Source organism: Eumetopias jubatus, unplaced genomic scaffold (genome assembly GCF_037043125.1).
Source record: "Eumetopias jubatus isolate StellerSeaLion01/CBP00866 unplaced genomic scaffold, mEumJub1_p1.0 scaffold_10, whole genome shotgun sequence".
Taxonomy (NCBI): Eukaryota; Metazoa; Chordata; class Mammalia; order Carnivora; family Otariidae; genus Eumetopias; species Eumetopias jubatus.
In genome coordinates this window covers 59,232,960-59,357,748 of record NW_028274816.1, presented here as the reverse complement: position 1 = coordinate 59,357,748, position 124,789 = coordinate 59,232,960, and the positions used below count along the sequence as shown (strand labels likewise).

General features: G+C 47.5%; 7 protein-coding genes and 1 pseudogene across 16 annotated transcripts; 5 read left to right on the top strand and 3 right to left on the bottom strand.

The window, feature by feature from the left end:
- The first annotated feature begins 28,352 nt into the window (after positions 1–28,352).
- On the top strand, positions 28,353–44,537 carry LOC148163259 (sialic acid-binding Ig-like lectin 14). 5 transcript variants are annotated; one of them, XM_088027812.1, is made up of 7 exons: positions 28,353–28,453; positions 28,536–28,907; positions 29,133–29,411; positions 29,594–29,641; positions 32,048–32,305; positions 32,415–32,568; positions 44,450–44,537. In XM_088027812.1, the coding sequence occupies exons 1-7, from the start codon at positions 28,417–28,419 to the stop codon at positions 44,484–44,486; spliced, it is 1,185 nt and encodes a 394-aa protein (XP_087883938.1). In that variant the 5' UTR covers positions 28,353–28,416; the 3' UTR covers positions 44,487–44,537. The 5 variants fall into 5 exon arrangements, with proteins under 5 accessions (XP_087883938.1, XP_027947279.2, XP_087883937.1 ...); XM_028091478.2 differs by lacking the exon at positions 44,450–44,537 and adding an exon at positions 32,706–33,881 and having other exon boundaries at positions 32,433–32,568; XM_088027811.1 differs by lacking the exon at positions 44,450–44,537 and adding an exon at positions 32,706–33,881.
- LOC148163260 (syntaxin-12 pseudogene) lies at positions 43,619–44,453 on the bottom strand (annotated as a pseudogene).
- SIGLEC5 (sialic acid binding Ig like lectin 5) lies at positions 44,490–57,761 on the top strand. Of its 2 annotated transcripts, none has more exons than XM_088027803.1 (10): positions 44,490–44,585; positions 44,737–44,813; positions 44,896–45,267; positions 45,493–45,771; positions 45,969–46,016; positions 46,564–46,824; positions 46,907–47,191; positions 47,413–47,512; positions 48,519–48,600; positions 54,834–55,003. In XM_088027803.1, exons 1-10 carry the CDS (start codon positions 44,494–44,496, stop codon positions 54,879–54,881), a joined length of 1,644 nt encoding a protein of 547 aa, XP_087883929.1. In that variant the 5' UTR covers positions 44,490–44,493; the 3' UTR covers positions 54,882–55,003. The 2 variants fall into 2 exon arrangements, with proteins under 2 accessions (XP_087883929.1, XP_027947278.2); XM_028091477.2 differs by lacking the exon at positions 54,834–55,003 and adding an exon at positions 56,326–57,761 and having other exon boundaries at positions 44,492–44,585.
- Positions 57,762–64,682: 6,921 nt separating this feature from the next.
- Positions 64,683–70,217, bottom strand: LOC114199567 (cytoplasmic tRNA 2-thiolation protein 1). Of its 2 annotated transcripts, none has more exons than XM_028091521.2 (3): positions 70,157–70,217; positions 68,212–68,756; positions 64,683–66,549 (listed from the first exon to the last, which is right to left on the bottom strand). In XM_028091521.2, exons 2-3 carry the CDS (start codon positions 68,717–68,719, stop codon positions 65,984–65,986), a joined length of 1,074 nt encoding a protein of 357 aa, XP_027947322.1. In that variant the 5' UTR covers positions 68,720–68,756; positions 70,157–70,217; the 3' UTR covers positions 64,683–65,983. The 2 variants fall into 2 exon arrangements, with proteins under 2 accessions (XP_027947322.1, XP_027947324.1); XM_028091523.2 differs by lacking the exon at positions 70,157–70,217 and adding an exon at positions 70,062–70,140.
- Positions 70,218–79,501: 9,284 nt separating this feature from the next.
- LOC114199572 (beta-1,4-galactosyltransferase 3-like) lies at positions 79,502–84,731 on the top strand. The gene is made up of 6 exons (XM_088027816.1): positions 79,502–79,782; positions 81,029–81,264; positions 82,920–83,107; positions 83,656–83,778; positions 83,930–84,031; positions 84,112–84,731. Exons 1-6 carry the CDS (start codon positions 79,503–79,505, stop codon positions 84,251–84,253), a joined length of 1,071 nt encoding a protein of 356 aa, XP_087883942.1. The 5' UTR covers position 79,502; the 3' UTR covers positions 84,254–84,731.
- Positions 84,732–85,160: 429 nt separating this feature from the next.
- On the bottom strand, positions 85,161–99,671 carry ZNF175 (zinc finger protein 175). The gene is made up of 5 exons (XM_028091486.2): positions 99,539–99,671; positions 97,110–97,301; positions 92,133–92,259; positions 91,775–91,870; positions 85,161–88,393 (listed from the first exon to the last, which is right to left on the bottom strand). The coding sequence occupies exons 2-5, from the start codon at positions 97,257–97,259 to the stop codon at positions 86,592–86,594; spliced, it is 2,175 nt and encodes a 724-aa protein (XP_027947287.1). The 5' UTR covers positions 97,260–97,301; positions 99,539–99,671; the 3' UTR covers positions 85,161–86,591.
- Positions 99,672–99,797: 126 nt separating this feature from the next.
- On the top strand, positions 99,798–115,539 carry LOC114199557 (sialic acid-binding Ig-like lectin 6). 4 transcript variants are annotated; one of them, XM_088027781.1, is made up of 11 exons: positions 99,798–99,940; positions 106,407–106,579; positions 108,383–108,510; positions 108,591–108,950; positions 109,102–109,380; positions 109,576–109,623; positions 110,094–110,354; positions 110,437–110,721; positions 111,496–111,589; positions 111,927–112,005; positions 114,662–115,539. In XM_088027781.1, the coding sequence occupies exons 3-11, from the start codon at positions 108,480–108,482 to the stop codon at positions 114,839–114,841; spliced, it is 1,617 nt and encodes a 538-aa protein (XP_087883907.1). In that variant the 5' UTR covers positions 99,798–99,940; positions 106,407–106,579; positions 108,383–108,479; the 3' UTR covers positions 114,842–115,539. The 4 variants fall into 4 exon arrangements, with proteins under 4 accessions (XP_087883907.1, XP_027947303.1, XP_027947299.1 ...); XM_028091502.2 differs by having other exon boundaries at positions 99,798–100,065; positions 108,591–108,881; XM_028091498.2 differs by having other exon boundaries at positions 99,798–100,065.
- Positions 115,540–115,643: 104 nt separating this feature from the next.
- LOC114199578 (sialic acid-binding Ig-like lectin 13) lies at positions 115,644–124,339 on the top strand. Its single transcript, XM_088026957.1, is given in 8 exon segments — positions 115,644–118,253; positions 118,565–118,816; positions 118,818–119,076; positions 119,267–119,647; positions 119,749–119,796; positions 120,966–121,027; positions 121,125–121,315; positions 121,444–124,339. Coding segments are annotated over 8 exon segments (1,260 nt in total). The 5' UTR covers positions 115,644–118,229; the 3' UTR covers positions 121,487–124,339.
- Positions 124,340–124,789: the final 450 nt, after the last annotated feature.

The window sequence follows — 124,789 nt, the reverse complement described above, 5'->3', positions numbered from 1 at the left end:
AACCACTGTCTCCATCATTCTCTGATATACAGAGTTCACAAATCCCTTGGCAACTAAGACTCAGCTGATGCAATTCCCATCAGTCGCTGAGACTCAGGACCTACTGTTGCCCTCAGCACCCCCACCCCGGACTTGGGACCCATCAACCCTGGAGGCACAAGGGCCCTATTCTCATCAGACATTGGCACACAAGTACCGTCATTCTTTTTTTTTCTTTTAAGATTTTATTTATTTATTCATGAGAGACAGAGAGAGAGAGAGAAGCAGAGGGAGAAGCAGGCTCCCAAGGAGCAGGGAGCCCGATACGGGACTCGATCCCGGGACCCTGGGATCATGACCCCAGCCGAAGGCAGATGCTCAACTATCTGAGCCACCCAGGCGCCCGTACCGTCATTCTTATTAATCCCCGATACGGAACATCCATAATTCCTATACCCCTAAAATACAGGGACCACCATTCCCATCAACTCCTGAGATACAAGTTTTGCCATTCTTATTATCCCTTGGAACAGTGTGCCCGTGGAAATAGAAACATCCCACCCATCATCACAAAATCCATCCCCAAGTTCCCAGAACAGGAACTGTTAGCCAGGAAGATACCTGCCTTGAAGTAGGTCTGAGTCAAGGACTCACTGATTATTACTATAGAAAGAAGGCCTCGGGTCATGAAGAACATCAAAGTAGCAGAGAATCCTTCCACATGAAGGATCAATCCCAAACCCGAGATAATCCTGCAGTACCACCAGAAAATCCTTCCACATGGGGGTTAAACTCCAAACTCAAGATAATCCTAGAGTGCCACTTAATCTCCACAGGTGCAATAATCCTCAGACTGGCAGAACATCCAAAATACCAGATGATCCAAATGTAACACATGTTCCCAATGCACCAGTAAATAATCCTAGATGGGCACTTGCCCCTTGTAGGAATTGGGGACAGGGGACCTTTACTGTGTGTGTGTGTGTGTGTGTGTGTGTGTGTGTGTGTGGTGGGTGTGGAGAAGACAAAGCTTGGTCCCTTTATTAACCCTTTCCTGGACGGGGGGGGGGTAGGAAAAATGGGTGTGAATTTTGGGGAGAGTTTCATCTGAATAGTGAAGGGCTCTCAGCTGCTCTGCTCTTTGCATTTCTGCAAAAGGTAGGGAAGGTGGTTCTGAGGCTCAAGGAGACAAGTGGATGGGTAGTTTTTTCAAGCCCCTCAGCTGCCATCCACTTCCCCTTCCTCAGGTAATAGAGCCTCTTTCCTGTGAGAAATCCACTCTCCATGACTCTAGTAAGAATGTTCTAGCACTGAGGGCGCCTGGGTGGCTCAGGTCATGATCCCAGGGTCCTATGACTGTGACTGAGCCCCGCATTCGGCTGCCTGCTCAGCGGGAAGCCTGCTTCTCCCTCTCCCTCTCCCCCTGCTTGTGTTCCTTCTCTTGCTGTGTCTCTTTCTGTCAAATAAATAAAATCTTAAAAAAAAAAAAAAGAAAAGAAAAAAATGTTCTAGCACTAATGCTTCCTCCCTCAAAACATGTGGTCTGGGCATGTGACCCAACACAGGCCAATCAGAACATTCATTCGTTTGTGGCCCCCATCCCCCCAACAGAACTGATTAAAATCCAAGATTTTACATTTTTATCCTTTTTAAGATTTTATTTTTAAGTAATCTCTACACCCAACGTGGGGCTCAAACTCACAACGCTGAGATCAAGTCTCACACCCCACTGACTGAGCCAGCCAGGCGCTCCTTTACTTTTTTATCTTGACACCTTATTTTTTTTAAAAATTGTTTATTGTTATGTTAATCACCATACATTACATCATTAGTTTTTAATGTAGTGTTCCATGATTCATTGTCTGTGCATAACACCCAGTGCTCCATGCAGAACGTGCCCTCCTCAATACCCATCACCGGGCTAACCCATCCCCCCACCCCCCTCCCCCCTCCCCTCTAGAACCCTCAGTTTGTTTTCCAGAGTCCATCATCTCTCATGGTTCCTCTCCCCCTCTGATTTACCACCCTCCATTCTTCCCCTCCTGCTATCTTCTTCTTCTTCTTTTTTTTCCTTAACATATATTGCCTTATTTTGACACCTTATTTTATGTCTCCTAAAATATACAAGCATTTGTACACACATATAGTGTTTTTGTTTTCCAAGAACAGAATTATACTGTGTATAGCAAGGTGTTTAAGAGCAGATTCTGAAGCCAGGTGCCTGGGCTTGAACCCTGGCTCAGCCATTTTTCTAGCTGTGTCTCTTTATGCCTCAATTTTGTCAAAACCCTGAAATGGGTATGATAATTAATAGTACCTACATCACAGGGTATATGAAGATTAAAGGAGTTAATATATACAAAGTGCTTAAGACAGTGTCTGGCACATAGTAAGCCCATAGAAGAATTATCTGTTGTTATCCCTACAAAAAAAATAGCTAGCTCTGTAATTTCTGCATACACATGCACAGCAGTTTACAGAAACAGAACAATTTATACTAATGGAAATATTTTTACTACATTCTTCCTCCTCCCCTCCCCTTTCTTTCTTCTTTGCTTGCCTTTTCTTGACTTTTCCCTTCTGGTCCACTCCCCAGTGCCTCTCCACTCTGCATCCCGAATGGTATGGTATCTGTTGTAGATTGAATTATGCGCCCACCTACATCTGTTGAAGTCCTAATGCCCAGTACCTGTGAATGTGACCTTATCTGGGAGTTTTTACAGATGCAATCAAATTAAGATGTGGTCATACTGGAATAGGGTGGGCCTTAAATCCAATGGCTGGTATCCCTGTAAGGAGAAGAAGGTTTGAAGATACAAAGGACGTACAGGGAAGAAGGCCATATGATGAGGGAGGCAGAGATCAGGAAGATACATCTGCAAGCCAAGGAATGCCAAGGATTGCTGGCAACCACGGGAAGCCGGAAGAGGTCAGGAAGGAGCCTTCAAGGGCGCCTGGGTGGCTCAGTCAGTTAAGCATCTGCCTTCAGCTCAGGTCATGATCTCAGGGTCCTGGGATTGAGCCCCATGTTGGGCTCCCCGCTCAGCGGGGAGTCTGCTTCTCCCTCTCCCTCTAACCCCCACTTGTGCTCTGCCTCTCTCTCCAATACATAAATAAAATCTTTAAAAATAAATAAATAAAATAAAATTCTACCTCATTTATTAAAAAAAAAAGGACAGAGCCTTCAGAGGGAGCTGACACCTGATATCCAACTTCCGACCTCCACAACCACGAGAGAGTAAATTTCCGTTGTTTTAAGCCACCCAGTTTGAGGTAATTTGTTATGGAAATCCTAGGAAAGCAAATCATATCCATGTTAATCTGTCTTTCCATACTAGGTGCTTAAGTAAACACACACGTGCCCACGCATGTGCATATACGTGTATGTATATATTTGGTTTGTGTTAAAATTCCACTCTGGCCTCTGCATTTGTTCAAGTTTTTCTATTTGACTTCAGCCTTCCTTCAGTCTTTTGAAGGTTGAAGCACTGAATGCCAGATTGAAGGTTATGCCTGGTGTCTCTGAACTTGTGTGCATGGATTCTCTGAACTCATGGATTCCATGAGTATGTGATCAGTTGGGTTACCATCACATCTAACCAGCATAATAGCATGAGGGATATTGAACAAGCCAGGTGGTTCCTGTCTAATTTAAGATCTTAAGAGTCACTTTCAAATTTGAGCATCCTGGTGTAACGTGGAGTGAAAATCTTGTGTGTGCATTCAAGGTTAAAATTTTATCAGTCAGCTGAAGTGTGTGTGTGTGTGTGTGTGTGTGTGTGTGTGTGTGTGTGTGTGAGTAATTACATAATTACAGGAGTAAGACGCTGAAATAATTAATGATGATTGTGAAAGCCTGTAGGCTGTAGGTTGGGTTTTCAGGAAAAGGACTCTGAAAAAGAAATTAGGGTTTAGGATATTAACTGGGACTGCTCTCAGGTTCAACAGCCTGAAGGGGGTAGGGGGAGGGAGAAGCTGAACTATGATACTTCAGCGGGTCCCATAGGCAGTGCTAGAGCTGAATGCCCCCAGGCACTGTCTCAAACTTGGGGCAAGGGGACCAGGCCTTTATATTACACATCAACCAGGTGATGGATGTGGGCTGCCCCCAGGAAGGGGTTGTGACTGTGGGTGAGGCAGCTCCTTTTCCCTGAGGACAATCTCCTGGTGGGGGGCGGCGGGGAGAGCAGGAGGACACACTCCGCTTCAAGACCTCAGCACCCCCAGCAGCATCCTGAGACGGGAAATCTGTCCATTACACCATGCCTTTTACATGCCCAAAACAAATCCTGCGAATTTCCGTGTAATTATACAAATCAGGAAATAGAGCGAGTGTGTTGGTGTGAATATTAAAGGTGTTTTATTTAGATACCATTAGGAAGACAATTTTCTCCTCTTGGGATTGACAAATCTAAAACGTAAATAATAATAGAGGCAAAACGGCAAAGATCAGATTGGAAATTCAGAGACTTTTTTTTTTTTTTATGGCAGGCAGCCTTCTTTGTAGAATTGTTTTGTATTCTACCATTCATACTATTAAAAAAATCTTTAGTAACTATAGTTGATTTTTCTAGATTTGTATTTTAAAAAAATATACTTAACACTCGTGAAGATGAATTTTGAAGATTTTATTTATTTATTTATTTATTTATTTATTTATTTGACAGAGAGAACTTGAGGAACAGAGGAGGAGGGAGACAGACAGACAAGCGGACTGCATGCTGAGACTGTCACAGGGGCTCCATCTCAGGACCCTGAGATATTGACCCTGAGATCTTGACCTGAGCTGAAACCAAGAGCAGAGGCTTAACCGACTGAGCCACCCAGGCACCCGATGAAGATGAATTTTAAAGTTTGAAACTTTGCTGAGTTAAATTTCTTGAGGTAGAAATAAAACTCCAAAACCATGTATAACAACTTTTATGATAAAACATCTTTGAACCAGACATAATAATGAATGCAAAGAGCACTGGAAAGATAGGAAAGTGTTAGAAATAAGATGCCTGAAATACATGTTGTTCTCACTAATCAAACTTCAAAACAACATATTTTATAAGAATAGTTTTGAAAGATTTTGTATAGGTATATTCCAAGCTGCTTTTGACCAGTGAGCATTTGCTTACTCTAATTAGGAAAACAGGCTCCTGGAATGAAGGGAACATAAACAAAGTGGTACTGCGTTAGTGCCAGGGCAAGTGGAAAAGCAAACCTAGACCCCCTCTGGAGGAAGGTACTTAAATCCCAAAAGGAAAATGATCCCAGAGCAAGAACATGGTAAAGGTATAGATGTATCAGTCAGAATCTCAGTAGGAAACTGATGCACTGTTAGGGGCCCAATTAAACATAAACTAATAAAGGTATAACTAGTTACAGAGGTGTGGCAGGATTAAGAGGTCCAGTAAGGAATGATGAGAGATCCTGTACAAGCAATAGTGGGGAGCTATTACCACCCCCAGACCACTTTAAATTAATTAACACATAAATATTTTGAAATTTTCTCCATTTTAATTTCTATTTATTTACTTATTTTCTGAGAGAGAGAGAATGCAAGTGGGGGTGGGGAGGGGCAGAGGTAGAGGGAGAGAGAGAATGCTAAGCAGCCTTCACACTCAGCGTGGAGCCAGCCACAGGGCTCTATCTCATGACTCTGAGATCATGACATAAGCCAAAATCAGGAGTGGGACACTGAACTGACTGAGCCACCTCTAGTAAGGCAAGTATTCATAGATACAACCTGCATAAGCAAGAGCTCTTGGGGTTCGCAATACTTCTTTTTTCATAGTGTAAAGGAGTCCTGAAACTAAAAACTCTGGGAACTGCTTCCCTACAGATACTTTGCACAGTTACACCAGATGTACATGTGAGAATGTTCACAGCAGGGCGCCTGGGTGGCTCAGTTGGTTGGGCGACTACCTTCGGCTCAGGTCATGATCCTGGAGTCCCGGGATCGAGTCCCGCATCGGGCTCCCCGCTCGGCGGGGAGTCTGCTTCTCCCTCTGACCCTCTTCCCTCTCGTGCTATCTATCTCTCATTCTCTCTCTCTCAAATAAATAAATAAAATCTTTAAAAAAAAAAAAAGAATGTTCACAGCAGCTTCATTTGTCATGGTACCAATCTGGAAGCAATCCAAATGTCCACTTAGAATCAGATGGATAAGCAAGTGCAGCTAGGAAAAGAAATGAACTACATAGACAACTCTCACACACAAAATGTTGGAGAAAATAAGATATAAAAAATATATATAGTCTTGTTTCATATAAATAAATATCTATACTTGAAAACGAGCAAAGAAACCTACATAAGGGTGCCATTAAAAAGAAGAGTGAGGTCAAGATTATAAAAAAGTTAGAATGTTGCCAACTTCTGGAGGGATGGAGGACTTATCATTGAGGAAAACACATGGAGGAGATTCTGAAATATTGTGTATATTTCATTTCTTGACCTATGTGAGAATAGGAATGTTTATTTTAAAATTACTCATGATATGTGTATGAATACATTTGTTTCATGCATTTTTAGGTTATACTTCACCAAAAATATAGCTGAGAGCAACCATCTTAAGTCTGCATCTGAAACTGTTGAGAAAGCAGCAAAGACTCAGCTTGTGGTTCACCTTTAATGAAATTACATCATCGCTTTTGACCAAATTTTCCTGAACAGGAAGTAATCGTTTATTTTAATCACTTTCTCTTAGTGAGGAAGGAAAGCTTAATAACCTGGTGGGGAGATCACCATCACGGGGATCCTTTACTGGCAAAGTGAGCATTTATTTAGTATCAGAACTGGGCAGTATGGTGAACAGAGAAAAAAGAAATAACAGCTAAAAATGCCGAGAAATCATTGTTCCCATGCTTTAATGTTAAAATGTTAAAGTTAGACCACCATGCAGTTTTAATTTTAACTCTTTATGTTGAACTACTTTTAGTGTTTTGAAAAGTTGTAAAAATAGTACCGAGAATTCCCACATACTCCTCTTACTTTCCCTAAAGTTGACTTCTTATATAACTGGTGCCAAGAATGCACAATGGAGAAAGAATAATCCCTTAAAAATGGTGTTGGGAAAATTGAATATCCACATGTAAAATAATGAAATTGGACACTTATCTCATGCCCCACACAAAAATCACTTCAAAATGGGTTGAAGACTTAAGCATAAGACCTGAAACTATAAAGCTCCTAGAAGAGAACATGGGGAAAAGCTTCATGACATTGGCCTTGGCAATCATTTCATGGATATGACCCCAAAATTAAAAGTAGAATTATCTATTATCCAGCAATCTCACTTCTAGACATTTATCTAAAAATACTGAATTGGGATCTTGAAGAGTTATTTACTCTCATGTTCCCTGCAGCATTATTAACTATAGCCAAAATGTGGAAACAACCTAAATATTCATTGACAGGTGAATGGATAAAGAAAAAAGCCTGTGGTATATACATATGATGGGATATTATTCAGCTTTAAAGAAAGGAAATCCTGCAATATGCAACTAAGTGGATGAACCTTGAGGACATGATGCTAACTGAAATAAGCCAGTCACAGAAAGACAAATACTGGATGATTCCACTTACATGAGGTATCTGAAATAGTCAAATTCATAAAATCAAACAGTGGAATGATGGTTGCCAGGAGATGAGGAAGGAGGAAATGGAAAGCTATCAACTGACATAAAGTTCAGTTAAGCAAGATGAATGAGTTCTGGAGATCTGTGGTACAACCAACCCTACCTACAGTCAACACCACCTACAGTCAACACCACCTACAGTCAACACCACTGTATTGCACACTTAAAAATTAGTTAAGAGGGTAGATCTCATGTTCAGTTTATTGCAATAAAATAAAAAAATCTCAAAACTCAGGAAATTAACACTGGTTCAGTACTATCAACATTACTATAGACTTTTATACAATAAATTTATTTTTTTCTTTTTTAAAGATTTAATTATTTATTTGAAAGAGAGAGTGTGCAAGTGGCGGGGGGAGGGGCCGAGGGAGAAGGAGAGAGAGAATCTCAAGCAGACTCCCCACTGAGTGCAGAGCTGAGGCAGTTTGATATCACAACTGTGAGGTCATAACCAGAGCCAAAACCAAGTCAGACGCATAACCAACTGCACCCGTCCAGGCCCCTCTCTAATTCTTTTTATTTTTAATTAAAATAAATGTTTTATGGGTCGCCTGTGTGGCTCAGTCGTTAAGTGTCTGCCTTCGGCTCAGGTCATGATCTCAGGGTCCTGGGATCGAGCCCCGCATCGGGCTCCCTGCTCGGCGGGAAGCTTGCTTCTCCCTCTCCCACTCCCCCTGGTTGTGTTCCCTCTCTCTCTGTGTCTCTCTCTGTCAAATAAATAAATAAAATCTTTTAAAAAACTAAATTAGAAAATGTTTTATTCTCTTTCAGAGGGAGGAGGGGCAGATGGAGAAGGAGAATGTTAAACAGGCCCCATGGGGCTCAATCTCAGGATCCTGAGATCATGAATTGAGCTGAAATCAAGCGTCGGATGCTCAACCACTCAACCGACTGAGCCGCCCAGGTGCCCCTCTAATTCTTTTTCTAATTAGGTTTGTAGTTTCTTTATAATCCTCATCCAATGAGAATCATTGTCAAAACATTAATTTACTTAAAATAACAACGATAAATCCATACATGTTAAAACAGTTAATATATTTAATGAAAAACACATATTTTCAAAAACAAAAATCAGTGTAAATAGATATTGTTTTACATTTTTGCGAGTCTCTTTAATACTTGACTTAATGGGAGATAACTGAATTCTCATACCTGCTTCTTTTTTTAAAAAAATATTTTATTTATTTATTTGAGAGAGAGAGAGTGAGAGAGCATGAGAGGAGAGAGGGTCAGAGGGAGAAGCAGACTCCCCGCTGAGCGGGGAGCCCGATGTGGGACTCGATCCCGGGACTCCAGGATCATGACCTGAGCCAAAGGCAGTCACTTAACGAGCTGAGCCACCCAGGCGCCCTCTCATACCTTCTTCTTTACTCAATTTGTTGTGATATGCTTTTTTTTATTTGCCTTGTATTCGGTGGTGTTAGTGTATCAGAGTTTATTCAGCCATTATTCAGTTGATGAACATTCAGTTTGTTTCCAGTTTTGTGGGTTTGGTTTGGTTTTGTTTGCTACCGTAAATAATGCTACCATAAACATCCTTGTATGCTCATCCTTATGTGTTCCTACTTCTGTCTCAGTGGGATCGATTCTCTGGATTGGGTTGGTTGAGATTAAGTGAAGGTGTAGATGTAATGCTAATGGATGATTCTGTATTGTTTCCACACATAAGGATAGTTTTTCCTCACCTTCACACCAGCTGAGGGTGTTCCATTCCTTGTATTTTGCCGTCTAACGTGACATCTTGTTTTTACTCAGATATGCACTTTTCAAACTTCTGATTAATTTGAGCATTTGTTTCATATTTAGCTTTTTGGATTTGCTTTTCTATGAATTCTCTATTCTCATTCTTTGCCCATTTTCTATTGGCTTATCTTTTTTTTTTCATCTTGTAGGAATATAGATCTTGATTTTTTTATCAGCCATCAGTATTGAAAAATTTACTATCCATGACCCTTAATACACTGATTATGGTTTTGGTACATTTTACCATTCAAAAGGTTTTATTTTTTTTTAAGTCTTAAGTTTTATTTCATTTCATTTCATTTTTTTTAAAGATTTTATTTATTTATTTGACAGAGAGAGACACAGCGAGAGAGGGAACACAAGCCGGGGTGGTGGGGGGGGCGTGGGAGAGGGAGAAGCAGGCTTCCTGGGATCATGACCTGAGCCGAAGGCAGACACTTAACGACTGAGCCACCCAGGCGCCCCTCATTTTATTTTTTTAAAGTTTTTATTTAAATGCCAGTTAGTTAACATACAGTGTAATATTAGTTTCAGGTGTAGAATTTAGTGATTCAACACTTCCATACAACACCTGGGGCTCATCACAATAAGTGCACTCCTTAATCCCCATCCCTTATTTAGCCCCTGCCCCCCAACCCCTTCCCCCTGGTAACCATCAGTTTGTTGTCTATAGTTAAGAGTCTGTTTCTTGGCAAAAGTTTGTATACCCATATAGCCACATGACTATCTCCCCACCCCCCAGAGCTTTTGGGTTTCCTGCTTAAGAAAGTTACCTCCACAGCTCCATAATTGCCTTGATTTTCTTCTAATACTTTCATGACTTTTAAAAAATGTTTAATTCTGGCATGCCTCTTTGTATGTGGTATGAGCTAAGATGGGAGTCCAGCTTTATTATATTTTCAGATAGGTCTGTTTAGCCGAGGCATGTTTGTTAAATAAACTCTTCTTTCTCATTTGAATAGGACTATCATAATTGTCATAGTTAAAATTATCATGCAGACTTGAATCTACTGTGGATTCTTTACTGTGTCCTTTGATCAACTTTTCTATTCTTATTCCAATAGTATACTAATTTGATAACATTAGACTTATAGTATATTCTTATGCCATGTGAAAACAAACAAATAAGCAAACACCCTTCATTACTTTTCTAAGAGATTTGGTAAATGATCCAAAGAGAAAGGATCCTACTTGCTCTGTCATCGTAGATTGTAGGAACCATATATGCCTGGACCAGCCTGTGTCCACCCTCCTGAGCTTCAGGGGAAGAAACTGTCTCTAAATAATAAATTGAGGATCATTTAAATAAATGTGGAGAACGAGCTTCTTGCCATTCCAGTCTCTACAGCAGGAGGTGTGAACAGTTAAGGGGGCAGAGAACAGCTGTGGGGCAACCAGCCCACGGTACCAGCCCCACTATAAATGATGAACTTCAACCCGGTAAACATTAATCTACTTACCTGTTGGACTCAGAGTAAGACAATGATGGGGATTGTTGTCACAGAACAAAAGTATTATAAGTCATTCGCCTTTAAGAATAATATACTGACAAAAATTGGGAAGAATGAAAGACGAAAAGTGGTAGAAGAACATAGATCTCCTAAGTTTTTACAGGTGGAGTAAAATGAAACATTAAAGTAGATCAAACAATAGGAGGATGAATATTTGAAGATATAAAAGTAAAACCCAGAAGAACTAAGAAAAACAGCAAAATCAACTAAAATTGGGTATGGAGGGGATAAGAGGAAGTGGAAAGATTCTAATTTGTCATTGCTCACAGTGAAGAAAGACCACACACACACACACACACACACACACACACACACACACACACACCAGTGCAAACAAAACACGGACCATATTGTGAAATATAATTTCAAAAGAAGCAATAAAAACAGAAAGCATAACATTAAAATGCTGATAAAACTAAGGTCAAGGGGCGCCTGGGTGGCTCAGTCATTAGGTGTCTGCCTTTGGCTCAGGTCATGATCCCAGGGTCCTGGGATCGAGCCCCGCGTCGGGCTCCCTGCTCCGCGGGAAGCCCGCTTCTCCCTCTCCCACTCCCCCTGCTTGTGTTCCGTCTCTCGCTGTGTCTCTGTCAAATAAATAATAAAATCTAAAAAAAAAAAAAACTAAGGTCAAATATATCTGTCATTGGAATGAATTTAAATGTGCTTATTCTACATATTAAAAAAAGCAATTATCACATCAGATCACACAGTAAAACCCAACTATTTTCTGGGAATATAAGAGACATGTTAAAACGAATTGACTCAGAAAGTTTGCAAATGAAAAGATGGGCCAAGGCGAATGAGACCAATGGAAAGAAAAACAAAGCAGGGCTTCAATTTTAATATACAGCCAAGTTGAATTTAGGACAAAAAGCCATAAACAGGTTAAAGAGAGATACTTTATAAGGATAAAAAAATGTATTACACAAGAATAATCTAAGAGCCACAATATTCTACATATCATATAGTATCGCATCACAATTTAAACAGCAAAAAACACAGAACATGAGGAGAAATACACAAATATTGACCTATACTAAGAGATTTTAATTCACCTGTCTCGGCCAGGGTAGAGTCAATGCATAAAAATATGTAAAATTTTAGAGCTGTCCTGTCTAATGTGGTAGTCAGTAGCCACATTCGGCTATGTACATTTAAAATAATTAAAGTGAGGGGCGCCTGACAGGTTCAGTCGGTAGAGCATGAAACTCTTGATTTCGGGGTTGTAAGTTTGAGCCCCATGTTGGGTGTAGGGATTACTTAAAAATAAAAAAAAAATTTTAATTAATTTTAAAGTGACATAAAATTGAATATTCAGTGAGTCACAACTAACCATATTTCAAGTGCTGGAGAGCCACACAGAGGATCTATTTCATATAATTAATGAGTCATTGTATCCACCACAAAATGGTAAAAATCACACATACACACAGCAAAAATGGAAGAAAAACATTCTCTGACAGTAGGCCAAAGAGAAAAGTCAAAATCGCTATTTCAGAATATCTAGAAAAGAATTATATCAAATCCAGCAGAGTGCAGCCATCCCAAGTGCTAAAGAAACTCGAGTCATTAATGATAATGGTGAAATTCTAAAGTCTTCCCATTTATGCCAGGAACAAAGGCAGTCTCACTATTAACACAATCATAATTGCTTCTGAAGTGCTAGGAAAGGCAGCTAGACAGGAAATTGAAATAAAGTGTAAATATGAGAAATGAAAAGACAAGATGGTTATCTTTTGCAAATGATAGGATTTACCTAGAAAACCCAAGAGAATTTACAGAGAAAGAGAACTCATTAACAAGTTCTTTGACTTGGCAAGATATAAGATAAATATACTAATCAAGATCTTATGAAGAATCAACAGGTAAAATTAGATCTATATCTCACACCATACACAATGTCATTCCAGCTGGATTTAATATGATTTTAAGGTAACTTATGTATGAACAAAAAGTATTTTCCCATTATAATTTTTGATTGGTTGTTTTTTAATATAAGAAAGGTACTGATTTTTATAAATTAATCGTACAACCCAATCCAAGTGGGGACAATTTTGCTCTCCCACCTGGGGATATCTGGCAAGGACTGGAGACATTTGTTTGTCCTGAGTTGGGGAGAGGTGTGCTACTGGCATCTAGTGAGTGGAAGACAGAGATCTGCTAAGCATGCTGCAGGGTGTCTTCTCTCTCCCTACAACAAGGGATTATCCAGTTCCAAATATAAATAATGCTGAAATTGAAAAGCTGTGGTGTAACTTGACACCTTGATTGAGTTATCATGTCGGTTCTAATAGTTTCTCCAGTTAATTTTGGATTTCCCAGGTACACAACCACACTAATTGCAAGAAATAAGGATGTATCCTTTCCAGTTCTTATACCTGTTGTTTGGTTCTGTTTTGTAACTACATTTGGCTCTCACCGTCAGACCCATGTTTGCACTGAGCAGCTGAACTCTATCTCTCTGTTTGGGAATTCCACCATTGTGAGGTCCCACTTCCTACCATTAAGGACCTAAAGGCCAGATAGTTGCTTTCCCTGAAACCTAGTGGTCAGCATGCAGGTGTTTAACTGAACTCACACTGAGACTTTATATAAAGACATTAAGAATGGGTCAGAGCTCATTTGGATGGCCTTGGCACTGAACCAGTCCGTTCCTAGGCAAACTTGGTGACCATTCTCCTTTCATCGTTTCCTTGGGTTCTGACCCATTTTAACTTGCTACTTTAGCTTTCTCATCCAAACTATCAGCTGCCCCATGTCCTATGAATGAATTCCTTTTGTTTTCTTTTTAGTTAACCCAAATTGGTTTCCTTTGCAACCAAGAACCCAACTATTAGAATGTTAAATAATAATTTTTTTAAAAAAGATTTTATTTATTTGACAGAGAGAGAGAGACACAGCGAGAGAGGGAACACAAGCAGGGGGAGTGGGAGAGGGAGAAGCAGGCTTCCTGCTGAGCAGGGAGCCCAATGCGGGACTCGATCCCAGGACCCTGGGATCATGACCTGAGCCAAAGGCAGATGCCTAACGACTGAGCCACCCAGGCGCCCCTAGAATGTTAAATAATAATTGTGATAGCAGATGACATTGTCTTTTTCTTGATTTTGTTGGAAATAGCCTTTTGTCTGCACACATGCACACATTCATTAATTCATTTACAAAATAAATATTGAAATCCATGTGTTCAGTCCTTCACCTCCAGTTCCAATCCAATACCACATGGGTCATTCTAGTTTCTGCTTTCCTGTATGTGTAAATCCCTTCTCTGAAAATGAGAAATCTGTTTCCCATTACCCAAAACATATTTACTTATTTCATCAGACCCCCTGAGTGGAACTAGCTCTCCCTCTCAGCCACCATTCCTCCCCAGTGTGGTTGCTCTCCTTATCCCTCTTGGCTCTGCTTTCCCTGCTGGAATGTTCCCACCTGCTCTACCTAGGACTCCCTCGTCATCCTGCTGAGTCATTTCAGAGAGCAAACACATGTAAATGCCCTCCTCATCTTGCTCAGGTTCTGACATCCCTCTATGACATTCTTGAGTAGACACCCTCCTCATTGTATTTGAGACTGCTCCATTCCCGGCCACCTCTCTGCACAGGTATCCATGTAGCTCTGTCATACCTGAGCCCTATTGCTCAGAAGGGAAACAGAAAAGAAGAGAAGGGAAGGAGAGAAGAAAAAAGGAGATGATGAATTCTCGATATATTTTGAATGCAGAGCTGAAGGTATTTCCAACAGGATGTAGGGTGAATGAGAAGGAGGGGAGACAGGGATGACTCTGAGGTCTTTGACCTGTGCTCCTGCAAAGCAGAGTTAACTTCTTCTGAGAGGTGGAAGACTGTGGGAAGAGCAGGCATGGAGCGGAAATCTCGAGTAAGTCTTGGGCATGGTGAGTTTAAGGTGCATATTAGATACCCGAGCAGGCAATTAAATTGATGAATCTGGAGCTTTGGGGAGCTGACCAGAAAGAGGATACACATTTGGGAGTTATCGATATTTGATAGTATTTAAAAACTTCGGACTGGAAGAAATTGCTTTGGGAATAAGTAAAGATGGCAGAGAGAAGTGGTCCAAGTGATGTGATTTTATGTGGTATCTGGGAGTGAATGGTCAAGAAAGAATTCTCGAGACATTTTGGTACAAAAAAAAGGTGGTTTTATTAAAGCATGGGGACAGGGCCCGTGGGCAGATAGAGCTGCACCAGGGTTGTAAGGAGTGACTGATTATATACTTTTTTTAAAGATTTTGTTTTTATTTTATTTTGAGAGAGAGAGAGAAAGAGAGCACGTGAGCAGGGCAGGGGCAGAGGGAGAGAGAATCTCAAGCAGGCTCCACACCTAGTGTGGAGCCTTATGCAGGGCTCGATTTCACGACCTTGAGATCATGACCTGAGCTGAAATCAAGAGTCATATGCCCAGGGGCGCCTGGGTGGCTCAGTTGTTAAGCGTCTGCCTTTGGCTTGGGTCATGATCCCAGGGTCCTGGGATCGAGCCCCACATCGGGCTCTCTGCTCGGCGGAAAGCCTGCTTCTCCCTCTCCCACTCCCCCTGCTTGTGTTCCCTCTCTCGCTGTGTCTCTCTCTGTCAAATAAATAAATAAAATTTTAAAAAAAGAAAAAAGAGTCATATGCCCAACCAACTGAGCCACCCAGGTGCCCCGATCATATACTTTTAAGTTGGAAGGGGGGGAGATAAAGCAAGTTTCCAAAAGGATTTTCATATGTTAAAGACTTACAGGATCCCAGAGGCCTAGCTATTGTCAAGCCAAGGTGGGTTTTTTTTTTTGTTTGTTTCTAGCAAAGTATTAACATTAAGACAGTTGGGAGTTCCTGGAGGAATGTCATACTCTGCCTGCCTCAAGTGTTTGTCAACGGGCTGCAAGTTATTTATTTTTTTTAAGATTTTATTTATTTATTTTAGAGAGAGAGAGAGAGAGAGAGAGTGAGCATGAGTGGGAGGGGCAGAGAGAGAGAGAGAGAGAGAATCTCAAGCAGACTCCACGCTGAGCATGGAGCCCGACACAGGGCTCCATCCCAAGACCCTGAGATCATGACCTGAGCAGAAGGCAAACGCTTAACTGACTGAGCCGCCCACGCGCCCCTCTACATTTCCTTCTGCCTTTGTTCTCCTCACCTACAGGAGTAGCCTTGGGATAGGCCAATGCAGTGTTTTGTAAGGAAGCAATTAACTTGTTTTCCTTTTTATGTGACCTGACAGATAGGTAGGTAAATAGAATTCTAAAGATTTTTTTTAAGTTACTTGTTATTTTTAGTCATCTCTACACCCAACGTGGGGCTTGAACCCATGACCCTGAGATTAAGTCATGTGCTCTTCCCTCTGAGCCAGCCAAGTAGATTTCTAAATTAAGGAAATAATCTCATATAAGGGGATTTTTGTTGGGAAATGTACCTGAATTTTAGGTGATCCCTTTGGCCATGGTGTGTATATATATGTATTTTTTAAATGTACTGGAGGTTTCTACACTAGTTATCTATCTGGAATTTTTCCATCAATATTCATTAGGGAGATTTGTCTGCAGTTTTCCCTTTTTGTCTTACCATATTAGATTTATAGTGCTGGCTCTATACATATAATTGGGAAGTTTTAATTTTTATCTTTAGTTTACATCAAGTCAGAATCGCCTATCTGTTGATAGTTTAAAATAATTTAGTATGGGGCACCTGGCTGGCTCAGTTGGAAGAGTGAGCAACTCTTGATCTTGGGGTCGTGGGTTTGAGCCCCACATTGGGTGTAGAGATTATTTAAAAATAAAATAAAATAAGTTAATCTGATTCTGTCCGTTTAATTTCATAGTTACCAATCTATTTAACAAGTTCATCTCTTCCTAAGAAGAGTTTTTGCAACCTATGTTTCTGAAAAATCATTCATTTATCCCAAGTTTTTTTAGTTGTTAGCAAGGAGTTGAACAAAGAATTCTCTAAGTAGCATGGTTCTTCCAGAACTCTCACTTTCCCTTTCATTATTTTCACCTTTTGGTTCTTTCCTTGGCATCCTGTGAAATTTTCCTGAACTTAGAATCTATGCCACTAGTTTTTACTTTCTGTGTGCCAAGTATCGTACTTTCTGTGTGCCAAGTATTGTACTTTCTGCTTCTAAGTCCCGTTTTAATTTTTCATTGTCATCGTTTTCCGTTTAATAATTTCCCCTAGATTTACTAGCTCCATTTGTATTGTTTTCTTATCATTGCTTATATAAGTTTTCTTTAATTTCCTTACAAGTGGGAAGCTGCCATAGCCTACGATTTTTTTTTGCTTCATGCAGTTAATAAATTAAAATACCCTTTAAAAAATATTTTAAGTAATTTCTACACCCAACGAGAAGCTCAAACACACAACTCCAAGATCAAGAGTCGCATGCTCCACCGACTGAGCCAGCTGGGAACCTCTCTATAATTTTTTCATGCTCTTTTCTTTTTCTCCTTTATTACTTGTCAAAATTGTGTTGGAAGAGAGAGCTGGAGCATTATTAGGCATCTAAATTGGGAATCCTGTTCACTCCGTGAAGTGCTGAGCGCACTTTTTCCAGCAGGGGGCGCACTTGGACTTTGATTGCCTCCCTGCCTCCGGTTGAACAGGATCCACTCCCCGGTTGAGAAGTAAAGAGTAAACCTCTGGCTAGAGGAATTTTTTGCTTGATGGGAAGGTGCATCTATTTTCCCAGCAGATGCTAAATCAAACCCCTACAACAGAAAGGCAGGTATAGAAAATGAGCTAGGAGACGTGGGGTAAAGGACAATAATGGGGCAAGTATACTGAAAAACGGTACATGGCTTTGGCCTGAATTCCGGAGAGACTGCAGCACTTGCTGGGAGAATGCCCCACAATAAAGCCGCGCAGATCCTGCTCAGCCCCAGCTGGTTTCTGTCATATGGGAATGCCAGATCATCAACATTTTCAAGAGACGGTGGACATTCCGATTATTGTGAGAGATCTCCAAATGTTAAACTGTGACCAGTGAGTTAAAACTGTTTTAGAAACCTGTGTGTAAACTAAATGCAAACTATCATCTAGAATGTTTTGGTGAGTGGCACAGGATTCACTGTACTTACGCGGAACTGGCTTCAGTTACGCTGAATAGTGAAATATTGAATTCTGTTCCCCTAAGGTCAAGAAGGAGACGAGGATGTCTATTTTCACCACTTCTTCCTCTTCTCCTCCTCTTCCTTCTTCTTCTTTAAAATATATTTTAAAAAAATTAAAAGTAATCTCCACACCTAACATGAGACTTGAACTCACATCCCCAAGATCAAGAGTTGCACGCTCTTCTGACTGAGTCCGTGATGAAATGACTGGAGGCTTCAATGAAGCAGGGGGAAAAGGCAATGTAACTGGAAAGGAAGAAGTAACATCATTGTTTCCAATGACAAGATCATTTACACAGAAAATCCAAAACAGACAAGCAAACTACTGGAATCAATATGTAATTCGGTAGAGTTACTGTATCCAAAGCCGACATATAGAAATGATTTCTATATCTGTATTAGCAAATATCAGAAAATTAAATCAAAAATAAAATATCGTTTTATTTTTTTAATTTTTTTCCAATATCATTTTAAAAAGCACCCCAAATCACAATATTCTTAAAAGTAGAACTAACAAAATCGTTTCAAGACCTCTACACCCAAAACTGAAAATGTTGCTGGAGAAATTAAAGAAGTCCTCAGTAAGAGATATGTCATGCTCATGAATTTGAATATTCAATATTTTAAGGATATCAATACTTCCTCAAACCAGGACCACAGATGCCGAGGGCTTTTCCCCAAAATCAAATCCCTACGCAGACAAGGCAGTATGGTCAACGAGTGGAGCAGACTAGCATAAGCAAAGTACCTGACAAATGGTACCTGGAGTTGGTAAGGGTCTGATAAACGTACCTGGATTTGGCTTTAGTGGAGGGACGCAATAGAGCATGGTGGGGAGTGCAATGGTATAAAGGCAGTCAATTCCTGTGCAGTCCCAGCTGATTGCTACCATGTGAGAATACCAGATCTTTTAATTTTTCGAGAAATATCTTGAGGGGCACCTGGGTGGCTCAGATGGTCAAGCGGCTCTTTGATCTTGGCTCAGGTCTCCATCTCAGGGTCATTCATTCAAGCCCCACGTTGGAAACCATGCTGGGCGTGGAGCCTACTTAAAAAAAAAAAAAATCTTGAAATATCTCCCAATATTTAAATGTTGTAAGTTTATTTGTTAAAATATTTCCAAACCAGTCCAACCAAACAAAATACAAATACGACTTAGACCTAGCCTGTTTGTTGGAAACCAAGTCAAGGGGAGAGAGGTTCTTCCCAGGTACCTGGTTTTACCTTTAGTCCTGGAACCACTGCTGGTCAAATGTGGGCTCTGTCCTTCCTGTGTTTGACACTTGTGCTAGGTGGAACCTCACAAAATTTTCTTCCTGTACCTCAACTTCATTGCATTGGACCACGTCCTAATGCAGGGGTTACACCTTTGTTCTCAGCTCCTTCTGTCACCTTCAATTATGTCCAAGTTTTGTACACCAGATTGATATCTTCAGGGATTTTAGCCATCGTGCATCCCCCAAATCCTGCAGCCCCCCAGGATTTTAATATCTAGAGAATTTAACTGGAGCCCCCATGCCACAAAAGTACAGTATATACAAAATTGTGCACTCTGCATATTATTTAGGAGGATTACTGGGAATGATGCCATTCTCCTACTTGTCATACACATTGGGATGTCCTTTCCCCCAACATGGTAACAAAACAAAACAAAACAAAACTTCTTTCTTGCATTGTCCAGCACTTTAATCCAATGATATTATGTGTAACATATGAAATGTTCAGGGACAGCAGTGGGGAACAGCCCCACAGGAAAGGAAGCACCCTAAATGGGACATTAATCCGCACTGTCCCTCTCTACCCCATGGGGCCTCATAGCAGCTGCATCTCCTATCACATCTCTCATAAGATGTCCAGCTTCCGTCCCCACCATCTCCACTGCCACTGAGACCCAAGCTGCCCTCAATCTTTCTCTCAGCCAGTCTTGGGATTCATATGATTTTATCAGGCGGAGACATACTAGCCTACTCTTTAGCCCAAGCTCCAGGCAAATCCTGGGCTTTCTGTTTAAACACCCAAAAAAGGTCATTGATTTGTTTTGAAAAGTAAGTATGTACGTCTTTTCCCTGAGAAGAATTTTGTGGTCCTCTGTGAATGACGACATTGCTTCACTATAGGGTGAGAGACTGAATATGCAAATGGAGGAAACTCAGACCATATGTAAAAATAGAACTCTGACCCACAATCAGCAGCCACCAGCCCAGGAAGCCAGCCTACTATCCACAAATCAGACTTGGGCGAAGTCAGACTGTATCTCTGATAACGGATTCAGGATGCCAAACACTAACCCCTGTAGCAAGCAGCCCCAAGTGTCCAGGACTCAATCAATAACGGACAGCTTCCCTGGTTTTTGTCCCGGTTTCCAATTTAGGACCAAACAGAGAAAGCCAATGTGTACCCCTAACCAGTCACTTAGGGTGCCTCACTTCAATTAACCCTCCTCCAGCTTCCCCAGGTCAACGGCCTCCAACCAGGACACACCTGAAGCCTTCTCTTTTCTCCTCAGTGAAGCTTTCCCAGTGCTCTGCCTGCCTTTGAGGCTCTGCCCAAGTGCAAGTGATGGTGGCCAACTCCCTTACCATAGCAAGCTCTGAATAAATAGCTTCTACCGGCTCTCATTTGGTTGGTTATTATGGACTAAATGTTTGTGTCCCCCCCACCCCCATCCTAAATTCATATGTTGAAGCCCTAACCCCCCAATGTGATCAAATTTGGAGGTGGAGCCTCTAGGAAGTGATTAAGTTTAGATGAGGTCATGAGGGTGGAGCCCCCATGATGGGATTAATGTTCTTACAAGAGGAAAAACAAGAGAGTGGTGTGCATGCTCACGGGGCGGGGGCAATTTGGGCTTGCTCCCTGGCTGCCTGTCTCTCCCTCCCCCCTCCCCCTTCCCTCCTTCCATTTTGTGTAAGTGGCCAGTCTGTGGTATTTTGTTATGGAAGTGCAAGCTAAGATTGGTCTTTATTTCTACAACTGGTTTTGGTCATGTTCTTCTTATACTGATGGGCATCAGAGATGGGCTTATTAAAAAGCATGACCGTATGTCAGTGTCTTTCCCGAAAGTCCATGGATGGCTTATGAGCTGTGAAATTGAGTTTCACAGGGAGGTTTGGGCAGCTTCAGGGGCTGAGGCAGAGTAGGTAAGGGGGTGTGGGCATGGTGGTTGGGGGGAGGTTGTGTTAGAACTTTTTCAGGTACATGTAACATCAGTCCAGTTCAAACTTGCCTAATGGAGGGGAAAAAGTATTAATTCACTACAATTCTACTCCCAATTTCCAACATGTAGGTGGTCTTCTCTTTATACACTCAGGAAATTCTCTGACACTAGCTAGGTGTCCTGCAATTCAGACACTAGCTACCTGGGGATAGCCTCAGATCCCACAGGTTAAGGGCTCAGTCCCACAAGACTGCCCCCTTCCCCTACTTCAGATGCCAGTCATAGGTCTCAGGTGGTCACCTGCACTTCCGAGCCACTGGTTCTAGATCAGAGGCTCCCAGGAGCCCCTCCTTGGGTTTAGTTAATTTGCTAGAGCAGCTCACATATTCAGGAAACCTGTTTACTCACTAGATTACCAATATATTACAAAAGATATCGAAGGATACAAATCAACAGCTGGATCAAAGGTACATAGGGTGAGGTCCTGAACACAGGAGCTTTTCTGTCCCTGTGGAGTTTGGGGCCCCGTATGGTGGCACGTGGACGTGTTCTGGTTCACTCATCAGAAAGCTCTCTCTGGACCTCGTCCTTTTGGGTTTATATGGAGGCTTCATGATATAGGCTTGAGTGCTTAAATCATTGGCCATTGGCATTTGAACTCAACCTCCAGCTCCTCTCCCCTCCCTGAAGTCAGGGGTTAGGACTCAAAGTCCCAACATTCTAATTGCACGGTTAGTTCCCCTGGCAACCATGCCCTAACCTGAGGTGCTTTCCAAGTCACCCTGTTAGCAGAGCAAAAGGCACCTTTATCCTCTCTCATCGCTTAGGAAATTCCAAGGGTCTTAGGATGTCGTGCCAGGAACTGGGACAATGACCAAATGTATATTTCTTATTATAAAATCACAGTATCATACTCTGTTAGCTGAAAAGTTTTGAAATATGCTGGCTTCTGGCACAGAGGGTTCTAGGGTTTGGTCAATGTCACTGAAATCCTTTTTAAAAATTTGCTACCCCTGTAGCTCTGCTTTCCTCTGTGGGCTTTGTTCTCAGGCAGGCTCGAGCCCAGTATTTGGCTCTGATAGCTCCAGGCTTGAATCTTCCCCATTCAGAGACCCCAGGGGAAAGAGAACAGCTATTTTTCCTAAACGTATAGCAAAAGTCCTGGAAACTCTTTAGACGAAAATGGATATAGGCTCATCCATGTGTTGATGAATTGACCACAGGTGTTATCAGTGATGAAATATGCCAACGGGTCAGTGTTGGTTCACAGATTCACCCCTGGAGTACGGAACGGGCTTGATGGTGGGAGGATGGCTGTCCTCCAAGGTAGAGGTCAGTGTTCCAACAGTCTTATATAACACCCAGTGCTCATTACATATCATGCCCTCCTTAATGTCCATCATCCAGTTACCCCACCCCCTCACCCACCTCCCCTCCAGCAGCCCTCAGTTTGCTTCCCATGATTAAGAGTCTCTTATGGTTTGTCTCCCTCTCTGATTTCTTCTTCTTTTATTTTTTCCTCCCTTCCCCTATGATCCTCTGTTTTGTTTCTTAAATTCTACATATCAGCAAGATCATATGATAATTGTCTTTCTCTGATTGACTTACTTCACTTAGCATAACACCCTCTAGTTCTATCCACGTCATTGCAAATGGCAAGATTTCATTTTTTTGATGGCTGAGTAGTATTCCATTGTATATAGACACCACATTTCTTTATCCATTCATCTGTCGGTGGACATCTGGGCTCTTTCCATAGTTGGGCTATTGTGGACATTGCTGCTATAAAGATTGGGGTGCAAGTGCCCCTTCAGATCACCACATTTCTGTCTCTGGGGTAAATACCCAGTAGTGCAATTGCTGGGTCACAGGGTAGCTCTATTTTCAAACTTTTGAGGATCCTCCATACTGTTTTCCAGAGTGGCTGTGCCAGCATGCATTCCCACCAACAGTGTAGGAGGGTACCCCTTTCTTTGCATCCTCACCAACCTCTGTTGTTTCCTGAGTGGTTAATTTTAGCCGTTCTGACTGGTGTGAGGTGATTTCTCATTGTGGTTTTGCTTTGTATTTCCCTGATGCCGAGTGATGTTGAGCATTTTTTTCATGCGGCTGTTGGCCATTTGTATGTCTTCTTTGGAGAAATGTCTGTTCATGTCTGATGCCCATTTCTTGATTGGATTCTTTGTTCTTTAGGTGTTGAGTTTGATAAGTTCTCTTTTTTTAAGATTTTATTTATTTGGGGCGCCTGGGTGCCTCAGTGGTTGGGCGACTGCCTTCGGCTCAGGTCATGATCCTGGAGTCCTGGGATCGAGTCCCACATCGGGCTCCCTGCTCAGTGGGGAGTCTGCTTCTCCCTCCGACCCTCTTCCCTCTCATGCTCTCTCTCATTCTCTCTCTCTCAAATAAATAAAATCTATTTATTTGACAGAGAGAGACACAGTGAGAGAGGGAACCCAAGCAGGGGGAGTGGAAGAGGGAGAAGCAGACTTCCTGTTGAGCAGGGGCTCGATCCCAGAACCCTGGGATCATGACCTGAGCCGAAGGCAGACACTTAACGACTGAGCCACCCAGGGGCCCAGAGTTTGATAAGTTCTTTATAAATTTTGGATACTAGCCCTTTATCTGATATGTCATTTGCAAATATCTTCTCTCATTCTGTTGGTTGTCTTTGGTTTTGTTGACTGTTTCTTTTGCTGTGCAAAAGGTTTTTATCTTGATTAAGTCACAATAGTTCATTTTTGCCTTTGTCTACCTTGCCTTTGGAGACTAGCAAGAAGTTGCTGTGGCTGAGGTTACAGAGGCTGCTGCCTGTGTTTTCCTCTAGGATTCTGATGGATTCCTGTCTCCCATTTAGGTCTTTTATCCATTTTGAGTCTATTTTTGTGTATGGTATAAGGAAATGGTCCAGTTTCCTTCTTCTGCACGTGGCTGTTCAATTTTCCCAATACCATTTGTTGAAGAGACTGTCTTTTTTCCATTGGATATTCTTTCCTGCTTTGTTGAATATTAGTGGACCATAGAGTTGAGGGTCCATTTCTGGGTTTTCAATTGGGTTCCATTGATCTATGTGTCTGTTTTTATGCCACTGTCTTGATGATTACAGCTTTGTAATAGAGCTTGAAGTCTGGAATTGTGATGCCCCCCAGCTTTGGTTTTCTTTTTCAACATTCCTTGGCTATTTGGGGTCTTTTCTGGTTCCATACAAATTTTTCGATTATTTGTTCCAGCTCTGTGAAAAAAGTTGATGGTATTTTGATAGGAATTTCATTGAATGTATAGATTGCTCTAGGTAGCAAAGACATTTTAACAATATTTGTCCTTCCATTCTATGAGCATAGAACGTTTTTCCATTTCTTTGTGTGTTCCTCAATTTCTTTCGTGAGTGTTCTATAGTTTTCTGAGTACAGATCCTTTGCCTCTTTGGTTAGGTTTATTCCTAGGTATCATGGTTTTTGGTGCAATTGTAAGTGGGATTGACTCTTAAATTTCTCTTTCTTCTGTCTCATTGTTAGTGTATAGAATTGCAACTGATTTCTGTGCATTGATTTTATATCCTGTCACTTTGCTGATTTCCTGTATGAGTTCTAGCAACTTTGGGGTGAAGTCTTTTGGGTTTTCCACATAGAGTAAGATGCTGCTTTTAGACAGAAACCAGGACCTGGACAGTCAAAAACCAACCAACCAACCAACAATAAAGCAACAGCATAGGAAGATAGAGCCATGAGGGAGCCCTGGGGAACCCAGGAACGTAGGGGAGGCAGTGGAGGTGAGGACAGGCTTTCCCAGAGCCATAAGATGTATGGGCTGGATTGAGGCTTGGAACTGCAGATCTGACCCTGAGAACTTGTTGTATTAGTGTTTCCACATCCATCCAGGTGCCCTCAGAGGGCTGCTGTACCCTCAGGCTGGGACAGAGTCTTCCCCCTCAGTCCTCCTCCTGTGGGACCGGAGGCTGTCCCATCTGGCTTCTCCCTTCCTTGGAAATGCTATGGGGAAGCTTCCCTTTCTGTTCAAGTAGGGCCCTTATCTCTACATGTTGTGGCTTCTGCAGGCAACTTCCTTCCCACTCACGGGTCTTGTCTGTATTCCCATGCCTAATAGATGAATGAAAGCATGAAGGGGGTTGTCTGGACCCCCAGCCTAGAGATCCTTCTGCCCTCTCTGCTAATGACAGGGTAGCCCCAGCGGGTGGAGTGGGGCTGCCCCGCTCCAGCCTGTCCCCCAGACAGAGCCTGGGGGTATGCAGGGAGATGGATGTGCACACAGGTCCTGAGCCTTCCCCACCTGACATACAGCCTGACTTTGAGCCTTAGGGACAGTAAAGTCCCAAATCCACATTCAAAATTCCCTCAGCTAAAGTGTGGCTTTGGTGTCTCCCTTCTCTGTCTGGGTTTCTACCCTGTCCTCGATTTCACGCTGAAAATTCTGTCAGCCCTTCAGTGGTTTTGAGATTTGCCATGACTTTCCCTTTGTGTTTGTGGTTGTTTTCAGCAGGAAGGTGGGTCTGATGCCCACTGGAGAGGGTCCTCATCTCTTTTCTGTTTTATCTCATGCCCTGTGTGATCACACTCAGGCCCCCGGTTAAATTCAGTCTGTGTGGTGACACTCTACGTTCATGGGTCCAGCTGGAACTTTTTCTAAACTACAGACCCACAGATCAAGCACCCTCTGTTGATTTTCCACTTGTGTGTCTGACATGCATCTCTAACCCAACATATCCAAAATTGAGCTCCCAAATTTCTTCTTTAAAAATCTTTCCCTTTTCCAGCAATGGCAGCTTGGAGCTTGCAACCACTCAGGAGAAACACATTGGTGTTGCTGATTTTTCTCTTTCTCTCTCAATATGCATCTGATGCACCAACAAATACTGCTAGCCATCAGCTTCCCACCAACCCACCGTGTCCACCCAGACCTGGGCGCCCCCATCTCACTTGCAGGGCAACACAACAACCCCAGAGGAGTCTGGGCTCAGTCCAGCAAGCAGGGGCTCAGGGGAAAAGCAAATCACATCCTGTCTTTTTTCTGTTCAAGGCCTGCACTGCCCTTCACACCTGTAATACTGTGATTTATAATCCAGAAACATGTACGTTTGGTCTTCCCATCCCTGTTTCTGGCACAGAGCTCCTAAAACCTTTGGAATTTACTAAGTGATGAAAGCAACTAGGGTGTCTTTTGTTATATTAATGAGGCAACTTTTGGATAGCAGCTAAGGATGGGGGCTGGTTGCTAAGGGAAACTTTGATTGAAGGGTTGGGACTTTGACCTCCAGGGAGGGGAGAGGGGCTGGAAGTTGACTAAATCACCAATGGCCAATGATTTAAATCCGTGGATTGAGTAAAGCAGATTGTCCTTCCCAGTGCGGGTGGGCCCGGTCCAATTAGGGGCCTGCACAGAAGGAAAGGGTTGACCCTTCCATAAGTAAGTGGAACTCTTTCTGCTTCACTGCCTTCAAGCTTGGACATCATTTTTTCTGTCCCTTTGGACTTGAGCTGAAACATCGGCTCTTCCTGGATCTTAAACCAGCTGGTCTGTGGACTGGAACTCACCATCAGATGTCCTGGGTCTCCAAGTTGCCAACTGCACATTTTGGGACTTCGGAACCTCCATAATCACAGGAACCAAATCCTTACAATAGATCTCTTTATATATGCATAGAGTGTGATCCTATGGGTTCTGTTTGGAGAACCCTGGCTAATACACCCAGAGTACAAGTCAAGTTCTTAACAGCAGCCTCCAGAGCTCTTCAGAAGCTGACCTAGGGTACCTCCCAGACCTCCTCTTCTTCTACGTTCCCCATGGCTCACTCTGCTACGCTGTCACCCAGCTGTCTGCCAACGCACCTATTCCCGCTTAGGACCTCTGAGTGCACTAGTCCTTCACAATGGGTTCCTTTTGTGTGGGTACCCACGGGATCTCTCACTTTGTCCATGTCTTCACTCAGATATCAACTTCTCCATGAGGCTTGCCGCAGGCACAGATTTTTTTTTTTTTTTTTTTAATTTCAGCAGTCTTCAAAAATTCTTCTTATGTTTTTCTGTTTTGGGTTTTTTTTCCCTAACATATATCACTCTCTAAGGGATAGCACATTTTAATTTTTTTATTAACTGTTTGTCTTCTAACTAGAGTTTCTAACTCATCTTTTCCATCCTCAGCTCTGAGGAGCTGACCCTTTGCTGTATGTATCTCCAGCCCTAAAACAGGGCCTGGCACATGGGAGGTGTTCAGGAAGCATCATTTGGATGAAAAAATGCTCAGTGCCAGGCACAGTCCTAAGCATCTGACATGCATGAACTCATTTAATGTCACATAACATTTGTAGTGGTGTCCCCATTTTGTAGATGAGCAAACTGAGGCACAGAGAGGTTAACTAATTTTAGCAAAGTTGAGCAGGTGGTAGCTGAGGTGGTAAGTAGGTAGGTATCTGGGTTCCAACCCAGTCACTCCATGCCCTCAACTTCCACATTCCAAATGCCCAGCTCTCAGGTCAGTTCTGCATCAACACCAAGACCAGAGTCTGAGGTGGCCTGGGATGAGGACTGTGGTGGGACTGGGGACCCAAACCCAAGGGGTCAGGAGGCCCCAGGGTCACTGATGGGAGCCACATCTTGTGACTACTGTGGACCAAGTCATGTCTACTTGACGTATTTGTCCCTGATAACTTCTCTCCTGACAGAGGGGCAGACCCTGCCACCTGGCCCCTCAGCCTGGGAGCCTCTCTTTAGAGCTCCACCCTGTGCTAATGCATTTGCTCAGGATCTTTTCTAGCGCCCAGAGGCGCTATTCTCAGGAAACTGGCAAGGTGGTGTTCTCTTCCCTGTGCAAACATGGTGCATGAGGAGGGACGCCTGGGTGGCGCAGTCAGTGAAGTGTCTGATCTCGGGGTCCTGGGATGGAGCCCCGTGTGGAGACCCATGTCGGGCTCCATACTCACCAGGGAGTCTGCTTCTCCTTCTCCCTCTGCCCCTCCCCCTGCTCATGCTGTCTCTCAAAAAAAAAACAAAAACAAAAACAAAAAACAAAAAACACATGTTGCCCTAGGAAAGGGCCATAGTTCTGGGGCCTTATCCCCCTAGGCAAGCCTCTCACCATCCGCAAATGGCAGGGAGGCAAGACGGGATGATTTCTCAGCCCTACTTCACCTCCCATGGCCCATGCTGACTAAGTTCCCCTTCTGTGGTGACCACAGCTCTGTCACACACGGCTTCCTGTTGGGGCTTCCTTGGCCTCAACCTTCATTCGGGCCATTTCCTTCCCTGACAGAGGAACCCGAACCCGGGCTCCTGCCCTGGCCGGTGCAGACATGGTGCCCCTGCTGCTGCTGCCCCTGCTGTGGGGGGGTAAGTGGGCCAACGGAGGGGGGCTGGCTGGGCACAGGTGGGAGTGGGCTGGAGCTGGAGCTGAGCCTCTGTGTCCCCCCAGGGTCCCCGCAGGAGGACCCACGGTTCAAGCTCCGAGTGCCGGAATCAGTGACGGTGCAGGAGGGTCTGTGTGTCCATGTGCCCTGCTCCTTCTCCTACCCCTGGAGCTCGTGGTCTTCCCCTAAGAAGCTCTACATATACTGGTTCCGGGGAGGGGACAACGATTATCTTGTGGCTACAAATGACCAAACGAAAATGGGGAAGATGGGGACCCAGGGCCGATTCTACCTCGTCGGGAACCCCTGGCACAACAACTGCTCCCTGAGAATCAGAGAGGCCAGGAAGAGTGACGAGGGAGTCTACAGTTTCCGAGTGGCGACAGACCACATGGCATACAGTTACAGAGCTAAGAAGCTGACCGTGAAGGTGGCAGGTCAGGCAGGGGCCCCGGGAGAGGGCTCTGGGACATGGAGACCCCCCTCACAGAACAGGAGCAGGACCCTGGAACACTCCTTGCTCCAGGTCTTGGGGCTGGGATGGTGGGAAGACGGATGGGGGCCCGGGGTCAGCTTGTGCCCTGAGGCCCTGGTCCCTCCCAGGGTCACACTCTGGGTCCCCACCTGCCTGGGGCCCAAGCACCTCCCTCTCTCCTCCTCAGCCCTGACACAGAAACCCGACATCCACTTTCCGGAGCCCCTGAAGTCTGGCTATCCCACAAACCTGACCTGCAGTATGCTGGGATCCTGCGAGGAGGGAAGACCTCTCACCTTCTCCTGGGTGGGGCGTGCTCTTGACTCGCTGGACCCCCAGACCCTCCGCTCCTCAGTGCTGACCCTCACCCCGAGGCTGCAGGACCATGGCAGCAACCTCACCTGTCAGGTGCACCTGCCAGGAGGTCAGGACACCGTGGAAAGAACCATCAGGCTCAATGTCTCCTGTGAGTGCTGGAGGGATGGCCGGGTCCCCCAGGGCGCGGGGAGTGGGGAAGGCATCAGTTCTGGGATACTTCTCCTGGGGGGAGGTTGGGGGAAGTCACAAAGCCCATCCCTTCCAGTTATGGGGCTCCTGGAACAAAGGGCAAAAGCCCACCCTGCCCCTTACCATATCTTTCCTCTTCAGACGCTCCACAGTTGATGACCACCCGCATTTTGCAGGGAAACTACACAGGTAGGGAAGATCCTCTCTTCCCCGGGGCTGTGATGGGAATGGGGTGTGCCTGCTCAGGGCTCAGGGCTTGGAGATGAGACTCTCCCTCACTCCTCATCCCCCTGGGTCTGTGTCTGCCCCCCACCCACCTCACTATTATCTCCTGTGGACCCAGGATTGCTTTCAGCTGCTGCCTCGACTTTTCTTTAGTTTGTATTATGTATGTTTTATTTTTTTTTAAGATTTTATTTATTTATTTGAGAGAGAGAATGAGAGAGAGTGCAAGAGGGAAGAGGGTCAGAGGGAGAAGCAGACTCCCCGCTGAGCGGGGAGCCCGATGCGGGACTCGATCCCGAGACTCCAGGATCATGACCTGAGCCGAAGGCAGTCGCCCAACCTACTGAGCCACCCAGGCGCCCCTATGTTTTATTTTTTTTAAGATTTTATTTATTTATTTGACAGAGAGAAACACAGTGAGAGAGGAAACACAAGCAGGGGGAGCGGGAGAGGGAGAAGCAGGCTTCCCGCTGAGCAGGGTGACCGATGCGGGGCTCGATCCCAGGACTCTGGGACCATGACCTGAGCCGAAGGCAGACGCTTAACGACTGAGCCACCCAGGAGCCCCTATGTATGTTTTATTTTAATTGAGTTCTAATTGACGCATAAGAGTAAGTTTCAGGTGGACAACAAAATGATTTGGTATTTGTGTGTATTGCAAAATGATCACCACAGTAAGTCTACCTAACATCCCTCATCACACATAGTTACCAATTTTTCTTCCTTGTGATGAGAACATCTGAGATCTACTCTTTTAGGGACTTTCAAATATACAACATAGCGCTATTAACTATAGTCACTGAACTGTGCATCACCTCCCGTGACTTATTTATTTTATAACTGGAAGTTTGTGCCTTTTGACCTCCTTCCTTTTTTCATTAGCTTTAGAGTTTATGGTTGTTTCCTTTTTTTAAATGATTTGTTTATTCACATTAGAGAGATGGGGGAGAGGGGCAGAAGGAGAGGGAGAGACTTTTTAAAAATATTTTATTTATTTATTTTTGAGAGACAGAGCATATGAGTAGGGGGAGGGGTAGAGGGAGAAGACTGCCTGCTGAGCAGGGAGCCTGATCCAGGATTCAATCCCAGGACCCTGGGATCGCGACCTGAGCTGAAGGCAGACGCTTAACCGACTGAGCCACCCAGGCGTTTATGTGTAATTGTAGTAAAACAGACACAATGTAAAACTTACTGTCTTCACCATGTTTAAGGCTAGAGCTCAGTGGTGTTGAAGGCTTTCACGGTGTTGCAACCGGTCTGCCAGAGCTCTCTCCATCTTGCAGAACCGAAACTCTATGTCCATCAGGCACTGACTCCCCAGCCCCTCCCCCAGCCCCTGGCAACCACCCTTCCAACCTCTGTCTCTGTGATTTTGACTGCTCCAGGCTCGGCTCCCTACGCTGGAATTTCTGTCTGCACTCCTTCATCGCTGATCTAGTCATTTTCGGTAGGACCCTCCGATGTTCCCAGTCCCCGCAGCTCCACCCTGGACCCCTGCTGTTCTCTGTGTCCCCTTTCCTGGGCATCCTCATTCTACCCCATGTCCCCACTTGTGACCCCATCCCTATTCTGACCCTATCCTGGTGCCTCCTACGACTTTCTAGCTGGCCACAGATCAGACATGCAGCTGACTCTTGCTGATGCCTCTCTGCGTCCGCTACTTAGCCCCGGGGCGGGGGTAGGGGCTCTGGACACCACGCTAGATAACTCCCCTTCTCACCAGCCGCACCCCATGAGTCAGCGAGTCTCGAGAACTTCATTTCTCAAATCATTTCCCTCTTCTTGCCTTTGGCCCCAGACCAGCTCCAATCTTATCCTGGACCCTGGACTATTGCCTCAGCATCCTCCTCAGCCTCCCTGACTCCTGTTTAATCTCTCTGGTGCAGGCCCCACTTGGCCCCAGCAGGGTCTTTCTAGACCCAGCACTGATTTGCATTTCCCCTACTCATAGCCCCTACTGCTTCCCAGTAACCTCAGGGCAAAGCCCAACGCCCTCAGCCCGGCACTCAGAGCTCCAAAATTTCTGACTCTGCCTTCTCTCCCACCGTGATCATGTCTTTGGTGCTCCGGGTCCTCCCTGCCAAGTTACAGGTACACGTGCGCTTCCCCTCGTCTGCCAGGCGGTCTCAAATTCTTGGCGCATCTCCGCCAGAGCTGCCCGCCCACCACTCGCCCTGCCCACCTCAGCAGAGCCCCCTTCTTTCTGGTGGCCCGACTTGACCACCAGAGTCATTGCCCCTTCAGCCACGATTAGCCTACCCCTCAGCCCTTGTCACATGGCCCTGTCTTCCCATTTCTGGCTCTATGGGAAGACGGAGGGAGAGCTGGATCTCTCGGCTCCACCCACTTTGTAGTGAATCTCTTACCCAGTCCTGAAGACGCTGAGCAACCACACGTCGCTGCCTGTCTTGGAGGGCCAGTTCCTGCGCCTGGTCTGCGTCGCTGAGAGCAACCCCCCCGCCATGCTGAGCTGGTCCCGGGAGGGAAAAGCCCTGAGCTCCCCCCAGCCCTCAGCACCTGGGGTCCTGGAGCTGCCCCATGTAGGGGTTGAGGATGAAGGGGAGTTCACCTGCCAGGCTCAGCACCCACTGGGCTCCCAGCACGTTTCCTTCAGCCTCTCTGTGCAGAGTGAGTTGTAATACAGTTTCGGGGGGTGGTCAGTCTGGTCAGGTGTTTGGGATATAGAAGGGACTGGGGCCTGGGGACAGAACTTCATCCTCTGGACCCCCTTCCGCAGGAACCCCCTCTTCTGCAGGAACCCCCTCTTCCTGCAACTGTGTGACTGAGAAGCAGGAGGGCTCCTGGCCGCTGGTCCTCACCCTGATCAGAGGGACCCTCATGGGGGCTGGCTTCCTCCTCACCTATGGCCTCACCTGGATCTACTACACCAGGTGAGCGGGCCTGTCCCTCTCCAGGGAAGTCTGCTGATTGGCTCCTGAGCTCCAGCTGGTGCTGAGCTGTCCCACCCTGCCTGGAGTTAGAACTAAAGTGGTAGCTCTCTGATCTGAGACCCGTGTTGGTTCTGCAGGTGTGGAGGCCTCCAGGGAGCGGGGCTGAGAGGCCTGACTGAGCCTCCTTCCTTTTCAAGACGGGACTGAGGTGTGGACCTGGAGCCCAGGGGGACAGATATGGGCTGTCATGGTCAGCCTCTTCCTGGAACCTCTCAACTCAAACCTTCTCAGTTGTACCCCTGGGAGTTTAATTTGGGGAGGTGAATGAGTGATGACATGGAGAGGCCAGCACCATCAGAAGAAGTTATTACTTTCCCAAGGAAATGTGGCATGCCATGCTATGCAGGGCCACAGGGGAGGAAGCACTATGTCTTGGTTGGGAGGCAGAAGCAGGTGCAGGAGAAAGAAGGCTTGAAAAAGCCTTTCCTGGGTTTTGTGTAGGAAAGGTAAGGAGTATAGCTCAGGATCAGCTAGTTTGAGTCATTCTGGGGGGCTTTGGCCTATAGGGGTGTGTCTAGTTGTCTTGTACCTGTCCTTGGTGATTTATGGCAGGGTGTGTGAGTTAGAGAAAAATGGCGTTTGGGGGCCCCTGGGTGGCTCAGTTGGTTAAGCGTCTGCCTTCGGCTCAGGTCATGATCCCAGAGTCCCTGGATCCAGCCCCTCATGGGGCTCCCTGCTCAGCGGGAAGCCTGCTTCTCCCTCTGCCTGCCACTCCCCCTGCTTGTGCTCTCTCTCTCTCAAATAAATAAATAGGGTGTTCGGGGGACACGGGCTGGGGATTGGTTGGTTTGATCTGAAAGGTGGGCTCCTGGCAGAGCACTTTGCCCTCTTTAAGAACTGGCTGGCCCTGGGAGGTGCGGTCTCTCCCCAGAAGGCAAGCTTTTTAAAATAAAGGAAATAAAAAACTGACTAATACACACCTCCACTGATCCGCTCAGCCTGCCTCTCCTTGCTGGCACTGCCCACCACAACCCTCCCAACCTCCTCCTCTCTAGCCTCAGCCCTGCCCCTGCAAAGGGAGTTCCCCTGGCTTACTTCCCAGGACCCAGCAGTTACCTGCTTAACCCCTGAGTTTCTGGTCTCCCAAAGTTCCTTCTCAGTGTGGACAGCAGTACACAGTAGAGTCAAGAATACAGCTTTTCTTTCCCAGATGAAAGACACCTACCTCATAATAATTGCTACAGAACATCACATTTAATTATAAATAAAAGTCTTATTAAAAATGCAACATTAAAATTGATTTTACTGTTTAATGTCTCTGTGGAAGTTTCTAGAGCAAATTTATGTCTTAATCGTCTATCCTTTTTTGTTGAGCATGTTCCAAAGAAGACTTTTTTTTTTTAAGATTTTATTTATTTATTTGACAGAGAGAGACACAGCGAGAGAGGGAACACAAGCAGGGGGAGTGGGAGAGGGAGAAGCAGGCTTCTGCTGAGCAGGGAGCCTGACGCGGGGCTCGATCCCAGGACCCTGGGATCATGACCTGAGCCGAAGGCCGACGGTTAACGACTGAGCCACCCAGGCGCCCCATGTGCAAAAGCTTTTTATCTTGATGAAGTCCCAATAGTTCATTTTTGCCTTTGTTTCCTTCGCCTTTAGAGATAGACAATCCCCCATCACCTTTAGGAACTCTCCCACATATTGTGTTGGGTTGGCAGCTTTGTGTTCTCTACAGTTATTAAGTGTGGGAGATCCAGTCACCTTCTGTGGTTGTTAAATCTGAGCAGGATGCAGGATTTGCTATACTGGTTTGTACCATAAAACTGAAATCTGCTGCTGTGATCTTAGAAGACAGCCAGGTGCAGGGCACTTGGGTAACTCAGGTCAGTGAAACTTCTGACTTCAGCTCAGGTCATTATCTCAGGGGCCTGGGATGGAGCCCCATGTTGAGTTCTGTGTCAGGCTCCGCACTTAGCGGGGAGTCTGCTTGTCCCTCTCCCTCTGCCCCTCCCCCTGCAATGCTCTCTCTCTCTCTCTCTCTCTCTCAAATAAATAAAATAAAATCTTTTTTAAAAAAGAAATGTTTATTTTGGTAAAGTCAACATAACACAAAATACCATCTTGGCTATTTTGACCCATTTTAAAGTATACACTTCAATGGTATTAAGTACATTCACCCTGTTGGGCAACCATCACCGTCATCTATTTCCAGAACTTTTTCATCTTCCCAAACTGAAACTCTGTACTCAATAAACAATAACTCTGCATTTCTCTTCCTCCCAGCTCCTTGCAACCACCATTCTACTTTGTATTCCTATGACTTTGCACCATGTACCTCATCTAAGTAGAATCGCACAACATTTGTCATTTTGTGTCTGGCTTATTTCCCTTAGCATACTATCCTCAAGGTTCACCCATGTTGTAACCGGTGTTAGAATTCCTTTCTTTTCATGACTGAATAATATTCCATTGCGTGTATATACCACATTTTGATTATCCATTTATCCACTGATGGACACTTGGGTTGCTTCCAGCTTTTGTCTGTTGAGAATGAAGTTGCTGTGAACATGGGTGCACAAAGATCTGTTTCAGTCCCTGACTCCTATTTTCTTGGGTATCTACCTAGAAGTGGAATGGCTGGAAGTATCGGGATTAGAACTTTCAAATGTGAACGTGGGGGTGGGGATGTGAATTCATTTGGGTATTCTGGAGAACTCTTTAGTGCTATCCTCTGTAGCTGATTAAATGCCTACTTGATGAGGGAGCAATTCCATTTCCACCATGAAAAAAAAGTGTTAGTCCTCCTTTTTTTATTGAAAAATCCATATCAAAATTATAAATAAAAGCCAAAAACCAGAAACAAATGCAGTCACTGTATTTTATTTATTTATTTTTTTAGATGTTATTTATTTATTTGACAGAGAAAGAGCACAAGCAGAGGGAGAGGGAGAAGTAGGCTCCCCGCTGAGCAAGGAGTCCGATGCAGGACTCGATCCCAGGGCCCTGAGATCATGACCTGAGCTGAAGGCAGCTGCTTAACTGACTGAGCCGCTCAGGCATCCCGCAGTCATTGTATTTTAGAATAAACAACTTGAATGATATTCACACATGGAATACTAATTAAAAGCAAAAACAAGACATACAAATGGACAACAGACACATGAAAAAAATGCTCCACATCACTCGGCATCAGGGAAATACAAAGCAAAACCACAATGACATACCACCTCACACCAGTCAGAATGGCTAAAATTAACCACTCAGGAAACAACAGATGTTGTCGAGGATGCAGAGAAAGGGGAACCCTCCTACACTGTTGGTGAGAATGCAAGCTGGTGCAGCCGCTCTGGAAAACAATATGGAGGTTCCTCAAAAGGTTGAACATTTCAAGCTACCCTACGTACCCAGCAATTGCACTACTGGGTATTTACCCCAAAGATAGAAATGTGGTGATCTGAAGGGGCACTTGCACCCCAATGTTTATAGCAGCAATGTCCACAAGAGCCAAACTATGGAAAGAGCCCAGATGTCCATCGACAGATGAATGGATAAAGAAGATGTGATATCTATATACAATGGAGTATTATTTAGTCGTCAAAAAAATATGAAATCTTGCCATTTGCAACGATGTGGATGGAACTAGTGGGTATTATGCTAAGCGAAATAAATCAAGCAGAGAAAGAATTATCATACGATCTCAATGATATGTGGCATTTTAGAAACCAAACAGAGGATCATAGGGGAAGGGAGGAAAAAATAAAAGAAGAAGAAATCAGAGAGGGAGACAAACCATAAGAGACTCTTAATCATGGGAAGCAAACTGAGGGCTGCTGGAGGGGAGGTGGGTGAGGGGGTGGGGTTACTGGGTGATGGACATTAAGGAGGGCATGATATGTAATGAGCACTGGGTATTATATAAGACTGTTTTCTATATCTACAGACCTATGATGAAGTTAAATTTATTTAACAACCATAACTAATAACAAAGCATAGCAATTATAACAATAGACTGTCATAAAATTTATGGGAATGTGATCTCTCTGTCTCTCCCTTAAAGTATCTTATTGTGCTGTCCTCACCCTTCTTTTTGTGATGATGTGGATGATGCCCATGTGATGAGATGAAGTGACGGGAATGACGTTGGCTTGTGACGTAGTGCTAGGCTCCTTCCTATTGGCCTTCTGATGGGGTCAGCAGAAGGAAAAGCATCTGCTTCCAGACCACAGTTGACCACAGGGGAACTGAAACCACAGCAGGTCAAACTGTGGATCAAGCGGGTATAGTATAGCTGTTCTGCTGAGCAATTTTGCAAAGTGATTGTGCTCATTTGCATTCTCACCGGCAGGGTCTGAGGAGTTCTGGCTCTCCACATTCTCTCCAACACTGAATAAAATTAGTCTTTCAATTTTAGCCACCCTGACGTATGTAGGTGCATTGTTGTTGTTGTTGTTTTTTTAATGGGTCTTAATGAGAACGATGACCTATGTCTCAGGATTTTATTTTTTATCTTCTCTCTTTGGGGGAGCCACCTCCTGTGTGCTTTTGGCTTATTTTCAAGTTTATTTCATGCATTGTGTAGCTTGTATTTGACTTCATTTTGAGTTAGTCTTCCTGTTGGGATCAATCACCAATGATCAATGAGTTAATCAACCATGCCTATATAATGAAACTTCCATAAAAATCCAAGAGGACTGAGTTCAGAGAGGTGCCAGGTTGGTGAACCCATGCAGGTGCGGGGAGACTGCCATGCCTGGAGAGAGCATGGAAGCTCCGTGCCTTCTCTTCATACCTGGCCCTGTGCATCTTTTCTATCTGGCTGTTCCTGAGGTATATCTTCTTGTAATAGGCCAGTAATCCAGTCAGTAAAATGTTTCTCTGAGTTCTGTGAGCCACTCTAGCAAATGAATCAAATCTGAGGACGGTTTCCAGGGAACTTCTCATCTGTAGCTAGTCGGTCAGAAGTACAGGTAACAACCTAGATTTGCAACTGGCATCTGAAGGGGGTTATGGGGGTGGGAGGGAGGCTTGTAGGATCGAACTCTTAACCCATGGGATCTGATGCTATCTCCAGGTAGGCAGTGTCAGAATTGAATTAAATTGAATTCTTGGACACCTGCTGGTGTCTAAGAATTGCTTGGTGGTGGTGGTGGTGGTGGGGAACTCCTCCCCACCTCTACCTTTGGAATTGGTCTCAGAATACCAAAATAGATAATTTACATTCATTTTCTTGTAGCAAGGCTTCAAAACTGGTGTGTTCTACCCTTAGAGCACACATCCTTATAGCTACCTTTTAGGTGGTCAATTGCCATGTGTGTGACTGGCCATATTGGACAACATGGCTCTAGAACATAAATCTACAAGTGGAATTGCTGGGTCACAATTCAGCACTTCCTCAGTTTATTAGAAGATGCTATTTTCCCCTAAAGCACTTGTACGTTCAAACTCACAACCCCAAGTTCAAGAGTCTCATGCTCTACCCTGAGCCAGTCAGGCGCCCCTACTTCAATATACATTTTTTTAAAGGAATTTATTTTTAAGTAATCTCCACATCCAATGTGGGGCTCAAACTCACAACCCCAAGATCAAGAGTTGCATGTTCTACTGTCTGAGCCAGCCAGGCACCCCTTCAATATAAATTTTATAATGACATTATCAGGTTCCACAAAAATCATCAGGGGGATTGGGTGATATATTGCTCTGATTCTGCATATTAATTTAGATTCACTTGACATTTATACAGTATTGTTTTAACCACATTAACATGACATATTTTTCTATTTACTTACATCTTTAATGTCTATTAATACAGATTTTAAAATTCCTCCATTTAGGTGGTGTACATCATTATATTTTTGTTATATATGTCTCTAAATAGATATATTGCAAATATATTGATTTATGATGCTATTGTCTATGGCATCTTTTTTTAAAGATTTATTTATTTATTTGAGAGAGAGAGAGAGGGGAGGGGGAGGAGGGGCAGAGGGAGAGCGGGAGAGAGAATCCTCAAGCAGACTCCCTGCCAAACGCAGAGTCCGACATGGGACTTGATCCCAGGACCCTGGGATCATGACCTGACTGGAAGGCAGAAGCTTAACCAACTGAGCCACCCAGGTGCCCCCCATGGCATCTTTTATAAAATCCTATTTAAAAAAATTACTGTGATATGGAAATGGAATTAATTTTTGTAATTTGAAAATGTATCTGCATATGCTTTTGGGTTTTTCTATGTAAAGACGTCTTTTTTCTTTTCTTTTCCCTTCCTTTCTTTCCTTTCCTGTCCCTTTCTTTTCTTTTCAATTCTTATACCTTTTTCTTATTTTTATTGCCTTACTACACTGGGACTTAATGCTACTCCAAACAGTATGCTGTTTTTTGAAGACACCCTTTATCTTGTTAGGGAAGTTCTCTTTTATTCCCAGTTAGCTGTGAGTTTTATCATGAAGGCAATAGAAATCACCCAATGCTTAAATAATTTTTGTCTCTTGAGATTTAATTGGTCAAGGGCCAATCATGAAAATAGAAGCCATGCTATGTGTTTCAGCAGAGAGAATTTAATATGAAGAACTTGCTATGCAGATGTTGGGAGGTGAATGGAGCCCTGCCTAGAAGTCTTGGACCACTTTAAGTACCCGGCTTGAGACTTTTTTTTGGTCTTTTAAAATATTTTTTATTGAAATACATTTGACATATATCATTAGTTTTGAGTGTACAACACAATGATTCAATATTTGTATGTATTAGAAAATGATCGCCACACTAAGTCTAGTCAACATCCATCACTATACATAGTTAAACATTTTTTCTTGTGATGAGAACTTTTAAGATCTACTCTCTTAGCAACTTTCAAATATATGATACGGCATTGTTAATTATGGTTACCATGCTGTAAATTATATCCCCAGGACTTACTTTACAGCTGGGAGTTTGTACTTTTTTAAAAGTTTTTTTTTTATTTATATTTCTAGTAATCTCTACACCCAACATGGGACTTGAACTCATGACCCCAAGATCAAGAGTTGCATGTTCTTTTGACCTAGCCAGTCAGGCGCCCCGGAAGTTTCTACCTTTTGACCTCCTTCATCCATTCTGCCCGCCCCTGGCCTCTGGCAGCCAACAATGTGTTCTTTGTATCTCTAAGTTTGTTTTTGTTTTTTGTTTTTTAGATTTCACATATAGGTGAGATCATATGGTATTTGTCTTTTCTGTCTGACTTATTTCACTTAGCATACTGCCCTCGAGGTCCATCTGTGTTGTCACAAATGGCAGGATTTCCTTTTTTTTTTTTTTGAAGATTTTATTTATTTATTTGACAGAGAGAGACACAGCGAGAGAGGGAACACAAGCAGGGGGAGTGGGAGAGGGAGAAGCAGGCTTCCTGCGGAGCAGGGGGTCCAATGTGGGGCTCATCCCAGGACCCTGGGATCATGACCTTAGCCGAAGGCAGATGCTTAACCAACTGAGTCACCCAGGTGCCCTGGATTTCCTTATTTTTTTATGGCTGAAGAATACTCCATCATGTACATATAAACTCCATCTTCTTTATCCATTCATCTATGGATGGACACTTATGTTGTTTCCTATCTTGGCTATTGTCAATAATGCTGCAGTGAACACACAGGTGCATATATCTTTTTGACTTAGTGCTTTCATTTCCTTCAGATATATACCAAAAGTGGTATTGCTAGATCATATGGTAGTTCTATTTTTAATTTCTTGAGGAACCTCCATACTGTTTTTCAGAGTGACTGCACTAATTACACTCCCACCAACAGTGCACAAAGTTTCTCTTTTTTTCCACGTCCTTGCCAACACTTCTTGTTGCTTGTCTTTTCGATGATTCCAGCTTGAGATTTGTCGGACCACCAGGCGATGTGAGTTTATGCTGCACAACGTGGGAGACTTGTCTTCTTTAGTCCCTGCTTTGCTCAAGGCAATTTCCCCTGCAATTCATGAGGAGTGAGGAGTGGAGAGATATATCTGGTTAACTCTTGTTCACCTGGTTACCTCTTGTTACCTCTTGTTCACTCAGCAGAGACAGTCCTAGGTTCTGGGGAGCATAATATTTATACAAGCATTGAGATCACTCCTTAGAAAAGAAATACCACATTTGGCGTACGTGTGAATTTTTTTAAACGAGAAAATGAAAAAATGCATCACATCAAATTGCAAAAGGTAAAATGTGCAAAGTCAAAATATGAGACAACTCCCAAGAATTAGAGACTATTTTCATTAGTAGTATGGAATACCTCTCTGGCACACCTGCATAACACATGTTGCCTACGTTTTTTGACTGATACTCTTTTTTAAATTATTTATTTATTTATTTAAGTAATCTCTACACCCAGTGTGGGGCTCAAACTCACAATCCCCAGATCAAAAGTGGCATGCTCTTCTGACTGAGCCTGCCAGACACACGAAGAAATTGTCTTTCAATCCTACAGCTGTTACAAGAATGTCTAAAATGTTTATGATTGTTGTCAAGTTTGGGGAAACCTTATTGAGTTTCTTTCCTAAGAGGGCAGTAGGATTACAGGGTCTTTTCATACATGCTTTGAGCCCCTGCCAGGACTTTTCAAAAAAGGGTCCCTTAGGGCGCCTGGGTGGCTCAATGGGTTAAGCGTCTGTCTGCCTTCAGCTCAGGTCATGATCCCAGGGTCCTGGGATGGAGCCCTGCATCAGGCTCCCTGCTCGGCCGGGAACCTGCTTCTCCCTCTCCCTCTGCCCGCCCTCCCCCCAACTTGTGATCTCTCTCTCTTTCTCTCTTTCTGTGTCAAATAAATAAATAAAATCTTAAAAAAAAAAAAAGGGTCCCTTGAAGGTGGAGCTTCATTAGTTTCATGGAGGCAGATTTGCTTCTCTGCTGAAGCCAGATTTTTAGGGTCCCTGCCCAATGCGGCACGGGTCCCCCTTAACACGTGCTGTTTTCAGTGGACTTGTGCCATCGCTGTCCCACGAGACCTTCAGATTCATGAAGACAAACTTTTGAGGACGTCATGCTCCAAAAACCCCTCATAACAAAGGGGCTTTAACCCTTAGCTTTCCCTCTGCGTTCCACCCTCCCTTGGATTTGGGTCTGGAAATTCCTTTCTTCCTTGCCAGAACTTGCATGGTTTTAAGAAAATTTTAAGTGATCCTTTTCCAGAATGTTTAGGGTTTTTCAGCTCGAGGGTGAGTCACACTGAATCTCCAGGACTAGTCCCTCCTTCTCTTTTTAAAAATTATTTCTTGGGCACCTGCGTGGCTCAGTCGGTTACGCATCTCCCCTTGGCTCAGGTCATGATCCCGGGGTCCTGGGATCCAGTCCCGCATCGGGCTCCTTGCTCAGCGGGGAGCTTGCTTCTCCCTCTGCCTCCCGCTCTCCCTGCTTGAGCTCTCTCTCTCTTTCTCTCTGGCAAATAAATAAATGAAATCTTTAAAAAATATATTTCTTATTACAAGACAGCAATCTTTTATTGAAGCAATTTTTTTGTCTAAAACTATGCACGAAGAGATTAATCTTTTTTTATATTAACATAAGTCGAACATCACTATTCCAAACCAGTATTATTTACAAAAATGAGCCTTTTCATTGCTTTCTTGCCAGGTTCACGAGGACTAAATCTTAAGCCAACTTCAACATAGCTTTTAGAATTTTCCTGCCATCCAATACCCAGCAACACTTCTAGGGTAGGGGACAGCCTTTTCATAGAGATAGCAACATTCATTGTTCACTGGGACCGTAGAACCACAAGTGAACAACAATAAAATGAAATCATTCCAAACAATTCCCATTTGTCTTTCAAAAGCATGCTTCGTCTAAATCTCCCTTTCTAATACAGACTGGGGGAGAGAGACCCCAGAGAGTATAGTTATGTTAATTAAATTCACCGCTTTAAACAGTGAACAAGACGGTTTAGTGTGTATATGGGTGAGCTGCTATGGACACCAGCAGATAATAAAGAAAACTCCAAACCCAGAATAACATGTACCCCGACAACTGGACAGCTCCAATCCATACTTTTAATCTGGATCACAGTGAAATTGTTTGCTTTCCAGTTAAAGATATTGCAAAAATCTTTCAAAGCAGATTTCTGCTTAGAAATTCAAATGAAAATGTTAAGTAATAAAAAGTGCTGGCTTATTATATAGTTTCTGACAGGCTCCAATATCCTGGGTGCCAGAAGGTAATTCTATCTCAGTTGCTAGTAAAAAGAGGAATCTTGTATACACTAAAAATGTGATATTACAAGATTCTAGTGTCACCTGTCAAAACACGAATATCTAAAAAAAAAAAAGAATATCTAGAATGCAAATTTCAGTAAGCACTTGGGATGAAGGGCAATCAGAATACAAAAGCAGGCAAAATCCACATAAATTAACTCCTACTAATCTGAGAAATCAATATAATGTATATGTAAATTGAAAAACACTGTCTAGCTAGTCATTAGTTTCTAACTAAATTATGACAGGTGGTTTCAGCATATATGTTCTCTTCCTGTGATATTTGTTTGTTCTGTCAAGACTCCAAGAAGCACTGGCCCCTGAAAACAGCTCAGCAAAAGACAGCTCTGAGGCAATTGCTTCAAATTTGCCAGATAATAAGTCCCAAGACTGCAGTCATCACTAATAGGACAAGCACCAGAATGTAGATGTTATTTTTTTTTTTTAAGATTTTATTTATTTGACAGAGAGAGACACAGTGAGAGAGGGAACACAAGCAGGTGGAGTGGGAGAGGGAGAAGCAGGCTTCCTGCGGAGCAGTGAGCCCGATGTGGGGCTCGATCCCAGGACCCCGGGATCATGACCTGAGCCAAAGGCAGCCGCCTAACCGACTGAGCCACCCAGGTGCACCAGAATGTAGATGTTCTTGTGAGATTTTTTTTCTGAGAGTGAATCAGCTTGCTGTAACTGACCAGTGGCTCTGTCTGCATGCAACTTGGAGCTTTCTACATTGGCTTCTCTGCTGTCCTTGGGTCACCTTGGTCGTGGATCATCATGGCCAAATCTTTTTTTTTTAACATTTTATTTATTTGAGAGAGAGAGAGAGAGAGAGAGAGAGAGAGCATGAGCGGGGAGAGAGGCAGAGGGAGAAGCAGGCTCCCCGCTGAGCAGGGAGCCCGATGCAGGACTGGATCCCAGGACCCCGGGATCATGACCCGAGCCGAAGGCAGACGCTTAACCGACTGAGCCACCCAGGCGCCCCTATCATGGCCAAATCTTTAGACATCCGATGGACCTCCAAAATGTCAGCCTGCAGCTGCCAAATTGCCCTTCTTCACTCTTCAGTAAGTTCTGGATCCTGCTCTGTGATGGCCATCTCATCTCCTGGCTCTGCATCTGGTTCCACTCCTCATGGCCGTCAAATGAGGGGAGCTGCTCTCTCTTTGCCTCTCCTCCACAGAGAGAGGAGATCCATCTCTTGCTCTGGCGATAAGCTCCTTTTCCTTTTCAGACACTCTTCCCTGCACAGCCTGGAAATCCTTTACAGCCCCAGAGAAGTCATTCAGGAGGCCATCTTTCTGAAGTTCCAGTTTAGTGATTCATTTGTTTCCTTGGCATTTGTGGAATATTGCAACTGGTGCAGATTTTCCTCTGGTTGCTTGAGTCCCGCTTACTTCCTAGTTGGCTCATCAGATTCTTTATCTGAGCATCAGCTTGGCATATCGGCTGGATGTTGCTGCTATGCGTCCGGATGACTGTTGAAATCCTGGAGCCTGAGGCTCAGAGGGCTCCAGGTTTGGTACATGTCTAAGGGACTGTAGGACATGGTGAGGAGCTAAGACCCACTGGCCCTGCACAGCATTCCCTGAAGCAGCCCCGGGACTGGATGCACAGGCTGATGGGGAACTGGGAAGAGAAAGGGCTGAGGCTGCCTGCACACTCCGTTTCTCTTTTCTAGCTTCTCTGGCCCTCCGCTGACCTCACCCTTGATATAAACGTCATATGGAAGATGATCACGTCCAGATTCACATCTGGACAAGCATCTCAGCCTCCAGGGGGCCTCAGTATTCTCACCTGCTGCATCAGATACAGAGGCAAGCCCAGATAATTTCTCAGCGCCCCCCTCCGCATGGCCCATGCTGACTAAGTTCCCCTTCTGTGGTGACCACAGCTCTGTCACACATGGCTTCCTGTTGGGGCTTCCTTGGCCTCAACCTTCATTTGGGCCATTTCCTTCCCTGACAGAGGAACCCGAACCCGGGCTCCTGCCCTGGCCGGTGCAGACATGGTGCCCCTGCTGCTGCTGCCCCTGCTGTGGGGGGGTAAGTGGGCCAACGGAGGGGGGCTGGCTGGGCACAGGTGGGAGTGGGCTGGAGCTGGAGCTGAGCCTCTGTGTCCCCCCAGGGTCCCCGCAGGAGGACCCACGGTTCAAGCTCCGAGTGCCGGAATCAGTGACGGTGCAGGAGGGTCTGTGTGTCCATGTGCCCTGCTCCTTCTCCTACCCCTGGAGCTCGTGGTCTTCCCCTAAGAAGCTCTACATATACTGGTTCCGGGGAGGGGACAACGATTATCTTGTGGCTACAAATGACCAAACGAAAATGGGGAAGATGGGGACCCAGGGCCGATTCTACCTCGTCGGGAACCCCTGGCACAACAACTGCTCCCTGAGAATCAGAGAGGCCAGGAAGAGTGACGAGGGAGTCTACAGTTTCCGAGTGGCGACAGACCACATGGCATACAGTTACAGAGCTAAGAAGCTGACCGTGAAGGTGGCAGGTCAGGCAGGGGCCCCGGGAGAGGGCTCTGGGACATGGAGACCCCCCTCACAGAACAGGAGCAGGACCCTGGAACACTCCTTGCTCCAGGTCTTGGGGCTGGGATGGTGGGAAGACGGATGGGGGCCCGGGGTCAGCTTGTGCCCTGAGGCCCTGGTCCCTCCCAGGGTCACACTCTGGGTCCCCACCTGCCTGGGGCCCAAGCACCTCCCTCTCTCCTCCTCAGCCCTGACACAGAAACCCGACATCCACTTTCCGGAGCCCCTGAAGTCTGGCTATCCCACAAACCTGACCTGCAGTATGCTGGGATCCTGCGAGGAGGGAAGACCTCTCACCTTCTCCTGGGTGGGGCGTGCTCTTGACTCGCTGGACCCCCAGACCCTCCGCTCCTCAGTGCTGACCCTCACCCCGAGGCTGCAGGACCATGGCAGCAACCTCACCTGTCAGGTGCACCTGCCAGGAGGTCAGGACACCGTGGAAAGAACCATCAGGCTCAATGTCTCCTGTGAGTGCTGGAGGGATGGCCGGGTCCCTCAGGGCCGCGGGGATCGTGTGCGCGCATGCGCGCCTTGGGAGTGTAGGTGCGGAGTGGACAAGTACAGCAATCCCCACCTTCCCGGTCCCCCTACCCCTCCTTGGGTGCTGGGTCAACTTCCATCCCAATCTTCACGTCTGAAGTAGGGCCATATCTTTCCATCCCAGACGCTCCCCAGAAACTCAACATCAGCATCTTCTTCAGCGATGTTGCAGGTAGGAAAGAACCTGTCTTCTTGGGGGCTGGGACCTGGCCCTGGGGTGGGGGTAGCGGGTCAGCTCCCAGCAAAGCGGTGGGGATCATAGCCTTACTGGGATCAGATATGGGAAAAGCAAGGATAAAAACCACCACTCTCCCTCCTCCACCTCCCACGGGTGCACGCACCTGCACCCCCACACGCTCACACACACGCACAAACTGTTCAAAGCCCATTTCACCTCACCAGTTCACTCCTCTGGTTTCCCACCTACCGCTCCATCCCAGCCTCCTCCATCCTATTTCCTGCTGTGTTCACTGAGCGAAGCCACCAAACAGTCCAGGCATGTCCCAGTGGGACACTGAGCCTCCTCTGAAGATACGAGGCCCAGACACTTGAGGTCAACCTCCTTTGGATGTAAAGCCCAGGCTTTCAACCCTGATGGAACCAAATCAGTGGGTCAAGAAAGGAGAAGGAGATGCCAACCAGCTCCTGGGAAGGAGGGAGGGATGGAGACTGCCAGCCTCCCACAGCTGGTGCCCTCTCTCCGCATCTCTCTCCCCAAGTCCCGAAGATTCTGGAAAACACCTCATCGGTTCTCATCCTGGAGGGCCAGGCTCTGGGGCTGCTCTGTGCTGCTGACAGCAGCCCCCCTGCAGAGCTGAGCTGGTTCCGGGGGTCCCCCGCCCGGAATGCCACCCCCATCTACAGGAGTGCGAACCTGGACCTGCCTCAAGTAGGGGCTGCAGAGGAAGGAGACCTCCTCACCTGCCAAGCTCAGAACCCGCTGGGCTCCCAGCACGTCTCCCTGCGTCTCTCTGTGGTCTGTGAGTGTGGGGACCCCTGGGGGCTGACTGCCCGGGGCCTGGGGAGGAGAGACACCGCTGACCCCTCCCCTCCCTCCCGCAGACCCCCCGCGGCTGCTCAGCCCCTCCTGCTCCTGGGAGGGCGAGGGGCTGCACTGCAGCTGTTCCTCCCGAGCCCAGCCGGCCCCCACCCTGCGCTGGCGGCTGGGGGAGGGGCTGCTGGAGGGGAACCACAGCAACGCCTCCTGGACCATCACCTCCAGCTCTGCGGGGCCCTGGGCCAACAGCTCCCTGAGCCTCAGCGGGCCGCTGGGCTCCGGCCTCAGACTCAGCTGCGAGGCCCGGAACGCCCACGGGAAGCAGAGCGCCGCCTTCCTGCTGCTGCCAGGTCCGGGGGCTGTCGGGGGGCGAGGTGTAGGGGAAGGGAGTCCTAGAGAAGCCTGGGGCTGGGGCTGGGGCTGGGGCTGGGGCCTGCACAGAGGGCGATGGGTGGGATAGGGTGCTGCTCCATCTCTGGCGTAAGCTGGCCCTTCAGCAAGTTCTGCGAGGAGGTAGGAAAGCAAGAGACCGAGTCCCGAAAGTGAGTCTCGACACACCTCTTCTCTGCAGGGAGATCAGTGTTCCTGGCAGGAGCCGTGCCTGCTGCTCTTGGAGGTGCTGGTGCTATGGCCCTGCTGTCCCTAAGTCTGTGCCTCCTCTTCTTCTGCCTGTAAGTCTTTGTTTGGGGAGGTACAGGGAGCGCGGAGAGAGGTCACTCAATCCCAGAAATGCAGAGCGGAGTAGAGTAGATCCAGAGGGCCTCTCTTTTGGGTGGTGGGGGGATAACAGCTTTATTGAGATATACTTCCCATACATTTACAGTGTACAATTCAATGGCTTTTAGTGTATTCCGAGTTGTGCATCCATTACCACAATTATAGGACTTTTTCATCACCCCCAAATGAAAGAGAAACAAAGCAAAGAAACCCTCCACTCCTTAATTTCCATCCTGCCCCCATTCTCCGCCAGCCCTAGGCAACCGCCAATCTGTTTTCTGTCTCTACATTTGCCTATTCCGAACATTTTGTGTAAGTGGAATCATACAACATGCGGTCCTTTGTGACTGACCTCAGTTCACTTGGCATGATGTTTTCAAGGTTCATGCATGTTGTGGCATGAGTCAGTCCTTGATCTTTTTTTTTTTAAGATTTTTATTTATTTATTTGAGAGAGAGTGAGCACAAGAGGGGAGGAGAGGCAGAGGCAGAGGGAGCAGCAGTTTCCCTGCTGAGCAGGGAGCCCAAGCAGGGCTTGATCCCAGGACCCCGGGATCATGACCTGAGCTGAAGGCAGATGCTTAACTGACTGAGCCACACAGGCGCCCAATACTGCATCCTTTTTTTACTTCCATATACCGTTCCATTGCATGGGTGGAGCACATTTTGTTTGTCATTCATCTACTGGTAGACATTTGGGCTGTTCCTACTTTTTGGCTATCACGAGTAACACTGCTATGACCACTCAGGCACAAGTTTTTAATGTGTTAGAGGGATCTTTAGTGATGGAAGTTTGGTCTGGCCAAACCTCTGCTCATCCAGGGGGATGGAGTGCTTACTTGCAGGTCAGGAAAGTCTGGGGCTACTTCTGGGGTCTGGATGCCCTTTCACCAGAGAACAGGCAGCCTGCCCATGGGTGCCTGGGCCATCCTGGCTGCAGTGTGCTGGTTTCTCCCCTTAGAGCGAAAGCCCGCAGGAAGCAAGCATCCGGGAGTCGAGAGGGCCTGGATGATGAAGATCCTGTCATGGGTACAGTTGCCTGGGTGAGTGATGCTGGCGTCCTCTCATGCAGTTGGGGAGCCCCGGGCTTGTCCTTTCAGAGTCCAGATGGAGCTCCTAGCATTTCCCCATCCCCTGCTCCACCCTGATCACCTGGGTGGACACCTGGGAGTTGACGTCCCTTCTGTTCTTCACCTTCATCTCCCAGACCCAGTGGCCCTCTGGTCACCTCTTGTCCCACCCCTGCTGATCACTCACTGGAGTGATCACTGGACACAGCCTGACAGAACCTCTCCCAAAATCTATTGCTTTCCAGCCATTCGGGAGTTTCAGTTATGTTGTTTGCTCCCGTTGTTTAGAGAATCGAGTCACATTTCTTGGTCTGATATTTAAGGTACTTCTAGAAGTCTCCCCTGATGGCCACTCCAGCCCTGGTCTGGCTATGGTCCAGCCACACTGGCCTTCTCATGGTCTCCATACACACCTGCTCCCCTACCACTTGGGGCCTTTGCATGTACAGTTCCTCCCACCTGGAATGCTCTCCTGTCCCGATTTTCACCAGACCACCTTGTGTGATCATTCTTCTAGCTCCAGTACCAACATCTTCTGCTCTGGGAAACCCTTGCCATCTCCCTCCCTGCCAGTGTCCATGCCTCTCTCCCCTATGTCCCCAGAGCTCTGTGTCCATCCCTGTCTTGAGGGGCACCTCACACAACATCACCACCTTTGCCTTATCTCCGCCCTCTCATATTGATGATGTCTTTGAGGGCAGGGGGCTGCAATAGTCTCTCACTCTATCCGTATGCAACATGTCCCCTATCCCCTATAAAACTACATCCATGTTACCCTAAATGGTGTTATCCAAAATGCTTTATTCGTGACCAACCTCTTATCACAGGAACAAGCATTGATCATTAGTACTTACTCATTTTGTTCACAATATGATAAGCAACTGTGAGCCTACCATCCAACCAGAGACCTCAAACATTGACCCTAACTTCCATCTGCTCAGGTTGCTCTGTGACCCATCCCCAGTAACCATTGCTCTGAATCTTTTGTTGCTAGCGTTATCCCATATACGTATGCCTGAAATAGATGCTGATTAGTTTAATTACTTCTGAACCTACAAAGGTTGGCCACATTCTGTTCACTCTTCTTGGACTTGCTTTTGTAGACCCAACACTGTAAGTTATGTCGTGGAGATTTATCTGTGTTGCATGAAGTTGCAGTTGTCTGTTTCATTTTATGATTTTGTCTATTGCCTAAGCTCCTGTTGCTGGACATTTGAGTTTTTCCAGATGTTCTTGTTCATATCTCATTGCATTCACATGCAAGAGTTTTTCTTCAGCATTATGTAAGAATTTAATTACTAGGTCAGAGGGTGTGTGAATATCCCAATTTACAAGGTTTTCCAGAGCAAATGCATCAATTTATACATCCATCTCTGCCTATCGGATCCTGTTGATCTATAATCTCTGCAGCACTTGGTTTTCTGAAATTTTTTTGTCATCTCACTATTTCACTGTGGTATTGATGTGCATTTCATTGGTTGCCAGTGAGGATGAAAATCTCTCTGTCTTCACTGGCATATGAACACCTCCTCTCTAAAACGCCCAGTCCCATCTGCAGCCCAATGCCCTATTGGGTGTTTGACTTTCTTATTGAATTTACTGGCGAGCTTTATACATTTTCATACTTTTTTTTCCAGTTATATGCATTGTAAATATCTTCTCCCAGTGATTAACTTGTCTTCACTTTTTAAAGGTGACATTGATGAACGTTAGTTCTTAATTCTAATATAACCATATTCACCAATCTCCTCTTCTCTGTTGAGTGACTTTTGGGTCTCATTTAAGAAAATCTTTCTTATCCTAAGATTAGAAGGATATTCAAGTATAATTTCTTTTTTTTAAGATTTTATTTATTTGAGAGGAAGAGAGTGAGAGAGAGCACAAGCAGTGGGAGTGGCAGGCAGAAGGAGAGGGAGAAGCAGACTCCCTGCTGACTGGGGAGCCTGACGTGGGGCTCGATCCCAGGACCCTGAGATCATGACCTGAGCCGAAGGCAGACGCTTAAACCACTGAGCCACCCAGGTGCCCCTTTTCTTCTTCTTCTTCTTTTTTTTAATAGACTCCATGCCTAATATGGAGCTTGAAATCACAACCCCGAGATCAAGAGTCACACGTGCTACTGACTGAGCCATCTAGGCGCCCCCATCATACATCAAAATGTATTCTATTCCAGTGGTCAATTTAACTGTCCCTGAGTCAGAACTGTCTCTAGAGGCAAGGCAGTAATTCGAGACCAAGTCCTGATATCTGATAGAGCAGGAGCACCTCCTTAATTTTCTTTAATAGTGTCTTGGCTATTCTTGGCCTTTTGCTGTTCTATATAAACATTAGAAACAGTTTGTCAAGTTCCAAAAAACACTCCTGTTGGTTTTTTACTGGAATTACATTGAATCTGTGAATCAACTTGGGAAGAATTTACTTATTTATAAATTCAAGTCTTCTTGTCCACAAGAACAGGTATCTATTAGTTAAAGTTTTTCCAAGAAAGATGTAGTATTCCTTCAGACAGGTCTTGCAAACCTTTTGTTCTTTTACTTCCTTAATAACTAGTTTTGTTACTATTATAAATGCTATCTTTTTATTTATTATTTTTAAAGATTTTATTTATTTGTCAGAGAGAGAGAGCACAAACAAGGAGAGCTACAGGCAGAGGAGCCCGACATGGGGCTCTATCCCAGGACCCTAGGATCATGACCTGAGCCAAAGGCAGATGCTTAACCAACTGAGCCACCCAGGCATCCCTTAAATGCTATCTTTTTAAAGGTGCATTTTCTGATCACTCATCAATGATATGCAGGATGAAAACATTTGTTAAAAATTTATGAAGAGTTGGGGTGCCTGGGTGGCTCAGTTGGTTGAGCGGCCGGCTCTTGATTTTGGATCAGGTCATGATCTCAGGGTGGTGAGATTGAGCCCTGCACCAGGCTCTGTGCTCAGTGTGATTCTGCTCATAACTCTGTCTCTCTCTCCCCTTACCCCCCTGCCCCTACTCGAGCACACGTGCACACACTCACTCTCTCTCAAATAAATAAATAAATCTTTAAAAAAATTATGAAAAAAAATTATGAAAGGTTGGGACACCTGGCTGGCTCAGTGGGAGGAGCATGCAACTTTTGATCTCAGGGTCATGGGTTCAAGCCCCATGCCAGGTGTAGAGATTACTAAAAATAATAATAATAATAATGAACTTTAAAAAATTTATAAAGTGTTTTAGAATTTAAAAAAATTACAAATTGGTCTTAGGTGTCATTTAGATTCCTATTGGTTTGGTAGCTGGAGCATTCTTAGATCTACTCATAAGCCTGCTGCACCATGCTTTTACAGAGAGATACCGTCTGAAAAATTTGTGATATTTTTGTTTTTAACTGTCATTTCTAGCTGAACAAAGCAGCTGAATTTGATGCAAATAAAACATCATTTCGTTCAAGAATCAACTCATCCTTTTAGACTTCAGATACTGCACAAGAAATCCGGCCTCATGCATCCTTTGCAGATGTATTTTTCTTCTAAGAGATTTAGTATTTCAATAAACAACTCACTCCCCTGAATCAGTGATGGGGAAATGAGCACATTCAGACTCCATTCTTTAGTTACAGAGGTCTGTGTCACACAGAGTGTTGGTAGTAGGTGGCACAAGATTGAACAGCAGCCAGTTCCTTAATTTGTCCATGCAGCTTCTCCTTCTCCTGTCTACTTTGGTGGGACTGAACACCCCTGCAGAGTTCTTCTGGGGCTCCACTATAAATGTTCATCTCTTCACAGTGACACCCAGCTCTTTGGGGTGCTGATCTGGATGCTGAGGATTGTCTTCATTCTCTGAGTAGATGCAACAATGTGTGAAAAGCAATTACATACTTATTGATCTTATATTCTTCCAGCTTGCTAAGCTCTCGTGTTAGTTATTTTTTAATATTTTATTTTTAAGTAATCTCTACACCCAATGTGGGGCTCAAACTTACCCTGAAGTCAAGAGTCGCATGCTCCACTGACTGAGCCAGCCAGGTGCCCGTAAGCTCCCTTGTTAGCTCTAATAATTTGTACACAGACATTGAAGTATTTTAACAGGTTTTTTTTTTCATTTTTTAAAAATTAACATATAATGTATTATTGGTTTCATAGGTACAGGTCAGTGTTCCATCAGTCTTATATAATACCCAGTGCTCATTACATCACGTGCCCTCTTTAATGTCCATCAGCCAGCTACCCCATCCCCATCCATCTCCCCTCCAGCAACCCTCAGTTTGTTTCCTATGATTAAGAGTCTCTTATGGTTTGTCTCCCTCTCTGATTTCTTCTTGTTTTATTTTTTCCTCTCTTCCCCTATGAGTCTCTGTTTTGTTTCTTAAATTCCACATATCAGCAAGATCATATGATAATTGTTGTTCTCTGATTGACTTATATCGCTTAGCATAACACCCTCTAGTTCCAGGGTGCCTGGGTGGCTCAGTTGGTTAGGCGACTGCCTTTGGCTCAGGTCATGATTCTGGAGTCCCGGGATTGAGTCCTTCATTGAGCTCCCTACTCAGTGGGGAGTCTGCTTCTCCCTCTGACCCTTCCCCCTCTCAGGCTCTCTCTCTCAAATAAAATAAATAAAATCTTTAAAAAAAAAAACACCCTCTAGTTCCATCCACGTTGTTGCAAATAGCAAGATTTCACTTTTTGATGGCTGAATAATATTCCATTGTATATAGATACCACATCTTTATCCATTCATCTGTCGATGGATATCTGGGCTCTTTCCATAGTTTGGCTACTGTGGACATTGCTGCTATAAACACTGGGGTGCACATGACCCTTCGGATCACTACATTTGTATCTTTGGGGTAAATACCCAGTAGTGCAATTGCTGGGTCACAGGGTAGCTCTATTTTCAACTTTTTGAGGAACCTCCATACTGTTTTCCGGAGTGGCTGTACCAGCTTGCATTCCCACCAACAGTGTAGGAGGGTTCCCCTTTCTTTGCATCCTCACCAACATCTGTCATTTCCTGAGTGGTTAATTTTAGCCATTCTGACTGGTGTGAGGTGGTATCTCATTGTGGTTTTGCTTTGTATTTCCCCGATGCCGAGTGATGTGGAGCATTTTTTCATGTGTCTGTTGGCCATTTTAACAGGTTTTTTTTGTTTGTTTGTTTGTTTAAAAAATATCACAGAGGCGCCTTCTGGCTCCGTCAGAAGAGCATGTGACTCTTGATCTCAGGGTTGTGAGTTTGATCCCCACATTGGGTGTGGAGCCCATTTAAAAAAAATTTTTTTTTTAAAGTATCCCAGTTTGGGGCACCTGGCTGGCTCAGTTGGTGGAGCATGCTACTCTTGATCTCCAGGTTGTGAGTCCATATATTTTAGAAATGCTGTATCCTCTCGTGAATTGAACATTTGATCACACATAGTGATCCTCTCTATTGCTATTGATACTTTTTGTTTTAAAGTCTATTTGGTTGGATCTTAATATAGATACACCAATTTGTCATTGGCTAGTAAGATGTCTGATATTTGTACATCCTCTGTTCCTCCAACAACATTTTATTTATACTTCAGGAGTGATTTTTGTAAACAGCATATAACCAGGTTTTTTTTAAAGAATTTTTTATTTTTTATTTTTTAAGCAGGCTCCACACCCAACATGGAGCTTGAACTCACAACCCTGGCACTAAGAGTCTCCTGACTGAGCTGGCCAGGTTTTTACAAATCCAATTTGACATCCTCTATTTGTGTTTTCTGTGGTTGTTAATACATGCGGATTTTGTTCTCCTATTTTAACTTTTCCTTTCACTTGGTTCCATTTTTTTCAGTATTTCATTTTCTCCTTTCTTAAAAAATTAATATCTCTTACACCCAACAAAAAAACTTCAGTGTACTTTTATGTATCTCTTGTTCTTCTTTCCCTCCACTTTCCACAATGTTGGTGCTTTTTCTAGATCTTTTTTCTAGATTTCTAGATCTAGATTTCTCATTCTGGGTTATTATGAACATACTTAACGTTTTTCTATTTGGTCTTTTGTTTAATACACAGCCACACATTTTACTGAGGTATTTTGTCACCTTTGTACCCCAGATTTATTGCAGCATTTTCAGGTTTTGTTACTTTTATTTGAATTCTTCCTCCCAGTGTGTTTTCAATTTGGATTTTCTTGTATTAAGACTTCTGAGGACTTGTGTGTTTGAAATTCTTTTTTAATGTTCCTACATTTGAATTTCACTTGGCAGGATATAAATTCCAGGATCGGGCGCCTGCCTAGGTGGCTCAGTTGTTAAGCATCTGCCTTCGGCTCAGGTCATGATCCCAGGGTCCTGGGATCGAGTCCCACATCGGGCTCCCTGGTCAGTGGGGAGTCCAGTTCTCCCTCTCCCTCTGCCCCTGCTTGTGTCCCCTCTCTCGCTGTGTCTTTCTCTGTCAAATAAATAAATAAAACCTTTAAAAAAATTCTAGGATCAAAGTGATTTTCCTTCAGTGCTTTATTTTGTCATTTTATCTTATTTTTCTTTTAAGTAATCTTTACACCCAACTTTGGGACTCAAACTTGCAGCCCCAAGATTAAGAGTCACATGCTCTACCCACTGAGCCAGCCAGGCACCCCCTTCCTTCAATGCTTTAAACACTGTACCCTATTGTTTCTTGTATCCAGTGTTGCTGTTAAGAAATATTATGTCTGGGGGCACCTTGGTGCCTCAGGTGATTAAGTGTCTGACTCTTGATTTCGGCTCAGGTCATGATCCCAGGATCATGAGATTGTGAGATCGAGCCCCACGTCGGGCTCTGTGCTCACCGGGGAGTCTGCTTGAGATTCTCTCTCTCCCTCTCCCTCTGCCCCTCCCCCTACTTGAGCGTGCCGGCTCCCTCTCTCGCCAAAAAAAAAAAAAAAGAAAAAAAATTTATTCCTGTATGAATCTTGCACATTTGTAAGTGATCCAGTCATTGTCCCTGGAGACTTTTACATTTTTCTCTTTCGTTTTGATATTTTTAAGATTTACTATTGCTGTATTGGGGTATGTGGTTTCCCTTGTCTTTTTTCTTGCGTTTGTGGGGCCCTTTTCAGCTGAGGTGGTTTATCTTTCTTCAATTCTGGGAATTTTATCTTTATTTTTGTTCAAGTATTTCCGCCTCTTTTTATTTCCAGTAACACAGCAGGCCTCAGTTTTGTTCCTGGCTCTGCTGGTGAGTAGAGGAGTGACTTGGGCAAGTTACATCACTTTCCCCCATCTCAGTCTCCCTAATCTGTAAAATGGGGAGAAAAAGTATCATTCACACTGGTTTTTTGTGAGGATTAAACGTGACTAGTAAACCTTCAATATGTCCAAACAGAGGATTACAGAATTTTATTTTATTATTATTATTTTTGCACTACAGAATTTTATTTTTATTTTTTAAAGATTTATTTATTTATTTGAGAGAGAGAGACCACGAGTGGGGTGAGGGGCAGAGGGAGAAGCAGGATCTTCCCTGAGCAAGAAGCCTGATGTGGGACTCAATCTGGGGACCCTGGAATCATGACTTGAGCCGAAGGCAGGTGCTTAACCGACCGAGCCACCCAGGCATCCCAACATTACAGAATTTTAAATGGATGCGTGAATAATTGAATTCGTAGGAAGTATGTATGAATAGGAAGATGAATGAATAAATGCCCCATTAGCCCAACTTCCCTTGGGGACCACACCTGCCTTATTCCTTCTCTGACTCCCTTGTTTCTTCTTTATTCAGGGTTCCAGGCAAAAGCCCTGGCCAGACAGCCCTCCAGCCCAAGCGACCCCTGCCAGGGATGCCCCTCCCTCAGGGGACAAACAGGAGCTCCATTATGCCTCCTTCAGCTTTCACGGGATGAAGTCGAGGGAACCTGAGGATGAGGAAGCCACCGACACCGGCGAGTACTCAGAGATCAAGACAAGCAAATGAGGGTGGCTTAGAGCTCGGTGCCGGCCCGAGGAATCGCGGCCCTTGGGGGAGAGGAGAAGTCAGGCACTCATTGGTGAAGTATGTGGAGCCCTGTGGCAATACGAACAGGAAGGACTTGCCGAGTGTCCCCAGGTGGAGCGGACTTGGGCTCCAACGCAGGCTGTCAAGCAAGTCACTTCATCTCTCTGTGCCTCAGCTTCCCGTTCTGTAATCAGAGATCATGCATCCGGCCTCAGAGGTGGCTGTGGACATTAAAGAAATTAACATGCAGAAATCAACCAACAAATGTCCCGTCTCACGTGTGCTCAGTACCTACTGCTCTCTCTTCTTTGGACAGAAAGGTAACTGGCAAGTTACCCGGAGGCTGGGGGTGACCAGGCCCAGAGCACAGGGTAGCAACCTGCTGGCATCATTCTCCTTCCCAGAGCTCTTCAAAGCCTCCCCAGGGAAGGACCAGCCCCTCAGCCTGGCGTTTGCTTCATGATACAGCATCTTATCATCTCTTTGGAGTCTTCTCCTCATCCACTTGTACCTGTCAGTTCTTCCAGCACATTCCTTAACCTCCTGACCGTCAGTCCCTTTCCTGTCTTGTGGATGGGCCCCACAGGGATCTGTCCAACAGCCAGAGAGCTGACCCCGGGTCTCTTGCACAAACCCCTTCAAGGCTCCCTAGCCTTAGACAATACATCACAAGCATCGGCTGCCCCTGGCTTTTAAAGTCCATTACGACCCCCTTGTAGCTACTGTTGGAAAAGAAACAACGGGCCCAAAATGGAGGCACTTGCCCCCACAACAGCAAACCAAGACTAAAGGCAGTTTCAACCTCTCCCAGAAATGTGACCTTTATTTTTAATTTATTGACAGAGAGAGACACAGTGAGAGAGGGAACACAAGCAGGGGGGCGTGGGAGAGAGAGAAGCAGGCTCCCCGCGGAGCAGGGAGCCTGGCGTGGGGATCGATCCCAGGACCCTGGGATCATGACCTGAGCCGAAGGTAGACGCTTAACCTACCGAGCCACCCAGGCGCCCCAGAGGATCTGAAATATCCTGATCAGCACTGGTGAGGTCACCTGCAGGGTAAGACCTTCCCTGGAAAAGATGGCCCAATCTGAAAAAAATCTTTCCTTTTGATAATAACTCCCTTGCCCCACCCTCCTGCCTATAAAACCTTCCCACTACATGCAACCTGTGTCTTTACCGGAAGTCAGGAGTCATTGAATAAAGCCTCAGATTTACTCAGTGGAATTTTTGGTCTTTAGCACCACCCAACTGCACTTCCCTCCGCTTTCTTCTTTACAGCCTCTGTGTTCTAACCCACAGCTGTGCGATTTGAGATCCCGCCCTTGGAGGCTCTGCCTCATTGCTTCACCTGGCAGACGCTGGCTGGGCCTTCACACCTGAAGTCCTTGCACACACCCCGGCTGAGAGCCTGGACGGAAGAAAGAGCTCATCCTCTCCCCTCCTCTAAAGTTGGACTAATTTATAATTTATTTATTTACTTATTTTTTCAAGAAAGCACTAAAACGAAAACAGCCCAAACTTCCCTAGCAGCACTGCAGTACCAGTGCCCAGTGAGCTTTTCTGATTGTAAGCGCCTGACATTAGGCTTTAACTGAGGTACAAAATGGAAATTTTTCTAGAAGGAGGTGGGGCAAGACAGGTATTAGCAAGAGAAAAGGATCAGTCCAGGCGAGGCTGCTTTCCCTTCTGTGGGGAGGTGAAGGTAAGGGGTCTTTTTCTGCAGATGACCTCATCTTCCTTTGGGGGATGGAGGGGCCCTTGTGGCAGACTCACTGGCACTGATCAATAAATTCCTGACTGACCGGTTAGGACTACATTTCTGGTGGAATGACAGAGGATGCCAACCACCTCCACTTTGACCTCAGTCTGTACTTTCTAATTGATTAAGATCTTCATTCCAGCTTATCTCTTAACTCAGGCAAAAGACCTTGGAGGGTGGGGGGGATCATCCCTTGGTGGAAAGTGAAACTATCCCCTTAAGCAATAACAACTGCCCTGAGCCAGGGAGACCCAGCCTGACTGACCGCAAGACAATGATCGCCTTGACCCTTCCTGCCGAGCAGCACGTTCCCAGTGCCCTTCCTCCAACATTTTCTTTCCTTTCTTTTTTTAGAGAAAGAGCAGAAGTGTGTGTGCAGGGTGGGGGTGGGGAGAGAGGGGCAGAGAAAGACAATCTCAAGCAGACGCGGAGCCCGATGCAGTGTTCGATCTGACGACCCTGAGATGGTGACCTGAGCCGAAATCAAGAGTCAGACCCTTAACTGAGCCACCCAGGCGCCCCCACGTTTTCCTACTATAAACCTAGGAAGATTTTTCAGCTCTCTGAAGACAGTCTTTGCGACGTTAGTCCGCGGTTGTCCCGGACTTGGCCTTCCTGGAGTAAATTCCTGTCTTGTTTCACCACCACTTGTGTCTCTGCCTTTGGAGTGGCTGAACCCGGTCTGTTTGGGACTCCTGGAACCAGCTGCTCCTGAACCCCTGAGCCCTGGTTATAGGAGAGTGAAACTGCAGTTAGATTATGCATTAAGTCCCCGTTTGGGGATTTGGCCTAAATGATGCTATTTTGTGCCTGTGGGTTTTTTTTTTTTAATTCCAGTATAGTTAACATACAATGTTTATTAATTTCAGCTGTACAGTATAGTGATTCAACAATTCTCTACTCTGTGCTCATCATGGTAAGTGTACTCTTAATCACCTTCACTCCCTAGTTAAGAGTCTGTTTTTTGGTTTGTCTCTTTTTTTCTTTGTTAATTTGTCTTGTTTCTCAAATTTCACATATGAGTGAAATCATGTGGCATTTGTCTTTCTCTGACTTAATTTCACTTACCATTACACCCTCTAGCTCCATCCATGTTGTTGCAAATGGCAAGATTTCATTCTTGTTTATGGCTAATATTCCACTGTATACATATACCACATCTTCTTTATCTATTCATATACCAATGGACACTTGGGCTGCTTCCATAATTTGGTTATTGTAAATAATGGTGTAAATGTAGGGGTGCATGTATCTTGGAATTAGTGTTTTTGTATTCTTTGGGTAAATACTCAGTAGTGCAATTACTGGATACTAGGGTAGTTCTATTTTTAACTTTTTGAGGACCTCCATACTGTTCTGCACAGTGGCTGTACGAGTTTGCATTCCCCCACCTACAGTGCCTGAGGGTTCCTTTTTCTCCACAGCCTCTCCAACGCTTGTTTCTTGTTTTTGGTCTTGGTTTTGTTTTGTTTTAGTTTATTTTGTTTTAGGGGTGCCTGGATGTCTCAGTCGATGAAGCATCTGCCTGTGGCTCAGGTTGTGATCCTGGGGTCCTGGGATCAAGCCCCACGTCGGGCTCCCTGCTCGTCGGGGAGCCTGCTTCTCCCTCTCCTCCCCGCTCGTGCTCTCTCTCACTATCTCTCAAATAAATAAAATCTTTGGGGGAAAAAGTTTATTTTGTTTTAGTCATCTCTACACCCAATACGGGGTTCGAACTCAGGACCCCGGGAATCAAAAGTAGCATGCTCTTCTGACTGAGCCAGGCAGGAGCCCTCTTGTGTTTTTTATTTTAGCCATTCTGACAGGTAGGGGGTGATACGAGGGTGGTTGTTTTTTTTTTTTTTAAAGATTTTATTTTTATGTAATCTCTACACCCAGGGTAGAGCTCGAACTCACAGCCCTGAGGTCAAGAACTGCATGCTTCTCTGACAGAACCAGCCAGGTGTCCCGGAGTTTTGTTTTGTTTTTTGGTTTTTTTAAACAAATTTCTGCACATTCTGTCCCCTTAGGTTCAGCTTCTTCCCCAGTCCCCTGCTTCTCCATAGCTGGCCTCACATTCTCAAAAACTACCCTCTGTGTAGGACACACTGAGATCTTAATTCTTGGTGGTGGCCTGACAAGCTTGGTAGCTTCCCTAAGATAGAAGTTCACTGGGGAACTTCCTCTTCTAGGGACATTCTGGTGGCAAATGCTAAGTGAAATCCACTCTGTCACTACTAGTGAGTATGTTACATGTCCATTAGCAGCAGAGTCTCCTGAACTGGTTGGAAGATGGCATAGGGGCTGGTCCTTGGAGACATGATCGTGATCCCTTTAGACTCTCCCTATGGAGGTCTCTCCTGCTGTCTGCAACCACCATCAGTCCTGGACTATTGTCTGATGGTTCTCTATCCCTTATAAATAAAACACCTCGTAGTGTGCATCATCAGCTTTTCTGAGACCAGAGCGCAGTGGATTCAGGAATCATTCTCTATGGCATCAAGCATGTGTGGGTCACAATCCCAGCTTCCAAATGTGCATCAATGATGTGAGACCCTGTGAAGGTTGCATACCACGAGTGTCAGTTTCCCACTCTGCCAAATGAAGAGAATTGTTAGCCAGTCCTCTCTAGGGGTGGTTGTGAGGGTTCATTGGGGCAAGGTGTTGTTATAATAAAGGCACAGTCCTGAGTCTGGCACAGGAGGCGCTCCAGTGAACACCCACCTCTTTCCTATCCTCCACTCAAGGGGAGATCCGGGCACAGACTTACTGCTTAAAGAGTGGTCTAGGGCGCCTGGATGGCTCAGTCGGTTAAGCATCCGCCTTTGGCTCAGGTCATGATCTTGGGGTCCTGGGATTGAGTCCTGCATCGGGCTCCCTGCTCAGTCGGGAGTCTGCTTCTCCTCCTGCCTGCCGCTCCCTGTCTTGTGTGTGCGCTCTCTCTAATATAAATAAAATCTTAAAAAAAAAAAAAAGTGTGGGCCAAGGACCAGCAGCATGAGAATAATCAAACCTTAGAGAAGACCTTGTTCCTGTCCCTTCGCCAGGCTGGGTCCACAAGGTCGAAAGAATGTTAAGGCAACAAAAGGGCTGAGTGGAAAACACAGAGATGAGCCCAGCCCACTCCCACCCCTTTTTCTGGATCCTCCTTCCCAGGAGGGACCCAGCCTTTCTGAAACCGCTCCGTCTTAGATGCCCTACTGGCCTAGGGCTCAGGACCTTGTGCCTGTGGATTGGGGTCCTTAGCAGAACTGGGGTTTCTTGAACTTACCCAGCTATGCTCCAGAACCACGGACAGCGCCAACCCTTGGGCTGGGAGGTCCCCAGGTCTGGCATGATGGGTGGAGCGCCCCCTGGAGGCAGATCCCTGACCTGCCTCAGATGCAGAGGGAGGAGGGCCGGGGAATGGGACCGGCGTGATACTCTTAAGGGACAGAGGTACTGGCTTGAGGACGTCCAAGCTTCTCTTTAATCTCCCTCTGAAAACATCCTGGGAGCTTAGTTAACTTCAGAGACACAATGCATTTCGCACACAACACGGGGTGACTTGCCCCCGAGAGCTGATTCTGCCTTCGCCCCCTCCAGAAAACCTGTGTCCCGCTCCTCCCCTCCCTCCCCTCACTTTCCAGTGTGTTGATATTTGCTTGTGCCTTTTTTTTCCTAAAGATTTTATTATTTGTCAGAGAGAGCACAAGCAGGGGGAGCTGCAGGCAGAGGCAGAGGGAGAAGCAGGCTCCCCGCTCGGTGGGGAACCCAATGCAGGACTCGATCCCAGGACCCTGGGATCATGACCCGAGCCGAAGGCAGACGCTTAACGACGGAGCCACGCAGGTGTACCTGCTCTGCTTTTAATCCCTTCCTTGTACTGCCAAGGAACTCGATGACAGCACGTGATTTGTGATCCTGCTCTGTGCCTGGTGCTATGGCGAGCTTGGTTTCAGCTCCGTTGAAGGAATGAAGCATCAAAAGTCTGGTTGAGGTGTTGTATTGGGAGCCGGTGGGTCACAGAGATAATTCTAAGTTTTCCTTCATTGTATATGAAGGTAAATATTCAGATGAGGGGAAGGCCTCAGTCAGGCCTCAAGGTCAGGGGAAACGGTGATGGGTAAGGAGGAAAGGTCCAATAGGTACCATAGGGGAGGCCTCATGGAGCTAACAGAACCGTTGAGACGTGAGGACTCATTCTGAAGATGAGGGACTTGCCAGGCCCCGGGGAAACCTGAGAATGAGCCACATACAGGTCCTGAGTTCAGATCGACACCAGAAACCTGCAAACATCACAGCCAAGTCTAGGGTGGGAGCCAGGGCCCCAGCTCTTAGTTCTAGTGGTGGGCGGGCCCTAGGGATCCCTGCAGATGAGTCCGGGTTCAGCTTTTCTGGAGGCTTCGTGTCTGACCAGGTCTGGGCTAAGAGCCAGAATGGAGAGAAGATTCAGTTTCAGGTAAGTCCTGGCCCCCAGATGCTCCTGCTCCAAGAGGGTGGTCCAAGAATTCTGAGAGGATGCGGCACCCCTCCATCCATATTCTGAGGGGGTAGAAATGCACTTGGAATGAGGCAACATGAGTGGGGAGTGGGAGGGGAGGGGCCCCCATGATAGGTTACGCCAGTTCTGCAGCTCAGCCTTCACCTCCCTGGTCATCACTGGGGAGAAGGGTTCCGGAGGGGGCAGGCTGGGAAGAGAGAGCATCATCCGAAGCACAGGTGTGGCAGGGGGAGGGACATGACAGAGTTTGCAGAGAATGTCCAGCTGCCAACATGGGAGCCCAAAGTGGGAGCTCCCAGGTAGTTCTCTGAGCAGCTGTTGCCTCTGTGAGCACATGGCCAGGTGGGTGGTGGTGGGCTTGAGGCTGGTGTTGGTCATCAGGGAAGACGACCTGCATGGGGAGCAAGACAGTGAACTGCCCCACACGTTATGTACAGTTTTATACTTGTTTGCATTGGGAGGGTAAGTCTTGTATTGGTTATTCGATCCTGCCTGGTGCTTTTTAAAGTTACTCCAATTCAACAACGACATTTTCCATTTTAGTGTCTTATTGAGCATGGTGACAGCGGTTCAAGTCCATGCCTGAAACTCCTGCATCTGGATCACCTGAGATGTCTATGCTGTTTCTCTCCGTACACCATCATTTTGTCCTATCCCCTGGCAGATTTTTAAATTGAAGGTCAGGTATTTTGTATGAAAAATTGTAGGGATTTTCTGAGGCTCAGGTGGAAATTTTGCCCCCCTGGATACTAGAAATCTCTAGAATAGCACTGCACAAAGGAAGGTTCTGTGATGATGGGAAGAGTGTATCTGCATGGTTTGGTATGGCAGCCACCAGCCGTGTGCAGCTATGGAGCACGTCACGTGTGTTTAGTGTGACTGAGGAACTGAGTTTTGAATTAAATTAAAATTTTTTTTAAAGATTTGTTTATTTTAGAGAGAGAGACCTTCTCCCAGCGCACATAAGTGGGGAGAGGGTCAGAGGGAGAGAAACTCCCTGCTGAGCCCGGAGCCCTACTCAGGGCTCCATCCCAAGACCCTGAGATCATGACCTGAGCTGAAACCAAGAGTCAGATGCTTAACTGACTGAGGCACCACTAAATTTAATTTTTATCAACATAAGGGTAAACAGGCTCAGTGGCCAGGGCTACCCTAACTTTTGCTTTCTGGCAAGCAGACAGAGTAGGGATCTTCACCTGGTCTGGGATTGAGTGTGTTTGAAGCTAGGTTCTGGTGTTTTTGTGGGTAGGTCTACTTCCAGGTGACCCTTACTTCTGTGACCTTACTTGGGTCCTAACAGGTGCTTACTGGGCCTCTATTTTGTATGAGACCCTGAACATCAAACTTTATTTACCCGGTTCCATGAAACTGTCCAGGGGAAAATATGAACACAGTGTCTGGATGACCTCAGTGCTCTACCCGTCACCCCAGATTCTGGCCCCTCGAGTCCCTGCCTACCTAGTCCCGGACTCTAATCCTGTCTCCTGTCCCATGACACTGTTGAAAGCTCTGCTCAGATCCCCAACTTCTTAGCCTATGCTTTCTGCCTGTTCCTCAGCTTTCTGGCCCCTGCAGCAGAATGAGCCTCTTCAGTGGGATCCTGACTGCCTTGGTAGCTCTTTGATGTCTTCAGATAGCTTGCTTTGTTATAGATCTATTTTTTCTTTTCCAGTTGATCTCAGTGGCAGTGTTCTGACATGAGATTCTCTGTCATAGCTAGAAACCTCCCTTGCTTTATTTCGGGCTCTGTTCAAGTCACTTTCTCAAAAAGGCCTTGACCTCCCAAACTGAACTAGCACCCCCTTCACACCCTTTCCCCTTAAGCTGCTTTGTTATTCATAGCATGCATCATCAGACGTCACATTACATCCTGATTTGTCTATTGCCCCTCTCCCACAATACTGTAAGCTCCATGAGTGAGACGGATTTTTTAAAAGTTTATTTATTTTTGGTAATCTCTACACCCAATGTGGGGCTCGAACTCACAACCCCCAAATCAAGAGTTGCATGCTCCACTGACTGAGCCAGCCAGGAGACTTGAGTAAGAGGTTTTTTTTTTCAACAATGCTTAGAAATGCCCCTGCACACATTAGGGATTCAGTACATATTGAATAAATGATGTTGGTTATCTGGTGGGGTGGGAGATCTGCCCTCAAACCTCAGTCAGGGAGAACAAGAACCAGAGTGTGGATGGCACATGAGGGCAGGACCTGGGGGCTGGGACTTGGGAAGAATCCTATGTCCCGGGCTGGGCAGGTGAGAAGAGAGAGGAAGGCTTCTAGAAATACCCTGGAGGCTTTGAGAAGGAAGACGGCAAAGACAGGGCATTCCTGACAAGGGACCAGGCCAGCAAAACTTGGAGGGGGGACTGAGAATGCCAAGTCTCTCCCCAGGGGTCCTGCTGGAAGCTTTTCTGGGCCTCACACCCTCTTGGAAGCACAGGGTAGCAAATCTGAAACCCAGAGCCCCCTGGTGGCCATAATGTAATATGACCCACAAAGTTGGCCACCATATATTGAGCACACTATCAAATCCTCACAACAGCGCTTTGATGGGGGGTGGAGGGGTGTAATTCCATTTCAGAGGAGGAAACCGAAGACCAGAAAGGTTAAGTCACTGACCCAGGCTCATCCAGCTCTGCCTCCGTAATCTGAGGTCTGGGGAGCCCACCCAGCTGCTCCTCACCCATCACACAGAGACACTAGGAGAGATTTCGGGGGGGTGGGGAGCAAATCCACCGTCTTGAAGAGCTCCAGGTGCAGGTCTGGGTGGGGGCCCCCAGTTCTGTCCATCTCCAGCTAGGTGACCTCAGGCCAATGAGATTGTGTGTGGTTTGGATGAAATGAGACCTTGTGGCGTCTGCAGTACGCGCAGCGCTCAAAGATAAGCATCGTGGTTACTGTAAATGACCAGAGCCCACCAAGTCAAGTGGTTTTGCTAATCTCACCTACAGCCAATCATGACACACAGTAGGTGCTCAAGAAGGCTTGGACTATCCTGAGCATGCCCAGACCTGGGCAGAGTACTAAGTAAGCAGCCCCCTAATTTCCACTGGTTGGGAATGGAAAGTTGTTCAGTTCTCTTCTCTTTTAGATCCAAGAGTCCACGTCCCAACCCCTCTTACCTCGGTCCCAGGAGTCCAGGCCTCAGCTTCTGCGGGGTCACGGGTAACCGGTCCCGTCCGTCCCCCTCCCAACCTCACACCGAAGCCCGGGCGGAGGGGGTTTATTCGCAGCGCTCCTTACAGGCCGCCCCGCACTCCCCGTCGGCGGGGCCCGGCGCAGAACCGGGGTCGCTGGGCGGCGGGGGTGGCGGCCCCTCCTCGTCGCGCGCCCCGCCGCCCTTGCCGATGGCCAGGCGGGGCCGGCCGCGCTGCAGGCCGTCCAGGAGGGCGCAGGCCTGGCAGAGCGCGCGGCTGGCCAGCGCCCCGCAGCGGGAGCAGGCGCCGGGGGGCGGCGGCCGCGCGGCCGGGGCCAGGGCCAGGCGCTCGGCCGAGTGCACCAGGTCCAGCGCCGCCGACGGCCGCGCCGCCTCCAGGAGCTTGAGCAGGTGGCGCGCGTGGCCGCGGAAGGCCTCGGGCGCGTAGACGCACTCCTCCGAGAAGTAGTCGAGGCGGCGGAAGTGCGCGTACAGCACCACCTCCTTCTGCGAGGCCAGCTGCAGGGGGCGGCAGCGCGGCAGTGCGCCCCCCTCGCCCCGCGAGCCCAGGCCCCCGCCCCGGGCCAGCCGCCCCGCGTCGCCCCGCAGGAAGTTCATGAGCACGGTCTCTGCCATGTCGTCGGCGTTGTGGCCTGGGGGAGAGGGGGAGAGAGGGAGAGCAGGTGAGGTGGGGGCGCCACCGTGGGGCAGCCAGGACCCAGCCAGACGGGGAGGGGCCTGCAGAGTGGCACGGAGTGTGCCACCCGGCCAGGGAGACCCCACCCCCAGGACCCAGAGAGAGATGGGGAGGGGATGGAAAGTGGCAGAAGGTGACCAGGCCCTGGAGGCCTCACACCCCAGACCCTGTGGGGCAGCCAGGACCCAGAGAGATGCAGAGGGGTGTGGGGAACAGCACGGAGGGCCACACAGGGCCATGGAGACCCCTGGGCACCATGGCACAGCCAGGTGGAGGCTGGAGGTGGTCACAGTGAGAAACAAGAGGAGAACACACACAGACTTCCGGGGAGCAACTCGGGGTGCCCTCCTTTGCCACCCACTTATGGCCAACCAGGCCCTGTGCTAGTTGCCTTCTCACGAAGGTAGTAAAAGTGCTTTACGCTACAAGTACCATTTCAGTCTCAGAAGTGTGCTTCCTACTACTGCACAGAAGTCAAAATGGCATTTAACCGTTAATGGAGATTCTCAAGCGAGCTCTTGTCTCAGTGCCTCTGGGAATGCAGATCGCGGAATTTAGAAAGACCAGGGAGGAAGTAAGGGAATATTTACACAACAATCACCATAAAAACATAAGCTAAATCTCTACTTATTCTGCATCTTGTCATCTTATACTTGAGTCTGTATAGTCCAGACAGTAAAACACTGGTCTTCTTAGGGCTTCTCCAACTGGCCATACTAACCCTCCTCAGGGCCTTTGTATAAGCTGTTTCCTCTGCTCAGAACCCGACCCTCTGTCCGACCTTCACTGGTTACTTGGGTGGCCTTCAGGTCTTCGCTCACTCTGGAAATGCTTCCTAACCCCTACTCTTCTCCCTTCACTGGGTGCTCCGGCTATAACCTGGCAAAGTGTGATTTTCTTTAGTAGCACTTCTCAGGTTATAATTATGCATGTGACAGAAGAGCAGGAACAGAGACTGTCTTGTGTGTCATCACGATGGCAAACATTTCTGTAATGCCTCCTGTTTCCAGTCTCTGGTCTAAGTGCCTACACATAACTCATCTAATTCCCAACAACCCTGGGACCTCGATATTATTAATAAGCCCATTTTACAGAAGAGGTAACTGCGGTTAGGTAATGCTCTGGGCTACGTAGCTTGTATCTGGTACGCAGTAAATGGTCAAGGATTATGTGTGGAAGTAATGACCGGGAGAGAATAAGGGTTAGCAGAGAGGAGAGGCCGACAGAGAAAAGCAGTTCAAAGATAGTTGCGTTTCAGACTACAGTTGGCTTCCGATGGGTGGTACCACTTCACTCGCCTCCTTTTGTGAGGGGAGACACAAAGAATGCCATTTTTTAAAATGCAGGGAACCACAGCCCCCAGAGAGTACCCCTCCACCCTTCTAGCTGCCAATGTGATGGCAGTGACTCAAAAGCATGCAGCGCCCATCCCAGGCATGCACGCGTACTGTGCCCGTACTTCACTTCACACACCTTCAGCGGGCATGCATATCCCCTTCACCTCGTGGACAGCCTCCACCCAGGGCACACCCAGCGTCTCCTTCACCACTTCTTGGACCCGGGCCCAGGCCCTTTAGGTGCCGGCCCCTCGCCCCTCGGCTGCAGTGCCTGCGCTCACCCGTCACGATGTGCGTGGCTCCCACGAGGCGCGCCCCTTCCTCCAGCGCGCGGCGCCGCAGCACCCCGCAGAAGGTGCAGCAGGCGCGGCTGCGGCCGGAGCCGGCGGTGCTGCGGGCCACGGCGTCCATCGTCCAGCCCCCGAAGAGGTCTGCGTAGGCCACGACGGTGAGCGGGAGGTCCCAGCGCGCCGCCTGGCGTCGCACGGCCGCCAGCGCCGCGTCGCGGTAGCCGCTGATGCCCTCGTCCACGGCCACCAGGCGCAGCGAGACGCCCAGGCGCGGCGCTAGTTCGCGCAGCACGTGCGCCAGCACCGTGGAGTCCTTGCCGCCGGAGGCCCCCACGGCCACCACCGCGCCGGGCGGCAGCAGGCGGCCCGCCAGCACCGTGTGCAGCACCTCGGCCTCGAAGGCGGTGCAGAAGCAGGCCCCGCACAGCGCTTGACCGGAGCGCGGGCGGCGGAGGGCAGCGCGCGCCGCGTGGCAGGAGGCGCACTGCGGGGCGGGCATCGCGGGTTCCGGGCGGGCCGGGAGGAGTTGGCTTCTCCTGGACAGGGAGAGAGGGGAGGCAGGTTACGTACGGATTCTGGTTTGCGGGGGTCGTAGCCTCCGGGGAGGTGGCCTGGATAGCACTGAGTACACCCATTGCCTGGAATACTCTCCCAGCACTTGTGCAAGCTTGGTACCTTCAAGTCTCAGCTTAAACGTTCATTATTCATTTGTCCATTCCACAGGTATCCATTCATTGCCTCCCATCTACCCAACATGCGTTAGGCACCGGGACAGCAGTGATCAAAATAGGAACGGTTGCAGGGAGGCGCGAACCCATGGATAAGTAAATAACCAAAATACTTTACAAACATAAGGAGTAATATGAAGGAATTATCCTCTGGGCTGAGGCCACAACGACAAGAAGGAGTCGGGCATTAGATCAGGGTGGGAAGAATGTTCCAAGACAGAGTTAATAGCAAATGCAAAGACCCGAAGGGCAGGGCCTATGTTCAGTTGTTTGGAAAGTGAGTTATGGCTGAGGCGGGGAGAGGATCCAGGGCTTGGAGGTTGGCAGGGCGAGGAGCTTGGATTTTATTCTGAATGAGATGGGAACCATTGGATGGTTGTAAGCTATGGAGTGACAGGACCTGATTTAAATTTTAACAAGATCCCTCCGGCTGCTGCGTGTGAATAGAGGTTGGAGAGTGGCTAGAGCTGACCAGTAAGGAGGCTCCTGCAATGATCAGATGAACAAAAATGTGGCTTAGGGCTGAGCAGAGGCAGTGGAGGTGGAGAGAAGTGGTCAGATTCTGGATCTCTTCTGGAAATAGAGCAGGTGGGTCTCACACAAGACTTGGTTGAGCGAGGCAGTAGGTGAGAGAAGCAGAGAGGACTGACAACTTCAAGCTTCAACTTCTGGCTTCTGCAGTTGAAGGACAGTGGGACCATTCATTTCGTGGGGAGGAGGTGGGGAAGAAGGGAGAACAGGCAAATACTGTGAGAGGCGTAGGTTTAGGCCAGAGAATCTGTAATTTTGTTTGGGCATGGTAAATTTTGAGGTCCTTTCCTCTGGAAGTCTTTCCTGAACCCCGGGCTGGGTCTGGCGCCTCCTCTGGGCTCCCACGGCCGCCTGACGCCCCCCACGCCAGCCCTGATCACTCTAGGTTGTACCCAGGATAGAGGAGGGTGCTTGGAACCGCCCTCAGGTTGGGGGGTGGAAACTAGAAGGAGTCAGAACAGAGGCAGAGTCCTAAAGCGGATCAGCCGGGACACCAGCTGCTTAGGGCCCTCCAGTGCCGAGGGTCGCCAGAGACCGTTGGGGGATCACGGAGAGGAGTGCCGTATCTCCAGGGATGCCTACCGGAATGCGTGGGAGAGCGATATGGAGATCCTCAACTGCTACACGGGAGTACGACAAAGGGCCAGGATCGGCGCGCCGAGGAAGGAAGAACTCACCTGAGTAGAACCCGCGCAGGAAAGTCCAGGCTCCGAGAAAACGCGGAAGCGAGTGAAGGGACTACGACTCCCAGAAGGCTTTGGGTTTACCCGCCGACGACTCCCGGCTGCCGGTGGTGCGGTTTGGCCCGAAGCGCCTAGTGCTCGGGGACCAGCTGGGCCCACACCCAGAGAGCCTCGCAGCTGCGTCAGGCGCTCCGCCCACGGCTCCCAGAGTGCTCCAGGACAGACCGCCGCGTCTGTCGTTTGCGCTTGCGCAAAAGCAGGGACGTCAGGTTTGTAAGGGCTACCTCGCTCTATGCACTTTATTCTAAAACAGGGACGGATGCTTTTTAGGTTTTCTGCCCTTAGGGGAGTATGATAGGATTTGAGATGCGAGTGGAGAGTCGTCGGGGTTGGGGGAGAAAGGAATAGGGGTGCGCAAGGGAGAGGCAGCACGTGCACTGCGCAGATTGCAGGGATTGGGCCGCGTTGCCCGGGACACGGGGTGGGCTTTTACGCGCACCCCACGGGAGTGGGAGTGGGTGCGCGCCCGCGCGGGGAGCCCCGATTGTGCGGGCTGGGGGGTTGTGCGTGCGCGGAGCTGACAGGAGCGGTTTGCACTTCACGCGCGCGCCAGGCTCGGGGAGTGACCCGGGTGAACAGTTGCGCACCGGTGTGGCTCAGTGACAAGTGTGCACACCTCCAGCCTTGTGGGGTTGAAGACAGAGCTCGGGATGGAGGGCAGGTGAGACCCATGAGATGGAAGGTTCCCAGGGTTGGGGTGCATTCTCCCAGGAGTCAGCCAGAGCCCTGCTCCCCTCATTCGCTTTCCAGCCCCCAAATTGCCTTCTCTCCTGCGTGTTATATTCCGAGGTTCTCTTGTCTCTACGCCTGTGAGGCCCTTGATAGGGAGGATTGAGAGTGAAGGGTGATGGGGGACGTTTGAGCGTCTGCAGCTGTCAAGAGGGTTGAACCCGGGTCATCGGGCTCGTACGTTAGTGATGTCCTGAGTCTTCCTGTGTTCCAGGTCCTGCCCTGGGGGACATAGGAGTGTCAGGCGTGGCTGGGGAGATAAGGATGATGAAGCTTGACGTGGAGGGACCAGATGTCCGGGGCTGCAGGGGCCCAGACGTTACAAGTCCTGCGAGCCAGGACGTGGGGGAAAGAGCAGCGCTTACTGAGCAATTGGATGTACTCTGCATTTCCAGGCAACCTGTCAAATTCCTCCTCTGTAAAGTGGGGGTAATAACAGAATTTGCCTCATAGACTGTGAAGATAAATGAGGTAATATGGAAAGTGTTTGTTCACCAAGCAGTAAACTTTCATTATTTTCATCCCATTTAGTTTTCATAACCAGGGATGCCTTTCCTTTCGTGACCAGGCCTAATTTTTCTTTGAAAGCGAGGAGTGGGGTGAGAGTTGCCAAACCTCAGGCAACCTACTGATAGTCTGTAAGTCAGTTCTCAGTTTGGGGGTGGTTTTGTACCTCAGAGAACATTTGGCACTCTGTGGAGACATTTTTGGTTGTCACAACAAGGAAGCAGGGGAAGGGTGTGACTGGTGTTTGGTAGGTAGAGGCCAAGGATGCTGCCAAACATAATGTGTACAGGATGGCCTCTCATTGTAAAGAATTACCCTGTTCAAAACAACAGTGCCAAAGCTGAGGAACCCTGGCCTAAGTGGTATTCTGCTGTGAGGTACATTGGTTTTCTCACCCAAAAACTGGTGTACAAATTCATGTGTTTCTGTGTTGGTTTTAGTCTCCTACTTTGCAAGTTGCTTTCACTAAATATTTGAGCAGATCTCAACACCGCCCACATACTTTCAGCTGAGAAATTGATAAAAAGGTTCACCTCAAACTGGACATCATTGACAAAAGGAGGATGTGAAAGCCAGCCTGCCAGTTGACTCCCTGTGCCACTTGCTTAGTTGTGTGACCTTGAGTAAGTGATGAAAACTTTCTGTGCTTGAGTGTCCTCATCTCTCCAGTGGGGATGATAATAGCATTGTTGGGTTAAAGAATTAAATGAGTTAACCTATGTAAAGCATTAAGACCAGTGCTCGGGGCTTAGTAAATGCTTGGGGCTGGGGTGTTCTGGTTCCTTAGGTCACTTGCCTGGGGCAGCAGTAATTGGTAGTGTTGAGAACTGGACCAGTCCCTCTAGTCCTCAGTGGCCACATTCACCACCAAGCTGGCACGGTTTGGGCAGAAGTTCCTTATGGATACTTTGCAAAAAATTTATGTTTTGTTTGTTGCAACATATTAATATTCCAGTGGAAAAGACTGTAAGTTGGTGTCGGGGGCTTCTGGAGAGGGCAGAAGACTAGCTTCTCATCACTTGCAGGGTAAGGTTGAGTCCCTCAACCTGGTGTTTGCAACCAAGCGCCTGATGACTTTTCAGCCTCCTGAGCCTCTGGCAGGTCCCACACAATTGCCAGTGAAGTAACTTAGTTCTGTCAGGTGTTTGCACATCCCGTCCTCTCTTTCTGCAGACTCTCCCTCCGTCACCCCTCCTCACCACACCGATTCCTATGTCTCATCCAGGTAGCCATGTGGATGTACTTCCTCTAGGAAGCCTACAGGACCTGTCCTCCCTTGCACTGCATTAATGAGCCACTTCTGGGCTCCCACAGCCCCTGGTCCCTCACTTTGTCAGAGGCCCTGTCACCTGAGCTGCCCCTAGCTTACCCCTCCTTTCTTGTCTCCTACTCTTCTTTGCACCCCAGTGAGCACGGAGCCTAGGCAGGAAGCTTGCCATGTGGTGTGGTGGTTAAGGACAGAAGCAGCCTGGTTCAGATCCTGGGATTACCATCCTGGTTGTGTAACTGTGGACAACTGACATTTTCTCACCTGTAAGATAGAAATAATAATAGTACAGCCCCCATATGATGAGAGCAGTGGTTCTCAATCTGGGATGGTTTTGACCCCCAGAGGACATTTGGCAGAGACATTTTCGGTTGTCAAAACTGGGGTAGGGCGAGACTGGCATCCAGCAGTGTTATAAACCTCTAACACACAGGACAGCCCCTCTAGCAAAGAACTAACATGCCCAAAATGTCAGTAGTGCTGAGGCTGAGAAGAGAGAACACTTGATGAGTGCTTATAACAGCTCTTGGGCCATAATAAGTGCTCTGAAGATGTGAGGTACCATTACCACCTCTACGGAGGCACACCAAGCTCTCGGATGCCTCCATCTCTCTTTGCCTAGCATGCCTTTCCCTCCCTTGTCATGGGGGTTGAATGCATACTTATCCTTCAGGATCTGCCCAGAATGCTACCTCTTTGGGGAAACCTTCCCTGAGCTCTACCACCATATCTCCGAAGACACCCCCAACCAGACAATGGGTTAGAGTTCAAGTAAGGTCAGGACTCCCTTTGTGGATTATATTAGTTTATAAAACCTAAAAGCTTAATGTTGATTTAGATTAGGGGAAATTATTAAGAAATGTTTTTAAATATGATTTGCTGTGGGGGCAGCTGGCTGGCTCAGTCTCAGAAGAGCATGTGACTTTTGATCTTGGGGTTATAGGTTTGAGCCCCATGTTTGATGTAGAGATTACGTAAAAAAAGAAAAAATCTTTTGTTTTGTCACCATACAATACATCATTAGTTTTTGATGGAGTGATCCATGATTCATTGTTTGCATATAACACCCAGTGCTCCATGCAGTACGTGTCCTCCTTAATACCCATCACTGGGCTAACCCGTCCCCCACCCCCTAAAACCCTCAGTTTCTCAGAGTCCATAGTCTCTCATGGTTTGTCTCCCCCTCCAGTTCCCCCCCTTCATTTTTCCCTTCCTTCTCCTAATGTCCTCCTTGCTATTCCTTATGTTCCACAAATAAGTGAAACCATATGATAATTGACTTTCTCTGCTTGACTTATTTCACTTAGCATAATCTCCATGTTGATGTAAAAGTTGGGTATTCATCCTTTCTGAAGGCTGAGTAATATTCCATTGTATACATGGACCACATCTTCTTTATCCATTTGTCTGTTGAAGGGCATCTTGGCTCTTTCCACAGTTTGGCTATTGCGGACATTGCTGCTATGAACATTGGGGTGCATATGGCCCTTCTTTTCACTACATCTGTGTCTTTGGGGTAAATACCCAGTAGTGCAATTGCTGGGTCATAGGGTAGCTCTATTTTTAATTTTTTGAGGAACCTCCACACTTTTCCAAAGTGGCTGTACCAACTTGCATTCCCACCAACAGTGTAAGAGGGTTCCCCTTTCTCCCCAACCTCTCCAACATTTGTTGTTTCTTGCCTTATCAATTTTTGCCATTCTAACTGGTGTAAGGTGGTATCTCGTTGTGGTTTTGATTTGAATTTCCCTGATGGTTAAGATTTGCTGTGGGAAGAATAGGAACTAGCAAGGGCACCTGGGTGGCTCAGTCATTAAGCGTCTGCCTTCGGCTCAGGTCATGATCCCAGGGTCCTGGGATCGAGTCCTGCATTGGGCTCCCTGCTCTGCGGGGAGCCTGCTTCTCCCTCTCCCACTCCCCCTGCTTGTGTTCCTGCTCTCGCTGTCTCTCTCTCTCTCTGTCAAATAAATAAATAAAATCTTTGAAAAAAGAAAAGAATAGGAACTAGCAAAATTGTCTGAATCATCAGGAGAATTAAGAAAAAAGTTATGTGCTGTACACACGGGACCCACATCTAATAAGTAAAGACTCAAAAGTGTGAATGTAAGAGGGGAGAAAAAGATATACCAGGAAAACAGCACAAAGAAATCTAAGTTCAGCTACAACCACCAAACGGATTTTCGAGTCAAAAAGCACTATGAGTAATAAAGAGTGTCATCACAAATGAAGAAGGAATCACCAGGATGACAAAACAATTCTAAACTTGGATGTACCTAACAACACAATCTCCAAAGAAATAAAGCCAAATTGAGCAGGATGAGGAGAAAAATGGACACATTCTAGAAGCACTGTGACATTTTAGTATATCTTTCTCATCAAGCAGACAAGAAACTAAAGCTATGGAAAATTTCAACAAGACCCCTGACAAGCTTGAAGTAATGGTCTGAAGAGCTGATGATGTGAGAATACAGGTTTTTTTTCCAGGCACATAGGAGATAAGTACAGATGTCCTAAGTGTGGCTCTTCAGTATGGTGCCCACCAGCTGTGTGTGGGTAACAAACTGTGTCTAGTCTGAATAGAGCCGTGTGGTAAACATAAAATACCAGATTAGAAGACTTTATGTGAAAAAAGAATGTAAAATAATCTCTCAAGTAATTTTTTACCTTGACTACATGTCGAAATCATAATATTTTTGCTATATTGGGTTAAGTGTAATGTTAAAATTAATTGCACCTGTTTATTTTTACTTTATAAACATGACTAATAGAAATGTAAAATTATGTCTGTGACTTGCATTATACTGGACAGCCCGGCTTCGGAGCATGAGAACGTCTGAGCAAATTTGAGGGTCATCCTGCCCCACTCCCCAGGACAACGGGACCTTAACCAAGAAGCTTAGTACATGTACTTCTGATCCAATGGGTGAATTTTCCCATTCGCTTTTATGATTTAGGAAATTATTAAAACAATTTTTCATACATCTTGGAACCAGTTAAGACAGAAAGGGTCTGAGTGTGTATGTATATATTTGTGTATTATACTAATTCTAAAACACTTTTGTTTGGGAGGCCCCAAAAACATAGTGAAAAATTTTGTATCCTCATCTTAAATTGGCATCTGACAATTTTTTTTAAAGATTTTATTTATTTATTTGAGAGAGAGAGAGAATGAGAGATAGCACGAGACGGAAGAGGGTCAGAGGGAGAAGAAGACTCCCCGCTGAGCAGGGAGCCTGATGTGGGACTTGATCCCGGGACTCCAGGATCATGACCTGAGCCGAAGGCAGTCGCTCAACCAACTGAGTCACCCAGGCGCCCCTGGCATCTGACAATTTCCAACATTAAAGGTTTTTGTTTTGTTACTCAGAGGTGAAAAATATTATATGTTTTCCAAGGTGACATGAGATGAGAATTGGCTGTTTAATGGAATAAATATTTTATGACATGACTCAAATAGGCTTTAAGTACCTAAGAGAAAAATGCATATCAATTCTAATGGGAACCATTAATTTTTACTGGATGTTTTATTCAGTATAACTTGAAAAAATTTCCCCTGAAAACATTTCAGTTGAATGTTTAAAAAAGAATTAGTTCTACTAAACTGTCATGCTTTGGTTCTTTTTTTTTCTTTTTTTTTTTAAAGATTTTATTTATTTATTTGACAGAGAGATGGCAAGAGAGGGAACACAAGCAGGAAGACTGTGAGAGGGAGAAGCAGGCTTCCTGCTTAACAGGGAGCCTGATACAGGGCTCGATCCCAGGACCCTGGGATCGTGACCTGAGCCAAAGGCAGACGCTTAATGGCTGAGCCACCCAGGCGCCCCAGCTTTGGTTGTTCTGAATACAGAACATCCCAACATGAACCAAGTGTCACCTAAATGACCAGAATAGAAATACACTTCCATGCGGGGAGTTGTGTGTATACATCCCACTTGGAAGACCTCTGCTAGATAAAACAGGTTCTATATACCGGGAACCTGCCAGGAGGGAGGGACCATGTCCTAGGGAGATCCAGGGAGTCCAGACTCCGGGGAGACTCTGGGTATCCCAGATCATAGTAGGCTCTTAAGGGTTATACACGCACCACACAGCAGCCGAACAAAGCTTGTTTTCCCCAAATGAAAATATAACTTAATAAATGAGACCTGGATACATGTCACTTGGGAAATGTGGGTGTACTAACTTGAATCATGTCTTATGCATGGGAGTTGCTGTGAGTGTAAGACGTCAGATTTTTTTCTTGAAATCTTATGTAACTTTGGGAAACAATACACAGTTGATTTATCATACCTGGTTTACCTTTCAACAGTGGTGAACTGGACTCTTCTATTTTTTGAGGAAGTAACAGGAACACTTATACGCCAACACCTACAGTCACATGATTATGCTGCCAATTTTTTTTTTTAATCATTGTTCGTAATTCAATTTTCTCCCCCAGGAGGCCAAATGATGGTAGCACTATGTCTTAAGTCATAACCCCTGTATTTGCAATAGGGATTAATTATAAAATGAGGAGTCAGAAGATAATCGCTTGTTGCTGTCCACAAAATCCTGTCACGTTTCCTGTGGAGTCGGAGGGGTCCTTTTTACTCGGCTCTCTGGAGATAGACCACACTTTCAATAGCAGACTTTCCTGTCCTGCAGGAGGAGGAGGAAGTCTGGAGATGTGGGCCTGGGTGTCCTAACACTGGGTGATGTGTGTCCAACACACTCCCTTTGTTGGTGGCCCCACGGAAACCACCAGATGCAGCTGACTCCTGCGTGAAGAATCATGCTCCTGAGCACACATACACCGTGGAAGACTCCTTGCTCCTCCAACCTCGCCCACCCCCTGCCTGGGAAGGGGGAAAAGAGTCACCATCGAGGCTCTTTTGGCCCCCCCAACTGTTGACAGAGCAGCTGGGGATGTGCAAGAAGGAGGCGACACTGGCCAGTGTGGCTGGACTCAGGCACGGTCCACACCCGAAGCATTCACCGCTGGGAAATAGGGATTAGTATGAGCCCTGCTGTTTTCAGTGAATACATTCAGAAATTGCTGGGTCAACTCTACCAGCATGATTCAAAGACTGGTTTTGGTCCCAAAGGGCAGCACCAAGTCCAACTGAGGTCCCTGAGGCATACTTGACAATCAGTTGTCTTCTGTGTGTGGACGGGGTGCATTTCCCCCATATGTGGGGGTTTCTTCTCATTTTGATTCAAGGAGGGGGCATCTGCCTTTGGAGTGCCACTCAAAAGTCTTGCTTGGTATTCTATGAAACAGCACTCCTCTGTATGCTGTCTTTCCAGCTGAAAAGCTAAGAGGAATTCTGCCAGCAGGTAGTTCTCCCTTATTCCTGCCCCACAACAGAGAATTTGCTACTGACACTGGATTCTTGTTTCCATGCATCAAAATTGAAGGATTTTCTGTCCCCGATCACATTCTATCTTGTACCACATTTGAGATTCAGTACGGAGCCTGCTTCTGTGATGAGATAATCTGGTTCATCTAAAAATACGCTCACCAATTTAGTGAGAAGGACACCAACGTTGTGTATGACTGTTCAGTGCCCTTTGACTCCCCCTGCCCACCTGAGGGCCTTTGCACCTGCTGTTCCCTCTGCCCAGCCTCCGTCCATTTCTTTACTCTCCATCCATTTCCTCCTCCACCCCTTTTGATGTATAGGTTTTTATTGCTCTCTGAAATGACCTGTTTTCCTGTCTGTCTTTCCCACCAGAATGTGGGTTTCCCGGGGGTAGAGGTTTTTGTTAATTTTGCTTGTGGCGGCTTTGTTGATTCCCACAATAATACTGGCACAGAAGTGATGCTTAGTAACTAGAGATGAATAAATGCTCAGCCCTCGTGTCAGGTGATGCTGGGGACCCAGGGCTGAACTGGGTCGAGGCCTGCCCCACTCCCAGGCTGGTGCAGGAAGGAGATCTGGACACGGATCATTCCTGATCTGGTGGCCAGAGCAGTGACAGCTGACATACGGGACGAGGAGGGCTGAGGCAGGGAGGGGAGGTTGTGGAGAAGGCTCCCAGGCGAGGAGAACTTGCGGTGGCTGAGGACGAGCAGGGGTGCACCAGGTGGTGAATCATTCATTCACTCACTCATTCATTATTCATTTCCTGGGCCCTCCTGCCCTAGGAAATGCCAAGGACCCAGAGATGAGTCAGTCCTGAACCCTGTTCTCTGCAAGCTCCTACTCTGATGGGGGCGGTTGACAGGATGGTCACAGTCCAGGATGATCAAACTGTGGCGGAGGTACATACAGAGGCTGCATAAGCCTCTAGGGGCTACTTGGCGCCCGTTGGGAAGGGAAGGGCACCCAGAACAAACAGGAGTCAGGTACGTCCCTTTCATACAGGACGCTGGAGCTACAAGCAGACTGGGCACAGTCTGGAGTACTCTGGAGCCGGGTTGCATTGCACACTGTGTGTCCTAGTGCAGCAACCTAGTGAGCTCGACCCCACTGTAGTCCCCATTATAGATGAGGACATTGAGCCTTAGAGAGATTGAGTTGCTCACCCAGGGAAGGAACCAGCTAGGGTCCACTGTGACCATGGGGTTCGGAGGGGACCAGCTGGAAGAGATGAGGCTGGAGATGTGCCCAAGGCAGGTTCTTCCTGCAGGTGGCGCAGCTTGAGTGGCCTCGCCATTCTCTCACTCTGCCCCACTCTCCAGTGTGCAGAGCCAGTCATGGAGGGGTGGGTGCAGGCCCCTGCAACTGAGCTACATGGGGCAAAAGTGAGGGGTTTGCAAAACGGGAAGAATGACCTTCTGCTTCTTTTCCCAGAATGGAACAGCAGAGGGGGCTCCTGTTACTATTTCTGGGGGCACAGCTGCTGCTTATGGGGGCATTCCTCCACCAGAACCACAACCGCCACAGCCTCGCCTCCTTCTTGCACATCCTGATACGGGACAGGCCAATGGTGGGAGAAGAGTTGCCCTTTTTGGTCTCAGTCTCCTCTGCAGGGACCTCTTCCCAGGATGTGTATGCCAACCTCAGCCAGACCCACCCTGTGGACGTTAGTGAAGAGCACCTGCCCAGCTGCCCCCTCATCTCACCCTACATCAGTAAGCTTGTGGGGGCGTCCTACACCCCCCAACCCTGTGTCAGGCTTTGGGGAGCTAGCAGGACTCCCTGGGGAGGGGGGGCAGATCCTGGAAGCAGAAGGCATGGGCCTGGTGGCTGGGGGTGATGGAGAGCATGTGCTGGTCATCTGTGGCTGCATCATAATGAACTACCCCAGAAATTAGTGTTTCTAAACAGTCATCAGCTCTCAATGTGTGTCCGGGTCGGGAGTTTGGGGAAGGGTCCCGCTGGGCAGTCGTGGTCCAGGTTTTTCATGCAGTTGCAGTGAGATGTGGCTGGAGCTAAAACAGCAGTGGGTAGAAGCACCCCGTTCTCTCCCCGCAATCTCAGAGGGTCCGAGTAGCCCCTCCAGCGGCTCGTTTGGGCTTCCTTACTGCATGGCGGCCTGAGCACTTACATGGCAACCGCAGGCTTCAGGAGCAAGTGTTCACATAAACCAGGCAGAAGCCATGATCTAGTCTCAAAAGCCATGTAGTGTCATTTCTGACATACCCCACTCGTTGAAACTGTCATAAAAGCCCACCCAATTTTAAGGGGCGGGGACATAGACTCACCTCTCCTTGGGAGGAGCATCAAAGTCACATTGTAAGAAGGGCATGTTGGGTCAGAGATACTGTGGTGGTGTCTTTGGAAAAAAATGCGGTCTGCCACGGAGAGGGGGAGGAGCCACAGCTGGGGCTGGGTGGGTGGGTGGTGGAGCCCTCAGTGAGAGGAACTGGAAGGAGCAGTCTGAGGTGTAGGGAGAGCGGGTGGCCTGAGAATCACCCCAGAAGAGACACCCTTAAAACAACAGGAAGTTTTCTCCCACAGTTCTGGAAGCCAGAAGTCCAAAATCAGGGTGTCGGCAGGGTTGGTTCCTTCCAGATGCCCTGAGAGAGAAACCGTCCTATACCGCTCTCCTAGCTTCTGGTGGTTGCTGGCAATCCTTGGCTTTCCTTGGCTTGTAGGCACGTCACGTTGATTTCTGCCTCCACGGCCGCCTTGTCTCTGGGTCTTCACATGATCTTCTTATGAGGACACCAGTAATTGCATTTAGGGCCCACCCTCATCCAATACTTCTACATTCTCACCATCTACATCTGTGTAGACCCTATTTCCAAATAAGGTCACATGCTGAAGTGCTAGTGGATGTGGTTTGGGGAGGTGGACATGATTGAACCCAGTACAGCTGGGTTGTGGGTTTTCTGGGGCAGATCCCTGACCATCCCCGGCATCTGCCTCTCTCAGATGGCCCCTTGAAGGTGATGATCCCAGAGAACTTGACGATGGAGCAGGTGCTGGAAAAGAACCCGCTGGTGGAGCTGGGAGGCCAGTACTGGCCGCCTGACTGCTGGACACGGCACCACACGGCAGTTGTGGTGCCCTGCTATGGGCAAGACCAGCACCTGCGGCACTTGCTCTTCCACCTGCACCCCTTCCTGCAGCGCCAGCAACTGCACCATGCCATCTACGTGGTGAACCAGGTGCAGCCGGAATGGCAGGGCCAGAGGCAAGAAGACAGAGGGGTCTGAGCATGGCTGTGGAGAGTTAAGACTGAAGACGTCAGTCTCTGAGCTGACAGCATTTGGGCCAGAGAGCATCCAGGGGGTGGGAGGGCTGGGTTTATGAGGCAAGAAGAACTTGAACTGGGGGGAAATTAGAGCTGGGGCTGTAGGTTGGGTCTAGACTGGCTGAGTCTGGGATCGGCTCAAATGGCTGTCTGGAAGACTCAGTCCCACTGAGTCTAGGCCTCCCTGAGACCAGGGCTGACCAGGTTGGGCAATGAAGCTAAGCAGTAATTTAAAGCACTGGGTTTGGAGTCCTTTGGAGGCTTGTTTGAATCTCAGCGTTGCCCATTACTACCTGTGTGGTCAGAGTGTGGGACTGATCATCCATCCATCCATCCATCCATCCATCCATCCATCCATCCCATTGTCACTCAGTATAACTATGTATAAACTTGGGGAACTCTGTGCCACTCTTTCCTCATTCATGAGGCAGGGATAATAATAACCCCTCCATCACTGGGTTGTAGGAAGCATTCATTGAGTTAATGACTAAAGCAATGAGGTCAAGGCCTGGCACATGGTAGATACTCAGTAAGTGATAGTGCTAATGATGATGGTGATGATGGTTTTGCTGGTGATGATTAAGATCCTGCTGGTGCCGGGGGTGAGGATGGTGATAGTGGTGAGGATGATGTTGACAGCAGTGATGGAGGCGAGGTGGTGAGGATGATGGTGGTGAGGGTCATGTTGACAGCAGGGATGGAGGTGAGGTGGTGAGGATGATGGTGGTGAGGGTGATGTTGACGACAGGGATGGAGGCGAGGTGGTGAGGATGATGGTGGTGAGGGTGATGTTGACAGCAGGGATGGAGGCGAGGTGGTGAGGATGATGGTGGTGAGGGTGATGTTGACGGCAGGGATGGAGGCGAGGTGGTGAGGATGATGGTGGTGAGGGTGATGTTGACGGCAGGGATGGAGGCGAGGTGGTGAGGATGATGGTGGTGAGGGTGATGTTGACGGCAGGGATGGAGGCGAGGTGGTGAGGATGATGGTGGTGCGGGTGATGTTGACGGCAGGGATGGAGGCGAGGTGATTGCGTTGATGGCATCAGAGATGGTGAAGAGGATGGTGTTGGTGCTCATGCTGGCGGTGAACATGATAGCAAGTGATGATGGTAACGATTAAGGTGGTGATGATGAAGGAGAACATGATGATGATGAAGGAAGAGGAGAGGGAGAGGCAAACCCTGTCATGGTTTCTGGGCATCAGACCCAGTCTTTGGTAGGAGCAGAAACAGATGTAGGTGCTCCCTCCTCACCCTAACCCCTGCCTCCCTCAGATGGTCTCTTGAAGGGGATGATCCTTGAGAACCTTGAAAATGGCCATGGACGGAGCTGGGGGGCTGACGACACTGACTGCCTAGGATGGGGGTGGGAATCCAGGAAAAGTTTTCCAGGGGAGGTAACCTTTGAACTGTGCCCTCATGGACACAGTTGTGGGGTTTCCAGCTCCAGTGAGAATAGGGTCTAGGCCGGAGAATGGCACTTGAAAAGGGGAGAGGATGGGCCTGGCAGGTGGGGAAATGCTCCTGCCTGCTGGGGAGGGAGCATCGAGCATCTCTGTCCATCCCAGGTGCACAACACCGCCTTCAACCGGGGCAAACTGCACAATGTGGGGTTCTGGGAGGCCATGCAGGAGGAGGAATGGGACTGTGTCTTTTTCCACGATGTGAACCTCCTCCCAGAGGATGACCGCAACCTCTACATCTGCGACATCTTTCCTGCTCATGTGTCTGTGGCCATTGACAAGTTCAACTACAAGTAGGTGGAACGAGGGGGCCTCCTGGGGGGGATGGTTGGCCAGGCCCTGTGCTTTCCTGGACCTCGCCCTTCCCATCGTTAGGGTCCAGGCCCTGATCCCTGGGACCGAGGCAGAGAGGGATGTTGGGGCCCAGGGAAAAGCCTTGTAGACAGGGAAGAACCTTTTGGATGCAGGTGTTGGGGGGGGTGGTCAGTGATAGAAAGGGTCATGATGGAGGTCAGAGAAGGGAATGTATGAAAGGATGGGCTGACTAGGGGGTAGGAGAGGGTTATCCCAGGAGTCTGGGGAGAAAGGGCCATTAAGGGGTCACAAGGTGGGCCTGTCAGATGATTTAGGGGAGGGGATATCCCAGGTCAAGTGAGGGCCCATCTCAAAGGGCAGAGGAAGGGTTACTCCAAGATCAGGGAAGGGGACACCTGAGGGGTCAGGGGAGAGGTTAGTTATCACAGGGGTGAGTGGGGTAGGGCAAACCCAGAAATAATGCTTGGGGATCCTGGCCAGAGCCCCTGTTGCCTGAAATTCCTTGTTTCCAACTCTGCCTCTCCAGGCTACCCTACCATGGCTACCTTGGGGGGGTGTTTGCCCTGCGCCCCATTCACTACCTGAGGATAAACGGCTTCCCCAACTCGTACTGGGCCTGGGATCGTGAGGACCATGACATCGCTGCCGGGTGGGGGGCCCTGCTTGAGGAGCCTAGCACGGGGCTGCGGGCCCCTCCATGGTGTGGGGGACATAGGCCGCCATGGCCTTTAGGGCTGGGTGTGGTATAGGGACCCTGTCAGAGGCAGGCATCTGGCCTCCCTGCCCTCTCCCCGTGTAAGGCTGCAACTGAGCGGGATGCTCCTCTCCCGACCCCATCTGCTCTTTGGCCGCTACCACATGCTGGAGGGGCAGGACCCCAGCCACCAGCAGAGCCCCCACAGGTAAGTTGGGGTTGGAGGCAGGATGTCCCATCTTGGGCGGTGCCTTAGTCCTGGGCTCACGTGGCTGCCCCTCCCCCCAGCCCTGGCCTTCTGGCCTCAATCCGCCGCAGATGGCAGCAGGATGGCATAAACTCACTGGGCTACAGGCTGCTGTCCAAGGAGCTGCAGCCCCTCTACACCAACCTCACCGTGGACATCAACTTCCCAGCTTCCCAGCCCTAGGAGCCCCCGTGCCAAGCTGAGGGGGAGCTGGAGGCTGGAACAGAATCTCTTAAGACCTGGGCTGCAGGGCAGCCCTCCCAACTGGTTGCCTATTAAAGGAGTTTATTTTACTCACTTCTCCTCTCTGCCAACCTTCATCCCCACCCTTTCATTTCCAGGCATTGATTCAGAGCCCCACTCAAATTCCCTGGTTCTCTCCATGTGGTTCCAAGTGCTGACCACTCACCTACCAATTTACTTCTCATGAAAACTTGTGGGGTAGGCACTGTTAGCATCATCCTTTAAAAACCCAGGACAGAAGAGGGCGCCTGGGTGGCTCAGACGGTGAAGCGTCTGCCTTCGGCTCAGGTCACGATCCCAGGGTCCTGGGATCGAGTCCTGCATGCTTCTCCCTCTGCTTCTCTCTCTCTCTCTCCCTCTATCTCTCATGAGTAAATAAATAAAGTCTTAAAAAAAATAAAAATCAAAACCCAGGACAGAGGAGTTAAAAGCTTGTGTGTCCGATGTAGGATCAAATTTGGGTACCTGGCTCCTGGGCCAGTGCCCCGCAGGGGTATGCAGTCCTGCTGCTGTCTTGTAGCAAAGAAAGCGGCGAGAAGAACAAATAGTAAAACCTGTGAGGATGGTTGAATTAATTAGCATGTTCACCCCACAGAATACCACACACCACTGAGCAGATGCACCACAGCATGGAAAGAACAAGGCGCACACACGTGTGTGGTATGATCTGATGTTTATAAAAGAGAGGACAGAGTTCCCACACAGGTAGAGGATTATGAGCGTAGTGATGAGTGTGTGTGGCTATCGGGTAATCTTCTGTAAAGGGCCAGATGGTACATATTTGCAGCTTGCAGGCCACTGGAGCCCAGGGGCAGTCACAGACCACACATCAGCACAGGAGCCTGGCTGTGTCCAATAAAACTTTTATTTAAAAGAGCAGGTGGCCGACACTATTTGGCTGATGGCCAGTTTGCTGACTCCTGGTGTAAATGATTACGAGCCTGTATAAAAATACAAAAAAGTCCATAATGAAAGGTTAACACTGGTCATTTATGGAGCTGTTCACCAGAGATGGTGGAGGTGGAAAGAAATGGGGGGTGGGGTGGGGTGGATAGAGCTGAGCGGGTCATGAAAGAGGAAAGGTGCCCTGTGAGGACCAGTATACGTTACAAAATCACATTTATACATTTACCAAAAAAGTACATTCACGTGTCAAGACAGGCATACCTCAGAGACACTGCAGGTTCAGTTTCAGGCCACGCGATAAAGCGAATGTCGCAATAAAACAAGTGAATTTTTTGGTTTCCCAGTGCATGTGGGGTTATGTCGGCACTACACTGTAGTCTACGACATGTGCAACCACGTTACGCCTGAGAAAAGTGTATACTTATTAAAAAACACTTCATTGCTAAAAAAAGCCAACCATCTTCTGAATTTGTAATCACTGATCACAGATCACCACAACCAACAGAGTAAGAATGAAAAACTTGGAAATATTCCAAGAATGACCAACATGTGACAGAGACATGATGGGAGCAAATACTGTTGGAAAAACAGCACTGTGACTTGGCAGGGCTGCTACAAACCACTGAATTTGTAAAAACACAGTATCTGCAAAGCACGATAAAATGAGGTAGCTATGCCTGTATATATGAAGAAATAATTATTGACTGTGCAATCTCAGGATATATTCAATTAAGAATAAATTTGATACATAATTACAGTAGATCCTTTAAAAAAGCATACAATCTTCCCACACCTCTGCTATGCAGTGAATCCTACAACAAACACTACAGAACTGAGCGTTATGTAGGTGTATATACGTATCTATGTATGTATATGCTGACCTGACCATATAAACACATACACACACTACTGTTTGGTCATTCAGTTTGCTAGTACATTGAAAATACGGATATTCCATATTCAACAGGGTTATCGCTAATTTCTCACAAATTTTTCTATAAACGATCTGGTAAAAGTCTGTCTTGTACTATCTAGAGAAAAACACTTCTCAATGTGTTAGTCGGGGTTTCTTCCCAGATGAATTTTATAATCCTTAAACGAAGCTAGTACAAATATGGACATTTACCCTCATTCTTAAAAGTTGTTTTCTGAGGGGCGGTCATTTCTTTCACATCAAATAATGTGTAACTCTGCAACATGCAGTGCATTCCTGGAGTTTTTCAGAATCAGGGATTCTATAACCTACGACTGAATCTGGCGCTTGGGAGGTATTTTTTCTTCTTCGAGAAATTTAGAGTTTGGTTCATTTATGTGTATGCCAATGCATACGAGGAACTGATTTCTGGGTAAAGCCTTTCACACAGTAACTGCTTTAATAAGACCTGTCTCTAGTATGAGTAGTTTGGTGTTTATTAAAATTGGATCTGTTGTTAAAGGCCTTCCCACACTGAGAACATACGTAGGGCATCTCTCCCGTGTGAATCCGCTGATGGACTTGGAGCTGTGGTTTCCTGCTGAAGGATTTCCCACAGTCACAGCATTCATAAGGCTTCTCTCCAACATGCGTTCTCTGATGTGCCATCAATTCTGATCTCTGGAGAAAGGCGTTCCCACATTTGTAACAGGCAAAGGTTTTCTCTCTGGTGTGCGTCATCTGATGTTTGTGGAAATTTGACCTGCCATTGAAGGCCTTCCCACATTCGGTGCACACATAGGGTTTCTCTCCGGTGTGAATCCGCTGATGCTCTTTGAACTGTGACTTGGAAGTGAAGGCTTTCCCACAGTCGCTGCATTTGTAAGGCTTCTCCCCGGTGTGAGTTCTCTGATGCATGCTGAGTATGGACTTCTGGTTGAAGGCTTTCCCACAGTCACTGCATACGTGTTGTCTTTCTCCGGTGTGAATTTTCTGGTGGATGTTGAGGTGTGACTTCTGGGTAAAGGCTTTTCCACAGTCACTACATTCGTAAGGCTTCTCCCCAGTATGAATTCGGTGATGTATATCAAGCTGTGACTTGGAAATGAAGGCTTTCCCACAGCTGTGGCATGGGTAAGGTTTCTCTCCGGTGTGGCCTCTCTGATGAACAGTCAGATGCGCCTTCTGGACAAAGGCCTGCCCGCACTCAATGCACACGTAGGACTTCTCCCCCGAATGGATTCTCTGGTGCAAGCTGAGCGTCGACTTCTGGGTGAAGGCCTTCCCGCATTCGCCGCATGCGTACTGGCGCTCACCCGTATGAATCTTCTGATGGATGGCGAGGGTTGAATTCTGGGAGAAGCCTTTCCCACATTCGCTGCATTCGTAGAGTTTCCCACTAGTGTGAGTCCTCTGATGTCTGAAGAGAGATAACATCTGGAAAAAGGCTTTCCCACATTCGTGGCATTTATGGGACTTCTTTCTTGTGTGCGTTTTCTGGTGTGTGATCAGTTCTGATCTCTGAATGAAGACCTTCCCACACTCCTTACAGATGTAAGGAATGTTACCTGTGTGATCTGTCAGATATACACCGAGCTTTGGTTGCGGGGTGAAGCCCTTTGCGCATCTGCTGCATTCCTGGAGGTTTTCTACGCTATGGAATCTCTGCTGCTTGAGGGGTGGCTTCTGGGGGAAGCCCCTCCCACATTCAGCACATTTATCAGGTTTCTCCTGATTATGAATGTGATGCTCTGTGCAGGACTGTTTATAGCTGAGGACTTTCGTACATTGATCCCCATCACAGAAGTTCTCTCCTGGATGAATACGCTTGCAGCCAGCACGGGAAGAGCTACGGGTGAACAGCTGGCCAGAGCCAACAAGCTCATCAAGGCGTTCTGTGCGGTCGCTTTGATTTTGATGATTTACTTCTAGGTTAGGCTTCAAACTTTTTGCAAATGAGCAATGTTTATGAGGTCTTTTTTGTGAAGAAACAAGGTGGGGCCTCACATGAATGATTTTTCCAGGGTCCTTCCGTTCACAGTCTCTCTCTGTATCCAGTGTTTTCCTGTTGAGGAAAGCCCCATGCTGTGCAGGTTCATTTTGCTTCCACTGACTCCTCACTGTACAACTGGCATGTTCCCACAGGTCTTCTGAAATGGAACACCACAAACCATCTCTTGTGACTTCACTTTCCTTATCATCGTGAAATGAAGCTTTTTCAAATATTTTCTGTTGGGAGGTTTTAAGTCCAAACACCACTTCTAGAGGAGAAAAAGAAGATGAAAGAGACTCAAGTTAGCAGAGGATGGAGGAGAAATCATAGGAGCGGACTGAGGGTGAATACAAATTGCTGAGTCATGATAAGAATGATGATGGTGATGGTGACGACGAGAGGAGACAGCCACCCTGCCTTCATTATGTGTCGCCTGTCTGCATGCAGCACGGAGCATGTGCCAAATAGCGTTCTACATTGTGCGCACGGAAACTCTTTTAAATCCTCACAACCCTGCACAAGGTAACTGCGCTTACTCTCCCTGTTTCACAGATGAACAGGAGGAGGCACAGAATCTCTAAGTAATTGGGGCGCCTGGGTGGCTCAGTCGTTAAGCGTCTGCCTTCGGCTCAGGTCATGATCCCAGGGTCCTGGGATCGAGCCCCACGTCGGGCTCCCTGCTCAGCAGGAAGCCTGCTTCTCCCTCTCCCACTCCCCCGCTTGTGTTCCCTTTCTCGCTGTCTCTCTGTCATATAAATAAAAATCTTAAAAAAAAAAAAAAAAGAATCTCTAAGTAATTGACCAAAATCACCCTACGGAACTCTGGGGAAAATCAGATTAGAATTTCTAATTCTAAGCTGGCTCCACTTACACAGGCATGCGGTCTAGATACCCATACACACACCTACGATGACAGAAAATACAAGGGTGTGACAGGGCAACATCTGGGAACAGCCAAGGCTTGAAAAGGAGGGGCTCAGAGGATGGCTCTTCATTAACTTTCAGATCTAAATTATCACCAACTTCCCAGTTTACTCTCACTTGTTAGAAACAATACCAAATCCATCTGCCCTATAAATCCTCTGGAGAAGTAAGAAAGCTCCAACTCTGACATGGCCAAGCAGTGAAAGAATACCTGTGCCCAAATTCAACTCTCCAGGAAGCTGAAATGTGTTTGCTTGAACCTATAAACTTATAACCCAAGAAAAGTACATTGGAAAAGTGGACAAGGGGCGCCTGGATGGCTCAGTCAGTTGAGCGTCTGCCTTAAGCTCAGGTAATGAATACCAGGGTCCTGGGATCGAGCCCCACATCCAGCTCTCTGCTCAGTGGGGAGCCTGCTTCTCTCTCTCTCTCTCCCTCTGCCTGGCGGTCTGCCTTGTGCACTGTCAAATAAACAAAATCTTTAAAAAAAAAAGAAAGAAAAAAGAAAGAGCAGACAAGCAAGCTGTCCCCTGAAATCTGCGTCACCCTCTTCCATAGAAGTTAATTGTGACCAGGTATGTGGCTGCCAAGCTACATAACAGTTCCCAGTGCCCTTGCAATGAGGTGGGACAGTGAGGCTGTTTCTGCTGATGGAGTATGCATACGACGTTATGCACCACTTCTGGCCTGGGTGGTGAGACCACAAGCTTCTCAATACCCTCCACCCCTTTTCTGCCTAGTAGATCCTGCCTTTGGATGCCAGGCACAATCACACAGATCGACAGCATCATAAAGCAGAGTACAACAACAGCAAGGGAAGAACTTAATACACCTGACGAATACAAGAAATGAAGCTTCCTGGTGACCTGCTTGTTTTAACTGTTTTACAGGAAAGAAATTATTCTAGACATTATCACACTGACCCTTGGTCTCTCCGTTAACTTTCAACCTTACACTACCTAATATACCATTTTTCCCACCAAGAATGGGAGTCACTGATCATCAAATTTACTAGTACAGAACAGATACTAAAAAGAAAAAGAGGGGCGCCTGGCTGGCTTAGTCGGTAGAGTACACGACTCGATCTCAAGGTTGTGAGTTTGAGCCCCATGTTCGGTGTAGCGATTACTTAAAAATAAAATCTTTAAAAAAATGTGTGGTAAAAAACATGTAATATAAAATTTATGATCTCAACCATCTTAGGCTCATGCCCAGATATTTAGTTTTCTTAGATAGTATATATTTTCTACCTTTACGTACATCATACATATGTCTCTGTAGCAGACATGGAAGAAAATAGGAACCCAACGGAATAGAGCATGAGCGACGAAACTCTTCAGCTACACTTAGAAATATGTGGCCACGATGCTGTCACTGAAAAGACTTTGTTAATCCTACATAGTAATAACTCTATTTTTCTATCAAAATCTCAGGAAAAAAACAAAGTATCAGTAAAATCTGTCAATGGCATTTTGACTGACCTCATCAATGACTGGAATCCACAAAACCCATTAGGAACAAAAACACAAGCAGGAGGAAACGGGAGCTAACTTATGGGAGATCAGTGGAATTAAGAAAAAGGGTCAACTAAATTGCACATTCAAAAAAATGGTTGGATTCCTTTTCTTTCTTTCTTTTTTTTTTAAAAGATTTTTATTTATTTTTGACAGAGTGTACAAGCAGGGGAAGCAACAGGAAGAGGGAGACAGAGAAGAATGTGGGGCTCGATCCCAGGACCCCAGGATCATGACCTGAGCCGAAGGCAGATGCTTAACCACCTGGGCCACCCAGGCGCCCCAAAAATGGTTGGATTCCTAAATAAGAAGACTGAGGTGGAAGAGCCAAGACACGCAGGAGACTCTGGCAAAATGTGTAAGGCGAGAAGCATGTTTGATTTGAGGATTCCAATTTCTGATCTCCCAAAAATACAGGAAGTGAGTCATCCCATGGGAAGTGTCCACCATGTGGTCGAATAAGGTAAGAGAATGGTTTAGGCACAGGGACTGGAGGGGGTTGATCCAAGGATCACCAGAAAAAACTGAGGCCTGGGTGTTCCGAATAGAAGGGCCCTTGAAGGTAATTCCTATACAAAGGGATGATCAGAGGGAAGCATGGGGGCCCTGAACTGCAGGTGCCACAATCTGGGGAAAAGAAGAAAGAAGATCCAGCACAGAAAAGAAAAACCAATGAATTCAGGGGACAAATCAAAAGGAAAAAAGACCTTAAGAAAAAACTCCATGGACACAAGATGACAAAAGCCATGTACAGATGGAAAACCCAATCAGATGACAGATATGAGGAGATGCTCTAACATCTAAAAATGAAATTAAAACAAGAAACAGCCCTATCGCCTATCACATGGGCCATGAGCAATCTGATAAACGCCATGCTGGCAAGCAAGACGCATAAATGGGAATCCTTGTGCATTCTCCCATGAAAGCATAGGTTATGCAGCTCATCTCAAGAGCAGAATGGTTTCCTTAATCACGTTAACTACACTTCTATCCAGGGGTCGGGGAATCCCATTCCTGAGTGTTCACCTTTGAGAAATTCTTACACCTTCCCCTAAGGGGCATTTACAAGATAATGTATTGCAGCGTTAGTCAGAAACTGGGAGCGGGAGGCAACATACAGCCCACCATCGTGGGGACAGTGTGGCAAGTTGAATAACGCCCCCCCCACCCCCGCCAAAGATATGCACGTTGGCCAGGTAGTAGTCACTCACCTCGATGCCTCTGATGTGGGAGCTGAGCCCCTCTTATCCATGACTTCTTTCCTTTTTCCATCCTGGAAATGATCTCTGGGTTGGGAATATGATACCCTGTTAATGAGAAAGGATCTCTGATTTGGATGTGGTCTGGGGCTTTACAGGTCATTCAGCGAACCTTTGTATTGGCTCATCAGAAAAGTCCACATCTTTCACTAGGAACAAAGTGATAGTCAAAGGTGTCCTAAAGGAATGAACAATCCAGGACAAATCAAAGGCAAACAGATTACATACTTCAGATGCCCTACTGCGTTCCACAACAAGGAAGGAAATCTCAACGAGGTCCATCCAAGATTCCCAGGTCAGGTGTGCTCACCCACGGAGAGGAGGTGGCTGTAGATCTCCAGCATCACGTCCCAGTACAGGCATCTCTGGGCAGAGTCCAGTTGCTGCCACTCCTCCCTGCTGAAGTCCATGGTCACGTCCTCAAATGACACCAATCCCTATAACAACACACCCTGATGTCAATTACTCATTACCGGTGAATAGAGATGCTACTGGTAGACTTGTTTTTAATCATTTTTCACCACGATCTATATGGCTTTCCACTAAGTCACCCATTTCATATTGTATTTTGGGGGGGACGTTAAAAAAAGTTTCTAGCAATATCCTGCCATCTACTGGGCCGGTCTTCGTTCTAGTTTTCTGGCATAGAGCTCCTAAAACCCTTGAAATTTCCTAAGTGAGGAGAGTGATAAAGGGTAGTCTTTTCTTATGCCAGTGAGGTAAGTTTTGGAAATGGGGGGCTGGTTGCCAGGGGAACCAACCAAGTGATGAGGGGACTGAACTTCAGACAGCAACAGGTAATGGACATGATGGGTTCCCTCATGTCAAGGGAGAGAGGCTATAATTTTAACCAGGCTGGATGACTGAGAAACAAAACCAGTCAGCACAGCCTGACGTGACAAGCCTTCACAAAATTCATAGAGGAACCCCTGCCACATGTTATGCTCCTCATCGGCTACCACGTCCTGAAGCCACTGCCAAACCATGAGCTGCATCCTGCTTGTCATGCTGCTCCTGAGGCTGAAGTTTGGGACCTGAGCCTGACCACCCCAGATAAGGGTACAGAACTTGCGGGTTTTGTCTATTTAACCCTAAACCTTCCCCCTTTTGTAGCCGAAGGCTGTTATCTCCCCAGTTTGCAAACTGTATGGCAATGAAGCTTTCCTTCGCCTGGGATCAAATCTTCGAATTCCAGGAATTTCTGCTGACAAATTGTAGGACACCCAGCTGGTGTCACAGGGAAGTGCTTAGTGTGGGGAAAAAAAAATCCCCACACGTTTGGTGACCAGAAGAGTCAGAAGCGCAGTGTTCTGTGTGTGTAAAGGAGACACGCAGGAGAAGCGATTTTCCTTTACTGATCTGACCAAAAGCTGAGCCCCCTCCTGGAAGGGTGGGCGTGAGGATATGAAAAGAGCGCTCAATCGAAACTCCAAACTGAGGTAGCTCTTTCCAGTTCTAGACCAAATTCCAACATACGTGTGGAAGGAGGGATGCCCCCGTCCCCTTGCCAAGCAGGTCTCCTACAGTGGGGTGGCCTACAATTCAACTCAATTCTAACACCATCTACCTGGAGGTGGCGTCAGATCCCACAGGGGAGGGCTCAGTCCTACATGACTGCCCCACCCCTGGAGGAGCCCGTCACAAGCCCAGGCTGTCACCTGTACCTCTGACTGGCTGGCTTACACTAGGGGTTCCCACGACCCCCTTCTTGGACTCAATTAGTATGCCAGAGCAGCTCAAAGATTTAAGGAAACCCGTTTACTCACTAGGATCACCGGTTTATGATAAAAGATAGTAAAAGATACGAATCAAGAGCCAGATGAAGAGGTGCACAGGGCAAGGTATGTGGGAGCTTCCATGCCCCCTCCAGGTGAACCACTCTTAGGGTACCTCCACGTGCTCACCAACCGGGAAGCTCCCCAAACTCACTGGATGTTTACGGAGGCTTTATTACATAGTCATGATTGAGTAAATCACTGGCCTTTGGTAACTGATTCCACTTCCAGCCCCTCCCCCCTCTCTGGGGGTGCAGAGGTGGGACTGAAAGTCCCCACCCTCTAATCACAGGGTTGGTTCCCTTGGCAACCACCACCCTTGGGGGATTTCCAAACTTCACCTTATTTACACAAACCCAGTTGTGGTGGAAAGGGGTTTGTTATAAACAACAAGACACACACTTCACCTTTATGGCTCTGAAGCTTTTTTTTCCCTGCCAAGAACTGAAGACAAGACTAAATATTGTGACAAAAGATGCTCCCACTGCTTATAGCTCAGGAAATTCCAAGGATTTGGGGAGCTGTGCTGGACGATGACCAAATATACAGGTTTCTCATAAATCCCAGTATCACGTAGCTGTGTAAGAGTGTCATTAAAAGACTGGGAGGTAGGGCGCCTGGGTGGCTCAGTCGTTAAGCGTCTGCCTTCGGCTCAGGTCATGATCCCGGGGTCCTGGGATCGAGTCCCACATCGGGCTCCCTGCTCGGCAGGAGACCTGCTTCTCCCTCTCCCACTCCCCCTGCTTGTGTTCCTGCTCTCGCTGTGTCTCTGTCAAATAAATAAATAAAATCTTAAAAAAAAAAAAAGACTGGGAGGTAAATACCCACATATTTAGTTAATAGGGTAAAAATTCATTGCCTCTAGACAATCTTGACAGCTGTTATTTTATTTATTTATTTAAGCTGGAACACGTGGTCTTATGGGAGACCAGGGAACTAGATTACACCTTCTTGCTATAACAAGCTCATACTGTGAGGGGCGCCTGGGTGGCTCAGTTGGTTAAGCGACTGCCTTCGGCTCAGGTCATGATCCTGGAGTCCCGGGATCGAGTCCGGCATCGGGCTCCCTGCTCAGCGGGGGGTCTGCTTCTCCCCCAACCCTCCCCCCTCTCATGTACTCTCTCTCTCTCTCATTCTCACTCTCTCAAATAAATAAATAAATCTTAAAAAAAAAAACAAAACAAGCTCATACTGTGTCACACCATTTATATCATCTGCCACAGGGCGCTGCTTGCAAAGACAGCCGTTTTTATTTATAAGCTGACTGAAAATCTGAATTAGCAAAAGGAGTTATCTACTGAAATGGCAAAATGAAAACGAGGGCAAGCAGACAAAATTATTTTCATCATATAAAAGGGAATGAGCTAATATGAAGTAACCCGTATCATAACACCCACTTGAACATGCTTTCAATCACACTCTTAACAATTCACCTACATCAATGCAAAATGAAAGGCATTTTCCTACAATTTAATTTTTTAAAAAAGATTTTATTTATTTATTTTGACAGAGAGAGGCATAGCGAGAGAGAGGGAACACAAGCAGGGGGAGTGGGAGAGGGAGAAGCAGGCTTTCCAGTGAGCAGGGAGCCCGATGCGGGGCTCGATCCCAGGACCCAGGATCATGACCTGAGCCGAAGGCAGACGCTTAACGACTGAGCCACCCAGGCGCCCCTCCTACAATGTAATTTTTTTGTCACCCTTTATGTGCTTAATTGTGTTTCCCCTCCAAGCTCCTCCCACCCCCCCAAAATTCTTATGTCAAAGTCCTATCCCCCAGTACCTCAAAATGTGCCTGTATTTGGAGACACGCTCTTTAAAGAGGTAACTAAGTTAAAATGAGGTCAGTAAGGTGGGCCCTAGTCCAATATGACCAGGGGTCCTTATAAGAAAAGGAGATTAAGAGACAGACCCCCACAGAAGGAAGATTGTGTGAGGACACAGTCAGAAGACGTCCATCTACAAGCCAAGGAGATACCACAGAAGGAACAACCCTGTTGACACCTTGATCTTGGATTTCTAGCCTCTGGAATTACGAGAAAATAAATTTCTGTTTAAACCACCCAATCTGGGCGCCTGGGTGGCTCAGATGGTTGAGCGCCTGCCTTCGGCTCAGGTCATGATCCCGGGGTCCTGGGATCCAGTCCCGCATCGGGCTCCTTGCTAGGCGGGGAACCTGCTTCTCCCTCTGCCTCTGCCTCTCTCTCTCTCTCTCTGACTCTCATGAATAAAAAAAAAAAAAAAAAAAAAAAAATTAAACCACCCAATCTGTGGTCCTTTGTTACAACAGCCCTAGTGAGCTAACACAGTCACACAATAAAGATCTCGACAATTTTGTTTCAAATTTGGGTGTTTTACATTTTCATTTTAAGAATGACTTTTAAATATTTGGGGCAGTATCTTTTAATTTTTAAATGATTTTTACTTGGCATTTACTGTAATAGTTTTAATGGTGCTTTCAATGTTTTCCATTATCAAATGTTTCTGTCGGCAGAGATGACTTAATACATTACTGAAACATATAATCTCATAATGTATTGGTTCACAATGGTAATAAACCATGCATTTATTATGTTTTTTAAAAACAGAACATCTCTCTGTAACTTTGATTATAAACCTATCACAGGTCAACAATGCACTCGTTGTTTTAAAACACAGTGTCTTTAAATACACAGACTAAGGGGCACCTCGGTGGCTCAGTCACTTAAGCATCTGACTTCAGCTCAGGTCACGATCTCGGGGTCCTGGGATGGAGCCCTGAGTCAGGCTCTGCCCCCAGTGGAGAGTCTGTTTCTCCCTCTCCCTCTCCCTCTGCCCCTTCCCCTGCTCGTGCTCACACTCTCTCTTCCTCTCTCTCTCTCGCTTGCTCTCAAACAAATAAATAAAATCTTTAATAAATAAATAAATACACAGACTAACTTGGAATTTCAGGAAATCTTGAGTATACCCAAGAATCTTCCTTTCTCTTTCCCAATATCAAATATTATATCCGTGGGCAATTTGGAAACACTATTCCCTGGCATTTGTATTCATCTTTTGAAACAGGAAAAACCACACATGTCCTTAAAACACAGTTTTTGCTCTAGTAGCCTATGATTCTATAAACCATGAGGACAGAGGGGAAACGAGCCAACCCCCACCAAGCAGGTAAGAAGTCAGATAGGGACCAGCTGAGAATATGCACAGACCCAATGGTGGATGAAGGATCTTCTGAGCTGAGCAGGAAGGAATTGGCAATTCCCTGCCAGTGGCTGGGGCTTCCCACCCAGATCAGGGGCTACCTTCTCTCCGTCCTTTGCCCCAGGACCAGCCCTCTACAACATACCCTCCTCCATCAGCCTGCACAGTTTCCTCCATTATACAGAAGGCCTGTGAATGAGGGGACATCAGCCCCCGTGGGCCGCTCTCAGCAGGAGGATGCACACGGTCTCAGCAACGGGGGTCCAGAATCTGCTGCTTCTCATGTCTGCCCTCAAATTCTGGAGAACCGTCCCTGGGGCTCCTCCTGCTTACCTCACATGGTCCACCCTGCTCCTGTGGACGCAGGACCTGGCACCTTTGGGGCAAATTCTCGTCAGCGGGCATGTCTCCCCTGGGCTTCACTTCTCGGTTTCTCTTGCTGACAACTCCGCTTCTCCCAGGACCTCGAAGCTGGGTGGGCATCTGGAGGCTTTGATCAGAGCTGCTGGGGAACGTCTGGCTAGGCTGTGGAGAGAGACCCGCAGCCTCAATGATGTGGTCTGACCCATGGGCTCTGCAAAGCCACCAGGAAGTCCTGGAGAGGCAATGCTCACATGGTCACTCCTCTAACATGTGCTCCACACAAATATTTTTGAGGGTCCTTAGGGGAAGGCCATGGGCTAGACACTATGGAATAAAACTTCAGAAGAACTCAGGCAGTTATTAACCAGGGTAAAATAAAAGACGAAGAGTTCTGGGGTGCCTGGGTGGCCCAGAGTCAGTTAAGCGGTCAACTCTTGATTTCAGCTCAGGTCATGATCTCGGGGTCCTGGGATCGAGCCCCCGTCAGTCTCTGCATTCAGTGGGGAGTCCGCTTTGGGATTCTCTCTCTCCCTCTGGCCCTCCCTGCACTCGTTTTCTCTAAAATAAACAAATCTTACACAAAACACAAAGAGTTTGGACTACATGAAGGTTTAATTGTAACTCTGCCACCTTTTAGCCTTGAGAATATGAAGATACTACTTTAACTGTCATTTCCAAAATGAGGATGCACATTTTTATCGCAGGCATCGGGACATGTGATGAATCTTATTAAGCGTTCAGCACCTGCCTGGCATGTGGTAAATACGCTGTTTAATTTTCACATAACCCTGTCCACTAAACATCACGATCATTATGATGCCCATTTTGAGGCACGAGGATGAGGAAACTGAAGCCGTTACATGCTTTGCCTTACGGTCAGTCTGCAGAGGGAAGAAAAGATAATCAGTCCTTCCTCTGCCTCGTTCCACACTGCACACAGCTGCCTCTATCTCATGTGGTCCCCTCCATGGTCAGCTTCCATAAACACCATTTCCATTTCCTGTTGCCTGCAGAGAGCTGAGGCTCTGAGGTGGTCATGCTGGTATGTCCGTGCGAGCTTCTGGACATTTCAGTGCCCATCCTAGACAGCCCAGACTTTCCTATTTTTTTCTTATTAAAATATTTTATTTACCATTTTTTAATTAATTTTATTTTATTACGTTATGTTAGTCACCATACATTACATCATTAGTTTTTGATGTAGTGTTCCATGATTCATTGTCTGCCTAAATATTTTATTTTTAAGTAATCTCTACACCCAGGGTGGGGCTCGAACTCACAATCCGCAGATCGAGTCACACGCTCAACCGACTGAGCAGCCAGGTGCCCCATAACAAAGCCAAAACTTAAATTTCCTGTCCTCAACCCCCACCTTCACCTGGAAAACCTGCAGACATGCACCAGGACCCTAGATCACTTACCACGCCTTGACTGTACATAAGGAATTGCCCCCCAACTCCACACCCAAATGCAGTCACTGACAGCCCTGGCCTCCAGATATCCCCCAGGAGTGGACCACAGGACTGCCAGAAGGTCACGAAATACCCCCCAGTAACTGACACAGCCCAGGCTACGCTCGCTGCCAATAGGTTTCCCAGGGAGTGTGATTTCCACAGGACCCCGAATAATTCCCAACATGGGGTTCCAATTAGTGCACCCCAAGAGGAAATCATCATCCATCTGTTCAACTGCCAATTACTGACCATGTCCACAGGGAGCTAAGGAGGGGCCTCGGAAACCCCTATAACTGACCACCCAGCCCTGCAGTCCATCGGCTCCCACATGCTACCCTTAGCACCCCACTGATTTCTGGAGGTCCCCAAACACTGCTCTCCGATGTTACAAGGGGACCCTCAAAGTCCTCCAATCCCTGAAGCTCCTGCTCCCAATCGCTGCCGCCAGAGTCACTCCCCGAACGTCCCCAATTCCACCTACTAAGGCCCGCTCCAGAAGCATGTTCGCCGTCCTCAAGTGAGCAAGTTCCAAGGACCAACTATACAAAATTTGATAGTAAAACACACTTGGGGGACGCCTGGGTGTCTCAGTTGGTTGAGCGTCTGACTTCGACTCGGGTCAAGGTCTCAGGGTCCTGGGATCGAGCCCCGAGATGGTCTCCCTGTTCAGCGGGAAGCCTGCTTCTCCCTCTTCCCCCCTGCTCGTACTCTCGCTCTCAAATAAAATAAATTTAAAAAAATCTTACACACACACACACACACACACACACACACACACGAGTTTAAATTCCCAGAACACTTACACACATACAGGAAATACGCAAAGCCTGAAAATGACCGAGCCAATCACCCGATTCGGATTAGAAAACGCCACTCATCCCACAGCACCCCTTCACTGAGGACCCCGTCACTCACTCCGCAGACCCTCGTGCCCCTCACACTCACCCCAAGCCGAGTTCCCCTCACAGACCCCACAGGATCTCCACTGCTAATGTCCCAAAACACCTCAGCCTCCCACACCGGCGACGCAGGGGTCAGGAGTAGTTAACAACCTAAGCGAAATGGCCGCGCTGGGCCACTTCCGGTCTGGGTTAGACTCCCGGCCGGGCTTCTCAGCGCGCCGGGAGTGAACGGTGCGCATGCTCGGTAGAAGTTGTGACGCCAAACTCTGCCAATAGTTATCATGGCGTCTTACGGAAGCCAGGTATTTTGTCCTCTTCCCTACCACGACTCCCCGTGTACGGAGAGGCTCATGAGAGCTCAGCGGGTGTTGAGCCTGGCAGACAAGGCCCTCTCCATCACCAGACTCCCCCGGAGGCAGCTCCAACCGCAGGCTCTGACGACTGGGTAGGCTATGGGCTTGCCTCTCCAGGGTCCTGCTCAGCCGGGCAGGGGTTGCTGACAATCACGCAGACCAAACCCAGGGATTGGCCCTTCAGGACTGATAAGAGCCACTCCCCAGTGCTTTGCAGGTGAGAGAAGAGACAAAGTCAGACCCAGTGTTCAGAAGTAGTTTGTTTATAAGTTCTGCAGCCATTCACTGCAGTAGGTATGATGTGGGGAACAAAGGCAGAAGAAAAATTACTAAATTTCCTTACTACCTACAGCCCACCAAGTCCTTGAAACAGGCAGAGTGACAGTCCTCTAGGGACTCAACTGCCTGGATTGTTAATACTTTGCTAAGGGCAAAAGGCAACCTTAGCCCGACCCCCAGAATTCTGTAAGTCTATTTTAACATACAAAAATTCCTTTAGAAATTTCCTTTATCTCTAAACCCCCCAAGATACGTGTTGGCAATCATCCCCTAAGCATATGGCCCACTGATATACATCTGAAGGGTCTCGTGACTAAAGTTTTATTAGACGTAATAAATGGCCTTTCCCCAACAATAGCTAGCCCCCTCAAGGTCCTGGAAACCTTGCTTCCAAAATACCTGGGAGCCTTACGCTATCCCTAACTCCCTCCCAACTTGAAAGTATATAGTGGACCACTCTTCATGACCCCAGGGCACCTCTTTCTGCCCACGGGTCCTGTCACTGTGCTTTAATAAAATAAACCCACCTTTTTGCACCAAAGACTTTTCAAGAATTCTTTCTTGGCTGTTGGCTTCGAACCCTAACGTCTTTCCTACAGCAGATGTAATGGTGAAGCACAAAGATTCTGGAGCTGGACTGCCTGGGTTTAAAGCCAGATGTTCAAGTTTGGGCAAGTTAGTTAACCTCTCTGTCCTTCAATTTCCTGTTTCATGAAGTTGAGTATTAAATAATTAAATTATCATAGGCAAAATATTTAAAACAGTGCTGTTACATAATGAGCTGTTACATGAGAAAAATATTCTATTTCATTCATTCAACAAATATTTATTAGGTTCCTATGGTATGCCCAAGAAAAATTGTTTAAGGTCATTGTGTAACTGAACTAACGTGAGCTCCCTCCTTAATGAGTCACAGAAACTGATGTGATCTGAAGTGGGGTTCGAGAGCGGAAGGTCAAGAAGGAATTCTTTTTTTTTTTTTTTCTAAAGATTTTATTTATTTATTTGAGAGAGAGAGAGAATGAGAGATAGAAAGCACGAGAGGGAAGAGGGTCAGAGGGAGAAGCAGACTCCCTGCTGAGCAGGAAGCCCGATGCGGGACTCGATCCCGGGACTCCAGGATCATGACCTGAGCCGAAGGCAGTCGCTCAACCAACTGAGCCACCCAGGCGCCCAAGAAGGAATTCTTGAGAGGTTTTCGGTGCAAAAAAAAAAAATGTGGTTTTACTAAAGCTAGGGGACAGGACCCAAAGGCAGAAAGAGCTGCACTGGGATTGTTAAGGAGCAATTGATTATAGGCTTTGGAGTTGGGGGAGGTAAAGACAAAGGAAGTTTCCAAAAGGATTTTCATATGCATGCTAAAGAAGACTTACGGGATCCTGGAGACCTGACTATTGTCAAGCCAAGGTTGTTTTTTTCCCTCTAGCAAGGCATTAACATTAAGACAGTTGGGAGTTCCTGGAGGGATGTCGTATTCTGCCTACCTCAAGTATTTGTCAATGGGCTGCAAGTTATAAGGAATTTAATTGTATCTATAGTTCCTTTTGCCTTTGTTTTCCACGTTAGAAACTACACCATCTGGAGTTGTCACACAAAGAAACTTTCTTCGCAGCAAATAAAGCGATCACAGGGTATAACTTCCAAAGCTGTGATTCCCCAGTAGGGGTGAATAGGTCCCTTTTATTTAGAGTTAGGATGAATACTTTAAAAGGAGAGTCTTATGGGGTGCCTGGGTGGGCTCAGTCAGTTAAGAGTCGGACTTTTGATTTTTGGCTCCGGTTGGCATCTGGCTTTAAACCCAGGCAGTCCAGCTCCAGAATCTCAGGGTTGTGAGATTGAGCCCCACGATGTCCTTCCCCTGCCCTCCCTCTCTCTCTCAAATAAGTAAATAAATCTTTGGGGGAAAAAAGTCTATTTTTCCATCCACAGCGTTGCAAATGGCAAGATTTCAATTTTTGATGACTGCATAATATTCCATTATATGTATATCACATCTTCTTTACCCATTCATCTGTCAATGACATCTGGGCTCTTTCCATAGTTTGGTTATTGTGGACATTGCTACTATAAACATTGGGGTGCAGGTGCCTGTTCCAATTACTACGTTTGTATCTTTTTTTTTTGCATGTTTTATAATTTTTATTTTATTATGTTATATTAGTCACCATACATTACAGCATTAGTTTTTGATGTAGTGATCCATGATTCATTGTTTGCGTATAACACCCAGTGCTCCATTCAGTACATGCCCTCCTTAATACCCATCACCGGGCTAACCCATCCCCCCACCCCTCTCCCCTCTAAAAACCCTCAGTTTGTTTCTCAGAGTCCATAGTCTCTCATGGTTCATCTCCCCCTCCGATTCCCCCCCCCCTTCATTTTTCCCTTCCTACTATCTTGTTTTTTTGTTTGTTTGTTTGTTTTTTAACATATGATGTATTATTTGTTTCAGAGGTACAGAGGTGATTCATTAGTCTTACACATTTCACAGCACTCACCATAGCACACACCCTCCCCAATGTCTATCACCCATCCCTCCCACCCCTCACCACTCCAGCAGCCCTCAGTTTGTTTCCTGAGATTAAGAATTCCTCATATCGTGAGATCATGTGATACTTGTCTTTCTCTGATTGACTTATTTCGCTTAGCATAATACCCTCTAGTTCCATCCACATAGTTGCAAATGGCAAGATTTTGGGGGTTTTTTGATGGCTGCATAGTATTCCCTTATTTATACATACCCCCACATCTTCTTTATCCATTCATCTGTTGATGGACATCTGGACTCTTTCCATAGTTTAGCTATTGTGGACATTGCTGCTATAAACATTGGGGTGCATGTACCCCCTCAGATCACTACGTTTGTATCTTTGGGGTAAATACCCAATAGTGCAATTGCTGAGTCGTAGGGTAGCTCTGTTTTCAACCTCTTGAGGAGCCTCCATACTGTTTTCCAGAGTGGCTGCACCAGCTTGCATTCCCACCAACAGTGTAGGAGGGTTCCCCTTTCTCTGCATCCTCGACAACATCTGTTGCTTCCTGACTTGTTAATTGTAGTCATCCTGACGGGTGTGAGGTGGTAACTCATTGTGGTTTTGATTTGTATTTCCCTGATACTGAGTGATGTTGAGCACTTTTTCATGTGTCTGTTGGCCATTTGGATTATCTTCTTTGCAGAAGTGGCTATTCATGTTTTCTGCCCATTTCTTGATTGGATTCTTTGTTCTTTGGGTGCTGAGTTTGATTAAGTTCTTTATAAATTTTGGATACTAGCACTTTATCTGATATGTTATTTGCAAATACCTTCTCCCATTCTCTCGGTTGTCTTTTGGTTCATTTGACTGTTTACTTTGCTGTGCAAAAAGCTTTCTTTTTTTTTAAGATTTTATTTATTTATTTGACAGAGAGAGACACAGTGAGAGAAGGAACACAAGCAGAGGGAGTGGGAGAGGGAGAAGCAGGCTTCCCGCGGAGCAGGGAGCCCGATGTGGGGCTCGATCCCAGGACCCTGGGATCATGACCTGAGCCAAAAGCAGACGCTTAACAACTGAGCAACCCAGGTGCCTTGCAAAAAGCTTTGTATCTTGATGAAGTCCCAATAGTTCATTTTTGCCCTTGCTTCACTTGCCTTTGGCGATGGGCTAGGAAGAAATTTCTGCAGCTGAGGCCAAAGAGGTTGCTTCCTGTGTTCTCCTCAAGGATTCTGATGGATTCCCGTCTCACATTTAGGTCTTTCATCCATATCAGGCACTCTTAATGTGTTGTTGGGATATTTAAATGAGTAGGGCACTTTTGGAAAATGTCATGTTGGCTTCAGATGGAATTGGAAGAATCATCTCCACTTCCCACATAACGTATCAATGAGAAATGCATTTTGTTCCAAGTTATAAGAAGGCGGACTTTCAGGAACCTGAATAAATAGGGCTTTATTTTTCTAACATAACACGAAGTCTAGAGATAGGCTGCTAGGGGCTTTGATTCAGCTGCTTGGCAGAGCTCAGTTTAGCCTGCAGGGCAAAGAAGGAGGAGGAGAGGGGCCTGCTCTTCCCCGGTTTTCTCACAGTGTTAAGGGAATCGAGACTATTCTCTGCAGCCCAGAGATGCTGCTGGGGCTTTGGTGGCTGCCACTGTGAGGGCAACAGAGGTCTGAGGAAGAGGTCTGGGTGGGGCTGTGGTCAGGCACTCTGTTTGCTACCATGATCCCTGGAGGAGGGAGTAGGTATGATCTGTATCCTACAGTCAATGTCAGTGAAGGAGGGTCTGTGCCTCTAATCCCATTCTGGCCTGACTTTGACCTATCAACACCCACTTTCAGATCTTGGAGATGGCTGAGAGACATCACAGTCCTTCTCTGGCCACAAACCCTATCAAAAACCAAAAAGAGAGAACATCCTCTGGGACCCAAGGGCCCCCAGTTGCTCTCTGAGCATCAGAATTTCCAAAATTCAGAAAAGTGGAAATACATTAGGATAGAAAAATATAGGGACACCTGGCTGGCCCAGACAGTGGAGCATGCAGCTCTTGATCTCGGGGTTGTGGGTTCAAGCCCCACACTGGGTGTAGAGATTATTTAAAAACAAAATCCTAAAAAAAAAAAAAAAAAAGATAAAGAAATATGGCTTCCAATATATGATACTCTCTGAATGTGACAAGTAAGAGCCAAGTGTCCCCGGGAAAGGACCCTAGAGATGGAAACACATCTCCTTATCTGGAGGGTAGGGGAGATGTGCAGAGCCCTGAGGCTAATAGAAGGAGAGGCCATTGTAGAGGTTGTGCCCAGGATCCCATTCCACGGTCTGAGTCTTTTCCTCCAGGGGAAAAGCTGACTTCTCCAGTTTGCACCAGATACCCCAAATCTATACCCTTACAACCTGCAGTACAGAGTCTTTTCAGAATCCAAAGAGCACTTTGCCAGGAGCTTGTGTAAGGAGATGCTTCTCTCCTCCCTGGGCCCCAAGGCCCCCCGTCCTTTAGTATTCACCCATATCTTAGGATCCCAAGATCATGGCACCAGCACTACATATCAGCTGACCTTTCTTGGAGGTTGTAGTTCTGTGGACAGAACCATCTGAGAAGTTTAGCCCTTGGTTAAAACTTGTATGTGAGGGCACCTGGGTGGCTCAGTTGGTTAAGCGACTGCCTTCGGCTCAGGTCATGATCCTGGAGTCCCTGGATCGAGTCCCGCATCGGGCTCCCCACTCAGCGGGGAGTCTGCTTCTCCCTCTGACCCTCCCCCCTCTCATGTGCTCTCTCTCTCTCATTCTCTCTGTCTCAAATAAATAAATAAAATCTTTAAAAAAAAAAAAAAACTTGTATGTGATTTTCTGGGCCCGATCACAGGCAAATATGAAGGCCTTCCTTGGAGGGCAGGCCTCAAGGGGGAAACCTGCCCTCCCTGCTCCAGACTTGGTGACAGCCAGTGCATCAAAGTTTCTGAAGGGAGTTGCTCCCGTCAGGGACTCACACCTCTCTGGCTGGTCATGCTCCTCGCATACCTGCATCCACAGGCCAGGGGCCTTCATTCCTACCTCTCTTTATCTGAGGTCTTAGGCAGAGGTCTTCAGGCTCCTCAACTGAGGCCTCCTTATGGGGGAAGGAGGAGAAAAACATGAAGACGCTTCCCCACTCTGACTGAGAACTCGGTATTTTCTACTCCTACCTCCCCATTCCCACCCCTCACAGCGATTTTCCCTCCTCTGACCCTCGCCCTGCTCCTTGGCTATAAATTCCCACTTTCCCTTATTGTATTCAAGAGTTGAGCCCAATCTCTCTTTCCTGCTGCCAAACCCCATTGTGGTGGTTCCTGTACCTGTTGCAATGGCCCTGAATACAGTCTTTACCGTTCCTTAACAAGTGTCATGAATAATTTTTCCCTTGACATTTAGAATCATATCTTTTTTGTTGTCGTTGTTGTTTAGGATTTATTTATTTATTTATTTGACACAGGGAGAGAGAGCACAAGGAGGGGGAGCGACAGGCAGAGGGAGAGGGAAAAGCGGCTCCCCACTGAGCAGGGAGCCTGATGTGGGGCTCGATCCCAGGACCCTGGTATCATGACCTGAGCTGAAGGCAGACGTTTAGCCAACTGAGCCACCCAGGTGCCCCTAGAATTATTTTTCTCCTTTGGAACCCAACCACCTTTCTGTGGGGGAAAGTGAAATGGGGGAGTTGGTGTTTTCTCCCATTTAGACTCTTGTACAATGTGTCACTGTAGTATGTGATTAAAGGCTTCATTGTTACTTTCATTTTGACTCACTGTTGTTTCAATTGCCTACTTAGACCTCTCATTCAGCTAAATACATGACACCACCTGGCTCAATGTCTCCTGCAGTTGTTGGTCAGGACACCTGCGTCCCTGAGGGCCTATGTGACTTGAGGACAGGCCGGAAGTCTGGTGTGAGAAGAAGAAAGCACGGCAGTCTCACTTCGCCACCCTTCTGTGGATCCAAAGGGTTAGCCTCCCCCCAACCCCCAAAGTTGAAATAGAAAATACTGTCATTCTCTGGTCCAAATATTCTAGGAATCTTGGTATTGGGCCTTGTCCAAGGAAATGGCACAGGTTGGAAAAACACTCTGCTCTGGGGCAGTGATGGAGGTGGGGTATCTGCTGTTCAGGGCAGAAGCGGGGTGTCAGAGCTCAAATGGGAGAAGGCTGATGCTGCTCTTTTGAATGCCCCCTTGGCTGGCTGGCTGCTGCCCCCTCCAGCTCCTTCCTGGAAAAACTCCCACCAGGGTCACCAAGGACCGTGTTCTTCTGCTGCTACTTTCCTGGCCAGGCCGTCTCAGTCTCTCACCCCCATTCCCACAGTTAAGCTTGTGTGTGCGTGTGCGTGTGCGTGTGCGTGTGCGTTCCCACAGCTCCACCCAGGGCCCCCTGCTCCCCCCAGTGAATATACCTGCCCCCGGGGCCAACTCTGCTACCTTTCCCACCACCTTCTTCCCAGCCTAGCCCTGCACATTCACACTGCTCTTGGCCATGGCACCTCCCGCCCCCACTACTAGAGTCAGGGCTCTGGGAGTCACCCCAATAGTCCCTCCCCCCACTCACTGCGCCTCTCTTTCAGTTTCACTTCCTGAAAGTGTCTTAATTCTTTCTTCCAACCCCAAGGCCACTGTCTCCACATGGGCTTGGTTCTCCCCTTCCCCAAAGTCATAACAGTTTCTTCTCTGGCCTTTTGGCCTCCAGCCTCTCCTTTCCAGCTCTTCCCTACACTGGCCTTAGAGGGATCATGTTGATAACTATGTGACCCTGCCCCTTTCCTGCTCGAGAACCTTCCATGGCTCCCCATTGCCTTCAGATAAAACTCAAGCTTGTCTGTCTTCCCCCACTGCTTGAGCTAGTTGAGGGTCAGGACTGATTCAAATCTGTCTTTTTTTTTTTTTTTTTTTTTAATGTTAGTTTGGGAAGGAAGGAAGGAAGGAAGTGAAGGTGTGTGTTGTTTCTCTTGCCTCATCTGGACTCTTCTGCCTCTGAAGCTATGTAGGCTGTCCTGAGACCCAGCCCTAGCAGGCCACCTGAATGAGGGTCCCGAGACTGTGACTCTCTGGGGGGCTGGCCAGGTGGGACTATAACAGCATTACAACAGGTCTGAAGGGTTAATTTGCATAAGTTCCTTGATCTGTAGCAGACCTAACTTTCTTTCTTTGAGACTGGCAGACCACTAGCCTTGAGGAGTGAAGGACCAGACTTTCCCAGAAGAGAAGGCCTGACCACATTGGAACACAGCTCCTGTGGATGCCAGCAAATCTGTTCAGGGTCATGTCCACACGTGACTGACTGTCTGGCACCTGCTTCTCCGGCATGCAGCTCCCTTCCCTTTTCCTGGGCCTTCTTTGAGTCATTAGTCCGCCGTCTTCCCAGGTTGCCAGCTTCCTGAATAAAGCACCATCACTTGTCTCTCAAGTACTGATTTTTTTTTTTCCTTTTCCTTTAATTCTAGTATAGTAGTCATACAGGATTATATTAGTTTTAGGTGTATGCGAGTATTATTGTCAAGCGGCAAGCAGCCGAACCCGAGTTCAGAACCGCTTCTCTGTCCAGTAACAGGTGTCCCGTTCGGACAACTGTGCAGGAGCCCAAGAGGCAGGGCTTGGAGGCTCCCGTCCCTCCTTGCTGTCTTCCTTGAGCAAGACCTTTGCCGCCTCTGAGCCCCGGGACCCACCAGCCACACGCAGAAAGGGAACCGGTTAATCACAGTTGACTGCGGGTCTGAAGTTCTCTCTAATAGGTTTGTGGCCTTCTGTTTCTATCACAGGCTTCCGGTCGAGGCTTCCTCTGCCCTCCCATATCCTGCGTCTTCCTCTCTGTCAGAGGGACCGTAGAAGGCAAGCTGTCCCAGGCACCACGGAGGGATGCTGCTGTGGCTGCTTATGCTGTGGGGAGGTGAGTGGGCTGAGGGAAGAGGGGACCCCACTTGGGGGAGGCACTGGAGCTCCGGGATGAGCGTTTCCCTCTCTCTCCAGGGCCCCTGGATGCAGCTCTGAGCTACCAGCTGGAACTACAGGAGTCCGTGACGGTGCAGGAGGGCCTGTGTGTCCACGTGCCGTGCACGTTTTCCTACCCCTGGCTTGCCTTTGCAACCCCCTACATGTCTTGGTTCCAGAAAGGGGCAGATGTAAACCATGATCCTCCAGTGGCCACAAACAAACCGAACCAGAAGCTGCATGAGAGGACCCAGGGCCGGTTCTTCCTCCGTGGGGACCCGCAGACCAAAGACTGCTCCCTGGACATCACGGGAGTCAACATGGCGGACAGTGGGACGTACTTCTTTCAAATATTCCCATATTCATATCTAGATAATATGCTTTATCTGAATGTGACAGGTATGGTAGGGGCCCAGGGAAGGGGCCCAGAGATAGAAAAATGAACATTCTATTCCTCTTGGGGATGATGAGAGGTGGAGAGAGCCATGGCCAGGCACTGGGGCAGGATGACAAAACGCTGAGGGGTCACAACATCTCTCTGTCCTCACAGCCCTGACCCACACACCTGACATCCTCAACCCGGGGACCCTGGAGTCTGGCCGCCCCGGGAACCTGACCTGCTCTGTGCCCTGGGCCTGTGAGTGGGGCACGCCCCCCATCTTCTCCTGGACGTCAGTGGCCCTCACCTCCCTGGGCCCCAGGACCTACCTCTCCTCGGTGCTCACCCTCACCCCACGGCCCCAGGACCACGGCACCAACCTCACCTGTCAGGTGTACTTCCCTGCAGCTGGTGTGATGGTGGAAAGGACCGTCCAGCTCAATGTCACCTGTGAGTGTGGGGCCAGGATGCCCACGTCCCTGAGGGCGTGAGACCAAGGCAGAGCTGGGTTAGGGCTTGACAATGGGGTCTTGGTAGCTAAGGAGGAAGGGAACCCCCTTACCTGCTTCCATGGCTCCTGGGGGAAGGCCCAGCACCCACTCTTCCCTTGCCACGAATGCTGAGGTTGCCTCATCCTCTGTGCAGATGCTCCACAGAACACAGCTATCAGGATCTTCCAAGGAAACAGAACAGGTAGGAAAGAACCTCTTTTCTCCAGGACTGGGGTGGAACCTGGGTCTCCACCAGGACAGCCCTAGCTGGGTCTTAGAGCCCCTGCTGGCTAGGAACTGCATGAGACACATACAAGAAGCCAGCCACTTGAGTTCAGGCGTGGGGAGAGCTGTGGGAAGAAGCCCCCACAAACCTGACTCCTTGAAGTTAATGTTCGCTCACCCACAACTTTCTTTGGTCAAATCCTCCTGCTCTGGGGCTCTCTTTGGTCCTTTCACTGCCTTTGTTCCCCATATCCCTGTCCCAAGCCCTCAGTTTTCCATCTGCTGGACAGTTGGAGCAGCTCCGGGGAAACCGTCCGAGCCTCCGTTGCAGGCCTTCGGACGGGACTCTGCCAGTTCCTTCCTCGGAGCAAGTGTGGACACTGCCAGAGGAAACACCAGCTTCACCCAGCTCATGTCTCTCCCTCTCTCTCTGCATCTCTCCCAAAGTTCTGAAGACTCTGCAAAACACGTCATCGGTTCTCATCCTGGAGGGCCAGGCTCTGCGTCTGCTCTGTGCTGCTGACAGCAGCCCCCCTGCAGAGCTGAGCTGGTTCCGGGGGTCCCCCACCCGGAATGCCACCCCCATCTACAGGAGTGCAAACCTGGACCTGCCTCAAGTAGGGGCTGCAGAGGAAGGAGACCTCCTCACCTGCCAAGCTCAGAACCCGCTGGGCTCCCAGCACGTCTCCCTGCGTCTCTCTGTGGTCTGTGAGTGTGGGGACCCCTGGGGGCTGACTGCCCGGGGCCTGGGGAGGAGAGACACCGCTGACCCCTCCCCTCCCTCCCGCAGACCCCCCGCGGCTGCTCAGCCCCTCCTGCTCCTGGGAGGGCGAGGGGCTGCACTGCAGCTGTTCCTCCCGAGCCCAGCCGGCCCCCACCCTGCGCTGGCGGCTGGGGGAGGGGCTGCTGGAGGGGAACCACAGCAACGCCTCCTGGACCATCACCTCCAGCTCTGCGGGGCCCTGGGCCAACAGCTCCCTGAGCCTCAGCGGGCCGCTGGGCTCCGGCCTCAGACTCAGCTGCGAGGCCCGGAACGCCCACGGGAAGCAGAGCGCCGCCTTCCTGCTGCTGCCAGGTCCGAGGGCTGTCGGGGGGTCATGCCTGGAGGAAGAAGAACTTGGCCCTTGTATTAATTTTCTAGGGATGATGTAACAAAGTACCTTATACTGGGCAGCTTAAACAATGGAGATTTACTGTCTTCCAGTTCTGGAGGCTGGAAGCCTAGGATCAAGGTGCCTGCAGATCAGTTCCTTCTGAGGCTTTGAGAAACTTTTCCAGCCTCTTCCCTAGCTTCTGGGGTTTGCTGGCAATCTCTGGTGTTCCTTGGCCTGTGGCAGCATCACCCCAATCTCAGCCTTCATGCTTACATGGCATTCTCCTGTGTGTGTGTGTGTGTCCACACGTCCCCGTCTTATGAGGACACCAGTCATACTGGGTTACGGCCCACCCTAGGGATCCCATCCTAACTTGATTACCTTTGTCAAGGCTCTGTTTCCAAATAAGATTACATGCTGAGATGCTGGGGGTGGAAGGGTGTGCCAAAGGGCTAGGACTTCAGCATATGAATTTGGTGGGGGGCGTAATTCAACCCATAACAGCCCCGGAGAAATGGGGCTGGTGGGGGAGAGCCACCAAGACCCCAAATGGAGGAGGTGGAGGCTTAAGATCCTTAGTCCTGAGGCCAGGGGAAGGGGCTGGTCCAGGGTCCACAGGGCAGCGGAATGCCACATGACTGAGTCCTGGCTGGGGAGTGGGTGTGTATACCAATGGGACAGAGAGAGGGAAGTGGCCGGTTGGAACATGCCATGTATCGGAGCTGAGGCTTACACACAACGCAAATTTTCTGCAGGTACACCAGAACCCAGGACCAGTGGGGTCCTAGGAGCAGTTGGGGGAGCTGGCTCCGTAGCCCTGCTTTCCCTCTGCCTTTGCCTTTTCTTCAGGTGAGAGTGGGTCCAGGGATGGAGGGAGAGGCCTGGAGTGGGCAGAGGGTGAGGTCATGGAGTCTCAGAGAGCTTGAGCTAGAGGAACCTGGGCTGCCTGGAAATCCAGGAGCCAGGGAAGGAGGCTGAGTGGTGGTGTGGATCAGCCCATACCCAACTGGGGCCAATCCTGGGGTCTCTTCCAGCTCCTGGTCCAGCTCTTGGATTAGGGGGAGCACCTGGAGACTGGACCCACCTCCACCTACCTTATTCTATGCTCTTCATGGGGTGCAGGGGATGGTCCACCTACTGCATGCCCCAAATAACCAAGCTGAAAGGCCCGGGGCTTTTCCCTTAGAGTGAAGACGTGCAGGAAGAAAGCAGCCCAGCCAGTGCAAAGTATGGACATGAACCCAGCCAGCAGCTCAGGCTCTGGGGTGAGTGACAGGCCATGAGCTCCTATCCAGCAAATAGTTTTTGGAAGTCGCCCTCAGTATGGGCGCCTGAGCATTTCCCTATTAACATCAGTACTCCCTGAGTTCCACTTTCAATGACTGATTCAACTGCTCTAATACTTCTGTTTCTGATGGAATATGTATATAGCCCACTTGCTTGTTGGGGGTATTTATGCCTCCTATGTCAGAGTATCACATTCCCTTGGAATATTAGCCTTTTCCTGTGGCGTTGATTACCCGGAAGTACAATGGCCCAAACTTAGTCTGTGTCGGACCCGCTGGGTGCAAGGGAAGTGGTGGACTGGAGCCCTAGGGTAGAGAGACTGGGGAACCCCAAACTCACAACTCATCACTCCCACTTTGCATTTTTCAAATCCACCACTGTGTTTATTTAATATCAACTTCATTGAGGTATACTTTATGCATAATAATGCACCCATTTTAAGTATGCAGTGAAATGAATTTTAACAAATGTGTTCACCCTGTGCCCATGTCCCCGGTCAAGATGTGGAACATTTCCATCAGGTCCCCAAATTCCTTTGTCCCCTGCTCAGTCAGCTTGACCTTTCCAGCAATCACTGATTTCTATCACTTTGGATATCTTTTGTCCCTTCTGGAACTTCATTTAAGGGAATCATGCAATATTTACTCTCTTTATCTGGCTTCTATCACTTCATTAAAAGATGTAAAAATCCTAAACATGTATGCCTCCAATAACAGAGCATCATTCATCAAAACAAATGTATGAAAACTGACAGAACAGCAAGGAGAACAGATTGGCAATTATAGTTGATGATTTCAAAACTCTTCTCTCAGTAAACTGGCAGAACAAGTACACGCAAAATCATTTTTAAAGTTCAATTTACGTAATTGCCAGTCTTGTGTCTCCTTGGTCAACCCTGGGGAACGGAACCCTTAGCGTGTGCTAAAGCCGCATCTTGTCAGGAATCAGGAGATATATCTTCCATTTCTTTGCCTTCAAATTCTCAGTATTTTTTTTTTAAGATTTTATTTATTTATTTGGGAGAGAGAGACAGAGATAGTGACAGAGAGCACAAGTGGGGAGGAGAGGGAGAAGCAGGCTCCCCAGTGAGCAAGGAGCCCGATTTGGGGCTGGATCCCAGGACCCTGGTATTCATTACCTGAGCTTAAGGCAGGCGCTCAACCGACTGAGCCACGCAGTCGCCCCCTCAGTACTTTTTCCTTTTAAGTGAATGTCTTTTGCAGTCAGTACAATATGGTGGCTCAGAGCACGTACTCTGGAGCTAGACTCCTGCATTCAAATCCCATCTTTCCCTGCTGACAAGCTGGGTGACCTTGGGCAGGTGACACACCCTCTCTGACCTTTGTTTATTTTGGTGACATGGGAATATTATGAGTACATAGAGTATCATAGAGTAGTACGAGAAGTGTCTAACACAGTAGCTGACAGGGACTAAGCACAGTACTCATTACTACAATCAGAATCATTCCCTCCCCTAGCAGGTGAGTCCCAAGGGCAGTTTGTTGTTGTTGCTCTTGTTTTATTCCCTGTTGTATCCCCAGAGCCCAGAGAAATACCTGTTTCCTCTTAATCTGAGGACTATTTCTCTTTGCCTCTCTGAGAGACTGTGTGAGGGCATCATGTCTCATGTTTCTATAGCCTGAGGGTGTTGCGGGCACGGAGCAGATGTGGGCTGCCATCTTGACTGCCAAACCCGACCTCTGCTGGGTCTTCTAGCCCCTGCCCGGAAACTGGATATGCCACCCCTGCCCTGCTTTAGATTTCAAAATATCTCATATCACAAATGTAGAACTCTGTATTTGTTTTCTATTTGTTTAGTAACTGCCTCTCCTAGAAAACCACAAGCTGCCTGGTCTCAGGAAGTGTACTTGCTTTGTTTGTCACTCCACACAGCACCTTGTACTCTGTCTGGACAAAGGATGGTACTATAGTTAGAAAGAATTGGTTTTGAGTCTTGGCTCAATGCTGCATTTATACATTTATATAGATGTGTGTCTTTTTTTTTTTTTTTTTTAAGTAGGTTCCACACCCAGCGTGGAGCCCAACCTGGGGCTTGAACTCACCACCGTGAGATCAAGACCTGAGCCGATGTCAACAGTTAGATGCTTAACCGACTGAGCCATCCAAGCACCCCTGAATAGACGTGTGTCTTTAGGGCAATGCGTATCATCTCTCTTAGCCTTAGTTTTATTATTTGTGTGATGAGTTTGATAATCATACCCTCTCCCAGCTTTTATTTTTTATTTATTTTTTATTTATTTTTAAACTTTTTATTTATTTATTCATGAGAGACAGAGAGAGAGAGAGAGGCAGAGGGAGAAGCAGGCTCCCAAGGAGCAGGGAGCCCGATGCGGGACTCGATCCCAGGACCCCGGGATCATGACCTGAGCCGAAGGCAGACGCTTAACCATCTGAGCCACCCAGGCGCCCCCAGCTTTTATTTTTTAAAGAATGTAATGCAATTCATATAAATACTAAAGGCTGGTCAATCTTAATTATTGAACTTTTAATAATAAATTAATGGGTAAGTGATAACAGTTCCCTCAGGGCCAGTCCCCTTGTGGTCCTTGGCTGTCCCCCCTGCCCCCAGACCCTGTTGACCAGCCCTCAGCCCACCCTCTTCCTCCCACTCAGGCACATCGGCACCGGTCCTGGACGGACAGCCCTGCAGACCACCCAGCTCCTGCCGATGCTCGCCCCATTTCAAGAGAGGAGCAGGGACTCCACTATGCTCTCCTCAGATTTCCCAAGCTGAGGCCTCAGGAGTGGGAAAGCATCCACACGGAGTACGCAGAGGTCAAGACACACAAGTGAGGAGCTGCTTTGCTCATAGTTCTGGAGACTGGGAGGCTGAGATCAACGGGTCAGCAGAGGACTCGCTCCTTGGCTTGTAGATGGCTGCCTTCTCTCTGTGTGAGCCTGTGTCCTAGTTTCTTCCTCTTATAAGGACACCAGATGTTCTGGATTAAGGCCCACACTAGTGACCTCATTTTAACTGAAATTGCCTCTTTAAATACCCTCTTTCCTACAGTCTCATTCTGAGGTACGGGGGATTAGGACTTCAACATACTCATCCTATGATTTCTCGACCTGGACTATTTTAAAATTAATGGCCTTCTTCACAATGGTTTGAATCTCCTAGTATGTGTGGAAGACCCCAGGACTTGTGTCCGGAAGAACTGAGTTCTAGTCCGTCTATGCCATGGATCACTTTATGACTCACTTTACTGTTCTACAAATCAGGGAAGTCATCCTTATCTAGCCACCTGATCGCGAAAGATCTGTGAGAGGCTACAGATAAAACAGTCAAGTCCTGACACAAAGCTTTCTGTGAACTCTGGAGACATGTGTGTGTCAGGACTTCCATTCGACGCTTTAACAGAAAGTTTTCTGCTAATGATTTCTCTGAAGGCTTGGAGGGGCCAGTCCCAGAGGTCACAGAACTTTCCCACCAGGATCAAACACAAGGAAGGATAGCAGCCCTTACCACTTCTATTAAACAGTATTTTGTAGATCCTTTCCAGTGCAATAAATGCAAGAAATAGAAATAAGCGTTATCCAGATCATAAAGTAAGATGCAAAACAGTTTTGGGGCACCTGGGTGGCTCCATCAGTTAAACGTCTGACTTCGGGGTCATGATCTCAGGGTCCTAGGATTGAGCCCTGAGTCAGGCTCTGCCCTCAGCGGGAAGTCTGCTTCTGCCTTTGCCTGCACTCCCCCTGCTTGTGCTCTCTCTCGCTCTCTCTCTCTCGCTTGCTCTTGCTCTCAAGTAAATAAATAAAAAATTTTAAAAATAATAAAAAATAATTTAAAAAAAGAAGAATGGATGAGCGAACTGCGGTGTAGATTCACAAGTGGAATATCGTGCAGCCGCCACAGGGATGACGCTTGAAAACAAGGTGCTAAAGGAAAAAGCCAGACACTAAAGGACAAACATTGTTTGATTCTGCTTCTCTGAGCTACCCAGAACAGGCAAACTCATGGAAACACAAAGTAGAATGGGGGTTGCTCAGAGCTCAGGGCCAGAGGTGGGTGGGGGTTGTTGGATAACTGCGTGGAGTTTCTGTTGGGGATGATGAAAAAGTTCTGGAGAGAGGCAGTGGTGACGGTTGCATCACACTGTGAGTGCACTTAGTGTCACTGAATTGCACCCTACACAGTGTTAAAAATGGCAAGTTTTATTTTTGCAAATATTTTACCACAAAAAACCTCAAGGGAATGGGAAGATACTGTCATTATGGAGACAAGAATAAAAAAAGGTAAATAATAAATAAAATTAGAGTGTATCACCTACGGATCCAGGCTTGGAGGAAAAGCTCTCAGGCGCATCGGGCTGGGTTTCCTGGAGCTGAGAGGCCACGGAGGTGATATTGGAACAAAGACTCCAAGGTAGGGAAGAAGCAAACTCTTTGCTTGCCTAAGAGGAAGGTATTCCAGGAAGACGGGACGAGGGGAACGGTGAGTGTGGTGGTTCTGAGGCTGACAGCACAAGAGTGCAAATGTGGGGGAGCCCCGAGGATGGCACGGACCCCGTGGAAGACCACTGCAGCCCACCGCAGGATTCTGGAAGCCTTTGTGGAGAGCAGACACATGCTGAGACCCTGATTTTAGCAGGGTCCCCATGGCTACTCTGTTCAGAATCAGCCAGACTGGGCCCAGGGCAGCAAAAAAGAGATGCACAGCCCTGGGGTGGGGGGTGAGGGTACAGGCAGGAGGTGGTGGTGTGCTGGGCCAGGGATGCGGTGTACGTGGGGAGGATATATTTTGGATATATCCAACAGGTCAAGCCAACAGCATGTTCTAATGGATGTAAGGGGTGGGGTGAAAGAAAGGAGCAAGGACGATGCCCAGTGTCTCCCCTGAGCAGCTAGAAGGACAGAGTCCTGTTCCGGGGAGGACTTCAGACAGCCGGGTTTTGAAGGGTGATGTTCATTCTGAGAAGCCACTTGACATCGAACTGGGGATGTCAGGGAGAGAGCGGGAGTATGAGTATCCAGAATCAGAGGAGGGATCCAGACTGGAGACGTTAAAATACACAGCTTACGTGACGTGATAATAGAACAAGTTAATGAAAGAGTATGACCTTTCCTCAAGAAATTGGTAATAGAATCACCATATGATCCAACAATTCCACGTCTGGGTGCATATCCAAAAGAATGAAGAGCAGGGGCCGAGAGGTATTTGCACACCTGTGTTCATAGCAGCGTTATGCACAAGAGCCAAAAAGCAAAAGCAATTCAAGTGTCCCTCAGCAGCTGAACGGATAAAAAAGTGTGGCCTAGACTACCATGGAATATTTTTTTAAAAGATTTTTTAAATTTAATTATTTGACAGAGAGAGAAAGAGTACAAGCAGGGGAGCAGCAGAAGGAGAGGGAGAAGCAGGCTCCCCGCGGAGCAGGGAGCCCGATGCGGGGCTCGATCCCAGGACCCCGAGATCATGACCTGAGCCGAAGGCAGACGCTTAACTGACTGAGCCACCCAGGCGCCCCTACCGTGGAATATTATTCAGCCTTCTTTAAAAAGGGACGGAAATTCTGACATGTGCTGCCACATGGATGAACCTTGAGGACGTTATAGTAGGTTAAACAAGCCAATCACAAAGAAGACAGGTACTGGATGACTCCACTTATGTGAGGTCTCAAAAGTAGTCAAATTCCTGGAGACAGAAATTGCAGCAGTGGTTTTAGGGGCTGGGAGGAGCGGGGAATGAGGAGTTGTTCTTTAATGGGTATGGTTCAAGTTCTGCCGCTTGAAAAGAGTTGCCCTTGTTTACTACATGTCAAAAATAATCTCGTACTCATATTTTTAGAAAATATCTAAATTTAGGACATATGGCAAAGTCACAGGTGCCTGCAGCTCTGAACCCTGCAGGGACAGCACTGTGTGTCTGGGAAGGAAGTGGCACCCTGGGTGGGGACCATGTCACGGGACGGAGCAGGTCAGGCCCAGCTGTCTTGTCTCCAGTTTCCCCAACACAGATGTTCACTAAGCATTTGGGGAATGAATGAATGAGTGAATGAGTGAATGAATGAATGGCTCCTGCCTTCTCTTCACCCAGGATCCCTTCTCTTCTTCTGCCCCAGAGGCTCACACAGACCTAAAGCATCCTCTACCTTGCAGGACAGAACACCCGAGGGTCTAGATGAGGCTGTGACCTTCCAGGTCTAGCCAGGAGTTGACCAGCTCCCTGGCGTAGACGATGCTGCTCAGACAAGCCCCTCAGGTGGGAAGACCTTGGGAGATCCACTGTGTCCCGTGCCTCACATGTCCTCAGAGGTCCTGGTCCAGTCTCCGGTGCCAGAGGGAGGTGCCGAGATGGGGGGCAGGACACGGGGTCTGCTGCTGGTCTCTCCTCCCTGGATGGGGCTCCCCGGTCTCTGGCAGGCAGGGGATGGGGGTCACTGGCTTTGTGCAGAGATAGGGGGAGCTCTGGCACTGAAGTTCCTCATCTGAGAACCGCAGGGCCTTGTGCCTCTCCCCAGCTTCCTGTGGGTCCCTCACAACCCTCCACACTCTCCACTTCTTCACCCACAGGAAGCCCACACATCTTCCATCTCAAAGATGCTGCTGCCGCCACTTTTTCTGCCCCTGCTGTGGGCAGGTGAGTGGGCCGGGGTGCGGGGCAGGCGGGCGGGGGCTGCTGCTGACCCTCGATTCCCCACAGGGTCCCTGGCTCAGCGTTCAGGATTCTGGCTGAAAGAGCCGGCGTCCCTGACGGTGCAGGAGGGCCTGTGTGTGCATGTGCCCGGCAGCTTCTCCTACCCCAATATGTTCTGGGCTGTCTTTCCCTGCTCTTGGCTACTGGTTCCGGGAAGGGGCCAGTGCAGACCAGGATGCTCCAGTGGCCACAACCAACCCAGATCGAGAAGTGCAGGAGGAGACCCAGGGCCGATTCCACCTCCTCGGGGGCCCCCGGGACTACAACTGCTCCCTGGGCATCAGAGATGCACAGAGAAGGGACTCGGGGACATACTTCTTTAGGGTGGAGAGAGGGCCTTATGTGCAATATAGTTACATACAGAACCAGCTCTCCGTGCGTGTGACGGGTAAGGAATGGGGTCAAGGAGAGGACACATGTCCCATGCATGGGTCCTGAGGGCTCCTGGGGCAGGGCTGGGAAGGGACCCCCCTGATCTCCATCCTGGCTGGGGAGGAGACGACTGCCCTGGGGTAGAGGCTGCTTCCAGGGGCACACTCAGGGTCCCACTCCAGGATCTCTGTCTCTCTCCTCCTCAGTTCTGACACAGATACCTGACATCCACACCCACGGGCCCCTAGAATCTGACCACCCCAAGAACATTACCTGTAGTGTGCCATGGGCCTGTAAGAGGGGGACACCCCCGACCTTCTCCTGGATCGGGGCCGCCCTCACCTCCAGGGGCTCCAAGACTCCCCACTCCTCCGTGCTCACCCTCACCCCGAGGCCCCAGGACCACGGCACCAACCTTACCTGTCGGGTGACCCTCCCCGGAGCTGGTGTGAGCACGGAGAGGACCATCCAGCTCACCGTGCCCTATGAGTGCCAGGCCAGAACGCCAGGGTCCCTGAGGGCTGTGGGTGTTGGGGAGGGGGAGGCAGGGCTCGGAAGGGATACTTGGGTACTTGGGGAGAATTCTTAGAGGCACAGGATCAAGAGAGAGAGAACATCCAGGCCCCAGCCCCTTGCTCATGGCCACTTCATCATACCGCAGGCGGCCAAGTGTTTGTTTCTGTTCCAGATGCTCCACGGAACCTGACCATCCGCATCTTCAGAGGAAATAGCACAGGTGGGAGGGGCCCCCGGGGCACGACTGACGTCTCAGAAGTCAAATAAGGGACTGTTGTGAGGGTCTGACGCAATGAAGCCCCATCGTTCCTTATCCCCTCCCTGGTCCCAAGTCTGCCCCACACCCATCCCCTGGCTGGACTCTCCAGGGTCACTGTGAATCCTAGTTGGACCATTTGCTGTCACCGTGGCTGCTTCCTCTCTCCCCTCACTCTCCCGTCATACCCTTTACCTGATTCTCCGCTTCTCCCATGACCATGACATCTCACTGTCCCACCAGGAGCCTTAGATATAGGTTCCTATTGCTGGGGATTGGGCCTCCGGCTGCTTTTGGCCTGACCCCGTGGGTAAGCCTGGGCCCTGGTGCTTCTAGTCCTGTGTCTGCCCTGGAGACCCTCGCAAGTCGCTGTCCATCTCAGTCCAGTCCAGATCCTCCAGAGCCCCCTCCGCTGCCCTGGGGAGGCCCCTCCCGCCTGAGCAACCTGAGTCAACATCCTGGAAGTCACTTTAGACATTTCCGTGCCTCACCCAACACTCCCCATGACTCAGCAAGTTTTGCAAACTCAACTTCTGGAAAACGTCTCAAGTGGCCTCTCTTCCTCCATCCCTGCAGCGGCAGCCCCACCTCGGGCCTCCGCCTTCTCTCACCCGGACCTAGTGAGACCATGTGCATCTGGACCAGCCTCCTCTCTGGCCTGCCAGTCTCTGCAACACCCCCCAGCCCACCACAACTCGGTCCGAAGGTGTCTCCACATGCCCTGGATCTGGCCCTGTTCCTCCCCTGCTCAGACCCTCCCATAGTTCCCTGTGGTCCTTAGAGGAAAGGCTGGGAGCATCGCCTGTGTGTGAGCCTCCTAGTCTTGCCCTACAAGTGGTCAGACCTACGTGTGTCCACGCGCCTCCTCAGCATCACACATCAAAACCTACCTCCCGGGATGTCCTCTGCCAGGTCTAGACATGCCAACCCTTGCTCAGAGGTCCAGCCACCTGTTCTGGGATCATCAGGTGCCTCTCCTTCTCCCCACCTCAATGGATGGATCTTCACTCCTACTTGCCTTTGCTTATAACACTTGTCTGAGAGACACTGTTTTCCACACCTGTGTCTGTGGAAGGGCAGAGGAAGAGAAGGGGCTCTCAGCCCTGCCCTTCTGGCCCTTCTCTGTCCCCTAGTCCCGGAGGTCCTGGGCAATGCCACTTGTCTTCGAGTTCAGGAGGGCCAGTCCCTGTGCCTGGTCTGTGACACTGGTGGCAACTTCCCTACCAGGCTGAGCTGGTCCCGGGGAATCCTGACCCTGCGCCCCTCCCAGCCCTCAAATCCCGGGGTCCTAGTGCTGCCCTGGACGGTCTTGGGTGATGGAGGAGAATTCACCTGCCGAGCTCAGCACTTGTGGAGCTCCTACCATGTTTCCCTCTGGAGAGCAGTGGAGCCCCTGGCCTCTAATCCTCACCCTACTCAGAGGGACCCTCATGGGGGCTGGCTTCCTCTTCACCTATGGCCTCACCTGGGTCTACTACACCGGGTGAGAAGCGCTTTCTCACAATATCCCAGATTCTGGGACACCTTGGGTAGCTTCACTCTTCTTGTCCTCTCCAGAGAAAGCCATCCGCAGAACTGGTCTCTGATTTCAGAACTGTGTTTTCCCCGCAGGTTCAGAGGCTCCAAAGAGGATAAGGCTGCAAATTGTAACTGAGCCCTCTTCTTCATAGTGGTGCCCCCGTCCGGTGGATGAGGATCCGTCAAAGCACTGGATGCTGAGACTCACCCCTGTACAACTCTGTGGAGCAAGGAGGCCTGGACGCTGCCTCCTCTCCAGAAATAACATCTCTCTACCTCTGGTCGTTAAGACTCTTCCTGCTGGTTCCAAATCTGTGGTGGGGAGGGCGAGTGAGGACATCTCGATAGATTTTTGTTATTATTAATTTGAATTATGCATACCCCATGTAATATATTGCTTCTGTGTGTTTATCTTGGATAAGCCCCAAATTCAACCCCATAATATATCGTTATAAATCTCATGATACATTATTTTTATTTTTTTTAAATAGCTTTCATTTTTTTTTAAAAGATTTTTTGTATTTATTGGGAGAGAGAGAGAATGGTAGAGAGAGAGAGCACGAGAGGGAGGAGGGTCAGAGGGAGAAGCAGCCTCCGCGCCGAGCAGGGAGCCCGATGCGGGACTCGATCCCAGGACCCTGGCATCACGACCTGAGCCGAAGGCAGATGCTTAACGACTGAGCCACCCAGGCGCCCCTAGAAAGAAAGATATGATCCTGTTTGGAATTTGTTGAGTACCTTGGGTCTGTGGATTTACAATTATGATCAAATTTGTAAAAATTGAAGCCAATATTAATTTCAATGTTTTTTCCTATTCTTCCTCTCTCATCATCTCCGGGTCTCTCTTTTTACATGTGTAATGTGGCCTGATGCTATCACACAGGGCCCTGAACATGTGTTTGCCATTTTCCGGCCTTTTCTCCCCCCTCTATTTGCTGTTGGAACAGGATCTACTGCTCCATCTTCAAGTTCGCTGATCATTCTTCTATAATGTTCAATCTGCTGTTGATCTCATTCAGTGGAACTCTCATCTCAGATAATGTATTTTCTTCTTTAAAAGTTACATTTCCTGGGGCGCCTGTGTGTCTCAGATGGTTAAGTGTCTGCCTTCAGCTCAGGTCATGATCCCAGGGTCCTGGGATCGAGCCCCACATCAGGAATCCCTGCTCAGTGGGGAGTCTGCCTCTCCCTCTTCCTCTGCTGCTTCCCCTGCTTGTGCTCTCTCTCTGACAAATAAATAAATAAAAATCTTTTTTAAAAAGTTACATTTCCTGGGGCTGCCTGAGTGGCTCAGTTGTTCAGTGTCCAACTTTTGATGTTGGCTCAGGTCATGATCTCAGGGTCATGAGATCCAGCCCTGTGTTGGGCACTGCCCTCAGCACAGAATCTGCTTGAGATTCTCTCTCCCTCTCCCCCTGCCTCTCCCCCTGTTCTCTCACACGCATGTGTGTGTGCGCGTGCACGCATGATCTCTCTCAAATAAATAAGATCTTTAAAAAAAGTTACATTTCCTGTTTTTAATCTTATGCTTCTTATTATATAATGGTAATGTTTTCCTTTACATCCTTGAGTATATCTGGCACATATTTTAATAACTCTTATGATGTCTTTGTCTCCTATTTCCACCTCCTGTGTCATGTCTGACCCTGATTCCCTTGGATGACTTTTCTCCTGTTGAGTATCAGGTGTTCATACTCCTTTGTATGTCTAGTAATTTTTCACTGAGTGCTGGACACTGTCAATTTTATGTGTCTGACTGCTTGGTTTTGTTGTATTTCTTTAAAAACCTTGGTCATTTTTTTTTTTAAGGCAGTCAAGTTACTTGCATGTTGGGACAATATTTTTGTTTAAGATTATTTGACAGAGAGAGAGAGAGTGAAAGAGCACAAGCAGAGGTAGAGGGAAAGGGAGAAGCAAGCTCCCCGCTGAGCAGGGAGCTTGATGTGGGGATCAATCCCAGGATCCCAGAATCATGACCTGAGCTGAAGGCAGATGCTTACCGGACTGAGCCACCCAGGCACCCCTGGGCCAATATTTTTAAGACTCTTTAATTTTTAGCTCCTCCTAAGATAGGTCTAGGGTTGGGCTAATTTTTTTTCACTTGAGTGCCATGGCCCTTTTAGAGCTTTTACTGACTGCCCCATGGATTCAAGGAGGTATCTTCAGTCTGGCTGGAGGGAATATGCACAAGTGCAAGCCCTTTGCAAGCTCTGGGAATCTCCCATCTAACAGCTCTCCAGTAATTGCTTCTCTCCTTAGAAATTGTTCTTGTTTGGCCTCAGGGGGTTTCACCCTATGCACATACAGATTGGTATTTTCCAACTACTCAAGGACCTTTCATGGAGACTTTGAACTCTTTCTCCACAAGACTCTCTCCTGTCTGAAACTCTGACCTACATATTTTAGCTACGTCTCTTTCCTTACCCTTCAATGCCTGGCTCAACTCAGTGAAAGTTCAGTCCCTTTTATTGTGCCCCCATCCCCTTCTCACTTTGCGATCTGCAAACAACCTCCTCACAAAAAACCTGGGTGATTATATGGTTTACTTCATTTTTGTCCTTCTCTCAAGAAGCACAGTTCTTCCCTGTCTGTATTCCACGTATGAAAATAGAGGTTTCTTGTATTTTGTTTGGTATTCTAGCTGTTTACAGGAGGATAATTATGGGCCCTATTATCCCCTCATGCTTAGAAGCAGAAGTCCCCAGCAGACTTTTAATAACATTTTATTGAGGTATAACTTATGTCATATAAAATTAATTCATTGTAAGTGTACAGTTCAATGATTTTTTGGTAAATTTATAGAGTTCCGTAGTCATTGTCACACATTTTGATTAGCCTAAAGAGGACCCTTATGCCCATTTGCAATCAATACCACTCCCTTCACAGCTCCAGGAAATCATTGATCTGCTTTCAATCTCTGATGAACTGTTTTTATGAATATTTCATATACATGAAATCACATGATATAAAGTCTATTGTGTCTGCTGTTTTTCACGAAGACTTAAGTTTCTGAGGTTCAACCATGTTAGAGCACACACTCATAGTTAATAACATTATATTCTTAATATTATTACACTGTGTGAATATACATCACATTTCATTTATGCATTCACCGGTTGATAGACATTTCCATCATTCCCAGTTTTGGCTTTTAAGAATAATGTTGCTGGTTCCCCTTCTATCCCTATTCCAGTTCAGGATGATGGAAACTCCATTCCAGGTGGGTAGAGCAAGAACACAAGGCTCCGTCTCCTCCCAGGAAAGGGCAGGCTGCCGGCACTTCTCATTCCTTGCCAGCTTTGTTGAAGAGGCTAAATTCCAGGTGAATACAGCTGAGAAGTCAGGGGCTCTCTTCTTCATGCTGCCCCTTATCCACAGGACAGTGGCTCTAACTCTGAACACTGGCGTTGATAAGGAAGGGCATGGTGGATGGTATTTT

Coding starts and splice junctions, on each gene's coding strand:
- LOC148163259 (XM_088027811.1), top strand. CDS start 28,417: ATGGTGCCCCTGCTGCTGCTGCCCCTGCTGTGGGGGG. Junction 28,908..29,132: donor GCTGACCGTGAAGGTGGCAG/GTCAGGCAGGGG, acceptor TCTCCTCCTCAG/CCCTGACACAGAAACCCGAC. Junction 32,569..32,705: donor ACCTGGATCTACTACACCAG/GTGAGCGGGCCT, acceptor TTGGTTCTGCAG/GTGTGGAGGCCTCCAGGGAG.
- SIGLEC5 (XM_028091477.2), top strand. CDS start 44,494: ATGGAAGATGATCACGTCCAGATTCACATCTGGACAAGCATCTCAGCC. Junction 44,814..44,895: donor GCTGCCCCTGCTGTGGGGGG/GTAAGTGGGCCA, acceptor GTGTCCCCCCAG/GGTCCCCGCAGGAGGACCCA. Junction 45,268..45,492: donor GCTGACCGTGAAGGTGGCAG/GTCAGGCAGGGG, acceptor TCTCCTCCTCAG/CCCTGACACAGAAACCCGAC.
- LOC114199567 (XM_028091521.2), bottom strand. CDS start 68,719: ATGCCCGCCCCGCAGTGCGCCTCCTGCCACGCGGCGCGCGCTGCCCTC. Junction 66,550..68,211: donor AGCCACGCACATCGTGACGG/GTGAGCGCAGGC, acceptor CCTCTCCCCCAG/GCCACAACGCCGACGACATG.
- LOC114199572 (XM_088027816.1), top strand. CDS start 79,503: ATGGAACAGCAGAGGGGGCTCCTGTTACTATTTCTGGGGGCACAGCTG. Junction 79,783..81,028: donor CCTCATCTCACCCTACATCA/GTAAGCTTGTGG, acceptor TGCCTCTCTCAG/ATGGCCCCTTGAAGGTGATG. Junction 83,779..83,929: donor GACCATGACATCGCTGCCGG/GTGGGGGGCCCT, acceptor TCCCCGTGTAAG/GCTGCAACTGAGCGGGATGC.
- ZNF175 (XM_028091486.2), bottom strand. CDS start 97,259: ATGCCCACCCAGCTTCGAGGTCCTGGGAGAAGCGGAGTTGTCAGCAAG. Junction 91,871..92,132: donor CAGCCACCTCCTCTCCGTGG/GTGAGCACACCT, acceptor TCTCATTAACAG/GGTATCATATTCCCAACCCA. Junction 88,394..91,774: donor CCCACATCAGAGGCATCGAG/GTGAGTGACTAC, acceptor TTTCTCCTCTAG/AAGTGGTGTTTGGACTTAAA.
- LOC114199557 (XM_088027781.1), top strand. CDS start 108,480: ATGCTGCTGTGGCTGCTTATGCTGTGGGGAG. Junction 109,381..109,575: donor CGTCCAGCTCAATGTCACCT/GTGAGTGTGGGG, acceptor TCCTCTGTGCAG/ATGCTCCACAGAACACAGCT. Junction 109,624..110,093: donor CTTCCAAGGAAACAGAACAG/GTAGGAAAGAAC, acceptor TCTCTCCCAAAG/TTCTGAAGACTCTGCAAAAC.